Here is a 108,304-nt window from a genome sequence, read left to right as displayed (position 1 = left end):
TTTGTGTACACAAGCATTCAACAATGGTTTGGAAAGTGGCGCTGTACCTTAATAATATAAATGCTTGTATTTGCGTGCATTTCCTGTTCGGAAAGTGGCGCTGTACTGAGAGTGGAGGGTGTCCTGAGATTAGCGCCTGCAGACAGGCTCCATGGAGCTGTCAGCTCCGGACTGCGCAAAATGCGTACATGAAGCGCTACGTCATGAACGCAAGAAATCTAACCTCGTGGAGGCGCGCTCATGTGATTGGCTTAGAATTGAGGAGACATCTGATTGGCTATAGATAGAAATAATTACAAGTACGAATCGGCTGAGCGTCAGGGGAGTCTCAAAAAATATATATACAGTCTATGCAAAAAACCCACACACGAATGCACAGCGATCCGTGCACAGAAAGCGATTTGTGTTTGCAGGTTCAGAGGTTTTAAACGGAAAACAAATATGTGAGGATCAAAAATACACATGTCAAACTTTTTTCTGTATTTGGATTTTATTTCATCAACCCATAGGGGGCGCCGAAAATTGGGGAGAAAAATAAAAATAAAAGTTAGAAATTAAAAAAATATTTTTTTTTAAATTTCATAACAACACAATTTCCCGATTTTGGATCAACAAAGTACATCTTATTATCTTATACTAACAGAACTACGCCTATATTGCGTACAGCGCCCATAAACTATGGCACCCCCCCCCAAATCAAGTTGAACTGCCCCAGCCCCAGTAAAAACCAGAGGTTTATGTGAAATTGTTATTTTTTTGAAATAATGGTAGTGTGCAATTATAGGTTTAAATTGTATATTAGTGTTAATTTAAAATAAATCAAACTCCCAAAAAACGTACACAGTGTGCTTTTATTAACATTGGAATTTACTGTGTAAGCGGCCGCGGGGGGGAGAGCTTAAGAGAGCTCTCCCCTGAAAGACTGAGAGGCTCTGATAACCTCAGCTCAGTGAGGTAAAGGCACACCTTTATATGATCATTATAGTTATAAAAAAATAAGAGAATAGGTGAAAAACAGGTATAAAATACTATATGACAGTACAAAAAAGTTGTTATTAATAAACAAGAATACAGTTTGAAAGGGGAGTGATTTGTAAAGTATCCATAAAGAAAAAGAAAATCTACTTACAGTTCTGTTTCATATCGTGTTGAGAGGTGTCCATAGATCTCCTAATGTTGCTCTCAAAGTGCACCAGATTGATGCTTTTAACTTCAATATTAAAAAAAAAAAGTCTTCCCGGGGGTGCATGCCCCCGGACCCCCCTAGAGGAGGTGAGGTCCCCCCCCCCCACTTAAATCATGTTCAAATGGATAGGAAACTAAATACAGTTGCACACATCTTGTGTCCATATCTTTTTGTGTTGGTGGTAATGCCACAACCATGCATGCGCGAGTCATAGTAAGTGTAAGTTTCTGCATTTGGGGGGGGGGGCGCCAGCTAAAATCTTGCCTAGGGCAGCAAATTGGTCAGGGCCGGCCCTGCTTCTGTGCGCATGTGTGTATTATGAGACTGTTCTGAGCCCATACTCCACCACTCCCATTTTTTTTGTTGTGTTGCCATAAGTTATTCTCTCTCCGTTGGTGCGCGGGGCTAATGCTAATAATGCTAATGCCAACTAATACTATGGCGGCTTCACAAAACTTTTCCGAGTTTTAGGGGCCGTGGTTTGCAATTCACCCAGCCAATCAGAAATTGGAACTTTTTTCTCCCCAGGAAAGTACCTTCTCTCTAGCAGGGACTGAAAAGTTCTCATGAACTAAATTCTCTTTTTGGTGTGAATGCAAAATCCCAGGAACTATCGGAACTAAAAGGGAAAAGTACGGGGAAAAGTAATCCGGTGTGAAAGTGCCTAATTCAATTCAAAACCTTAATTAGGTAAAATCCCATTGAGATCAATGATCTCTTTTTCAAGGGAGACCTGCAGAACTAAGACCTAATGGTGCTCTAGGGGGAGATTCAGGTGATAAGGTGGGGGATGTTACCTTGGTAGGTTATTGGCTAAAGGTTACACAAGCCAAAACATCGGTATGACTTCATAAAGTGGCCAACATCTGATCAGCTCATTTTCAGACAGGTTTTTATATAAATGGATCAGGACCAAAAGTGAGCGAATATTTTTTCCTGAAACATTCAGAATCTCTTTACACAGAGGGGGACACATGTTGATGTATAGAAGACATGGAATAGGCAATAGGTGACCTTTAAATCTATTGTGCCTGAAGATACCAGCAAGCAAAACTCACTGAGCAAAGAGTAACTAGGGTCTGCAAGGAACTCATTTATGGTATGACAGCACATGAATGTATTCTTGAAACAATGCGCCCTTAACCCGAAATATTATAGAACTAATGTTCTTAAAGCACCACAGGCAAAATGTCATAAACGTTCCTCAGTCTTTGTCCTTCAAATTGGCCCCTTGGTAAATATATAAATACACTTTGGTGAAGGATAAGGGTTAGTTTTTATATATTTACCTTCATGACAAAATTATTGTGGTCAAGCCAGTTATCAACTGATGGTTTATCGCAAAATCACTGGTTGCCATTACAGTCAGACACAAATTGCTGGTCTGTTGGACTTGGTGGACAGTTATTCTCCTGCTGTGTTGTAGCATCTTTAAAGAGTCTTACTTTCTAAAAGTGCTGAATCTTACATGCACTAAGTACGGGGTCCAGTGAAGGTCAGCATCAAGACCACCTCTTACGGATCAGCAGTGGACTTGAGTAAATTACACATGCTGGATGATGAGGGGTCTTAATCATGCTTCATCATGGAATAACGGCCCAATCAGTGCAGAGCTCTGGAGGAGAAGTGGGTATATATACTCAGTGGAGGAGAGGCTCTGGCATCAGAAAACAGCAGACTGAACCTGGTGCACCAGTCTCAAACACAACAATGCATTCTACCATGATCCTTCTGGGTGTCTTGTTCGGCCTACTGTGCCAGGCGTACACTCTACCTGTTAAGGTTAGTAGGCTACCAAGAGAAAATATGTTATGGCTGTAGGTCCACTTTAATAGATCTTCGAAAACATAATGCAACTTTTCATTACAGAATTCTACTGGACTACATGAGGCAAAAGTGAGGTTGAGAAGGACATACTCAGGTGGGATTTCAAACGAATTTACAGACCATGATCATGATGACATGAACGCAATGGATCAAATCCTGGAAGTAAATCGCAGTAAGGCTTAATTGAGTTCTAAAATTCAACCTAACATTTGTTTGTATACCCTGGACTTATTCATTATTTTGTATTACTAGGGTTGCGATTTCTCCGAGGAATGTCCTTCAGAGATGGAGATATTGCCAGCTCGTATTTTCGGAGTGCCATAACCTGCCCTGGCAATGCCTGTCTGTGGCCTAAAGCAGTTGATGGATTTGTTTATGTTCCCTTCATGCTCTCTCCAATATATGGTATGAATCCCCCGATGTAAAAACACATTGTAAAGGCATTGACAATTCAAATCTTTGTCAAATTATTATTTGTTTTTGTTTTTTCGGCAGAGGACATGGACAGAATCACCATAGAAACTGGGATGCAAGACATTACTGCTGGAACGTGTATTAGATTTGTTCCACGTACTCAGGAAGCCAGCTTCCTTGATATTCAGCCTAGATATGGGTGAGCATGATTGCTACATGTGGTTTGAAATGTGCTGTGTATTTCATTTTAATATGGTGATTTTCCATCGAGATGGTCATTTCCCGTTTTGTACCCAAAGCTGCTGGTCGTTCCTGGGGCAGACTGGAGGAAGCCAGACCCTGTCACTGCAGACTCCTGGATGCATGTGGTCAGGAGTCGCTGCCCACGAGTTCATGCATGCTCTTGGTTTTGTACATGAGCAATCTCGCTCAGATCGAGACCACTATGTCTCAATTGTATGGAAAAACATCATGGCAGGTTGGCGCATTATGTCATTGCATCCATAGAGCACTTTCTTTACCTTTTGAGTCCTTTTCTTATGAGTTTTGTGTCCTTGTATCTTTCATGTTTTGACAGACCAAGCTCATAACTTCAGGAAACAGGCAACAAACAATCTCAACAGTCCATATGACTACAACTCTGTCATGCATTATGGAAGGTGAGTGATCTTTCAGGCAACATCATTATTGGTTTTCCATGTTTAGCTGGGGCGTCACCATACCATATGCTTCATGTATCTTTTATCTAGATATGCCTTCTCTGAAGATGGCGGACCAACAATCATCCCCAGACCTGATCCTTATGTTCCCATTGGCCAGCGAGACGGACCCAGTAATCTAGATCTTCATAAAATAAATGTCCTATATAACTGTGGTAGGTTGATTTGAACATTCGCCTGAAAATATATATCTTTCTCTCCTTTAAAGATGTTGAATTATCTTTTGATTGATTGCATTGTCTCTCTACTCCCCACTACAGGAGTCAACTAACTGGATCCAGAGTGTGTGTCAAGTTCTGTGGAAAATGGTTAATTGTAACCTCCGGTCATAAGTAGCCTACATTTGATGGGAAACAATATTATGCTAATTTAGTATTTACTTTTAGATAGCTTCCTGCTTTTAGATTGTGTCGAGTCAGTTCTGAGTACAATCTACTGGTTTGAGATATAAATAAAGTAAATATAAAGCTGCTTTTCACTAATAAAGTTGACATCTCACTGTAGTACGTTTACCCACTGCTGCCAAGTAGATCACTGCATCACATCTTCAAATCAATTGTTCCATTTCTGCTTCATTCACAAATCCTGCTCAATTTAAATAAAGAAAATGTAAAATGTATTGAGTATTAGACTGTTGTTCACTTCATTTGTCACATCTCTATCTTTAAGAAGTATTTGTCTCCCTTTTCTGTTCAGATTTTCAGTGAACATTGCTGATCACTGCACACAATTCCAATTTTTTTTAACACCTTATGCACTTAATGTTTTCATTATTCACACTTTCTTTGCAGTTGCTTGATTGTAAAACCCTCAAGGTTAAACCTTTATTTAACTTACATTTCACTCTCAACACTTTCGCCTAGCCATTGTTCAATAGCCTAGTTTAGTCATGTTATTAGAAAGACAGAGTTTGATTGAACATATCCTCCTGGGACCCAGCCCATTGAAAATGTTCACTGTAGTGGACATTTTGTTAACATGCATCTCCTTTTACTCTTTTGAGCTACTCTATCAATCCCTGATGTACTGTACAGAGGACATCCTGGTCTTTCCAGTGATATGTCATTGGTTAAAATGGCATGCTGGGAAGTTCCTCTTTCTTTTCATCCAAAATGGCTGGCATACCAAAAACAAAATGTTATAGAAGCAGGAGGAGAAGTCAAATATTGTTGAATAATGGTAATATTTACCATGAAAATCATATATGTTCTTGTTTATTAACATGTGAGGAACTATATAATTAGTTCTGAAAGCAATTAAATAATTCAAGTTTTCAAATAACAGCCCTTTTATAAATGTCCATTCTAGAGGACGTCAGGACCATCTTCATGGACTTAATGACTCAATATCGTTGCAGGAGACGGAACTGAAGCAGACATTTTCTGTACCAGATAGTTAAGGGAGATTCAGATGTTGAGCTCTCAGATGATGAGAGAGATGAGGATTTCACACCTGGAATAGAAGAGGGTCAAGAAGAAGGGGGGGGAAAGATGCAGGAGGCTCCATGAGCGCACAGATACAGACAGAGAGACAGATAAGGACGAGCTGGAAAGACATGGCCCTCTGTGGGCCAAGAGTAGCACGTATGTCTTATTGTTGTTTTTATTTTAAGTGGAGCCATGAAAAATGAGAATTGCCTCAGGAATGCAAGCTTTGTTTCTATGAGCATGGTCAAATGGAGACCACATCCATAAAACTATAGTCAAGATGACCCTACAGCCCGTGCCGACTGGAGTCAATGAGGTACTTTTCCTACTACATATTGAAAGACTTTGAAGATCTGGAAAGATTCACCAAAAAACAAACTAGTTTTTTAGTGACCAAATAAACAGCAATGTTCAGATCAATTACTTATTCATGTTTTAAATAAAGGTGAATGTATTATTGTATTAATATCAATCTATAACCATAATACGTTACATAGTCTATCTGTTAATTTTGGCTGTCTTTTCAAACTAATATGGTCCCGACGTCCTCTACAGTGCAATTGCAAGATGTTTTTTTTTAACCCTAAATAAGTAGGAAATCACAAAAAAGAAAATAAATTGGAAGACACTTTTTTCCCTCGGGTCCCAGGAGGATATATAACTTACTCGTAAAAAGTTACATTATTAATAATTAATTAATATAATATGTAAGAATGTATAGTGGTCATGTGCCCAACGCATGGAATAATGCCGCGCAGGGGGAGGGGCTTATAGTCGCTCCTGCAGCAGCACACTCCACAAACAAATTACGGTGGTTTGTAGCTAGCTGGTTAGCATAGCGGCATAAACAACTGTGATATTGCGGTACTAAAATGAGCGACAGTGGCAAAGGTTACGGCGAGCGGGTATGTATGAGTAGCGTTTGAAGAAGGCTAGCGTTAATATATAAAGAACTAGGTTGTAAAGAGGTAACGTTGACTGTTGGCAAACGTTAGCTAGCAAGCTCAACTCAAATCGAAATGTTAGGCTGGATTATGAGCTATTTTATCAAAGATAGACTTTTTAATGTTCTTGTTTTATTCGCTATAATACATTACTCAACTATAAAACAATAAGCCACGTCCAAAGTAACGTTGCATTAAATAATAGTCTGCTAATATCTGTTAACTTGGATAGCTAGCTGGCTACCGTTAGCTGAACATTGTTAGCTAGGCCACAGGCTGCAGTGTTCAGGCGAACTTTAGCCAACAGTGATATTTAAACACAAACCGATGATGAAATGAAGGCATCCGTGTTTAACATGGGTTAGACTTAATGTCTTCTCCTTCATTAGCACTCACTCACATTCACACCTAGTATATTCTGTTTCAGTTGTTGGTTTTACTCTGCTGAATGTGGCTCCTATGATTTCATGTCTGTCTTGTCAGTGCTAGTGATGTTATACAAATGAGTGGCAGAAGCATTTGGAGTTTGTGTGGTTTACCTTAAACCAAGATTAAAAAAATGTAAACCCTTAATGAATACACAGTTTAAACTTTAATAAGAATCTTTGACATTCAGTGGTTTTATAAACAGTGTGATGCGTTAGAGGCCACTTTAAATAATGTTTTTTATTCTATGGAACATATTTTGTTGTTGCAAAATAAATGTAAAGGTAAAAAATGATAAGTAATTACTGTATAACTCATTTTATTCTTCTTGCTATCGTACACATGTATAGGAGACTGGGGTTCAATGTTATTTTGTTTCTCACGTCGACACAACCCAATTGTTTGTATACTTCTAACTACAAGTGGCCAATAAGACATAACAGTGAACGGAGAACCACTGAATGTGAAATATTTGTAGGACTTTACATTCATAAATATTTGTATTGTGTGGTCTAAAACATTTGGAAGCATGTGATGATATTTTAATAACATGTTCAAAGTTTAATGATCCTGCAGTTTTAGTTGAAGTCATTCTTCATCCTTTTCTTTTTCATTAAGGTTAAGATTGGACGAAGAAAATGCGGAAGAAGTGCTCTTTATTTTCAATAATTTGCAGCTCAGATGTGTGAAGCTGAATTGTTCAATGCATGCTAAACATGTGAAGGGGAAGAAGTTTGGGCAGTGTGTGAGATGGGGGAAGTCAGAAGAAGTAAAACAATCGAAGAAAGAAGAATAATGTGAAGTAATGAAGTTACAGAAATGAAGTTAAAGAAGTAATCTGGATAAGGCCAAAGTGCTAAGTAAATCTCTGGTCTGTTTGTCAAATGCGTGCATGTTGTTGTCTTTGAACAGTTAAAATGACTACAATTATTACACAACTGAAACATTTGTTTCTCCATAACATTTACATTTTAATTGTATTTATAAAAGTAAGCCTATTGACATCACATTATTCATCGATAATATATATATATACCTGCATTCCTATTCCACAATCCTAAATTATGTTATTTTTTGTACTTTTTACATACAACTAATTAGGCAAACGTCACTTTGTCATCTCATTCATCCTAATGAAGGTATTGTGTGTGGTTTGTTCAGGATTCTCGCTTCTCATCCCGGAGTGTGAGTCCACGAGGCTCCAGGAATTCAGCAAGCCGTTCCCCAGCTCTGTCGCCTGCCCACTCAAAAGATGGCTCCCGCCACTCCCGCTCTAAATCTCTCTCTCGATCCAGGTCGAAATCTGGGTGAGTGTCTGTGTTATCATTATTTATTTATTATTTTACAAAACTCCCTCTTGTTTATCTTTTGGGAGACGATTTAGAGAAGTTGGTTGTACATAAATATTCAAGCAATAAAATGGTGTTTCTGTCTACAGGTCGCACCGCGGCTCGAGGAGACATTATAGCCGCTCTCGCTCCCGCTCGAGGTCCCATCGCCGCCGGTCTCACAGCCGCTCGTACAGCGGAGAGCGCCGGCGCAGGAGCCACAGCCGCTCCCCGATGTCTGACCGACGCCGGCACATCGGCAACCGCGTAAGTACTCAAAGGCCCTTGTGAGTAGGTTATATTACTTTTTCTCCTATTGTAAAAGAAGACCTGCTAATATAAATCATTATGTTGTCGACTACTAAATGAATCCCCTACTATTTTGATATTTTAATTGGTTTGAGTGAATTTGTAAGAAAATTAAAGTCTGTCATCTCTATCGCCAGCTTCTTAAATGTGATCTTGGGCTTTGGGAAACACTGATCCACACATCGCATTTTGGTTAATATTTCATTTACCAAACAACTAATTTAACTAACATTTAAGAAGAAAAAAGACAAAGAAAATGATTGTCGGTTGCAGCCCTATTCAGAGGTCGATCAGTTTTGCTTTTGTTCTTTCTGCATGCTGTCTGAATATACTCGGAATAAAGAAATTAAATTGTGAAAAATAAAAAACAGAAAAGCTTTGGTTTTTAGTATGAAAGACTCTTCACAACTGTAATATCTCTAAAATTGCAGGCTAATCCAGATCCAAACGGCTGCGTGGGAGTGTTTGGCCTGAGTTTGTACACCACAGAGAGGGATCTGAGGGACGTCTTCTCTAAGTACGGCCCCCTGGCGGATGTCTCTATTGTGTGCGACCAGCAGTCGAGGCGCTCCAGGGGCTTTGCTTTCGTCTACTTTGAGAACTCTGTTGACGCGAAAGAGGTAAAAGAGCAGGAGTTTGAAAAGACCCTCCTAAACCCTGAAATACTTTCTGGGTCCGAAACAGTAATGCAATGTTTGTTCACCGTCAGGCAAAGGAACGAGCCAATGGCATGGAGCTGGATGGTCGTAGGATCAGGGTGGACTTCTCCATCACAAAGAGACCGCACACCCCGACCCCTGGAATCTACATGGGCCGGCCCACATAGTAAGGAAACATACTAAGTTTGTCTCAAGTCTTCGATTTGTATGTATTCTATTGGAGTTAATTATGTATGCTTATCATTTCTTATGTAAAACATTGAGAGGCTGTTTTTTTTTCCATTAGGAGCTAATATTATTGTTTTATTTTAGTGTTATATGTTCATTTATAAACAGGGGTGCACATAACTTTTTTGCCCTGGTTCTCAAAGGAGCACCTGGAGATGTTGCTTGGTGCACATCCTTAAAATGAAAAAAACCGGGCCTTTTGAGGGGTAGGGGGGGGGGGGGTGTGTGCTAGTGAGCACGCAGCAGGGTTACTGTGTGGAGCGCATAAAGCAGACCCTTCACGCGATAGCGAGGGGTAGAGCGAGGGAGCTGGAGGGCTATGAACTCAGATACATAAATAGACAAAACAAGGGTAGAGGAGGAGTAGCCTTGTATGTGGACAATACTTTACAATTTAAGGTGATGAATTATATGTCAACAGTGATTGATAATGTATTGGAATGTATCACAATTGAAATCTGCAAAGAAAAAACGAAAAATGTAATCATCAGTTGTATATATAGAGCACCCGGCTCTAGTATTGAGATTTTCAAGGACTGGATGGAGGAAATATTCTCAAAAGTGATTAATAAAACAGTTTTCATTTGTGGTGACTTCAATATTGACCTTCTAAATCCAAATAATCACAGCATGACAGAAGAATTTATCAACACAATGTACAGTATGAGTTTATATCCAAAAATGACTAGACCCAGCAGAATCACATCGCACTGTGCTACTCTCATAGACAATATATTCACAAATGACATAGAAAACAATACAGTAAGTGGACTCTTAATAAATGATATAAGTGACCACCTACCAGTATTTGCAGTTTATGACAAAAACTACAGTAATAACATGCCGGACAATGCTACTCAATACAGACGAGTTAGATCAGAGGAAGCAATGAACGCTTTAAAAAATGCTTTACTGGCACAAAGATGGGACGATTTATACAAAGAAAACAATATTGACAGTGCATATGATCAATTCCTGAGAATGTTTTTATCATTATATAATACATACTGCCCAATTGTCAAATACAGTAGAAAAATGAAATATGTAGAATGTCCATGGATCACAAGGGGTTTACAAAATGCCTGTAAAAAGAAAAATGCATTGTATAGAGATTTCCTGAGAAATAAAACAAAGGAGACAGAGATTAGATATAAAGAATATAAAAATAAATTAACAATTATAATAAGGACCTGCAAAAGTGAATACTATTGGAAATTACTAAACAAAAATAAAAACAACATTAAAGGAATATGGAGCATACTGAATAGTATTATAAAAAATGGGTCTAGAAAAAGGAGTTATCCCACATACTTCATTGACAAGGATAAGGAAGAGGAAAATATGGATGTTGTATCCAACAGTTTCAATGATTTCTTTGTAAATGTTGGACCTGAATTAGCAGGTAAAATCCCTGATGGAGGAACATCAGAAAAAAAACTGTAAAACGTAATCCTTTCTCAATGTTCCTCACAGCAGTGGATGAAAGAGAAGTAGTTGATATTGTAACGAAAAGTAAAAACAAAAAATCTACCGATTGTGATGACATTGACATGACTGTATTAAAAAAGGTTATAGATGTTATTTCAAAACCATTCACACACACATGTAACTTATCATTCCAAACTGGTGCATTTCCTAACAAAATGAAAATAGCAAAAGTCATACCTTTGTTCAAAGCTGGGAACAAGCATCACTTCATAAACTATAGACCTGTCTCACTTCTACCACAATTCTCAAAGATTCTTGAAAAGCTTTTCAATAACCGACTGGACAATTTCATAGAAAAACACAAACTTCTCACCGAAAGTCAATACGGATTCAGAGCCAATAGATCAACATCGATGGCTTTAATAGACTCACTTGAAGAAATTACTAGCTCAATTGACCAAAAGAAACATGCCATTGGAATATTCATTGACCTAAAAAAAGCATTTGACACAATTAATCATGACATATTAATAAAGAAACTGGAACGTTATGGAATCAGGGGTGTAGTTTTGGAATGGGTAAGGAGTTATTTAACCAACAGGCAACAGTTTGTGAAGCTGGGAGAGTGTTGTTCTTCATATTTGGACATTACATGCGGTGTCCCCCAGGGGTCAGTATTGGGGCCGATACTATTTATTATGTATATTAATGAAATATGCAATGTATCGACAGTACTCAAGTTGGTTTTGTTTGCTGATGACACTAATATATTTTGTTCTGGGGACAATGTACAGCTACTATTGGAAGAGATCACAGCTGAAATATGCAAACTAAAGTTATGGCTAAACAGTAATAAGTTATCATTAAACATGAATAAAACAACATTAATCATATTTGGAAATAGCAATACACTAGCATCCATTAAGATAGATGGGATTTTCATTGAGAGAGTTAAAGAACATAAATTCCTTGGAATCACAATTGATGAGAAACTGAGCTGGAAACCACACATAAAACATATTCATTCCAAAGTCTCAAGAAGTATTGCAATATTAAACAAGGCAAAACAAGATTCTTGATCAAAATTCCCTCTACATTCTTTACTGTTCATTGGTGTTACCTTATTTAAGTTACTGTGCAGAGGTTTGGAGCAGTAATTATAAAACTACAACACAATCCCTATTTATTTTACAAAAAAGAGCAATAAGACTTATTACAAATGTCGGCTATAGGGATCATACAAACCCATTATTCTTAGAGCTGAAATTATTAAAACTGTCAGATCTTGTTAAATTCCAAATTGCACAAATCATGTTTAAGGCAAAAAACGTTCAATTACCTGGAATATTCAGATATTGTTCAATGAAAGACAAGGGAATTATAATTTACGTGATTCACTTATGTTAATCACGTGCACAACAAAGAGAAGTTTTTGTGTTTCTGTTTGTGGGGTGAAGATCTGGAACAATTTGAGTGAGGAGCTAAAGGGATGTCCAAACATCAAACTATTCAAAAAGAGGTATAAAGACACAATTCTCACAAGGTACAGGGAGGACACTGCTAAACCATAACTGTTATGTTCTTGTTTTGTATTCAATTTATGAATTTGTGTTTGTATGAATTTGTGTATGTACATATGTGTGTGTATATATATATATATATATATATATATATATATATATATATATGACCATTCTCCTGACTTGCCTGTATATATTATATGAATGATTATATAAATTATTCAAGGTTAAAGTATACATTTATATTGTATGTTAACATATATTAAGATGTAAAAAGAAAAAAAAAAGGGAGAAGGGGTCGGATTAAATAAGTGTAAACTTCTTCCGACCCCTTTTCGGACGTGTAATTAGCTAAAGTTTTGTTTTTTATTGTTATCAGACAATGATACTACAGATTATTCAATTATTAATTAAATATTTCGTTTTGTTATTGCATTCATTTGTATAGTACTGTATCATGTCTGTATCATCTTTTGTTTCATTTGTATTTTCTTTGGTTTTACACGCTCGAAAAAAATAAATAAACTAATCAAAGTATCCAATTCAGCTGGAAAGTAGTGGGTCACAAATTAAATGGTCTTTATAAATAAATCAAAGTGAAATATTAAACATAGAATAGAGCCCTTGCAACCACCACATTATGGCCCAATCCCAAACCACGCCCTACCCTACCCCTCCGTTCGCGCGGAGGGTCCGCCATATTAAGTGCTGTTCCAAACCGAGTGTGGAGGGGGAGTGGGCTATCAAGCCCTCAAACAGCGAGTCTGCAGTGGTGCTGACTTGAGACCGGTCTCTACCTGACCGTCAGGAAACAAGCTGTTAACAAGTAGTTCCAGCAAACATCCACTGATACATTTCAATGTTAACAACCTCATGATAACCTCATGTGTTTTAACTTAGGATCGTACCTGTGTTTAGTCTAGAAAAAGGTAAATGTGTGCATTTTATTATAAAGTTGTGTATATTTACAGACTGTTGCAAAAACTAAGAAGCTTATAAAAATCAGGTTTAAAACTAAAAGAGCTTTACAAAAAAGTAACACAATGAAAGATGTTTAGTTTTATTTGAGTTATTAATTTTAATTTTTTGTCTAAGAGATGCTGATTTGAAACCGTTGTTACATACAGTTACGGCATTTCCTGTTTCTGCCGAAGAGAGGGAAGGCCGTCCCAAAGCTTGCCGCTGTATTTACTCCCTCCATCTGACAGGAGGGAGCCTCGTTGAGCTGCGAGTGTAGCTACAGACGGAGTTCACTCCATCACAGAGGGGTAGGGTCGAGGGAGTGGTTTGGGATTGGGCCTATATTGTTTTTGTTTCCTGTTTAAAAGCAATGAGTGACCTCAATAAGGTAAAGTTTTGTTTCCACAAAAATGGCTGTATGGTGCTGCTGAGAGAACACAAGCGTTAACCACAGACTATACAGACTTGACACATTTGAACTAAGCTCTCACTGCTATATCATTAGGATAATCTTTCAAATTGAGAGGGAATTGCAGGAAATGTAATTGTCTCATCGTTGAACTGTCCTGTGTGCAGCGGAGGGGGGGGAAGCAGCAGTGGAAGTGGTCCAAGCGGTCCAAGCGCTCCTCGGCGCAATTCACGTGACTATGACCGCGGACATGACCGCGGATCCGACCGAGGATACGACCGTGGATCCGACCGAGGATACGATCGTGGATCCGACCGAGGTGGCTATGATCGCTATGACGACAGGGACCACCAACGCTCATACAGGTGACTATTAATCCTTTAGCATAAATCCTCCAGATTATAAAATGTTTTCCCAATTTGTTGTATTTTATCTGAAGCTGAAAAATAGGAAATACAAAAAGTCTTTATTTTGTCTAGTTCCAGAAGGCGATCTCCGTCTCCGTACTGCAGAGGGAATTACAAGACTCGGTCCCGATCGCGCTCTTATTCTCCCCGTGAGTCATTTCCACAATAATCTACTCTTTTATTGGCTAATATAAAGGGTTACATTTTGTCTAAAGACTCTGTTTTACTTCACAGGACGCTACTAAATGTTGCTGTCAAGCCCCTCCACCTCCCACACAGACAGGAAATATTTGATGATTGATTTCAGAATAGATCTTCTTAAGGTGATAATCACACTTCTGTTTCTATCGTACATGACCAGTAAATGTATTTTAGTTGTCAGCAGTTGTCATGAATCGAGCTGTACCCTCGTGTTTTTTATTTTGAAATGTTTAGGCAATGTCAGCCGTGGAAGATATATTAATGTTTTTGTTAATGTATTTTTTGTATAACAATTGAGTGAACGCTCATCTCTAAACGGATTAAAACTAAGAGGCTTTCTTTTCCAAACTGACTCATGTCCTTCCTCACAGCATCTGTACATACTTTAACCTGTTGCTGCTGCAAGGATGTTATAAAACAGTCAAGGATGTATCGTAGCCGTCATCTCATTACATTACTATGGGATCATTTCCAAACTATGTTTGTTCTCTTAACTTAAACAAATGAAATGGAAGTGCTTGTCTTCTACATTTCTTCCTGGGGAACCACCATTAAACTCATTAAGCTCAATTTAGTCTAAAATGCTTTTTTCTTTTTTTAAACCTTGAAACTTGTCATAACCTTAAAGATAAGCTACCTGTTTCATACTTGTGAAATTACACAGAAACAGATCCTTACTAGATTGATATATCGCGTCATATTAAACAATAATTGCATAGATATGGCTAAATCCAGTTCCATCTTATCTAATACGTTCTGTGGCAAATATTAAAGATGACACAAATATCTGCAGCCTGCGATTCCAGACCTTTGAGTCATTTAAGTAATGATGTGAAACTAAATGGCAATTCAGTCTGATTTATCAAGCTAATATTCCCTGACCAGGAGCTGTAAATCTGTCTTCTAAATGCTACTGCGTATCAGTAACAAGTTTAAACTAATATAGATACAGCATGTGTGTGTGAAATGGTTATTTGTTGGCACTCTTTATCATCCTTTAACAAACTGATGAGGAAAACTGAACCCTTATTAAATGAAGCTAAACAAGTTAATTAATTTAGTTTAAACTGCTACTCAACATGACAGTCGTATGACCCCTACTGGTACACTACAGTACTACACATCCTTAACTGAGTAACTTGTTAAAGCTTCAGTTTATTGTAGTCTGTCGGTGTTATTTCTGTTTGACCAAATATTATATATTTATACAGCTAACTCAACTATTTTGACTGAGCAATGCTGATCATTTTGGTTTCATGTGTCCTCATTTTTAAATATCCACCAAATGCTACTATCTTCATTAATGGATGTTATGTCAGGCACTTACAACTGCCTTTTTAAAGAAATGTAAAAGCTTCAAACACAAGTGCAGTATTTACTTACAATTTATGTGTTTAAAAGTTTCTTAAGCTTGTGTTGCTTGTTTCAAACATTTGAACAAAAACACTGCTTTGAAATAAGGGAACAGGAAGGATTGTATTCAATACATCTCATTAGCAAGGTTTACACAAGAGCAATCCAACAAAAAAGCAAACTAATCATTAAACTGCCAGTTCCTTAAAACTGCATTTGTGAGCAATAGTTGAGTCAATGGTTTATTTTTATAGTGCACAACATTGCAGAATGATTTACTTTTGAGATCTAGATATGAATGGAAAGTGTAAAATGTGAACTGAAAATGTATTTCTTGTTTTAATCCTGTTTTTCTTGTAATGCTGTTGTTTGCTTCCTGTATACAACCCCCACCCCTTCCTGTTAACATCTTTTTAAAACGTTATATATTTTTCTCTCCAGTTTAATTCATTGTTAAATTGTTCCTTTGTTGTAATCAGAATTGGTTGATCAGGATGAGAGTTAAGAAAGTATGGGTAGTTAAAATGACAAACAAAGGAAAAGAAGATGAAGAGACAATAGAGAGCAAAGCAAAAAGACACCGTCGACCACACCTTGAAAACAACATGCGCCCTTTTCTTCCCCTCTAATACCACAAGTCCACGTGTGTGTGTGTTGTTTGTTTTGATCACTCTGTGTTCCCTCACTATTTGTGAGCACACTGACCTAGAAGGGCATAACATGTTAGTAAGAAAGGATGCCAACATATCCTGAGTGTGTGATTGATTTAAACTGCTTTGTGTTTATTCACTTATAGAAAAGTAAAATGGAACTGCTGTTAAAAGTACTTATGCTATATGAACTCAGAATGATTCTGCTGGCATCAGAGAGGCCTGCAACAACTCGTGTTAGCATGTCATCGGGAAGGTAACTGAAGAGCTGTTTTGTAAATAGGCCACAGTTTGGACATTCCTCTGTTCACACACTGACGTAAACAAGCAGAGGAACAGTCACTCCTGCTGCTGGCACACTCTCCACTACAGCAGGGTGGCAGTAATGTTCCAAGGCAGAGGCTAGTCACATGTAGAAACACTCCAGTGCTGTAGGCTCAGGCTCCTCCTCCTGGTAGCTGCTGTAGGTACACATCCATGCCATGACCCATGCACGAGCACTGCAGTCTGTCGCCATACAGCTCCACAGACCTTCCCCTTGCATTTCAGCTTTTGTTTTGAAATCTTGCCAAGATACTTCAAAACACACCCTCAAACACACACCTCCAAAACACATCCCATTAATGTGCTATACCATATGAGCTAAGGCTGGCTGAGTGACCCTGCAGGGCCTCCACATAGTTAAAATAACTACTAATAAATTATCAGGAAAAAAAAATAGATTGATTTAGTTTTAGTCTTAGTCATCCACTAGCACCATCCACAAGTGGAAATGCAAAGCAAAAGTGCCATCACCTTTTGTAATGTGTAAAATGTGCAGGTCTGAGGACTTTTAATCAGTTATACCTGACGAGGATGTCAACATTAATGTCTGTTTCACAGTCATTTCTGCACAAGGGCAGAGTCTACAAGAACGGCTGTGTTAAGGTTTCACTTTCTGTATTGTTTTAAAACAAAAGCCTGTTTTCTTCTTCTTTTGCAGTTTTCTATTATTGAAACTAAGTCCTAATATTATTAGGTATTTGTATTTTACATTGCATTTTATAATCTCAAACAGGCATCCATGGCGAGATGTGGACCCCCTGCGTCCACATCTCTATAAAATCCATATTTCTGTGTCTCATAAATAAATAAGAGGCAAACTGTGGGGATCGGTGACACTGTTTGGGCCGACAAGTACAGTGACAACGACTTGATTTTCCACGCAGTGGCTTTTTTTTTTTTTTTTACTCTTCCAGGCTTGAGGGACCCAAGGCACGAGCCTTATTATGATTTGATGAAATAACCCCTCTGCTTCCTTAAAGCCCATCCCTTTGCTGAATATACCGAGTGATCATCATGACACTTTCATTCCCCAATGTACTTTCCACGCTGGAGAACCAGGAGTGATCGCACATGCACCTCCAAACATTTTTTCTTGTGATTTTTAAGGGAGATTTTATTTAGAGGCGGTGCTTGTTGGCTCCAGAGAAGCGTCGTAACGACACTTTCCCCCCCCAGTCTCTGTTAAAAGAGTTAGACCGGGGCCAGAGTTGGTGCTGGGGGGTCGCCTATAGTTTAGTAATTTCCTGGGGGGTAATTGCTAGTTTTTTTTTATCCCGTCAGATTTTCTATTTCATTTTATTTTTTATATTTTTACTACTCTGAATTATCGCCACTCTCACTGTTAAGATCTGATATCCCCACGAGATTTTTCCTTTCAGATCATGAACAAACTATATGTTGGGAATTTAAGTCCTTCGGTCACTGTCGAGGACTTGAAGGAGCTCTTTGGGGAGAAGAAGCTGCCAGTGGCCGACCAGGTCCTGCTGAAATCCGGCTATGCTTTTGTGGACTTCCCCGACCAGAACTCGGCCATAAAGGTTATAGAGACTCTTTCTGGTAAGTGTGGATTTGATAAGTGATGCTGCTGGTGACAGGGGCAATTCACAGCGAGTCAAACTGCAAGATCAGGTTAAAACATAATAGCTCGGTGTGTCCGAAATATTAATCATTACTTGTGTTATTATTATTTTTGTATTATTGCTCGGGACAGTGTTTGCGATCACATCCGTGTGTCATCAGAGTTTAGATGAACGCTCAGCCATGCACGCTCCTACAAAAAATGGATAATTTATCGATCACAGGACACACTGAGGGCTTTAGTGCCCAATTGCCTAAAGAAAACACTAGCCCTCCTTTCGGCATTACCGTGCACAATAACCTATATTTTGGAGATTCCGATAGTGTGGGGCGCTACTTTGCAATCACCCGCTGGAATGTATGGGATGGTCTGATGGTTCGGGTCGGCATAATTATTTTTCACTTATTTTTTATCTTGATTTTATTGAAGAGAGCACAGCAAAGCCAGCGCGGAAAACTTGTCAGATCCATGTTCCTCTGATGTCTGGGTATGTTTTTACGAGGTGTCTTGGAGGTGGGTCATGGGGGTCCGGAGGAAAGAGCTAATAAACAGGTAGCTGAGGGGGGACGAGGTGAGACGCTAATTCCGTGCTGCGCCAGGCCACTCATAATAACGAAAACCCGTGTTCAAGCCTCGCCGAGGAGCGCTTCAAATGCACCCCCGGCTGAGTCACGGAGAATTAAAGAAACCTACCTAGAATAGAAAGAGTACAAGTCATTCTCCTTTACCATCTCTTCTTTGATGTTGCATTCTTAACAGAGCAGAACAAATACCCCTCATTGCACTGCGAGTTGTGGGAGTGGAAAGCATGGCTGCCCATTTCCCCCCTACTATAAAGCTTATCATGCTTCATGTTGGCGCCGATTTCTACTAATTTTAACCAACAAAATGTCTCGGTGAGGTTGTTATTATCCAAACATACCCAGTAGTTTATCCGCCGCCCTGCGCACAACGCGCCCGGGTACAGTACTTTTTCTAGGGGTTGGCTGTTTGAATGGGGACGCACCTACTTGGTGAAGTGATTCAAAGTGTTGCTGTGTAGGCCTACCAGTTTGCATTGTTGCTTTCATGACATACAGATAATGTTACACTATCAATTTTCGTCTCTACAGGTAATGTTGAATTACACGGAAAGGTGATAGAGATAGACTACTCTGTTCCAAGAAAACTAAGGTAGGCCTACACTCTGACACACACACACACACACACACACACACACACACACACACACACACACACACACACACACACACACACACACACACACACATACACACACACACACACACACACATACACATACACATACACATACACACACACACTCTTGTGTCATCATCCGCCCCATGCTGACTGTGACCTGTAAGCTTCCGCTGTGAAATATAGCTCGCACATTTCCCTCTTCTCTGGGCTTCTGTGTGTGATTTTTCACGTCCCTGGCCATGTTTTATTTACTGGCGAGGGATATGTAATTGTATTGTGGTTAAACAACAGAAACAAAGCGACAAAGAATCAATTTAATCCCAACATCCACAGAACACACGGTGTCTGCTGCCCGCATGATCTGCAGCAAGGCCTATCCCACTGTAAAACATGGACACACACAAACACACCCACGCATGCATGTAATAATGGCCTCTTAATTGGATTTTATAAGCTGTAATCACACTTTCGTATTATGCTGCTTCACATACATAATTAGTTTTCCCAGTATGTAAGCGATAAAGTTAGGTTTCAATATTGACTGTAACACTGCATTGCACGATGAGTTGCATACCAATCAGCTGAGCCTCTCCTATACATGTGTGTATGTATGTGAGAAACACGGTTTGTGTGTGTGCGCGAGGAAAGCTCGAGTTGAATGTTTGTGAGCGAATCTATATTTACTCTGAAATCCAAAACACAGCACTTGTTGTACGTCATAAGGAACCTTTTGGTCAGTTTCTACGCAGTGTAAAAACATAAAAGCGTTTAATTTCATGGAAATAATAATTAAACATCCCCCCTTTACATAATGCGTAATACACTCTTTGTGGCAGATTGTGCAGCCAACACTCTCAACACGTATAGCTCCACCTTTTTTTCTCTCTCACAACAATGACTTTGGCTTTAGGGAAAGACTACATTGCGTGACAAAAAGGTAAATATTCAAGCCCCTTGTGGAGAAACACGTGACCCATACTTTATTCTTCCAGCAGTCCTCCCCCTTCAGTGCAGGCTACACTTCCCTGCATTACAGCCCTCGCTTTTTTTCTCTCTCTTGTGGCACACCGTAAAGTAAAACAACTGTATGTTTTAAAGTGTCCAATACTCGAGCTGCTGTGTTGTTTCCTCGCTTTATGGCTCGACTTAAAGGCGTTTTGTAAGCCGCAAGGCGCAAAATTGTGTAAAAATGCTGTGCCACTCCCCACAGTTAGCGTACACGTAGGCCATGGCAATGTTGGGAGAGCCTCATAATGGCTGCCATGATGGCCCTGCACACTGCACGGCTATAGGCGGAATCAGATAGAGAAAATGTCCATACATGTGCCTGCATGCGTCCAATAGGCAGTGTGGAGCTGCTGGACGTGTGCGCATGTTCTGAACAGGCATGTAAAGTGAAATCTTCACCATATCTGTGAGGTCGACATGAGAGCAGCGTATGACACGTACAGGTGTTCATTTCGAATCTGTAAACTGGGTGAAATCTCACGTGGAGGTGTAACTTAATGCTTTTCCACGGTGATCATTTACATTGATGTTAAAACCTTCCTACCGTTGTTTATTCAATACGTAGGGCTTTTGGAGATTATTACAGAATATTTTCATTACTTAAAAATGTAAATCTTAAAATGCGTTGTTTCGTCCTGCAGTGGATATTGTTCTTGTGTCTGTAGAGATTTACCTGATGCACATTTCCAATATAATTAATATGTAGACGTAATCCATTTGAATTTTCTCAGATATTTTGAGAAAAAAACATTTATATTTAAGTACACTTTAGAAACAATTTCCTATGTCTAAATCCTGTATTCAGATCATAATATAATGTACACATTTTGTTATGAATTATATTTGTAATGTATGTATGGTTACTATAGTGATAGGGCTTGAGGAATGAACCATTTGACAGTTGTTGTTGCCATATTAATGTGGGAGCTCATCTTCAGGCCTGCTGGCAGTTTTGGGCTTTGTGAGGCTGCTGTAGTTTGCTAATTGTGTTTTATTGTGTTTTTCTGTTGGTTAATGTCTTTAGTGTGCTAATAAGCATAGTGGGATATAACATTTAAATTATATCAAATTTTAAGGGTTAACTTTGTCATTGTTTTATTAAATTATCTTTGTAATACAATTATGTTTGTAAATAGGTTTAATCTGAAAAGATTGGGCCTTTTCCAATGCAATTTAAAATCAACATAGAATAGATGCATTTTTGATGGCGTATTTCTTTTTGTAATGTTATTTCACTTTTGATTTATACATTTAAGAGTAGTCCAAATAGGTCAGGTTTCATATCATTTTGATATAATTCATTTTTTCTTTATAAAAGCATTTGAAGGTTCTTGTTTTGCAAAATAAAGAATCATAAGTTGCACCTTAATTGAGTTTAGGAAATGATTTTATCAAAATGAATCGTGAAACAAGTGTAATAATAATAATGTAGGTTATTTCCTATAAATTCATCTTGTATTTCGATGCTGAGAAAACTGCTATTCAAAAGGAAATGTTCTCCTATTAATTATAATTGTAGATTTGAAGTATCAATAGTTAAATCATTTGGTTATCAAATAATAAATACAATTACATTCTCAAAACATCAGAGAAAAAAAAGTAGATTTAGGTAGAAAGATTATCAATAATTATTTAATTAATATTGTCTTTATTTGATTAGAAGAATACATCTTAGTTTGAAGAAAATATTAGGTTTGTTTACTCAAACCTGAACATCTTTCAGACATTTTGATTTCGTATTTGTTACTTTTTTGTAATGGTTGCTTATTTTGATACCAGGAATGAGAAAACCATTTTTTTTTTTACCTTTGTAAACTTTCTTGTTAAGCAAAACAGGTGGCTGTGTCACTGCAACACCAGGAAACAGAGTGTGACTTGATGTTAATTGATATTGGGCCTATATAAACAGTATGCCGTGTGGTTTGATTATCAACAGGCGGGGCTGTGAAGGTGTGGACAAAGCCACTACCGTTACTCCTCTGTGTGAGTCATATCAAGCTTGTGAAGTGTGTTGTCCTGTTGTTATGGGGTCATGTTGTTGTGCGGTAAACACGTTTCACTGAACAATATATATGATTTTTTATTTGCTGTTCAAGCCATTGATAACAAACACAAACGTTTTTGTTTTTACCTCTCTTCACCTGGAGTGAAAATGTGCTCAAAGAACATGTGATGAATTTGTGATTGAGTCCTTACTCATGTGGTACATTTTATTAGCACTGTATCACAAGAAACACATGTTAAACTATTGGTGCACTTCATAGAAACCCATTTGCATGTGAGTGTTGTTTAATAAAGTTAAATTGGTTGCAATACCTTTTTTTCACACCAAAGGATACAGACCAAGAAGTGGGTGTAAACATCTGCATTGCACCACAGTGGTGCACATGCACATGTGTGTGTTGGGTCGTCAGTGCACTGAGTCAAAACAGCAAAATACGATAGCCATCAGTTGATCCACTCCGAATCCATTAATACTCCCCAGTTGATCCTGGGTGTAGGGGAAGCTCTCCAATTTAGACTCCAGTTTTGTCCGGAGTGATAGCAGGAGGCAGTGCACTGCTCCCCTCTAAACCCACATCCGCTGCCCGCCTCTCTGACTCCTCATGTCCCCTGTCTGTGAGGAGCGAGGGCTCAAAGTGATCCGTTTAGTCCAGCGATTGAAGCAGATTCCCGAGGTGTCTCTCAACTATGTTAATTTTCCGCCTTACAGAGCCAGTCATTGTCTTTAACTTAAGTTTGTTCCATCTGATGTTTTTTCACTCATTAAGAGTGACTCCATGTTGTGGAATAATGTATCTTTGACAGAGCTCCTGTTAAAAAGGATTCAACACTAGAAGGTTCTCCATTTGCACTTAAAGAAATAATGACAACTTGTTTGGTATCGGCTGAAGCCTTTTATTTCAGTGTGTTCAAGGCACTGCATTTAAATATTAGCTGTTCTCTTAGCGCTACAATATTGTATAGCAATTATTAACTTTAGCTTGAATGTGGAATAGGATGTATTTTTTCTCCTGAAGTGATAACAGACTTGCTTGTGCAACAGAGTATACAGTATAGCTTAAGGGAGCCGCGAGATAAGATGTGAGAGCATTTTAAATTCATTGTGTGTCTAACAGAGGGGTGGAATCGCTGTTTAAACTCCCCAAGAGGTGGAATATATATATTTTTTTTTACAGACACTTGCATGTGCATCGCAGCAGCAACCGTAGAGATTGATTTCTCAGTAAGCTGCAATTCATATTCCGCTCCAACCTGTTGCATGAGTAAACGTATTACTGCAGAATGACTCATTATTTTGCCTGCGTTTTTATTTGTTGCCTGTCTATTACACATTTCCTCTCACTGTTTCTTAGTATTTCATGATGAGAGTTATTGATAGAGTCCATTTAAGTAAATAAACCCTTATTGATCAGAGATTAGCAGCATGGAGCCTCCTTTATCTGAGCCACTTCAGCCATTCTTCTTCTTGTAACTGATGAAAAATCCTCATTCTGTTACTAGAAAATAAAACACATTTTAATATCTGCATACTGTTAGCAACAGAATGATTTTGAAAAGGAAATATGGAGCAGCTGTTCATTTAAAAATGACTCCCCTCCTGAAAACAACCTGGTAACATACCGCACTACTCATAATCATTATTTATAATTCATTAAATATTGAAATGAAGCACATTGAAGACATGAGCAATAAATCAAACTCTGCCTAGCTTAACAGCATCCTAAAACATCTGCTCAAACTAATGTTCGTCTATCATATGAAGTATTTGACAGGTAGGTAAGAAGCACTATTAGCAGTTCAATTACATTTATTAGAAATGATCTCAGTCATCCAAAACTTTGTATTTCTAATCAATTACATTCAATTTCTGAAAATGATATCTTCTTTTATTCTCACTTTGTACAAAATCTAAATATGACAGCCGTCCCAATACTTCACATAGTTGAGCAACATGAGTTTGAGCAGATGTTTAATGATGCTATTCAGCAAGGCAGGGTTTGATGAATTGCTGGAATCTTAAATGTGCTGCATGTGAATATTTAATGAATTCTAAATAATGATTATGAGTAATGCAGTTAGTACCCATGTTCTTTTTTGGGGGAAGTATGTTGAGGATGTAACGGCTGCTCTGTCTCTCCTTCCTTTTCTATATCCCTCTGTTGCACTGTCTGTCTGTATGTGTGCAGCATGTGGATATGAGTGTTTGGCAATGGGGGGGTTATGTGTAGATATGTTCACACACAGCTTGGAGAAACACAAAAGCTATAAAATCCCAGCTAAAAGCTACACACTGGAGGAACACTTTATTACTCTGACTGACCCCTCCGTGTGCCAGTGCTCACAGTGTGCCCAGTAGGGTGTGGTGGCTGTAGAAGGATGGGCAGCTGAGGCGCACAGCAGGTGGCATTTCTCACACGGCCAGACCCCGTCCTTGTCCCATATCAACACCATATAACCCTTCTGGAACTTTATAGCCTTGATGGGTCTTGGACAGGTGAAATTAATATGGCAAAAACTCCCAAAAGCCAATCAGGGTGAGCCACGGGGCCGTAATGCTTACATGCAGCCAATCGTATGCAAACAGTTTGAGTGGTAGGGATCGAGACTCATGAAGAGGCTCCGTTATGCTGGCTCAGGGCTTCACGCACGCACGCACGCACGCGCACACACACACACACACACACACTGAATGTGATGTGTTGTAAAGCAAAGTTCATTCATTTTATAAATGTAACCCTTTTCTTTAAAACAGTCTGCCCCCCCCCCCTCCACAATTCAAATCCTTTTCTTAACACAACCGTAACATTCATATATGGTGCTACCCTTAAGGATTGTTTAATGTTACTCTTTTGAGTTTTTATGCTTTTGAATACCTTTGGAAAAATGATTGTATGATATGAAATAATATGCAGTTTGTAATCATCTTTTAAGATTGAATTAAAGTGTGTTGTACAATAAGTAAGTGATATATGATGGCAAGTTGCCATTAAGGGTTTTATAAATACATAGAATCCAGTGCCGGTGGCGTCTTACTGTTATCGACGCCCAGTGTCGCCCACCCAAACTTTTCATACAAGATACAAAGATGAGTTGAATAAATGGTAATAAATCTAAGGGTGGAGTGATAATATGGAACTATGGGAGGCAGAGACGTCACCATAATGCAACACAGGCAAGAACACGGCCTCAATTATACGCTTATTACTGAGCAAAGGAAAATTAGCTATGTGAAATTCAAGCGTAACTTTTTGATCTAGCCAGAAGATATTTATACTCCGAGATTCTAAATACTATGTCCATTCAGAGTAGTAAAATGCATCCTACTGTGCACAATATCCCTGGTTGTAGAGAATAGTGTAGTCCTGTTTGCATTCAGCTCTAATTCCAAATAAGTCAGCTTCCTGTGAAACAGCAGATGTGGAAGTATAGTCTTTTCACATTAGCAGCACCTTGATGCAGGAGCAAAACTGTGCCATTGTGCGACTTAATGTGTGTGTGTTTTCAGGTAGCGCTTTTCTTCATTTCCAACTGTTTCAGATTAGATTCTCCAGGTTGCCATAGGAACCGGTTTTGGAGTGTTTTTCTTCGTTATAGGAGGAGAGCTGGACCCAAAGTCCTCCAGTGCACAGAACACTACGCCACATAATCTGCAGAAAACAAAAAGTTGAGTTAACTGCAGCGACACCCTGATATTCACTCTACAAGTGATCATTAAAATATATTTTGATATCACTGTCAGAATCCCATGATTACAGCTTAAATTTGTTATGAACTGCTGTCAGTTTGGGGACCCTGTAATTTCGACCTATTTCCCAGGAGAGTGGAGACTGCACTTCTAGCTGCAAGCCCCGGCCTGCAATCCAAGCTACGGGTGTGCTGTGGTCAGAGTGCTGATTTTATATGACGGTGAAAACATGGCATGGTGAGGGGCCTCAATAAAAATGGCTGTGTAAAGCTATTGCTTCATTGAAACCTTCAAGTGCTCATTTTTCTTCCCACAAGTGCGGCAGAGAAAACTGCTGAGTGGGCTGTCCATCTATGTCAGAGCGGCAGCCCTTTTGTGACCTTTCTTATTCATAAACCCACTCAGAGCCAACATTTCCATCCTTTTCCATATGTATGCAACGGAAGCTGGGAAACTCCCCCCCCCCCCCCCCCCCAACAGAACAAGTCTTCCACAGTAAGGTCTGCAAACAGCTGAGCCTCTGACACAACCTGGAGCACAGTCTGACCATTGTGTTTCCTCTGTCTCCGACTGAAGAGAAGACTTCCGAGTCAAGGACGGGTTTATGACCCACACGCATGCTTATGCTTTCGCTTTCCTCTCAGTGTGTGTGGGCTCTCCTGCATGGGGAGAAATGAGCACTGCTGATAGAGGGCAGCATTTCTTCCCCCCTGTCATAGAGGCTGCTGGTGGCTTGTAGAGGATTTACCCCTCACACAGCAGACTGTGATGGGTCTGCTCACAAACATGAGGATTTATGGCTGTGCATTTGACTGAAATTGTCCATATCAGCCCTTAATCTTGCCTTCTCTAGATCTATAAACTAACCGAATCCAGGCTGTTAGGCTGATGATAAAAATAAAAATGTATTTAAGGAAAATCCCAACATAGAGCAGTTACATTTAACTCCACTCTGTCTTTAGACTGTGCAGTCAACTTTATTTTAGTTTAAGAGCGAGACATTTTAAATGTAGATATCAGCTGCAGTGCAAGAAATAAGAGGCCTGAAGAAAGTAGAAGACTGGGGGAAAATTCTAATGTTTGTAGAAGGTTGGATGAACTATAAATCATTAAACATGTGGGGGGGGTCTTGTGAAACCCTCATGGGTAGGAACTGACCCCTGGGCTGGTTGCGTGTCCATTAAATATGAAGCTACAACCAGCACAGTTTTGCTTAGCTCATCTTAGCATAGCATACTGACTGCTTCTGGTCTTAATGCTAAGATGAGCTAACCGGCTGCTGCCGCCGCTAGTTCCAACGGGTATTGTTTCCCCCAATTTTAAACTATTTGATAACAAATCCTACGTTTTGGTCCACTGATTGTTATTATTTCTTTATGTAAACCATATCTACATTTTAAAACATTCACTGTGTGAAACCCTATGGTTTTTACAGAACTCAGCTGTGGCAGCAATTTTAGCCTGTCCTTCAGTTTCAGCCGTCCTACTCTCCAGCACCTGCCCGGTCTCGGCAAATCATAGTCAGGATCAAGCACAGCTGTGTAAAACAACAGGTTTTATGGCATGTAATAATAATAAACACAAATCAGCAGAATTTGTGTTTATTATTATTACATGCCATAAAACCTGTTGTTTTACACAGCTGTGCTTGATCCTGACTATGATTTGCCGAGACCGGGCAGGTGCTGGAGAGTAGGACGGCTCCATCTGCCCCCCTGCCAAAGGACCGAGCCCATGCCAAAACCCAGTCAGTCACACTGTGAGACAGAGCATGTATGTGAAAGAGAGTGTTAGTGAGAAACCAATGGAGGGACAGAAAGAGAAGAGTAGAGAAGAGTTCAGGGAAACAGGAGGACCCTATGGGAGTCCTTCTGATTGTATCACACCACATAACATTTCAGTGGAGTATTTTCATGCAGCTGCACACACAGGGCCAGTGAACAGAATGTGAAAAAAACCGTTTGTAGTTAGTTGTTTTCTCGCTGACCCTCTGTAATGTTTCCCTGGAGGCCCAGAATGTTTTATCGTGAAGAGGTCAATCTGTGTGTGTTTCACTAAGCAGTCCATACTCTTGGTTTCCCATGGGTGCAGTAGCTGCTGCGGTAGCTCTCCTGTAAGGGTGAGTGCTATCTTGGTTTTGGTTTATAAGCGTTTATGTTCCCACTTTAAATGCGCTGTTTTTACGAGTTAAAGGGGAACTATCATGCAAAATGCACTTTTTGATGTCTTTTATACATACATATGTGTCCTCGGTGTGTCAGGGAACTAACAAAGTGTCAGAAAACAAAACCCTCTCCCTTTTCCTCCGTACCCAAATCTCTAAAAACGGGGGTACAACGGAGCTGATCCAGATTTGCGTCCGATATGATGTAATATCCTAAACGTGGACCTACGGCACTATCAGAAGCGTTGCTATCAGACACAATGCCCGACGTAATATGGTCTTTGTTTACATTAGCAAGCATCCCTAACACTCCATACTGTTTAAGAAATAATCCTTGATGTGGTTTGGAACATAATATGCCATTTAATCACGGCAGCATTTAGCTGTATCTCCAGTAGAATTCTGAGCAGGCATTAGCTCCCCCTCCTCTTTTTTTTTTTTCAAGCTAAGGACCCCGAACCTGCAGTTCTCTAACAGGGCTGGAATAGAGTGATATGAGGGATGTCTCAAATGCATGATCTGTTTGATATTTTGAGCAAAACACATCATAGACATGTTTTTTATAGATTTTTATATATCTGAGACCCATAATATATGCCTAAAAATTGTATAATAGGAGACCTTTAAAGATCACAAACGAAAACGAACAAATTAGATTGCAAGTTTATGGGATTCCAGCCGATTGATTGATTGGGCGTATGTGTTTAGCATAGAGTTCTTCAGCAGCATCTCTGTCTCGCACATGCAAACAACGTAATGACACTGATTGATGAATTGTCCGTCCCTGTCAGGTTAAATGAAGCATACACTGACACAAATCCAATTAAAATTGAAGAGTGTCCCTATAGCAGAGCACAATCTGGTTGAAAAAACCCAAAGGCAAAAGCACGGACATCTTCAGCTCGGCAGGATAGTAAATATTTGATGCCTAAGCAGCCATGCATGAGCTCACGTTGGAGGGTTGCAAAAGTGAATGGGGTCTTGAAAGATTGCATTTTTTCCCCCGCATTAATTTGCTGAACATTAACACGCTTATTCTGTACATGTTCAGGGGATTTTTTGTTGAATTTCACAAGGTGCAGCTCACTCGAGGGAGTCACGCTGCAGCATTCGGTGCTTGTCTTCCCTCCATCATCCTCCTCCCTGCATGTGAATGTCTTGTGTCAGCGTAACATGTCATGCGTACCACCTAGATTGCGTGCGTTGTCTCTCGCCGCCTCCCTCCAGCTCACAGTCATTGCTCCCCTGGCACAGCACATGAAGCCGGCTGTGTGTTAGCATTACAGGGTGTAAATAACGTACAACTCTATGTTATGTACTGTAAGCTGAATTTGAGCCGCCCGATCAGTTAGTGTAACAGAGACAGGCAGTTTATTCTTAGTAGAGTTGTGATTACCGCTAGTGAAATTCTTCAACAACACTAGACGTTTGCGTGTGTGTGTCCATGTCATTGCACACGTGTGTGTTCCTGCCATTCCCCCAAGCGGGAGGCAACAGTTCATTTCAGAGATTGTTGCTTAGATGGTTTTGTTTTAAGTGGTCTGAGGAGTGACTCCAGGCAGGCCGTTTTCCGGTCGCTCAACATTGCGGGAGAATAAATTACAGAGATATAGAATGACAAGCTTCAAAGGAGAGTTTGATGTCAGCAGTGTGGATGCAGAGCAGCTGAAGATGATACATCAAATATGCTGCACTTCTGAATTTAAAGGACTTGTTTCTTCTTCCTGTTGACAAGTGCTCTGTTGCATCGTTTGATGGATGAACGACCACCTCTGACGTTTAGGCCACGTTTTCACGGAGACGAAAAACGAAAATGAACCTTAGTCAACGTCAAAAAAGTCTTCCGTCCACACGGAATCGGCTCAAGAAACGTGTCCGTCCACACGAGACCGCTCGACCCGCTGGAAACGCTGTAGTACATATGCCGGGCCTGTAAGTGGCGCTGTACTTCCGCCACAAAATACACCAAAAGCAGCGAATAAGACCTCCCGAGCATGGTTGCCATGGTTGCCTGGTTGCCCTTCTGTTTATTCTCCGCGGTGGATTTAGCAACATGTAGTTCATGTAGTTCTCCATGTCCACTTGTTGCTGATGGTTGTGGTAGAGGAGCTGTAGATTTTGCACTAACATCTGTAGCATGGTCAGTAGCGTCTGGAGCACGAAAGCAACCCTGTGATCCGCCATTGTTGTTGTTGTTGGTGAAATGACGCTGGGGTGAGCAGCAGAGGTGGGGAGAGGCGGGGCTATGGCATCATCGCTATCAGGAAATGATCGTATAGGACGTACACACGTACACCGTTTAGCCCCCCAGAGCGTTTCGTCCGCAGATCTACCCACCTTGGGAGCCGTTATCGTTTGAGGGCTCCGTTTCCGTGGTTCCGTTTCCGTGGTTCCGTTAAGGCCTCGTGTGGACGAACCGTCCATACGATAGAGAACTATAGCAGATGCAAACCGTTTCGTCTCCGTGTAAACGTAGCCTTACAGTATTGCTGCTTCCTCCAATCACCAGACATCATCAAAGCTGGCGTATCCCTTCGCTAAAGGCACATTTTTCACACATACACACACTCTCACACACAAAGATTTGATCAAATAACATAAATGCCAGCTGACCAAAAGCAGCTCTGATTTGCATTTCATATCACTGGTAATTTTTTGCAGGCTTCTAGTGTCCTTGTAAAAAAGCAGCCCCCCACTGCAGATGTTTCTACAGAGAGCGAACAATCTTATAATCTGTGTCATTATTTTGGTTGTACTCTATTCTACCCAGCCTTCACACTAACTCAGCACTTTCAGAGCAGTTGTGTTATGGCTGTCTTGAAGAATGAGCACCTATGTTTTCAGTTCAGCCCTCACTCCTAATAGCCCCTTCAACTTAGACAGGGTGATTGTTAAAGAGGGGAACCAGCCTTGTATGTTTTCTGCCAGGAATGATAAAAGCTGCCGGCCTGTAAACGCTTGCAGATTTGTTTTGGTGTTCCTATGTGGAGGAGAGTTGTAAGCCTGAGCAGGGCTGGAAATAGTTGTTAAATTAGTGGACTGCAACCTTGAATATCTTGTCTAGAAAAAGAGACTGTCTCTAATTGTTATTAATATTGAGCCTCAGGTGGTACACCACATTTGTTTTGTTTGTTTTTTAAGCTTGTGCTGTTGTACTCAGATACTCTAGGTCAGTGGTTCCCAAACTTTTTGTGCCCAAGGCACACCAAAGGACAAGTAAAAATCTCAAGGCACACCTATTGTGCAAAATAGCCCTTATAACACGTGTTATCACTCATATCATGTAAAATATCTGTAAATGTGCATAATTATTTACTAATGCCAAATAAAATGTGACAAAGACAACTATATTACTCGTGAAATATTTATTAACAAAATATCTCAGAAATTAATTTGAAACTTTATCAAATTAGGCTTCATCAAAGCAGCAACACACTCATTTAAACCAGACAGGTCACAAAATTAAAAATGAGGCAAAGGAAACTGTCAATGCAAGGAAGCTGCATTGTCCATGGTCCTGAACTACAAATTATAAATGTAACATTTCAGCAATCAGCATTGAAACATGTGCTATTGTAAATATTTTTGCCGACTTACAAATTAGTGAGATACATGTGCCTGTCGGGCGCGCAGAATTTTTTAATCCTTGGTGGCACTGAGGAGAGGGCCACTCGCAAGTCCTGTTCAACAGAGAGCCGTGACCTCCTGTTATTCTTCATGTAAATCAGAGTAGAGAACGCCAACTTCAGAGATGGGGTCGTTACTAAAAAAATGTAATATATTACACTACTTCGTTACTATCTACATAAAGTAACTCGTTATTTTACTCGCTGAGCACGTACGAACTGCACATGCGTGAGTGGCAATAACTTTCCATACCAGCAGGCGGCGGTAGTGTGTATTTGTCATTCAAAACAGGCAACAACCGGAAGACAGAGAAGAAGAACAGACTGCGTGATATAAACAAACAACAAATAGCGTGTGCGTTAGCTTCACCTTAGCATGTGTTCTTTGCAGGTGCTTGTTGAGGTTTGACGTGGTGTTTCCAGCAGTGGATAACAGCTTCTGGCCTGGACACAGTTTGCACCTCACCGTCACATTCCTGTCTATTCTTCGGACGAACTCAAAATAATGGGCATACCTTCACCCCTCGAAAGTTATCGCTGACTCAGCCATGTTTATGCAGCACTGCACGTGGAGATGTGGACGCGCAAGTCGCGCAGATTGCGTACATATAAAGCTACAAAGTACTGATATAGTAAATTTAAAAAATAATTATTTTTGTGTAGTTGTATATTGCAATAATAACGTATGGTTGTCACAAAATCCCACGGCACACCCGGACTTGCCTCACGGCACACCGTTTGGGAACCACTGCTCTAGGTTATGTCAGGAAACCCAACCTGGAATAAAAACGATGAACAAATATATTTGTTGCACAGTTTGTGGAGTCTGCAGAGCTTTATGCTTTTGCGAGTTGAAGACTTGCTCAAGCTCACCAGTCATTTAGCCTCTACTTCCTTATAGATACATACATAGGAGGTACCAACAACAAATCTTTCCCTCAGGCTTTCACCAGTAATTCTTCTTCGTCTTCTCTGTTTTTCTTTAAATGCTGCCCACACACAACAGGCATTTCCACCCGCTCTCCTCTGCAGTTTAACTCAGGCTTTCCAGCTTGAGATATCGATGTCTACTCAGGATATTTACTCAAGTATTTATCGCGTATTGATCAGTGCCGACAACCCTCTGAGCTTCCCCGATAATATAATGAATCTACGTATTACATTCCCACACAGCATACAGGCATCCACCTAACAAATACACATAAACTGAGCCTTGGATCTGAATCAGCCTCAACTCCCCCTCATGCCCCCTGCCTCATATCAGAGAGTAGGTCAGGATTTGGAGCCGTTTTAGCCGCAGGATTAGAGTCTGACGGGGATAATGCCACTTCAGCCACTTGTAAATCACGTGACACAAGATGATTCAAGGTTTTGTGAGGAGCACTTTGTGTGCAATTAATGTATTGGAAGCCCTTATCCATTTAACTCCACCCATATTATAGAGCTGATTCCCATGACAGTAAGGAAAGTGTGTGTTGTTTTTCCATACACACTTTAGCAGCCCTTGAATTTAACATTCTCCTGTCAGTAAATATAATCCAGTGTTTCTAATGTCCTAACTGTTGATGTAATTGTAACCTTAAACCTGTTAGTTTTGTCCCCCCCCTCAACTAGTACATGTGTGTCCTATAGAAATAATCCCACCACTTCATTGATCTCTTCATGGTTTATCTGGGATACACACTTTATTTACTTAAATACACTTTACTCACCGATGTAAAATACATTTGAATCTCTGTTCTCATATATTATTTTGAGGAAGAGGCAAGTTTTAATTGTCTAAGTGTAACTAAAAAGATAAATACATAGATTTATTGGTCAATTTCAATTTTTATAGACACCAGGTCTCTGCATTTATTAAAAGGGATTCAACTCACAATCACCACCAGCAATTTCTTTGCTCTAAAAATAATTACCCAATTACTCTTAAATTGTTGCCTCTTCATATTCTCTCAATCACCTTATTAATTACAGTGCAAATACTGAAACATTGACTTTAATTACATGTATTATGTCAACAGATTTCATATAACTGTATTAGATTAGTTGAAGGCAATAATATTAAGTTGACCCAACTATTCTTGATTTAAACTTAATATTATTGCTTTCAACTACTCTAATACAGTTATGTGAAATCTGTCGACATAATACATTTAATTAAAGTCAATGTTTCTGTTTTTTCAGTGTAACTGAATTTTTTAAGCCCTTAAATATTTAGTAATTACTTACAATATAATCATAAATGTTGGAATCAATGTGCTTTGTTAGAAAGAGCCCTTCCACATATGTGAGTCCTCCATGTTGCACTGCCATGTTTCTACAGTGGCCCAGAATGGATAGAAAGGCCTTTTTGCGTACTAACGTTGACGTGGCATCTTGATTTTGGATGCAGCTAATGCACCAGAAGACCACAGTAGGTTCAATTACAGCTTGGAATGGGAGGTATTCAATTGTTCACAATCTACAACCTGGCCTCTAGATGCCACTAAAATACTACACGCTGGACCTTTACATTAACTCTGTTTGATTAAAATTACATTACATTTCTCTTTATCTAAACAGGTAAGTCTTTATTTGAGACCATTATAAATATTTAATAATATACAAACATCAACGAAGTGTCAACTTTTAACTGTTGCATGCTAAAAAGCATTATTGACAGTATGATCTAAAACAATGCATGTAAAAGCAAACACAAACTACAAGAGTGCTATTTTTCAGATCCTTTAAAATGTAAATTTACCAAGATTAATTTGATCAAAAGCACTCATCAAAAACCAACACACCGTTTCTCTTAAATAATACATTTTATTTTACATTAAACTCAACATGTGTGTCAGCCAGCGTCTCCCGGGTTGGCACCGTTTCTCGGCCCTGTATTTCAGAGCTGCGGAGTGTGTTTTGTTATTTCCAAAAAGCTTTGCACTGCTGCTGGAGGACTCCTCAGTGACGGCAGCTGTGACTGGCAGGTGTGTTTTTAAATATGCCGCTTACTGATCAGGCTTGTCAGTGTTTCTGTATCTCAGAGAGTAAATCTTCACTCCCCACCTGCTAGTTGCTTTTTGTGTTTTCACTCTGTGAGGAACTTCCCAGCAGACAGAGGGAGGGGAAAGAGAAGAGGTAGTGCGCTCACGTGTGTGTGAACAAGTATAGCTCGCACTCTAGAGGAAGCTGGAGGGAGTAGTGAGACAGGAGGGACAATGAGTGAGAGACTGCAGAGAAGCATGCGACAGCCAGGAAGGAAAGCAGGCAGGAAAACAGTTTGAGGCCTGTTGTGTGCGTGCAGTATTGATCCAGGTTAACCCTGCCGGGACCTACACCTATGGCAGGTGGCTCAGCTTTCCAGCTACTGTATAATACCTTGTGGTCGGCAGATTAAAGGATGAGACCTCAAGCTGCACACCTGAACATAAAGCAAGAGAAGCGGCCACGAGGAGTAGCCGACAGCGGAGCCACACTGCAGCGCCGCAGCATGAGCTGGTGTCCACCTGTCAGCAGCTCTTAGCACTGAGGTGTGTGAGAGAGACACAGAAAATGCATCAGTGTGTGTGTGTGTAGAGAAGCTTTACATTTGTGTGTGTGCTTGCGTGTGAGCTGTGTCCCTTCAGGCTTGCTGCGCGCCTGTCACTGACAGTGCTGACTCGCTGCTTTGTGACGGGACTCAGAGGAGTACTCAGTGAAGGAGTAGCGGCGTGGAAGGGCAGGCGATCGTTTGATGTGTGCAGGACAGGACAGAGCAGCGTGGCACATGACTCTGCAAGTCCTCTTGAATCATCTTGCTGTTTAGTTATTTATTTTTCTGACGTTTGGGGCTTGGGGTTGCAAGAGAAGTGTTTTTTGCAACAGTAGATGTAACTGTTATTGTTGTAATTGCAGCTCATTGATTGTTGGCTGCATTGTGCGTGGTTAGAGATGATTTCTGGACAGGAATGTACATAATGTTCCTTGTTCATCACATTGATAATTAGAGTATTTGTTAATTTGATAACACCTACATCTGAATAGTTAATTCATTTGTAGGTGTTTCTTCTTGTGGACTGTTGGAGAGTCTTAAAAGGCCCTGACACACCAGGCCGAAATCGGCCGTTTTCGTTAGTCGGACGACGAAGCGTGCCCTGTGGCCCAAACTCAATTTGGTGTGTCCCGCACCGTCGGCCGTGACACGCCTTATTTAGCCTTTCATGGCCGACGCACGGCCGATTCAACATGTTGAATCGGCCGTGCGTCGGCCACAGGCAGTCGGACAAAGAAATCACTCCGATTGGCTGTTCAGCTAGCGAATCAGTGCATGAGAAGCGAAACGGTTGCTTGAGAATGTCTTCCACAAGCAACACTCCAATGGCTAATAGCTCCAGTCCCGCACGAAACATGTTTTCGATGGACGAGAGTGAAAATGGAACGCACACGCTATTTGTTGTTTGTTTAGATCACGCAGTCTGTTCTTCTTCTCTGTCTTCCGGTTGTTGCCTCTTTTGAATGACGAATACACACTACCGCCGCCTGCTGGCAAGGAGAGTTATTGCCACTCACGCATGCGCAGTTTGTACGTGCTCGGCTGAAGTCTTTGCGGTGTGTTCCAGTGCGACACATGGCCAAGACGCAAGAGAACACTGCGACGCAACAGTCGGCGTCGGCGAGTTCTCTGGTGACTGCTTGGTGTGTCAGGGCCTTTACTCTTATATATATATGTGTGTGTGTGTGTGTGTGGTAACCATAACCAGCTTATTGTTTTTCCCTTGGATGTTTGACCTTCACTGGGCAGAATAACGTAAATACAGAATGTAACATTAGAAGGCTGTTTTCACACCTTCAATGTGAGCATGTAGGCTATGAGCAGGATTTATTTTATATCACACCAAGTTTGGGAACTTAGCACAACTTTGATATGAAAACGTTTGATCTCCAGTGCACATACACTGAATTGACTTTTCTAGAGTCTTGTTTGCAGAAGTATGACTTTGACATATATAATAGATGCTTGTTTGGTTTAACTGAGTGAAAACCAGTGGATGTAATTTGTATTATGTTTGTGGAAAAAAACTAACCACACACATGTATCTTCAGAACAATTTTTAAATCATTTAGCTGGACAAAAGACTGACTATTGGTCACAATTATGTTGTGTATTTTTAAATCAAATGTGGGATGGAAGCTCCCATTTTAGATATTTTTTAGATAAATGAAATAATTAATCTCTGTTAAATATTGTTATTTCTAGTTATTATTAATGGATTAGAACAAAATATCCAATACATTTCAGTCTTGTGATGAGTTCCCCGCCGCTAGAATAATTTAATTTACTGTTTCCTGCCTCTGTTGTCAGTGAGTTCGTGATCAGAGCCATACGGAGGGGCTTCAGTGTGAAAGGGCAAACGGTTTTCAATTAAATACAACTTCATTGTGACACAGTGATGGAACAAATGGAACATTACAAAATTCTAATTTCATTGGCTTCGTAGGCATGACAGGAGGAAATGTGTTTTGAGTCAGCTGGACACCCTGTGACATTTTAGCACTAAAACAATGATTTGTAGTGATTACACTAGAGATCAGGAAATCATTTTATAGCAAAAGCAGCATACAAATAGTTTTGGACACTCAAAGACAATGTTTGTATGTGTCTTATCCAATTGTAATAGGTAATTTTCTTAATTTCTTTATTACATTATATAAAAGTTTACACATGATGCCATGTTGTGTAGTGAAATTCAGAACGCTCTGTTGAAATGCATCTATAAATGCTTTAATGAGGACTGTGTGAATCAGAGTAAACGCTCTCTCACGCTGCGCAGATCTCAAACATGAGTGTATTGCTTTGTCTGAATCATTGAAAATCTATTGAGTCACTTGTTATTATCCCTGTCAAGTGACACTGAATCATTCAGTAACACCATATAACAATCTACTTGAAATGTAACTGCGTACCAAGAGACTTGGTCAATGAACACGTGATGGAGGAAGACACAGCGTGCATTCTCTCCTTATTTACATCCTTTTGTTAAGCAGCAGAATGAGCGGCAGACGTACGTCAACAGGAAGACAGTGGCTTCCATTAGGGCTGCATGTGTCTGCCTGCCTGCTCCTCAGCCTGTGCCTCCCTGCCTCGCTGGGTGCCACAGAGAGAACGAATGCGTGAAGAGAAACAGGCGTGCAGGTAGGCGTGTTGAATTCTGATGAGCTCTCACCCGTAGAGGGCTGGGAGGGAAAACAGAAGCAGGCACCTTAGCGCTACGCAGGAGATGAGATGGTTGGCAGCACCAGGGAGCGGCAGCGTCTGTATTCTGTGTGGAAAAATATGTGGTTAGGGAACAATGAAGAGGAGCAGATACAATGGCTGTTTTCTTACTGGAGGATGATGGGCGAAAGAGATCCTTGATTAATGCAAATGAATGCCCAGAGGCATGAAAAGATTTAATGAGGATGAATGTGAAGGAAAATGTCACCATGAACAATTATCAATACTTTGAAAATCTCAGTTCAGTACACGTATCCTTCCAGATGAACCAAGGACTGCCTTTTTTATCTACAACTAAAGGATAAAAGGGTAATAATCCCATGAACTGTGAAGGTATACCTTCACTCTCAAAAACAGTCGATACAAAACCTTTTAGTTTAAATGATTAGAGAGACTAATACCTCCATTTCTTGAGAATTATCACCAAAATATATAGTTCCTTTTAGCTATGCAGAGCATTTAGTGTTTTTCAGTTCATTGTTTTTGTTTTACAGAACATAATGTAATGTTTTGGTTCACTCTCACCGAATTTGGCAGTGTTTTGTCCATCTAAAGCATTTGTTTCCAGAAAACAACTTAATCGTCTAGCTGTTATACTAGTGGAACATTTATTCCAGTAATGTAAATGAAAGAAAATCTCAAATAAAAACCAAGTAAATGTTCATTCATTCTTCATTTGTTATAGGAAATTGTTATTGCAAGTGTTTGCTTGCCTGTAGACACTTTTCACATTCAACATGAAGCCCTGCTTTAACTGCTCTGAAAGAAAAATGGAAACTAATCAATCAGCAGCGTACAAAGTGTACACTGTCTCATTGTTCATTCCGTTAGTACAAAACAGCATAGTTATTTCCAGAAATGTTTTATAATAAACAATACTTTATATACAAAAAGCACCTTTACATACAGCATCTGGTAACATGTGAGCTGAGAGACTGCTTCAGGGTTTGTTTGTCCTATCGGAGGACAACACCTTTGTGGCAGAAGGACAACAAGAATGCATTGACACTTCTCTCATACCAATCCTGTTATCTCTGCTCCACAACAATTGCTTGGGCCTTAAGTGCTGAGGAGCACTACACAGAAATGGCCTGTGCTCCTTGTTAATCCACCAACAGGGAGTGGAACAAAATGAGAGCCCCACCATAGATTGAAAAAAAGGAGCAGAGCCATCTTCCACACAGTAGGGTCTCCTGAATATTGTTGACTTGTTGCTTCCTCTCTGAGATTTCAAGGCATTTAGGTGCTTAAGAGCTTAAGGGTCAACACCAGCAATTGGGTTAATTCAGATTAGACGAGTCTGCGCTTGACCACCAGACTATTTGACAGACCCACACAAACTGATCCATATACAGTAAGATAATGCTGCTTCACTATAGCCTTGGTATACATGAAATGATCAAATACATTCAGTAGATGTGAAGGAATGAGAACAGTGCCGACGTATTTTTCAGCTTTACAGTTTTTACAAGCGATGATGTGACGGCTCACATATGCTAAAGTAGCTGTAAATCTAGCTGATAGTCAAATGATTAAATTATACTGCACTCAGCACTTAAACATTGGACCACCACACACATAAAAGACGCAGACACATTAGTGTTGCACTGCATATCACTGGGTTTGTAATATGATAATGTAATAGGTGCGTAATCACACGCCTCCAGTGTGATTTATGACAGCAGAGGTTTTCATTTCCTATTTTATCTGCATGGTATGGTTGTGATGAAGTCCAGATTATCTTTCATTTTGAAAGTCATCAATTATCTTGTGGTCAATATGAAGTCTTTCAAAGCGGATGTGGACTTCCTGTGTCTGTTTTGTCATCAAGCGTGGATTTCATCTGGAACAGAAGGAAGGAGGAGGGAAATATGAAGATTGATCCGGTTTTGCGCACGATTTTTTCACAGAGGAATGAAATAGGAGCAAATATGTGCCTATATTGCTGCTTATCAGAGATTTTTGCACTGAGAATTATTTGAAGGGAGTGTTTGACAGCTACATGGACACAGCAGAAAGGAAAATGTGAGTTTCATGGAAAAAAACTGAATTTCCCATGTAGATTTAGGTGTGAGGTTTCTAGAGCTGACTTTGTTCCCAAGTGTTTGAGGCAGTGTGCTCTGGACAATGCCGGTGGACTGAAAGGCAATTGAGGATGTCTTTTTATCCATTTGGGGGGCAAGCCCCCCCCTGCTGGGCACAGGACAGCGCGCCTCGTAAACTGCCGATCTCTGACAGCATGGGCATCCGCACAAAGCAGGGAGGGCGAGGTAAACAGGGCCTCATCTCACAGAATTCTTCAGCGTGGAAGCAATTGCTTAATCTTTCACTTTTTGTGAGTTTCTGTTTAGAGAAGAGAAACCTGCTCAGGCCTTTTTATTACTGACATGAGGGACTTTTTAAAACCAAAGTACACTTCACATTGAATAGCTATATCCTCTTCAAACTGATTGGGTGTGTTACAGATGTTCCAATATCACGTGTTAGGATAGAGAATTTTCTTTTTTAACAACCATTGAAGCAAGTCAACTACATCATTCATATGTTAGTAAGAAGTCATGGTCTTCTTCAGTGAAAGAAGCTAGCACTGGTGTCATCACATAGTTGGGCTAAACTTTACTCGGCACATAATTTAAGTACCATATTTAATCTGCTGCTAATGATTCTGCACTTTTCATTTAGTACACTTTAAAAAGCAACGCTTTAAAACATTAAACAAGAACTCACAATTATTTTAAGTCATATTTCACTGATTATTTTGCTTGTTTATGTTCTTTATTTGTTGAAAGTGAAAAATAACCTAGAGCCCAATGCAACAATGTTTTCTTAATTCCAACCAACACTTTTGTCTAGAACTTGGACCTCAACAATGAATCTTGTTCTGTCCATCAACTAATTCATTGATTGTTTCTTCCTTATTTCCTTAACGTTTTGAATTAATCTCAGTACGCCAGCTCGGCCTCTTTTGTTAAATTTCTTGAATGTTGATGAAAAGGTACATGCAAATCACAAGGAATAAAAAAACAATTCAAAAAGGTTAGACTTTTTTTTTTATATTGTATGGTTGCCCTCAGAGCCTTAGGAAGACTCCTGGCGAGGGATGAATACCCTCTTTCTCCCCCCTCAGAGGTTAAAATTCCTCCGACGGCTCTGCATGCGTGTGTGTGTGTGTGTGTGTTAGTTTGCACGCGTGTTAGCAGACACGGTTTCTTACCTCATGCAGGTGGCGTGGCTGCAGTAAATATTAGCTTTTCAAATGAACATGGCCACCCTCAGATATTTAAAGGCCGAAATTGAGAGGGTTTCTTCTTTTTTCTCTCTCCTGGCAGGCCGCTCCAAACCGAGAGCAGACAGCTCGGTCACATTCAACAAACATTAAGTAACCGTTGACTTCAGTCTGTATCTCTGCAGCTCATTGAGAAAGGGCGCTGGGTTCACCTTGAATGCAAACAAACAGAAATTAGCAGAGACCTACTGGGTTTTTACCCGATTTTAGAGGGACTATATAACCTAGGGACATAATAATAATAATAATACATTTAATTTCCAAGCGCTTTTTCAGGTTCTCAAAGACGCTTTACAGTGGAGATAAAACGAGATATAATAGAATACAAAATGATTAAAACAGCAACACATATAATAGAATAAAAAAGACATACAGTTAATGCCTCGTGCTTGTAATAAACACTGCAGACAGACAATTGTAGATGTTGTCGGGTGACATGTAGCGAGGGCCTCTCCCAACCCTGTAGACAGACAGAGCGTCAGTAAGCAGCGATCTTATGGTTAGCCAGCGGCCACAGGCATGTTGAAAATGAGACTTTGAAGAACTGTCGGGAGACACTGTCACTTTTTCCGAGGGATGTCCATTGAGGGAGCTGCCCCTGCATATTTCAGGATGACAGACAAGCAAGTGGCCTTTAAAACATGTAGGGCCAGAGCTACAGAGAAGATGAAGAAGTCTTACCGATGTAAAGATAGTGGGACAACATTGATATAGAAACCCTAAAGTTAATATCTGTCATGCAGGAGGTCGCTCAGCTGACAGCGAGCTTGTTAACTTTAAAGAGCACAGAGGACAGCATCATCTAGCCTAACATTACATCAAGGTTACAGATGGCAAATCAATTAGCAGGAACACAATAGAGAGCCGGGCCCTGAGACTCCACGGGCTTTTGAAGCAGACTGCGCTGAATGAAAGGAGCTTTTAGTTTCCATTTTGGGCTGCTCGGGGATGCCAGCGTTTGGGGCTGTTTTGAGGTTTGGAGTTGGCCTAAAACAAGTTTCAGCTATTGGCTGCTTTTGGACAGCAGGAGGTTGTTTACTACGTTTAAAAAGGTGATGTATTTTGGTGCTACAAGCAGTTTTTTTTATCGGTTTACCCTTGTTTGGATAACGGTTGCCAAGAGAGATCTTTCATCGAGGCTCACCGTCAGCGACAGAAAGGTTGCAGGCCACCTTGTGGTAGGACTTGCTGGGAATTGAGAGTTTCTGTTTTCTGGGCTTGCTGTCTGTTTGTTTGCTTCTGTAGAAGAAGAGTTATGTTGTGTTATTTTATTTAGAAAATAATTTGCCCTGGAACATTTTAGTTGGTGTCGGATTTAAAACATTTTCAAATGTTTGTATAAGAGGTTTTTGTTTTTGGTTTGCTTGCCTAATAATCAGTACTAGTAGTCTACTCATTTATTAAAGTTGAGATGGGTGAATCGATGAGTAGAGGAGAGAAGAGGAGGGTCCTAAATCTGTGATGCTGTGTTTCTCCTCTTCTTTTTTTTTCAATCCAGCAGCACAATCAGAAAGAGTCTTTCATTCATGTCCAGCTGTGGGCTCGGTCCTCTCGTCCTCTCCTCGCTGCTGACAGGAAATTCTGACCTGCGTCTTTATTTGTGAAAAATTGCAAAAGTTGCAAAAATTAGACGAAGACATTTTGGTGGCAAGAATGAGCTGTGTGTGTGTGGCTTTTCCCCCCATCCTCCTGAACTTGGATCCACCTCTTGTTATTGCTTTTTATTAGCTTGCCTCCTCCACTTAATTTCTGTACCTCAGTCTTCCACTCTCGCTCCTGTAATGCCCCATAATTGTCCTTAAATTATTTTTTTTGGGATACGGTTGTTAAGCGGTGCGGCTTTTTGCTCACCAGTCTCTCTGCTTTTTAAATCAGCAGCTCTCATTGCGGAGCAGGACTCTCTCACGTTAATGTAGTTGTTAACAGCTTGTGGTCAGCGGGCGGTTTGTGTGGCTGTGCTGTTTGCAGTGACACGCTCGCTGCAGGCAGAGTGGAAGTCTGTGTGGAAGCTCTATATATATATATATATATATATATATATATAGAGTAATTTTTCAAGGAATACATTGAAATCTTGTTTATTTGTTGAAACAGGATTTCTTTCTTTCTTAATGACAAATGATTATTTGGAGTGACCTCATCTTAAGTCCATAGGCGGAGTTTGACATTTGCGCTTGGGGGGGCAAACCTTTTTTACTGACATCAGTACACAGTCCTAACTATTGCGTGGGGTGCTACGGATACAGTAGCAATAAAGCCAGCATTCACCGCACTGTATGACTTTTCCACATACGAACATAACTCGTCCCGTCATGCATGCCTCATGCTCATATGGAAGGGGTGGTCTCTCCCCCCAACAACAGTGCATTACATAACTGTAAAACTTATCATAACTGTGCACATCTTATTTGATACTATATCCCTTGGTTACTTGAACACGCTACAATATTATTAACCAGTGTCCTACCTTAGTGCAGAAGTAGACGCCTTTTTTTACGTTCCGCATATATGTCGACTCCACTATACCCTCAGGTGACAGCTGTGTGGTTATGTCATCCTCAATGTGAAGAACCGCAAGTGAGGAAAATCTTGTTCCTCCCATCGTTGACTGCAGCCAGTTCCGAATTCTCCTCATTGCAGAAAAACTTCTCTCAGAGGTGGTAGAGTCAGTGCCAACGAGCATCTTGTATAGATTTGGATAGCTGTCCTTTTTAACAGTCTTTCGGGTTAGGTAATCGCCGAATATCCATTACTGCTAATTCTTGTAATACAATAGCTGAATCACTTGTATGCAAAAAAAAGCGAGGGAAATGTGTCCTTAACCTCACACGTCACACACACACACACGTCACAACATGCGACTGCTCAAAAATGAAATGATTTCAAACAAAACATGATATTATTTAGATTTGTATTGTAACAATCATTTTATTACATCTATTAAAATATTGATAGACGAAATATTTGTATTGGAACAGTTTTAGACGTGGTAATGCTGTAACATATTTCAGCCACTAGGGGGGGCAATGCCCCCCCTGCCCCCCCTCAAAATCCGCCTATGCTTAAGTCATGTAGAATTTCAGCACAAGTTTTCTAGGTCAATTTATTTTTATTGATGAAATTAATTCATCTGTGACTTCTACTTTTCACCTACCTGGTGAAAAACATTTCTACTATTCCTGGGATTCATCTCAAATAAAAATCACTTTGTTGATTTTAAATATGAAATGTGCAATAACTCATAGTATTTGCTGTGTTTCTTTTTCCGATAGTCATTTTTATCAAGTTATGTTCCATCATTCTTGTTGTCTTATTACAGACACTTTCTTTTTCTCGTCCTTTATGTCACTTCCACGTCCTGTAGTGAGTAGTAAGAATAGCACCAGTAGGAGGGTGTTACTGAGAAGCGCCGGCTGCTGTCTAATAAATGTCTTCACCTACATTTGCCTCAGCAGCGCTACAACAGTGCTTTATGAAACTGTCTAAAGAGTTGTAGATGTTTAAGAGTTAAGATTACACTGAACGATTTCACACAGTACGGCTATGACTCTGCATTTCTTCCCACTAAACGTCTCTGCTTCTCAACTGTGTATATTGTATATTTCATGTGTAACGTTTAGATTTTCTGTACACACAACAGATGACTGTAAACTCTCAAGTGTGTGAGTGTGTGGTTCAGGTCTGTTAAATCCACTCCGTCTGTGTCTCTCATCTCTGCAGGAGTCGGAAGATCCAGATCCGGAACATTCCCCCTGATCTACAGTGGGAGGTCAGTCCTTTGTCTGTCTGTGTGTGTGTGTGTGTGTGTGTGTGTGTGTGTGTGTGTGTGTGTGTGCGTGTGTGTGTGTGTGTGTGTGTGCGTGTGTGTGTTTGCCCAGTTGTAGCTCCAGGTAGTACATAAACTAGTTTCCAGACTGTGACTCAACTCCCTTTTTACTGTATTTCTCTGTAGACTTCAGTATTTGTGTGCATGTGTGCTTTTATGTACTTTTTTGTTACTGTCTGAGTGACACTTTGTGCCTGAACATCTGTCAGTAATCTCGCTAGGGTCTGAGTGTCTTGTTTTTCTGTGTGAGTGTCTCTGTCGTCATGCCATCTCTCAGGGTGACTGCTTTCAATACAGGTTGTCTACTACACGCTTCCTTGAAAACTCACAAAACTTCTCAGACATTAATGGAAGGCAACTTTCTGTCTGTTTGTTTGACAAATTATTTATAACATTGCCCAATCAGAGTTGTTCCCTTATTTTTTAAGCAAACTGGTAGATTGAATATAATAATATAATCAATTACTCAAATCAATGTGTTGGTATGGATATATATATATATATATATATATATATATATATATACATATAGGGTTATATAAAGGGGTGAAACATCTGTACATCTAACTTATAAGCAGTAAACTTAGTAGTATGCTCCGATTGGCCCAGATAAGCACCGGGAGCTGTGTGTGTGTGTGTGTGTGTGTGTGTGTGTGTGTGTGTGTGTGTGTGTGTGTGTGTGTGTGTGTGTGTGTAGTGTGTGTGTGTGTGTGTGTGTGTGTGTGTGTGTGTGTGTGTGTGTGTGTGTGTGTGTGTGTGTGTGTGTGTGTGTGTGTGTGTGTGTGTGTGTGTGTGTGTGTGTGTGTGTGTGTGTGTGTGTGGTGTGTGTGTGTGTGTGTGTGTGTGTGTGTGTGTGTGTGTGTGTGTGTGTGTGTGTGTGTGTGTGTGTGTGTGTGTGTGTGTGTGTGTGTGTGTGTGTGTGTGTGTGTGTGTGAGAATCCATGTGTGTTGTTGCACTACAGTGGCTGTAGTTGTGTTGTTGACCTGCTTTCACTTCTCCCTCAGGTTTTGGATGGCCTGCTAGCTCAGTATGGTACTGTAGAAAATGTGGAACAAGGTAAGGAACTCTTCCCTTCCCTGTTTTTTTGGCACATCATCTGGATCGAAGTGTTTAATGCACATGTGTCTGTTTAGCCACACACACACACACACACACACACACACACACACACACACACACACACACACACACACACACACACACACACACACACACACACACACACACACACACACACACACACACACACACACACACACACACACACACACACACACAGACCTCCCAGTGAGTCAAGTCTCCCTTTGTGACTTCCTCGTCACCATCATCCCACACACCCATTATCTAAACATAACCCATCTTTGCATAAAAATCAGCGTTTATCTTTTTGTCTGTCTGAGCGCATGTGTGTCTTATAAGTCTGACCCAGGGAGAGTAGAATGATGTGCCGCCTGTATAATAAGTACTGTGTATTTCCACAGCTCCCCTGGGCCTCAGAGTATGGATTGAAGTGGGCAGACATGGCAGACATGGCAGACTTACAGTAGTAATGTGTGTGTGTGTGTGTGTGTGTGTGTGTGCATGCGCGTGCGTGTGTGTGTGTTAATGCCTGTACGTGCTTGTGTGTCTGTTTTGGGGAGGTGCACTGTGGTAATGAGGGAGGACACTGAAGGCGCCTGTGGTGAGGCTTTTGTCTGATGGAGTATGTGTGTGTTTATGTGTGTGCGCAGGCTACTCAGCCCGACTAATGTTTCGCCGTCTACACACACAAGTAGTAAATGTGCACACACAGGGACAAACAAACACACACAAAAATAATTACACTCTGTGCGTCAAAGCAGCCAACTACCACCCACTGTAGTCATGACAGGTGCTAAAAGAGAACTTACTCCACTCAGAGTTTCCCAGACGCTTCCCATTTCATCCCCAGCGCAGCGTTTCCTCCTCTTCTTTCTGCTTCAGTCTGGCTCTCGAACATCAGAGTTGCACAGTAGCAGTGTGTGATCCTTATTCGCTTTCTTTGTCTCTGTCCAACTTCCTGTCTGCCTGTCAGTTTCCCTCTGCTCTCTGCCGCGTGCTCTTGTCACGAGGTGAGGGTTTTGGAGGCGTCCCATGTTCTTGTGTGGCATGGTGACGGCTGCGCGTGGCGGAGCGTGGCAGCGGGCGGGGCAGCGGGCGGGGCAGAGCTGGCTGTGAGTGACGGGCACCGTGCCAGACCTTGCCCACTCCCCCTGTCTAATCCAGCTGGGCACTCTCTCTGGGTTTAACTCTTCCAAACCTGCTGTCTGCAGATTTAGACGTCTTTGTTCTCAGAGACCTGATCTGATATCTATATATGTTTCCAACACTAAAAATAAGCCCATTTTAAAACATTAGTTTTACTATTTATTTTGCATCTGCTGTGGATGTTTTTTCAGCCAGCTTTGGTTGTCAGTCAGCACAAGCAAAGACATCAATATCAGTGCATAGTTCAGTCTTTCAAAACATGTGGGGTCCCAGCGGGAATCAAACCTGTCGCTGTGGCAGAGATATCTCTGCTCTGAGCAGCTGTGCAGGACAACAAATCTGCACTGCATTATCACAGATTACTTGCTTCGTTTAGGCTGTCATGTCAACGTTAAATCTGTTATTGTGCAAGTGGCAGAGGGGCTATTGTGTTTAGCCGCTGCTGTCTGTAGAGGCAGCAGCGCAGCCTGGAGGGAGGCCAGCGTGTGGGGATGGCTGTAATGGATTCACTCAGACAAGTGGCTCTTTGGGTCACCGCAGAAACCTGGATGCATGTCTAACTCACCTACAGCAGCAACAAAACTATTTACATTTATTTACTTTATCTCATGTTTGCTTTTTGTGTCTTTCTGTCTTCTTTCACAGTGAATACTGACACAGAAACAGCAGTGGTGAATGTTACATACGCAACCAAGGAGGAAGCTAAAGAGTAAGCAGCATGAATAATGACTCTGAAGTTATTAAGTTCTGTTTTTTCTACCTACAAGTATGCACTCCAACAGCAACACAAGCAGCAGTTCACCCACTATTTATGTACTGCAAGGATTAAAAGAGTAAGGAACTGGAATACCCTCCTTGGCAAACTTCCAATTGTACACATGTGTAATTAAACATGGTCACATCCAAGAAAGTTACTATTTTTGTCAGAAAAAAGCATTAATACACATGTTTGCTAATTGTACAATAGGATAGAATATAATTGGGAGGGATGAAACCCTCTTTAATGGTCACACATGCAGAGCACACAGCACACACAGTGAAATGTGTTCTCTGCTTTTAACCCATCCTAGTACCAGGAGTCTACTACTAGGAGCAGTGGGCAGCTATTGTACAGCGCCCGGGGACCAATGGGAGTGAGGGGGGAAGGGGGGTGTCCGGTGCCTTGCTCAAGGGCACCACGGCAGGGCAGGAGGTGAACTGGGACCTCTCCAAGTAGCAGTCCACACATATTTTGGTCTGGTCGGGGACTTGAACCGGCGACCCTACGGCTCACAGTCCAAGCCCCTTCTGACTGAGCCACTGCTGTACATTTCCCTCTGCATTTCCCACACTCGGACATCTTTCTTACCAATAAACTGAGCTTTTTGAAAAGGCTAAATTGAGGTTAAACCAGCTGAGACTCAGCAGACATCTCTAAATGAAATCTCACATAAGGAATTCCACTGAACCCATTTACTGTAATATAATACTTGACTTGTTTCGCCTCCACCTCCTGTTCCTCCCCACAGAGCCATTGAGAAGTTAACAGGGCACCAGTTCGAAGACTACTCCTTCAAAGTGTCATATATCGTGGACATGGATGCTGCTCCGCCCGACCAGGCTCCCCGCACGCGGCGTGGGGGGCGGTCCTCCCGGGAGGGTGGCTCTCAGCCCGGGCCCTCAGGAGACTATGGCTCTCCCCGCACCAGACAACACGACTTCCCCCTGCGCATGCTCGCGCTTTCTCAGTTTGTCGGAGCCATCATTGGCAAGGAGGGCCTCACCATCAAGAACATCACCAAACAGACCCAGTCTAAGTGAGCAGACTCTGGTAGTCCTCTCTGGTTCCTGCTGTGTTTGTCTTTCCTGTTTTCTTAGCTACACTCTAATTTTGTTATGTAGACATGACATAATAATGTAGACAATGTGGCACTGTGCCCAGGCTTGCATTGTTAAGACCAGTTGTCTGCGATATAATGCAAGATAGCACACAGTAAATGCTTTAAGTTGTACAATTTTGAAAAGGAGAAGCTCAGGTTTTTCATGGAGGGTTTACTGTGAGATATAAATATTTTTGTATACACAACATCCCATTGTAACATTTACTTCTAAACATCTTAAAAGGCTGTCTTCTTTTAAGTACCATTATTTTATTTGTGTGCTTTCAGTCCGTAATGCACAACAAGACAAATGTTATTATGACTTTATACTTCTTTGTCCTTCTCTACTTTGTGTTTATCTCTCTGTCCGTCTCTCCCTCTCTCAGGGTGGACATTCATCGGAAGGAAAATGCAGGGGCAGCAGAAAAGCCCATTACCATCCACTCAACTCCCGAAGGCTGCTCCGCCGCCTGTCGCATGATCCTAGACATCATGCAGAAGGAGGCCAACGAGACCAAGACGTGAGTCTGCACCTTGACATGCACAAACATGCATACACGCACTTGGATGTTGTTTATGCAGGGCAGGTATACACTCCAACAGGGAGATAAGCCACAATATCTGCGGGCCTGTAATCTTATCCTTTAACCTGCCTGCACACCTTTTAATCTCACTGTGCATTCTCTCGCTTGGACCACTAACACAGTGCACACGACACACTCGCATAGGAAAACACGTGACCGCAGCTTAGCATTTAAGAAACAAGGCCAACTTGTCTAATTGAGCTTGACACTTTTAACAAGACACTGCACCTTTAAACTCTTTGAGCTCTGCTGGATCTGAGTGTCAATGCCCAGCTTGTATTTGTATTTATTTGTAAAGTGTGTTGTTTGTCGATGGGGTGCGTCCACTCAGTAAGCGTTGCTTGAATTATAAGGGCTAGATTCTTCATTGCTGGATACAGAAAAATAGTTTTGCTTCATTTAAATATAAAACATTTCCCACAGACTTGCAAGATACATCCTAGATGACATGACACTTCAATTGGTTTTGTCAAAGACTGTTTACTTTGTTGTTTTGTTCTTGTCCCTAATGTTTTCAGTCAGTGTGGTCTCCCGTAGAGCCGGAGAATGGTTCAGGATGTCGAGAGGGATGATTATGGCTCTTGAGCATAAATAGATTTTTCTAGCTGTTGCCTCATAGTTATTTCACAGAGATATCGATTTTCTAATCTTCTCTCTGCAAGGAAGCAAATAAGTATATTTCCTCAAATGTTTAACTATTCATTAAAGTATGAAAATGAAGAAATAGGTAAATGTTTTTTTTAACTGAACGACAACAGCCTGCATTAGTGAGTGGGCTGTAGCTCTAAATGCCACCAATATTTTTCTTTAAATTAAAAGAAACTCTTGGAAGGCAACAGACAACAAACTCTTGTTCCTGTGTTATGTTAGTTGCTTAGCCATATTGATGTGACGTAATGAAGTAACAATAAATCAGTCTGCCTTATCCACCTCGAGAATTTCACTCTAAGATCAATATTTATCCTATCTGTGAAATCAGTACATCTCTCAAAATAGCCTCCACCTGTCGCTGCCTGGGTGCCACTCCTTCATAAATTAACATGTCACCTCAGTCCTACCACACCCTGTAATTTTACTGAGCGTAAGGAGAGAAAAATGTCAAAAAAGTGATCAGAATGAGACATAATAAGAGACTCTAACATCAAAATAAAATAACCATTATTTTTTCCATCTGTGCACTAGAATAATTCAGGGTTTTGTGGAGCCATAAAATGGAAAATTAACTCAATGAAGTCATCCATTTTTACGGCACAAAATACATTTCAATTTACTCTCTACTTCACTGAAAAATACACAGCGGACACAAATTATGTTTTTGTCCTGAATATTTTTTTGTATCCATCTACCTCAAAAGCAAGTGGAAAAATACCAAATGTCCACTGTGACACGAAAGATGATAAGTGCATCATGTCTCAATGTCAAGCTTTCTGTATGATCATATTAGTCTTTTAATTTTGTATTTGAAAAGCAACATTATTATTTATACCTTCTGCTGTGTGCTAACTATAAGAGGTGATGCTAAACAGTTCCTTAGAAAAATGTAATAGGAAGTGTAACACACTTCTACTATACTATAACTACTGACAAACTGTATTGTTCCCCCTGAGGAACATCCTAGCTTAAAAACAAGGAAATCATTAGGAATTTATATTATGATGAACATTAAAAAAACTAATATAAAGCAAATAAAACTGGTCAACTAATGTGAAACTCCGGTAGAAAATCTGCTATTTTACGTTTTATACACTGAGGGACTCCAGCACGTTTGATCTCGTTTGTTTATACTCTGATTTACTCTTCCCCTTCTATTACCAGGAGTATTTTCTGAGCTGTTGTTGTTGCTGATGTCCTTGTTTACTATAACTATGCTAAACAGTTCTTGCAGCAGGAAACGTCTGAGTTCATGTGGACCAAATCTCTTCAAGAAAATGAGTTTAGAACTGATCTTCTTCCCTGTAAAAATCTGGCTATTTTTTTATATAGCGATGTTACACGCATCATTGAATATATTGTCTTACATGTATGTTCACACATCCTCACACCACATTTGTGACACTCAGGGAAACGTATCTTCTCTTATCTCTCTCTAACCTGAGTGTTTGCGTTTGTGTGTGTAGGACGGAGGACATCCCTCTGAAGATCCTCGCCCACAACAGCCTCGTAGGGCGGCTGATTGGGAAGGAGGGTCGAAACCTGAAGAAGATCGAGGAGGACACAGGGACCAAGATAACCATCTCCTCGTAAGCCACCTCTCCTGTTGCACCCGTTCTCCTCTGTCACTGGCGCCCACGTCAATCTAGCACCTTCAGGAAATCACACACTGGATATTTAACTACTTGTGAGCACTTTGGACTATTATTAATTGAACCAAAACGCAAAACCTGCTGGGATTTTACTTCTTAGACTAGAGCCATACCTTTCTACAACCGTTCCCATTAGTCGCTCTACATGTGGTTTTACTTATCTGAGTTGTTAGGGAGTTGCTTATAGCTCCTTTACTCCAGTACATGATATTAAAGGCGGTGATTACCCCCCATTGAGCAGGCCATGCTCGCCAACCTTTGATCATTTAGGGCTAATGAATCGCTCGGTCTCTGTGAGCTGTGTGGACGTAATGAGCCTTGAGAAAGAGACGGAGATGAGAGAGATGAAGAGAGAAGAAGAGAGACCTTGTTTTAAAGAGGCAAACGGTACATCTTGTGATAGAATATCTAAATGTCCACGATCGCTCATATGATTCATTCATCAATCGATGCAGTTGTTAGGGCTAAAGAGTTTAAATCCAAAACCTTCTGTGGTTCATTTTAGACAAATTGAGTAATATTTTGGCTGCAGTGTTTTGGCACTATTGCTGCTTGTACAACGTTTTTTTTCTGCAATAATATTAAGCAAGGACAAACTAGTTTGAAAATTAACACTGCAGCGATTGTAAACATAGAGATGAGTTCACTCATCAGGACGTCATCTGGTTTCTCTCACTTTGGAAAAGAAAATTGCAAGTTTCTGATGTGTAAATTGTGTTCAAATGATTTATTATGACAGGGAAGGTCATATCATTCTAAATGCAATGATGATGGTGGTGATGATGATGATGATGATGTGAATTGGCCACATTGAAACCCTTTTGAGTTGCATTATGGGAAGTGCAGGACCCAGTGTTTTTCGGAGCATAATCTGACATCATGCTGTGTCAACGAAGACTTGAAGAAGACGATTGAGAACACAATATCATTAAGATCATTTTTATAAAGGTCTTTATTTTTTATCATTTAGAATTTATTGTGTATTTTCAAAGACATAAATAACAAGAAAGGCAGCTATACTATACAAAGACAGTTCTCTCACACCTAAAAAACACAACAATAACATAAGGGAAAGGGGGGGTTACAATGTAAATTTTATTTTATGCATGCTGCCCATGGTCTAGTACCAGTACATGATTTACTCAGTAACACAAATATACTTTCATTATTACTATTTTCTTTTCTTTTTTCCCCCTCTTCTAAATGTTTTCTCTTTATTAGTCTCACATTTTTTGTTTTATGTGGGGTTTCTTTTTTATAAAGGAGAGCAGCCGAGATGGTTTATGTCAAGGAATTACCTTATTGTTACCCAAAACCTGTTATTTATTCTACCCTATCAAAATATAAAAGGAGGCAGCTTCTTCCAGACTTAAACGGTTGAGAAAGTCCTCCAGCCATTGAATTGTGAAATGTTGAAATGTTATAAACTAATGGACTCAAGTGTGAAGATTATTTTGTCATAGACTTGAATACAAACTTATTTTGGCAACCTGTGGATAACCCCTGATAAAATGCTAGTTAGTTTGTATTTCTTTGGGGGTTTACCGGTAGTTCAAATATTACTCCTACTACTACTTTAACTCAGTCATATCCACTTTCTGATATTTGCATATACTAATTTATGTGTGTGTGATCTCCCCTGCAGGTTACACGACTTAACCATTCACAACCTAGAGAGGATCGTCACGGTGAAGGGCACCTTGGATGATTGTTGTAAAGCCCAGGTGGAGATCCTGAAGAAACTGATAGAAGCCTCCGAGAACGACATTGCTGCTATGAACGTAAGCCGAGCCTTAAGGTTACCATCTGTAGACCTCTTCTACGATCTGTGTGTGTGTGTGTGTGTGTGTGTGTGTGTGTGTGTGTGTGTGTGTGTGTGTGTGTGTGTGTGTGTGTGTGTGTGTGTGTGTGTGTGTGTGTGTGTGTGTGTGTGTGTGTGTGTGTGTGTGTGTGTGTGTGTGTGTGTGTGTGTGTGTGTGTGTGTGTGTGTGTGTGTGTGTGTGTGTGTGTGTGTGTGTGTGTGTGTGTGTGTGTGTGTGTGTGTGTGTGTGTGTGTGTGTGTGTGTGTGGTGTGTGTGTGTGTGTGTGTGTGTGTGTGTGTGTGTGTGTGTGTGTGTGTGTGTGTGTGTGTGTGTGTGTGTGTGTGTGGTTATGATCTCAGGTTGACTCACACAGACTGACAGGTGAAGAGGGAGTGATGATATACTGTAGGATGATATCGCTTTCCATTCAGTGCATGTTACCACCAGCATTAGTAATACCCTTTGTTGTGTGCTTGGTAGATGGATAACAGTAAACAGTTGCTGAATAGCTCATCAGTGAGTGTTTGAGCACAGCATGTTAACAAACATGTGTGTGAGTGTGCCTGTTCCATAGAGCCTCTGACTCACGCTCACTTCCCCGCTGTGTGTGTCTGTGTTCCCGCTGTAACACACTGCATTTCCCAGCATCTATCTGATATCTGTAGGCTGCTCTCTCACCCAGCTCCTCTTTCACACTGCCTGGATGACATCAACGGGGCAGAGCCAGCGAGAGAGGTTGACCTCAGAGGAAGAGAGATAGTGAAGATGATATCACAGGCTGCACACTCCCTATAATACAGAGATGTGTGATGATGCTCTCTATGATGAGCAGCAGTATCTTAGCTGCTTTCACATGAGCTGCCCATGTTGTTAATTTTTATCACCTAAATATTGGTGAAGAAATAATCATCAAGAAGTACCTCATCGCATGCGATTAAATAGTACAGGCTGGTGAGAGCAGTGCTGGCAGCTGAGTGCCGACTCTACAGTTAGCGGTGAGGGCCATCTAGCGTGACACTGTGGATATTACATGAAGCTTTCTGGGAAAAAGGAAGTGAAAGAAGGCCGTGTGCCTCTGCACGGACATGAAACCCTGAGGGCTGCATTTTTTGTCGTGCCATCAAAACAGCAAACATCCCCGTTTATCGCCTTCCTGTTGGTCTCTAAAGTGTTTATTCAGCTTGAGAAGTAGGAACATTTTCTCCATCCATAAATGTATTCTTAAAATGATGCATATTGTTTACTGGGCAGAAACAAAGTACACAGATAAAAGTAACACTTGTAATGCGATGTAATGCCACTATATTCTAACATTTATTTGCTCAAAGCTGATACAATTGTAAAAATATGCCTGTACTGTTTAGAAGCGCACATGTTGACTGTTTCAGAGGGCTTGTTTTTTTCAACCAACAATTCAAACCCGAATATATTAAATTAGTATCAGTCAACAATCAAAAATAACCAACATACTTATATTTGAGTTTAAAGATTGCTGGATTATTGCTAACTGCTATGGATATATAACACATCCTAAACAACAGTCAGGTTCATTCCTGTGTCAGATTGACCTTGGGAGGACCCTTTTGGTAATCAAAAAACATTTGGGAAATTATTGATGTTTATTTATCAATTAAACTTACTTTTGACTTATTTTAAAGAAATAATTGGCATTCATCCTCCTTTTTCTCTTTATTTAATTTAATTATTATTTGTTCCGTTCATGGTATGCACAACTTAATGTATAACAATTATTTGCAAAACATGTCATGTTTATCTATTATAGAGTGGCGAAGTCACGCCCATCCACTTCCGGTCCATGGGACCGATTTTCGGAAAAATAATGTATTGAAGTCAATGGAGAGAGAAAACTTATCTTTCGATCCCGTTTGAATTGTGCCATGAATTACACATATGATGTTTGTCAATCTTAAAACATTATTTCCATGTAAAAAAAGTCACAGTTTGTCGTAAAACTGTTGAAATATAAGACTATGAAAAATACGCAACTAGAAAGACTACAAATCCCAGAGTCGCGTAAGTGATGTCACCATTGTTTTCCTCCACTACGAGATAGCTAAGATCAGCGGCATATAGATAGAATCTATATATAATATATATGTGTGTGTGTATAGATAAGATAACTTTAACAAGATGCCTGTGTGCTTAGTACCAGGTTGTTATCATACCAGCAATGGGTCTTGCTCGTTCTTTCGCTTTCCGTCTGATGAAAGGACCTGGGCCCTTTCTCATTTCTCTAACTCCCCTCCTCGACTCCCCTCCTCGACTCCTATCCTCGAGACCTATCCTCGAGACTTAGTCCCGCCCACAGGAGATGCGAATGGAGGAGTCGAGGAGGGGAGCCGAGGAGAGAGGAGAGGAAGCAGCAGGCGGTTAGAGAAATGAGAACTCCTCTCCTCTGAGCGGTCATTTTAAAGAGACGTCCATTAATGATGACAGGGGGCACAGCAGCCCTCTGTCTGATGGACAGATGTGTTCATGACGACTTATATATTTACTTTTAATTAATTCACAGTGCGGTATAATGAGACAATAACAGGCTACAGATGCGGACACACACACACACACACACACACACACACACACACACACACACACACACACACACACACACACACACACACACACACACACACACACACACACACACACACACACACACACACACACACACACACACACATATATATATATATATATAAATATATACCATTTCAGAATCAAACAGAGCACTCTCATAATAACGTAACACTATCAGAGACTGGATACCCCCCCCCCCCCTGGTCGCTACAATGAGGGAAATAAATTACGGGCCAAAAGTTTTATTTACAAGTATTAAAAGTAAACAGAGGACACCAAACCAACTGGGACCTGTCTGTCACACACCTACACACTGTACAACACACACACCTACACACTGTAGCCTACCACACGCACCTACAGCTCCTAAAGCATATAATAGGCTACAGCCGTTGTGTATTTTATTATGTGAAGCACTAAATGGTTTTAGAAAAATATCGACTCTTTGTTTGTAGTTATCTACTAAACTACAGCAAATAAAGAGAGTAGGCCTGTTATACTGAGTGATATATATTATACACACTGCTCTGCTTTCTGCACGGACCTCACAGCTGTTCTCACTGTAAACATTGGGTCGCGATGAAAGCAGTTTCTAAAATAATATCCAGGGGATGCATGCAGAGCTGTCATTGGCTGAGATAAGTCCGGCCGTGCGTCACGCCTCCACCGTTCCCGGAAATGCATCCGCGGAGGAGCCGTGGAGGACCCATCAGTGTATCCTCGGTTATAGCTCCTCCAGAGAGCCTGCTCGATGCTCGGTCCTCGAAGTGCATTTAGAGAAATGAGAAGTCCTTCAAAATTCATTTCTGGGTCACTACCGGAGGACCGAGGAGTCGAGGAGGGGACATTTGAGTATTGAGAAGCCTCTATTGAGTGTTTCACACAAACAAATGTGTTACTTCACAGTTTTACGACAAATCGTTTTTTTTTGACTTGCTAAATTATCTTTTAAATTGACAAACATCATATGTGTAATACGTGGCACAATTCCAACGGGATCGAAAGATAATCTTTCTCTCTCCATTGACTTCAATACATAATTGTTTCGAGGTCCCATGGAGGGACTTCGCCACTCTATTAGAGGTAGTTTTCTTTTTAAGGTTTTCTTACTGGAGACAGATCTTCTTGAGTTACTGTAAAATGTATCAGTATGACTCTTGTTGCAGCAGGGAACATAACCCTACTGTCTGGAGACATACAAGTCCAAGTTAAAACCTGTTTGATCTGATCTGCTCCTTTTAAAGAAAAATGTTTTAAACACATCAGTGAAAATTGGTTTAAAAATAAAATACAAGATGAAAGGATGAGACCCATTTAAAGCCTAATGTATATATTTTTTGTAGTTTTTTTCTTTAAGCAAAAATCTTCCTCTCTTGTTCTGCCCAGCAACAGGCCAACCTGATCCCAGGCTTGAACCTGAACGCTCTGGGCATCTTCTCCTCTGGCCTGCCGATGCTACCCCCTGCTGCCGGACCCCGCTGTGCAGTGCCCCACATGGCTCCAGCAGGATACAACCCATTCTTAGTGAGTATGCTCTTATTTCACAAAACCATAAAAGGCGGTGAAAAAAAGAATCTAAAATGATTGTTTTGTAATGATTTGTTGTGCTGTTGTTTTACCCGCCCAGTGAAGCAATGCTCAGCTCCTGCAGGGATTAGTTTTGACTTGATAAAGCAATTTTTTTCCAACACATGGTTAACCAGTTTTCCCCTGAAGTGCTTTTTAAGAAAACAAAACAGTGTTGACTCAGGTATTCTTGCAATATATTGTATACAGTTTGAAACAACCAGAATTCCCCCATCTTCCGCACAGATGAGTCAGGATGTCTGTAAAACAAAGTCTCCACTCATTGGCTGACGAGGTCGAGCCACAGTAGTGTGATACATTGTGCGAGAATGTATTTGCGTGCTTCATAGTCTAGAAAGTTAGTGATTCACTGGCAGTTTATGCCCCTGAAATTCCCCCTAATAGAAGCTTGAGTTGAGTGTGTGCATGTGTCTGTGAAGTTGTGTTTTTTTGCCATCTGATTGGTCTGCTTGTCTCTTTCAGAGTCACTCTTCACATCTCAGTGGCCTGTACGGGGGTCCTCCAGCAAGTGCCATCACCCACCAGCACTCAGTATGTTCTCTTATATTTTGCACTTTAGTCAATTATGCCCTGTGGATTTGAGACCTAAGAACTAATTTCTTATTATTTTATGATGCTAAAACAATATTTATAAGATTTGAGAGCAAGTTGAGAGCACAATAAATATTTGAAAAGCCTCAGGAAGTTACTTATGGTATACATGCTGCCACAGTATAAAGAAAAAGAAAAAGAAGCAACACCAAATGGACGGAAATACTTAAATAAGAAACCATGACAACCTCTCGGTCAACGTCTATGATGAACAGACAGTCTGGCATTTTTGCGTACCATCTCCCAGACACCAGTTGGAGGCCCTTCGAAAATATGTTTGGAAGGGCAGAATTGTCCTGTGGCTCATAAGAAAATAATTTCATAAACCTCGAGTATATGAGTGTTGCCATGCTTAAAGGTCCCATGTCATGGCCATTTCTACTGATCATAATTCCATTGTTGAGGTCTACTAGAATAGATGTATATTGTGCAATTTTCCAAACTCACATTGGTTTCTCATACAGCATCTCTGTATAGTATATGTATTCACTCTCTGTCCTAAATGGCTTGTTGGAGCTCCTGCCTCCCCCCCTCCCTGTGAGCCCACTGTGCTCTGATTGGTCAGCTCGCCCACTATGTTCTGATGAAATCCCCACCGTTAGAGCGGAACATCAGTGTGTATGTGTTACAATGGCGTTAGCAACCAGAAAATGACACCAGTAATGACAAACCGATGAGAATGGTGCCGTGTTGGCGCTGCTGCGAGGAGCGGACAGTGTGAGCTGGGTTAATTTCCTGCTTGCTGCGTGGGGTCTGCGAGACATCGCGAATGGACGCGGGAAGGGGGGGGGGGGAGGCTCCACTAGCACCTAGAGAGAGTGTGTGTGTGGGAGGAGCTTCACGGATTGGACCAATGGGTCCATTTGGAAGAAAAAAATGGAAAAAGAAAAATCTCCAACGAGGCGTTCTGGGGCAGCATAGACAGGTCTTTTCTGTGTTCGAGTTTTACTCGCTACAGGGTGTACTTTGAGGGTTTGTGACTCTGCAGACCGTTTACATGCATAAAAAGCTACATAACACACAAGGGGACGGGGAATAACCGGAAAAGCATGACATGGGACCTTTAAGAAAACTAAAACAAAGAGCACCCATCGGCCCTAATAGGAAATATTCCTTTCAGACCAAACTAGGGTGGGATGTTTACCCAATGAGAAAAGACTTGAAGAGAGCTCAATTTACCTTTACTTGCATGAGGTGTCTTCTTTTTTAGGCATCTCTTCGAGTATCTGACAAGTTAATTTAACAGATTTGACTGTTTGGTAGCTTTTAAATGTCTCTCCCATTCAGCAGTAAAGTTGAGTAATAGTGGAGTGAAATATATCTTTATGTGTGACTTATTTTTCCCCACAGACTCCAGAACAGGAGGTTGTCTACCTCTTTATTCCAACTCAGGCAGTCGGGGCCTTGATCGGCAAGAAGGGCCAGCACATCAAACAACTCGCCCACTTCGCTGGAGCTTCTATCAAGGTGGGTTTTTCAGCCTCAATAGAGCGCTGACTTCAATTTGAAGGGTGGTAAAAAAAGGTTGTCTAACCACCTCTGATCAGCATGCATCGCATTGTTTGAAGGCTCACATCGGGCAGTAAGGTGAAGTTAACAATTTGCTTGTCCGCACTGGCAGGTTGTTAGTTATTAATGGTCAAAAAAGGAGTTACGCTTTTAAAAAATCCTCTCCGAGCCGCCTGAAGAAGTGGAACAGATGCTCAATGAATTCTCATACCATAGTCTCATTTATTTGTTGGAATACGCAGACTTCTTGAATGATAATTCAGTGGTTACATGCACTGAATAAACACCTTTTCTATTTATCTCCATAACCTGTGTGTGTGTGTTGTGTGTTCCAGATTGCTCCAGCTGAGAATCCTGATAGTAGGATGGATGGTGAGAGGATGGTTACTATTACTGGAAATGCAGAGGCTCAGTTTAAGGTAACCACACAATGACATGCTGTATGGGTATGCAAAATTGCTACTTGATATGCTTAATTCATTTTGTTGTGTATTACAGTAAACAGCAGTGGATCACTGTGTGTCCCCATTTCCCAGTCTCTCCTTGTCTCATTCCCTCCTCTGTATTCCAGGCCCAAGGTCGGATATTTGGGAAGCTGAAAGAGGAGAACTTCTTCTCAGCAAAGGAGGAGGTCAAACTGGAGACGCACATCAAGGTTCCCTCAACCGCAGCTGGCAGGGTCATCGGTAAAGGCGGAAAGACGGTGAGTTGTTGCTTGAAGTGATCTGAATTATAGACAAGGATGGAGAAAAAACAATTGCATTAACTTCAGCTACATTAGCCATACATAGCACCTGGTTTGCTTGGTTTAACCAAACAGTATTTTTCAGTTTACTGAGTAAGTCAGTGAGGCTTTAAGTGAGAATTAAAGCAAGATACTAAATCTCTTGAGGTTTTTTTCCAGGTAAATGAGCTGCAGAACCTTACAAGTGCTGAGGTCATCGTGCCGCGGGACCAAACCCCAGACGAGAACGATGAAGTCTTTGTGAAAATCAGCGGTCATTTCTTTGCCAGCCAGGTACGCATAACAAAGTTTTAGATCCTGTAAATGAACACAGGATGTGTTTGTTATTTGGGCTGATTAGAGATCTGATGTCAAATATGGTGGCTTAACTTGGTACATCAGTTTTTTGTATTGAGTCTTCTGAAATGTTTATGCAATAATGCAGATTATCTTCTTTAACATGTACAATACACAGTTGTAAATTGTAAGCATTTTTTGAATGGTGCATTGTCAGAATCGTAGTAAATGGATGAGGATTCAAATTCAGCTAGAAGTCATTTTCTTTGCTACTTTAGTTTATTAGTTCTTATTATCTTTAAACAATTTAAGCATATATTAATACAATTTACATACTGATAACTGCAGGAAAAAACAAACCCACACAGTCAACTTACCCCCAATGATGCTGTGCAGTTCATAGGAACATGACAGTTATCTGTTCATTAAAAGCCTATCTCCAAGGTCAGTCTGGTACGTGTTGTTACATATCAGTTAACACCCCGTCCTGTATGTGATGTCTCTCCGCACAGACTGCACAGAGGAAGATCCGGGAGATCATTCAGCAGGTCAAACAGCAGGAACAGAAGCACCAGCAGGGCACCGCCGTGTCACCGCACCACGTCAAGTGACCAGCGGGGCGGCTCCGGCGGGTGCCAGCCAATGAATGTAGCCCTCCCAAACGGACAGAGACCCACCCAGACAAAGGCCACGGCCAAGGGGGACATGCAGGGCAGACCAGCAGCACCAGGATCAAAACCAAAGAACTTCACTAGGGGGGAAACAAGTAAGAGCCAAAGGCTGAGGGCATTGTGTGCACTGCCAGCCCTGTGAGAGCAGATAGAGTGGGAAAAAACCGTACTGATATAATAGAACAAAAAAAAAGACCAAAAAAATCTATAAGGAACGTGGACATGGCAGAGAATTTTGGAACTGTTGTCGTCACAGTTCCAAACAGGAAATAGTATGTCGCCCTGAATAACGTTATCTCTTTAGTTGGACTAACATAGGCCTAACAAACTGATAAAGCAAATGTATTAACACAAGCGTATACAAGGCATTGTGATAAATATTTTAGGTTAGAACGAGCGCGAGGGACAATGGACTCTCACATGAGTTAGAGATATTCAGATTGAAAGATGAAATATCCTTAGCAGTATTAACACAGAGTAGAAAAGTATATTGATACACACTGAGAGTACGCACTGTTATTTTCCTATCAAAATGACAGAACAACTTGGTTTAGTTTCTAATATTTGTGCTTGTTCCAGAGATTGATTGTGCTCTGACAGCCTCATAAGGCAATTCCCCTTGTGTGTTCACAGTATAGGCCACTGAAATCAAAAGAAAAACACTTGTAAGAAAATATGGCGAATGGGTCTTTTTAACAAGCCTGTGTGTGTGCCAACGCAAAAGATAACGTCCCTTTTTAAGTGTCTCTCACCAATCATATCTGATGCTTCGACTCTTTTTTTCTTTTATTTCTTTATTTTCTGCTTATTTCTGCTTTAATTTCTCATCACTCTCTCTCATCTGGCGTGTTTTTTTAATAGGTTAAAAACATATTTGTTGTCAAGGAACAGTTTCTTCCCCCATAGCCCTCATTGAACTGCCACTTTCACTCAACAGAGGTTAAACGCATCAGAAGAATTTTTAAACTGATGTAATTCTTCCATGCTGTACAGTAACTATAACAGCATTCATGCTTGTTGTCCTGATATTTAAAAAAGAAATCTAAACATTGTCTAATAAAGGACGATCAGAGCAAATCTTAAAAAAACGATTTGGTCAAAGTTAATTTGCTTACAGGTGACCAGTCGTTTTGAATGTGCAGCGCCACACACTCGGCCTTATTTGGGACGTCATGATGTCCGACACAAACATAAGAAAGTAGACGTTGTTTTGAGGGAGGGTGCTCACTTTTGGTGCGTGAAGTGGCAGTGAGGAAAAAGTGTTGGGTTAGAGGGTGGTCTGGGAGGCACTGTATGACCTGTGGTACACACACAACCGCAAACGTGACCGCAGCCGTGTTTGGCTTTAACCCTCTCTTGTCAGGGAGCTTTCTAAAATGGAATGACAGCTGTGAATGTACGATATGCAGCCTTTTAGAAGAATCACCCCTGCCGTGTCCAGCAGGCGGGGCCACAGACACAGACACACAGATTGTCATTCTCACCCTCGCTCTTTCTTTTAACTTTTTCTTTTTTGTTTTCTTTTGGCGAGCCAGCCGACCGCTCTGCGAGTGCGCTGGACACGCAGGTCCTCCTGGTGTCCCTTTACTGTGGAGACCATGGAAGCTTGTTGCCTTATTTTGTCAACTTTTAGACATCACCCATCAGCTTCATCTTCCAGACGCAAGGTTATTGCCAATACGCACAGCTTCCTCCGTGTGTGTGCGTTTGTGTGCGAGTGCGCATGTGTGTGTATATATATATAAAAAGAGAGAGTAATATTTATGAATCTATTTTTTTCCTATTTTGTGATGAGAGCTATTGATAAGAAACAAAAAGAAAAACAAAGTCCTTTTCTTTTCTTCCTCAGTGGGACACTGCCATATTATTTTGAAGGGAAGTGTTTATTTTCTTGAAAACTAGACTATGAATAATAATATAAACAAAAATCCTGAAAAATAGGAGAACAGTTAAGTGAACCATCGATAACTTTGGTCAGGATGTGAACAGTGCGCATGTCAGTATTGTGATCTACCTCAGGCTTCAGGGTACCTCAGTCCAATCTTTCATTTCCCCTTTTTCCACATTTTGTATGCCTTGTTAACTGATCATTTTGAGCGTTTTTAATTTTCTTTTTTAATGAAAAAAAGACAAAAGATCTACAGTAATCTCTAAACTCTTCAGGTCCAGTCAACTAGTGAAACTTTGTCAACCGTAGTCAACTTTGTTGGACTGTCTTTACCTGGACGCCATACAACCTCTTAATGATACACGTCAAAAGGATTTCAAAGTACATTTTCTGTAGAAAGGAATGAAGAGCAGGATCTAAGGGGTACATACCTGCCCGAAGTGGTTCTGAATGTGGATGTTGTGTACTGATTTCACAGAAATCAAAGAAAGGAAAGAAAAGTCAGTTGAAAACAAAGCGGAACCATCTGTACCTCCTGCTTTTCCCAACTGTACCTCCAGGTTTTTTTTAGACTTTAAAAAAAAACAACAATGAAGTTTATTCACTTGTGGATAAAAAAAAAAGATTTTTTTAAACAACCCAATTCAATCGTACCAGCTCTATTTGATAAAAACATACTCTGGGGTTGATTTGAAGAAAACACAAAGCTGCAAAAATACACTGATGGGACTCTTTGAACTTGGTGTAAAACCCCTAGTCTTCTGTGTAGAATGTAGAACAACTCTAGTCGTTGAAATGTCACTGTGTACGACAAGATACCTGTATATCTGTAAACATGTACAATAGAGTCACACATTAATGCATCGTTTTTTGTTTCTATAACACTTCAGTCTACACCTACGATGTGAGAGATGGTGGGAGAAGTTTTAGAGCGTCACAGTTTGCCTCAAAACTGACCTCTAAACGGTTTTCTCATCAATCTATAGATGATTTTTTTTTTTTTGATGTGCTGTACATTTCAGAATTACCTCTCAGAATCCAAGGCTGACTTTAGTTACTAAAACCGATGTAGGGCGAAAAATAATTAAATAAAGGAATGATATAGTGAAAGTTAGTGTTTGTCTTTGGAGTTCTTTTAACTGTTGAGAGCTGATTAATTTTTTTTCCCGAGGGCATGCTTTTGTCATCAGATGAGCTGGATCATTGTCCCAGTAAACACAGATTAGCATTGCTGAACTAAAAAATAAAAGGTCTATCGAACTCACACAATGCCTGAGGCTTTCTGTAACAACAGCAAGCCTCCCCACAGCCGGTACAGTACCTCATACTGATGATGATCACTCACCAGACCTGATTCAAATGACCCCCTGACCTTAGCCACACCAATGCAGTACGGTGCTTTAAATCGAAACACGTGACTCCTGTGGTGGTCTGCTTCACTGTAGTAGGGCATGTCATGGAGAGAACGGCTCTTCGCTGTAGCACTGGAAATTGCAGTTTGTCACTCATGGTTTAACTTGGCAGGACTAGCTTTTTAAGAGCAGTATTGAAGGCTCGTCTCGTGTTGCAGAGGACTCTTCAGATCTCTGTCTCGCTTGTGTTTTGGCTCTTTACACAGTCAGTGCAGGTTTCCATCCAGCTGGTTCGGTTTCACTGTGTCGGGTTCAGCACAGCGTCTTGGTTGTTGTAGGTCGGCCGCTGTCTGAGGAGGAATCTTGTCAAAACGTAATAGTTTCCTTTTCATTTTAATTTGTACTTCCAAGGATTGGTGTTTCTAGGTTTTGTGGGGTGTTGCTAGACATTAATATTCAGTACCAGAAAACCACAATTACACACATCACTGAGGGTGTACTGTGTTGTTAGTCATATCACATGGTGGTTGGATAGTTTAGGCTTTTATTTTTCCTGTTGATCTGGTTTTTTCTCGTCATTTACACTGATTTAATGATGTAGTCCGGAGCAGTAATTGGGATTCTTTGCTTTCCTGTTAGATCACTACCAATTATACTAGTTATTAAATTGCGGTTGAAATATCCTAACTAGAATGTTTAACAGATTTGGGAATCATGATGGAAAAATAAATGAATCTGTGACATGCATAAAAAGAGGGATGACAGAGTAACCAGGTCTGATAAAAAAGAAAAAGCTAATCAAATCTTGTTCTGCGTCTGAACAAAAAAATAGGGCATTCAACAACCATCCAAAAAAAGATAGTTAGCTGAGGAAGGATTTAGTAAAGTCTGGTTTGATGTATGCAGAACCACAGCAGTGTTTTTGTCTTGTCTTGTTGTTAAATGGGAAAACACAAAGCATTGCATGAGACTGTTGTAGGCAATCCAGTATGTACACTTTATATAGCACTAGACTTTCAGTAGTGGTTTTCCATGGATCCATTTCTTAACTGCTTTTCACCATTTGGGAGATTCCTTTTGTCCCCTCAGTAGGTCTCAACTCTCAAGTCCTACATTTCCCACGGGCCAAAAGGTCCCAGACACCTCAAGGTAATCGGTGACTGTGCGCTAGACAGACATATATGATCCATTTTTAATCCATCCCGTGGATTCATGCCTTTCTGGTAACAGCCAAGCTGTTGTTTTGAGTTGTGAGTGAACTGTATTGTTGAGCAACCTGGATCTGAGCAATAAATAATATTTGAAAAAAGAAAATGCTGTTTTTCACATTTACTGTTTTATTATTCCAAAGTGTTTTTACCTCTGAAATAATAGGTGTCATGTCGTTTGGGATCCAGCACACCATAACTGTACATTCAATTTAAAAATAATTAACATCTTTGAAGAGACAGAAAGCTGACATTACATTTTAAATCTTAACCCACACAAAGAAAGAGTTTTAAGATAACACTGTGCAGTGTGAATAGCCCTGTACAAAAGACATACGGACAGTGAAGAGGCAGCCAGAGACGCAATATAAATGATCGATTTAACACATCCTGGATTAACTGCACCTTTACTTTCAGGTAATGATTGGGTATCATGACATTTACTCAGTCATGTCATTTAATTTTTTTGTTTTTTGTTACCTCAAAGACTGAGGCCAAATTACACAATTTGAAAAACTTTGAGTTCCAACAAAGTTCAAAAATAGTAAAAATTGCTGAACACCCTGTATTACAATTTATACTTAAGATGTGATTGTCAAAAAAGAAAAATACAATTTCAAGTATATGCTGCAAACATATTTCAGTTACAAATATAGGTATTCACACAAACCCAAATAACAATCATCTGAGCCATTAAGCTACAACCAACATGAGCAGGCTGTTACATTAGTTTTCCCAAACTTGTGGAGGTAGAAATCAGAGTCCAGCACTGCACGACAGGCACTTGAAACACTAGCTGTTTACATTGAAGCCAAGTCCCCTTTAAACCCTTCCCTTTGTCCTTATGATTACTATACATTCATATATCTTTATACATTTACTGTGCCCAATGATGTTGTGGCATACTGTAGAATAACAAACATTTGGTTAAACAAATATACCTGGCTACAAATCCCAATGTGCCAGTCTTATTTTTTTACAGCTCTGCATCTCTAGGTGGCTCCAGAAAAGATAAAAGAAACCTTTACACTTGCGTCTGCAGTTTGTTTCTGAAGAGTCATCACTTTAAATACATTTAATCTTCGAGCCAGGGAAAACAACTCCCAGAACAAATCACTGGACCTTCTTCTCCGTGTTGAGCCCGTTCTGTGATGGGACGTCCAGTTTGAGGAGGTTCTGACTGAAGCGGCGGATGAGGGCGCCGGGCAGCAGCGCCATGCAGGCGATGGCCAGCAGCTGCAGCAGCCTCCCCCATGAGAACAAGTCGTCCAGAGACGCCACCTCAGACAGCATGACGCCCGTCTGCACACAGATGAAGTTGTACGGTAGGAGGCCTGCAGACACAGATGGCAGGTAAAAAACAAAACTGTAGTTAGACATCAAATGAATGTGGAGGGTTGGGAGAAATGTTCAATACTTAAAATGTGATGTAAATCGAGTCAAGACTTTGTTGTGAGCAGTTTTATGTGGGAACTATATTCCTTCTTTCAAACTACACCCACCGACCATATCACTCTGCAGAAGGAAGATTGTATCTACTCGTGGAACAAAAGCATGCAGTTCTTTAAAAATAAAGTACTTTCTGTATGAAACTGTTCACAACAACAACTGTGAATTATCTTGAGTGACTGGGTCATGATTTCCGGGAAGAGACGTTGCTGGGAGTTCTTTAGGTCTTTCGTTTTTTGGGCTTTGAGCACAAGCCGTGTATTCGAGAGAAAGAGGACATTTTTACAGCCAATAACTCACACACCTAAACAATCTGGATTAATAAATAGCACTGCAGGTATGAGGACAAATATTTGTTTTTGTTTGGGTGTAAACTTTCCCTTTAGCAAATGTCACAATCACATGTTGAAACCATTGAAACTGATGATTTGACAGAGGGACGATTAGTCGTATTAATTAGCACGCACCTAACACAAACAACAATTAAAGTAGCCAAAGTGTGAGTTTAGGTGAATGTGAAGTCCTTTTCTTTTCATGTAAGGTGATCCTTGTGTTCTTACCAATGAAGACTGAGCAGATAAAGTAGGTGATGGGGATGTTGGCAATAGGGGCCGACATGTTCAGAAACCAGTTTGGAGTCATTGGAAAGAATCTCAGGAAGAGTAGAAAGAATAACAAACAGTCCTTGTTCTCCTCAACCTGGTAGAAAAGATAAGATTTTAAAAGAGATTTTAGGATATATAGGGAGAGTAGTAGTGTGCTTGTTGCTTGTTGAGATATTTTCAGTGTCAATTTGATATCACATTTGTCACATTTTGGGGAATAAAAATACAAAACAAAACCTGTAATCACCCCCTGTATAACTTTGCACATGTATATACATGTAATGATAACATGTGTGAGCAGAGCATTCGGGGCAGGAATATATAACTTCATATTCTCAATGAAAGCCTACCATAAAAACTCATTTATCATCAGAATATACAGTAGAGTTGAATCAATATTTGTTGCCTTGAATAAGTTGTTTACATGGTGTCACAGATGTACCTTCCTCTGTAGCATGGAGACCTTATCAGGGAAGAGGTTAGCGATGTAGCGCTTTCCAAAGGTCTGGGACAGGAGGTAGCACATGGTGGAGCCCACAGTGGTGAGCACACAGGCAAGCAGCAGTCCTTGATAGGGTCCAAATATAGCTCCTGCTAAAATATTCTGCATAATGACAAGTGGAGAGGGCCAGAGTTATTACACATCATACAAGTGTTTAATGATCGTCACAGACATATACATCAAGACAATCTACTGCGTATCTCTTCCTGCCAAAGGAGAGAAGTACTCTTTAATCTAACAGTGGTTCTGTGCTGCAAGCTCCGTTTGGGGAATTAAATCAATGATACTGGGGAAGAAAAACTGCCACAAAAGCCTTATAATGTCTACACACAAAGAGAGTCTGATATCCTTTTATTGTTTGAGCTTGCTGGATATTGTTATCCTCTGCAGTGTGTGTTTGGAGAAGAGACGTAGCTTTTTCATTTTTCCTTATAGCATACTTAATTTGTGTCACACCTGCCATACATGTTCTTTTCTAATTGGCATTCAAATCAATAATTGTTTCTGTAAAACATGTCAACAAATACCGTGACTACCTCACACCCACGAAGATCAATGACTTGCTTAATTGTTGTAAACATTTTAAAGACATCCGACACGTAAAATATCAACATCCATGGTTTGCCTTGTTATCCAGCGTCAGTACAGAGAACACCTGAGTTTGAACACCTGCATTTTACTCTACCAGAAATGAAGATCCAGGAATGGCAAAGGACTGCTTGTAAAGATATGCACTACAGAAGAGCAGCAGGACATATCCAGTGTGCTCCGTCTTGTAAAACTGCAGGAGCTCAGCCAGTTCCCTCAGCTCCTCCAAGTCTGAGGGGAACTTCAACCTGCATGACATCCATACTCAAGTTAGTCCCATCATGCACTTCTTCCAGGAACAGACAGTGTTCAGAATCATGGACAGATAATAGGATATTATGGTAATCAACAACATTTCAATATTGACATATACCTGATGGTAACAAGTTTATAAATGCAGATATGTGCTTGTTTGATCAAGTTCAACCTGAATTACTGGTAACACTGTATTGGTTTTGGCTGCTAAGTCAGAGGACTGAAGTTAACACATTGGCCTAAAGTTAGGTTTACAGCCATTAGCAGTTGTATTGGGTATATAAGTGGTTATAAACTGTTTTACAACTGTGTAATGACGCTAATATTAATAATTAATGGTTTTTTAAAACTTTACTTAATGTCATATCTTACAGTAGGCTACATATCTACACACATATATTATAGAGTGAGTATTTCCATGATGAGATTGTGTGTGAGATAAGAGCATGCTTATGTAAGCAGTAGTGATATCAACGTTACAGTCAAATGCACATTTTGTAGATAAAAACTTAACCTAGTGAACTTTATAATCTCTGGATAACATAAGCGTCACCTGCTGGGCTCCCCGGAGCTGTCAGCGGGCTCCCCGGACTCCTCGTGGTGTCTGTGGGCGGCTGGAGGTCTCCGCGGCGCAGCAGGAAGGTACAGGGACAGAGAGTACAGGTACACACTGGCTGCAGCCACCACAGCGAGCAGTCCCACAAGAGAGCGCATATTCCTCCACACTGTCAGCCTGGAGACGGCTGCTTCTCCTCCGTGTTGACAGTCAGAGTGGAGAGAAGAAATGGCCAACAACTGCCGCTTCTTCTTCTTCTACTTTGAGGTAAAGGCAGCTGGCATCCTTGGTGTTACTGCCATCTTCTGGAGGCATTTACCTAACCGCTGAAAGATATATTTTTTTATTCAGCAATATCTGTAATATATGGTATTTGGATTTGACTGTGATATATATGTTTTTTTAATAAAAAAAATGATTGCTGCTTTATATTAATAATAATTCATGTTTTTATAGCGATTTTCCTGGTCCTCAAATATGCTTTATTATTAATCAAACGATACTACAACAAAATAGTTAAATTAAAAGCATATATGCCCCAAAAAAGGGAACAAAATGGACAGATTTAGTTTTCTAACTAACTCCAGGTCAGGTGGGGGCGCTAAAGCTCCGACTCGTTACCCCAAACCGCCCACTGTAAACAACACAGAAGAAAAGCGACGAAGAAGACAGTTTGGAAATCTTTATCACATGGATAGTAAAACTGTGATAAAGGTGATGCAGTCTTGGCAGCAGGACTGAAGTTACAAAGTTCAGTCCACAAACCAGAAACAAGTGCGACAGCGTCTGGTATTCTGTAAGATGGCTGAATATAATCGTGTTTCGGAAAGATATTTTTTTTATTCAGCAATATCTGTAATATATGGTATTTGGATTTGACTGTGATATATATGTTTTTTTAATTAAAAAAATGATTGCTGCTTTATATTAATAATAATTCATGTTTTTATAGCGATTTTCCTGGTCCTCAAATATGCTTTATTATTAATCAAACGATACTACAACAAAATAGTTAAATTAAAAGCAATATGCCCCAAAAAAGGGAACAAAATGGACAGATTTAGTTTTCTAACTAACTCCAGGTCCGGTGGGGGCGCTAAAGCTCCGACTCGTTACCCCAAACCGCCCACTGTAAACAACACAGAAGAAAAGCGACGAAGAAGACAGTTTGGAAATCTTTATCACATGGATAGTAAAACTGTGATAAAGGTGATGCAGTCTTGGCAGCAGGACTGAAGTTACAAAGTTCAGTCCACAAACCAGAAACAAGTGCGACAGCGTCTGGTATTCTGTAAAATGGCTGAATATAATCGTGTTTCGGAGTGTGTCGGTGTAATTACTCTGCGGAATCCGCCTGTCAACGCACTCAGGTGAGCCACAGTCAACAGCAAGCACGGCTTCTGTAATGCATGATCCATGATTTACTCTCGAGTTTTTTTTATCTTGTGAGAAGACAAATTACTGCATGTTCGTATATTGTGGGACTTTTATAGAAGCCTTCGGGATGTACAATTCCAAATTTGCATAGGAAAACGCACACAAAATAGCAAAGGCAATAACTTGTTTTGTCAGTACAATATTAAATTATATAAATATTACCAGATGGGGCGTCAGAGGAAAGACTGTTAACTCAAATCAAAAATGGAATATATTTGCTGTAGTTGTGTAGGCCTATTGTAGGAGTAGGTATTTCCATGTTCAATTATATATATACTATATATAATTGAACATGGAAAAAAATACCTACTCCTACAATAGGCCCACACAACTACAGCAAATATAATGGAAATTAGCTGTCTGATAAAATGGAAACAGTATAATGGAAATAAGCTGTCTGATAAAGTATATAATATACTTTATCAGACAGCTTTACTTTGTGGATGAAGTTAATACAAACTAAATGTAAGATGACCTTACATAAAATGAAACATTGTTGTATGTAGACAATATACAATGTATATACAATTACCTCGTATCTTGGCCTGCTATAATTTAATGTTGCTGCTTACATGATAATTAATAACTGAAAATAAATGTCATGATATTATTAAGACATTGAAAGGGGAAATTGTGCTGCATAATGAATACTTAAACATTTGATAGTTTAAATGCTTTTTGCTAATTCTTCTTCTCTGCATCTACTTAAGTGAATTATTGAACGCAGGACTTTTACTTGTAGTATTGTGGTGTTGCAAAGCCTAATCTGCTGGTCAATGATCTACTGCTGCAGACTGCTCCAGTTTTGGGTTAAAAACAGCGCTAGAAGGTACCCCAGATGTAGTACATATTAATGGGTGTTTCTCACAAATATGAATCCTGTCTGCCTAGCTCTTTAGGCCACTACTACCCTGTTTAACAGAAACACATATCAAATGTAGGTCATATTGTTAATAATTAACATTATTTTGAGGAAGAAGTCCTGTAACAGAAAGGTCTAAATTGTCCTCGACTATAACAATTTAAAGGGTTACTGAAAGGTGAACTTCAGCAATAATGTACATCCAGTATAAAGTAAACATGTTATTCTTTGATGCAGTGCAGCGGTGAGGCAGGGCATCGTTGATGCCGTGCAGAGAGCACTCAGCGACCCAAACGTGAAGTCTGTGGTCATCTGTGGCCAGAATGGAATCTTCTGTGGAGGTATGGACATTATTTAGATTTCTTGTATTTTCTGCAACTTTACAATGGTGACACAAATAGGTGCCAAAATATGTTTGAATTGTATTTTACTTGACTTCTTTCAATGTTCTATTACAAACCTTGAAATGGGTGTAAAGATCGGTGCAAAAGGCGACAAGAGTACACTATCAAACACCAGTAGGCTTGCAAAATAATTCTCAAATATAATTTTTAGTTTCAATAATAACTAATACACTTTAACAATTGAAGTATATATATATACACGCGTCCTGGTGTGTGTTAATTTCCTCAAAGACAGAAGCACAGCATTTCTGTTGAACCAGATGTACCTTATTATAAAGTCTGTTGTTTCTGGCTTTCTGTTTGAACACTCTTGATATCAAAATTCATTTCATTTTGCACAACAGGGGCGGACATCAAGGAGTTTGGATCCAACATGACTGGACATCCACTAATTCCGATGATCCACGCCATTGAGTCTGCCAACAAGCCGGTGGTGGCGGCCATAGAAGGAAGTGCTTTAGGTGGAGGGCTTGAGTTGGCGCTTGGTTGTCATTATCGAATCGCACACTCTAAAGTGAGTTCATGCTTCAGATCGCTCTCTGTCTCTTTTTAATGTCAGCGTAGTGCTGCATCAGTGTCTAACTGTCTTAACATGTTGTAATGATTAACTGTTGGTTTAGTTGTTATGTTTAAAATACAACCATCACATTTTTCTTTCAAATGGTTTAATTGTTGCAATATATAATCACTGTTATGGGGAAGAATGACATGAAAACCCCAAACTGTTAAGCCCCTTCTGTTACTCATACTTTGTGCCTCTGTGCCCTTTAAGGCCAGACTGGGGCTTCCAGAGGTGAGTTTGGGTCTGTTGCCAGCTGCAGGAGGATCCCAACGTCTGCCAAGGCTCATCGGGGTCCCAGCTGCCCTAAACCTCATCACCACAGGTAGAGAAGACAGATTTACTTCATTAAGAGATGATTATAAAAGTGTTGACATTCTTGAAAGTATCAGACTAGAAAAAGGGAAGTATATATTCATGTGAAGAAGTCACAATACTTAGTGTAATCCTGATACCAAAATTATGACTTTGACACAACTCCGGCCCTAACAATCTTGATAGTGATACTGTGATTATCGCAACATCCTTAAACATCAGGCCAAGTTGAGGATTACTATTTGTTTTATCAGCAGAGATGATATCTTTTTAGAATTAGTATGCCATGTGAAATGTTGGTCTATTTTTGCAAGAGGGCTCTGTTTGTAAACCCACATGCAGATGTCCCTGCATATTATAGATGTACAAATGATTACCAATCATTGACTTGGCAGAGTTGTTGATTGTTCACAACATGCAGCTGCTGACATGAGATCGGTAGTTTACTGTGATAACCAGCAGAGGTCAGCATGTGTTTAGTTTCACCATGCTCACTGCTTATATTCTGCCCTGTTCAGATCAATGGAAATGTTCTTAACGCCATAGTTGAGGAGACAGTTGTTCTTTATCATGTTCTGACGTTTATCAAGGATACAAATGGTCCTTGTGTCCAAATCTACTGTACCTGGCTGGGAGGCGTGTTATTCCTCATCTAAGCATTACAAATGTCACATGTCATCCAGATAGACCTTTGATGCCCTTCATATCTCCCACAGGCCGCCATGTGACTGCCGCTGAGGCCCTGCAACTTGGCATAGTGGATCAGGTTACTGACCACAACACTGTGGATGCAGCTGTGAAGTTTGCCCTGAGTGTTGCAGGTGAGGCACAGAAACCTGATTGCACAAGTTTTAAAATCCACTCACTCTCCACTGGCTTAAAAAATGAATTTAGTGGAAGGAAGTTACATTCCTCCCCAGATAAGTTATTTTGGGCAAGTCCGACATCAAGAAGATTTGACATGTAGGTTGTGGAAATCAAAGGAAGCAGAAAACACGGCAGGCAGATCCTCCGCCACAGACGCCATACATATTTCATGGCTCTGTCAGATGTGCTCTGATGTCTTCACTGCTTTTGCTCTATTATTTAAAAGGGTGAAAAGGGACAAACTTTCCTTGAATATTAATAACTGGCTCTAGCCAATCATTTAGGATGATAAGGGTTTCTCTGTGTATGTGAATCAGAATAATGAACACACTAAATTGACTGATAAAATGTGCCACATCCCCACAGTTTACCAACAAATATGTCTCTGTGTAATGGGTGTGTTAAATGACAAATCAACTTTTAAGAACATTTGGTGTCTATTTTTGTGAAATGCTTAAATTTTCCAATTCTGCTCTTGGTCAGATGATGTCTTATACTTTACAATAATTCAACAGTAAAAGGTATATACATTTCATTTTCATATGAAAGGAATACCCATTTAACAACATTTTCAGTGATACTCTACTTCAGACCAGCTATTGATTAGCTTATCATAACGACTGAAAGCAGTGAGAAACAGCTAGCCTGGTTCTTTCCACAGTTGCCTAGCAGCAAACATCTAATCAACACATTGTGAAGTGATTTATCCGTACAAAAGTGTAAAAAAACACAAATTGTGGGTTTGCAGGTTATTTGCTGGACTGTTTATTGAGTGCTCAGATCCAGGCTAGCTGTTTTCACTTTCTGCTAAGCTATGGCCAACCAACCCTTTATATTTAACATACAGATAAGAAAGTGGTATCACGCATTTCATACAACTCACAATAAGGAAGTCATTAAGCATCATTTTTTCTTAAAAAAGTCAAACTATTCCTTTAAGTATTAAGGAATGCTGTTAGCAAGGTTATATTGTGAAGTAATGCATATACCAACTACTCCGGTGTGCGTTTTTTTGTGTTTACATTTTCCGATTAAATGTGGTTGATGTGAATGATGTCTTTGCCCTGGTTGTACAACAGCCTTTGATTCGTTTGCATAAAAGGAAAATAGGGATGTTTTCATGGCTATAATGTAAGAAGCTCGCTACTTGTTTTAGAGAAGTCATCTTAAGCAGTTTGTTGCTAGCTTACCTGGCAATTACGGCTCATTTTTACGACATTTAAATTGGTATGAAAACTGCTAGTTTGTGCCTAATGTTCCACCTTTAGCAAATTATCACATTAAGTTTGTGCGAAATGTCAACAGCAATTCCCCAGGATTGCCTGTAAAACAACATTTCACAATCAAAAGATAATTGCAGTCTGATGCTTTTTACAAATGCTTTTTTTCCACACAGCACTGCCAAGATGACTTTGAGTGGGTGAGAAAGTGAGTGTTGTTTTTAAAGCTGAGGCTTAGAGTGAGTCAGACAGTGAAGCCAACAGCATACAAGATGGGAGATGACGAGGAGACTGCAAGGAAATCTGTGGAGACTTTGACCGATACTCCACTCTTGAGTTGATAAGCAGGGGTGTTGAATTTGGATGGGAAATATGTATCTAAATTTACATCGAAACATGTGAATGTTTGAGACATTAAGATGAACGGCCAGTGAGGCAACAAGCACAGAATAGATTCAAACACATTAATACATGCATACATAAACCCCAGCCAGCAGTACATCTGGCACATATACAAAAATAGTTTGACAACCTAAATTGATGCACATGTGAACGAACACACACACACACACACACACACACACACACACACACACACACACACACACACACACACACACACACACACACACACACAGACACTAGGCACACACATGCACAGATTCAAGTCTCTGCTGGTGACCAGATTAACTTTTTTACCCCAGTAGTTGCAACATCTGCCCGCTACATCTGTCAGAACAGCGGCGAGAGGCTTTCCTCTCGCCACACAACAAATCCATCGATGCAGCTCAACCATTTACAGATTAACCGCTGCAATAATGCCCCCTCTAAAGTACATTGGAATCACATCGCACTGCCACACAGCATTGTACTTGTAACTGACCTGTAATGACCTTCAACATGAATTCTTCCACAGTGATATATTGATAGGGACTTTATTAGACACAATTGAAAGTTATTGGACTAAGTGGAGATAACAGATCAGATGCGGCTGCCGTCCCTTTAAGCTTAACCATGCTGACCCAGTTTTCTGGCCCAGACCCACTGAATGTAATTCAGTGAAGCTGTGAGGGATTCCTACTACTGTCTCATGTAATCATGTCAGAGGAGACAGGAATGGGAATTAAGATGCTTTTAACAAGGTTTTTAGCAGACTGGATATCTGCTTCTTCTCTCTCATTGTTCGCAGGCTTTAATCACGACAGACAGGAAGTTTTGAGGCTCTAATTTTAAGTCTTGTCATGTAGTTTCACCTGGAAAATTGCCCTAGTATTATACTGTTGCTTGCAGGCATGACAATCACAAAAATTAAATCACTTCCCTCTTTGGAGTTGGACATTTACCAGCTGTTTTTTGCCCAGAATCAAATTGTTGAATTCATGTAGTTTCACATCGGTGTTATTCTAAGTAAACGGAAACAGTGAAGTGGCACTGGAGTCTGTACAATTATTTTGAAAATTGGTCTGTTGTATCACTCTGCTCTTTAAGCCACTGGGGTACCTAGTGATGAGTGGCCAATTACATCCAGGCTGGAGAAAAAGGAAAACGCAGTACTAATGGAAAGTAGGAAGCAAATTGCAGAAATAATATTCTGCAATAATTAAAATGTACTTTCTGAAAACTCAGAAAACTGCATGTAAAAATGTTATTCACATGCAGTCATGTTTCCTCCTTGTTTTTATTGCAGGTCGGTCACTGGATCCTCGTCGTATCAGTACTCATCCGTGTCCACAGCAGCCTGATTTGGATGCTCTCTTTGAGGAGGTGATGCAAAAGGTGCGTCAGAGCGCACGTGGAGCTATTGCACCCATCGCATGTGTCCAGGCAGTGCGGGCGGCTGCCACCCTGCCCTACGCTCAGGGCATGGAGCGAGAGAGAGAGCTGATGGCCACTCTCTTCACCTCAGGCCAGGCCCGTGCCCTGCAGTACTGTTTCTTTGCTGAGAGAGCTGTTGGCAGGTGGAGGATGCCCAGTGGAGCCCGCTGGGACACAAGCAAGTCCAGGCCTGTGCATAAAGCAGCGGTCATCGGTAAAAGCTTCTTTAATTTCTATTTGTCTGAGGTAACAATAAGCACAAGCTCATTTATAGTTACGCTGAATGTATATGGATGAGCTCTCTGTACTCGGCAGTGAGGGTTGGATGAATGACAATCTGGATATGTGAAGCTCAGCAGCTTGTGCATTAAAATAGCAAGCATTGGAAAAATTCCCAGGCATAATATTTTTTCAGACTACCATTATTTACACAAAAACATTATTTACTGTGATTCTTCTTCTATATATGGTTATTTTTCTGATCCAAAATTGTCCAAGGTATGTGTGAATTGTGATTTGAGGTTTTATTTGATTTGTGATTTTGTCTAAAAAGGCCTCGGCACCATGGGGAGAGGCATTACCGTGGCACTGGCTCAGACCGGGTTGTCTGTGATCGCCGTGGAGACCCAGGAGAAGCAGTTGATGGAGGCAAAGCAGGCGATATCTGGCATGTTGGAGCGAGGAGCCAAGAGACGTGGTGTGGCTCCTGCTCTTGATGGAGTCATTTACAGCCAGAACATCCAGGCCGTGGCGGATGTGGACCTGGTCATCGAGGCTGTCTTTGAGGACATCGCCCTGAAGACCAAAGTCTTCCAGCAGCTTTCTGCCGTTTGTAAACCCGGCACATTACTGTGCACCAACACTTCTGCTCTAGACGTGGACCAGCTCGCCTCTGAGACCCCCAACCCCGAGCTGGTGGTCGGGATGCACTTCTTCGCCCCAGCCCATGTCATGAAGCTGCTGGAGGTAGTGTACGGGCCTCGGTCCTCTCCTCAAGCCGTGGCCACTGCCATGCAACTGGGGAAGAAAATGGGCAAAGCCAGTGTGGCAGTTGGCAACTGTCGAGGCTTCGTGGGGAACCGCATGCTGAAGCCATACATTGAAGAAGCGTTCTTCCTTCTGGAGGAGGGAGCTACACCAGAGTTAGTCGATCAAGCACTGGAGGAGTTTGGTTTTCCCATGGGTGTGTTCAGAATGTCCGACCTCTCTGGGCTGGACGTGGGATGGAGAGTCAGGAAAGGAGACGGGCTGGTGGAGCCTGGCACGGCGTCAGGGCGATTTGCTAGAATCCGACAGGGTCGCAGGTACAGTCCTCTGGGAGACTTGCTCTGTGAGGAGGGACGCTTCGGCCAGAAAACAGGCCGGGGGTGGTACCAGTATGACAAACCTGGCAGTCGGGTTGCCAGGTCTGACCCTTGGCTGCACAGCTTTCTGGGGGCGTACCGAGCCCAGCACGGCCTGGTGGCGCGACGCATCGACCACCAGGAGGTGCTGGAGCGCTGCCTCTACGCCCTGATCAACGAGGGCTTCCATATCCTGGATGATGGAATAGCTGCAGGACCTGAAGACATCGATGTCATCTATGTGTCGGGCTACGGCTGGCCCAGGCACCGTGGAGGTCCGATGTTCTACGCCAACATGGTCGGGCTGGCGAAGGTTCTGGAGAGGCTGGAGCACTACCAGCAGCTTCACCCTGAGGTGCCCCACCTGCAGCCCAGCAGCCTGCTCAGGAGGCTGGTGGCCAGCGGCAGCCCACCTATCCACAAGTGGGGGGAGGCCATCAAGAAACTCCACAGTCAGCTTTAAATCTTAAGCATTTTAGCTCTACGCTCTTAATTCACTTTAATAATGACAAGCTTACTGTGATAAACAGTAAATTGCTTATTGTGTACTCTTTAAAATGTCTAATATTTTTATTTTGTATATTGTGATTATGAATGTAATTATTGAAGGCTGCTGTGCTTTCTTTGATTTAATAATCATAATAGCTTTGTCTGTGCCAATTTATTAGGTACACAATGTAATATAATTATATACAACAACAGTAAATCATATCTTTGTTAAGCTGATTGAGCTTGTGTTGAAATTTTATCAAATACATTGATTTGACTTGCAATAGATTGATGGTTTAATTGTTTCTAAAAAAGTGTCTCTTGTTTGTGTAAATAGTGGCTGTACAAAACACTAGAAACACTAGAAAGAGAACATTTTATTGATTTTCCTATATTAGGCTTGAATGGTTTTAATGAATCATGAAACTGTTTTGTGTAATGTACACTATTTGATAATAAAAATAATCTGATGTCCAAAGACCTGTTTTATACTGATTTATTGGTTCGTATTGTACTTACTGTCCTATTTGTGTGAAACTGACATTATGTAGAGTAGCTATTGTTTGGCTTGTTATTCCAGCTCCCAGTGTGTCCAGGTAACGGCTTGTGGCATTTCATTTCATTTGTTTCATCAGTCAAACGACCTTCTCTGGAGGAGAAAAATCTAACTGTTCTTCATGTGTTAGTCTCTGGTTTCTGAATTTCTGCTGACTCAGGCACAGCGGTGACACAGAGCCGAGGGGGACACGCGGCGGTAAACTGCTCTTTATATAAATCAATGGCTCACCCTGAAATCTCACGCCTCAGAAGAGCAGATGTTGGGGTTGCTATCTAGCGGTACAAGGCTTCAGACACAGCAGCTGGATTTTACATTATAATGCTTTATTTTGTACTTCATACACTTCTGGACGTGTTATCTTTTAAAACAGGTAAATAAAGGAATCATGAATTGAGAAAGAAGGATATTAAAATGTATCCAAGAATACAAAAGAGCGTATAATCACAACACTTATCCTATTAAGGTTAATTAAATCTTTCTTTCAGATCCAGACCCTGCCATGGTGTTTTGAAGTTTTATAAAGGGGCCGAGCCAATGAAAGCTGGATGTGTGTTTGAAGTGCGCAGAGCAGCTGGCTTTGTGTGAGTGGACTCCTCCCGTTGTGTGATGAAGTTCAGATGCGCGCCGCTGTTCCGTACGCGCGTCACCAGCGCACAGAGGAGCTTCCCGACGCGAGGGGGAGGCTGGAGAGATGTGTGGATCACAACCATGGAAGGCTTTGAATGTCACATTACATGCATCTAATTGACGCTATTCGACTTTTACAGGATATGTTTCCACCCTTCATATGAGCAGTAACCCAGCTGCTCGGGATTCAGAGATCCAGCGCCGTCTTTCGCGTCTGTCTCCCAGTTGAGAAGCTTCCTGGGCTGCGTGGACCTTACAACCTCGGCTCGGTCCGTCGCGATTATGTTATAGTTTACTCGGACGAGGCTTTTTGTTTTCATCCAGGAAATGTTGGCATGGCCTCTTCGCGAGGTAAGAAGTGTCCGAAGAGTAAGAAGTTGGACGAGGCGCAGGCTTTGGCCAGGAGCTGCGCGGGGAGACCAGACTTCCTGCCGTGTGATGGGCTCTCCATCTGCGCGACCCACAGCCACGGGAAGTGCTTCAAGCTGCACTGGTGTTGCCACCTGGGATGGTGTCACTGTAAGTTTGTTTAAATGCTTTAATAGTATAACCATAATTATATCTCACTGTGGTGCCAAAATCTGGCCATGTTGTGTGGGCAGAAGCATCAGTTCACTGTAGTCTTCTTTATGTGGAGAGGAGAAATGATAGTCAACATTTGCTGCCCCGAGATGTTATAACATCTTTGATAAAACTTCCTACATATTTTATAGTTTTGTTTATATTGCAATAATATCAAGGTGAAACTTGTTATCTATGGAGTCACATTCATCCTTGATCCAATATGCATAAACAGACACCCTTGTATGAATAGTTTATGTAGTCCAAACAATGGAGGTGGCAACATTCAGAAGCAGGGAACTCGGTTTGAATTCATGGTTTCAGTGTTACTTGGCCTACCATTCTTTTTTTTTCCTATATATTTTTTTATATATTCCTACAATTTCGGTGACCAGGCCAATTCGGCAGTATGCTGAAGTTTATTGTGCCATAGATTAAATATTCCATCGATGAATCCTCCAGCAGCCCATAATCTTAGCTTTCAATTGTCAATGTTACATTATTGAAAAACACAGATAATTATAAATAATAATGAACTATTTCTCTGTAAGTGCACATTTATACTCTAAATGATATGCAGTCAAGCTTAAAGAATGGATGAAACTAGAATAACTGAAATAATCTTAATGTTGATATTCTGATGTCTTCCAAATGACTTTGACAATAACTCCATATAGGCAGCTTATGCTCTATCATATTGGTGATTAATGCATCTGTGTGTGTTACATCGTTTATTTGATAGCATATTTATCAATATAGTATGTAAAGTACTCAAAAGGACTGATCGGAAACCAAAATGACAAAAAAAAGGACAAACTGGGTTTGTCCCAAGTGACGTCACACTTAAGTCATCATTTTCATTTCTGCTTTAAAGGATGAGTCTTGTGATATTTTTCTGCTGTCAACACATTCCATGAAGAGACCAAAACCAACAATGATTCTTCCAACAAGAACAGCCTGAAATAGCCTATTCCTCTGTGTCATACACATAGACCATTTTAAACACACTATTACTTCATCATGATGACCGTGGGCTCTGGAGTGTATTTTGAGTGAATCCCACGTTGAAAAACTAAGTGCAGTAAATACTCTCTAGTCTAGAGCATCAAATGTGTATCAATCCACAATTTTTAAAATAGTCCCCAATACATGCACTGTTTATTTTTGTTTGAGTAATGTTTAATAAAAATTGCCCAGCGGATTTAGTCAATCATTTAGGGCTGACATTTTTCACTTAACTAAATATAGGGCAGTAACCATATCAGATTTTAACGATACAATTATTGTGACCAAAACATTTCATGATGACTCATTATTATTGTGCTACCTGTAAAAATGTACTATCAGTCAAATGAGTTTCTTACTTTTTTGTTGTTAGTGTTGTTTTTTGTCAAAATTGCATTATATAAATACCAGGTTGCGGTGAAGAGGGAATCTGTAACCATACATTTAAAGAAATTGAAAGGATTTAGGAGGTGTTGTATTTTTTTAATTGTATTTTCATGTATATTTTTAACATAATATCAATACAACCTTTTTGAAATGTCAGAAATCTTGTTTGATACTACTATATCGCCCCACTTATATGCCAAATACTTGATAATATCGACTAAACTCAACAGTATTACCACATTATATAAAAAATACATTTTATATTCATTGTTGAATTGACAGTTTTGGTAGTAGCACAGGGCCCTTACTCAAACATGGAACATTTTCGTTTAATTTTTTGGCAAAGTGTTAGTGGCATTTACTCTACCCACAAATCCTACCCACAACACTTTCTCTCCATTTGAACCTTTCTCGACCTGTCACTTCCACACGACTTCAGAACCACAATAGCCGAGCCTTAACCTGACAGGATGCCCGTCTCTTTGTGCTGCCCTAATTTATCCTAGCTCTGGCTCCCCTATACCCTCATAAAATCCTGAGATCAGTGTAAAACACAATCACCCTCCACTCTGCACCACTTAGTCGGGGCTTATAGTGTGCAACTGGTCACATTGTAATCTTTGCTGTGTAATCATTGGATTTAGATGCCTGACTCCGTCCAGAATGAGCCAAGCAATTTGAAATATCTGATGTGTCTGATTATTTTCCATCCACATCTGGGATGTATGTTTCTCAGCAATGCCAGCGTTACATCATTTGTAAACATTAATACCTGCTCCTCCTTTCTGCTTTGGAATATTCATCACTCGTATATGTGTTGCACAATGGACATGGATGGGTATTATTCCCCTTTATTGAATTCAGGCTGTTATGGTATAGAAGAATGAGCCAGCCTCATCATAATGGAGCTTCTCACCTTCACATTTCGGACCACTCTAATTCACAGGTTCCCCTCACAGGACACTCTAGCACCACAGTTTGAATAAACAAGCTTAGATTGCTGAATCAGGCAGAAACTGGGCACCCGGTGAGAATGGAATAGCAGTGTGCTGCTGCATGCAATGCCCCCCGTCTCAAACCCTTCTTTGTAGCAACTCATAATAATGTTGGATGCATCACTCCCTTTACCTTGTCACATTTTATTTGTATTAGTGCCTATGACTGTTGCCTCGGATATAAACTTGTTCTCAGGCTGATAATTGTGTATTTGCCACAGGGAGCCTTGCCAGACTGCCTTTTTAATTACATTTTTAATGGGTTTCTAGGCAAACAAATACAAAGGGTCAATGTTTAGTAAGGCGTTGGCTCAGCAATTTAATTCTCAAACACAAATGATCATTTCATCGTACCTGTGGAACAGCGATTACCTGTGACTTAATTCTTGGCTTCTACTACTTCCTACGTGCCATTGCATCCAAAACATCTCTCTCTCTCTCTTCGGTCTTCTTTGTCTTGACTTTGCAGCCTACAGAAACTAAATGATGCTTTAATGGTTTTCTGTGGTAGTTTCCACTTTGTTGAAGCTTTGTTACATTTCTGGCTGAGAGGCCGTGTTCCCAGCTGGTGACAACATCAGTCCAAGCCTCTCATTATTTGTAATTAGCTGTGGTTAGTGTCACCGCCAATATATCATGTCTGATGAGAGCTTCTGCTAACAGCAAGCAACACTGGAACCACCTGGTCTGAATAATCTTTCTCTCTCTTTATCCTCAACTAACTGATTACAATTACCAGTCAGAGCGAACAATTGCTCATTAAGAAATTCTAACAGAGTCTAATGAGTCCTGAACAGTCTTGTCAGTCTGTTCGTTCTCTGCCAGCTCCAATTTCATACCTTACAACTTGTACTTCTGTTGTAGTTACAAGAAAGTGGGATCTTTCTGTCAGACTTCATCATCTCATCTGTCACATCACACAGCTAGCTTGCAGCTATTCTAAAGGGAAATGTGTAGGACTATCGGATAAAGCTCTTATTGATTGATTTGCTGACCAATTCAAAATGTGCTGCAGTGGCCGACCATAAAAAGCTTCAACTGTTATTAAAGGATCGATTCAGTGTTAGCACAGGCCAGAGGGGATGTTTCTAGCTGGACTGTTGGGAAGCACTTTAACTTATTGTCCCACAAAGTTGGAAACAAAGGGCAGCACTAAACCAACTTCATCATGTTTTTAAAGGATTGCAGATCATTTTCAAATCTGTCTTCATATAATACCACATGTTATGTTTGTTGCTGTCCACTCATCGCAGCATGTACTGTAGCAGAAAAACCAACACATCCTCACTCCCAGGTCGGCCTATGTTGACGTTATGTCAAGTCCTGTGTCGGCTTTTTCCAACGCAAGGGGGGGGGCCTTAGCGTCCATTTTCAACGCAAGAGGGGGGCCCTTAGCGTCCATTTTCAGCTTTCCGGGATGTCCATATGCTTCTATGGACGCTCATGGAAGCACGGCATTCGTTTGTGTCGGCTGCCCTTAAAGGCAATGTGAGCGTCCATTCTCATTGGATAACGGAGAATTGTACACCCGGAAGTAAGTATTCCCCTTACTGTCGATTGATTTTACAGTGTTATCTGCACTACTCATCGACTAAAAAACACCAGATTATCCTTGTTAATTACACAACATTGATTGGTTTAAATTGTGTGCAATGCTTTTGTATTTTTCCCCTTCGATTCGGAGAAACAAATGTTTTTTCGGAGTAAAGGATGGCAGAAGACACTACACTATCCAGAATCCCCAGCTATCGTTTGGACTACACCATGTGCTCTGTTTGACAAACCCCGTGATAGTCCTCAAGCTCTGTGATTGGAGAGTGTGCTCCGAGGGTTACGCCGAGCCTCGAACGGCAGATTGTCCAAAACTGGATTTGAACGGGACCACCGCGTCCCCCCCCCTCCCCCCCCCCCCCCCCCGTCCCCAGAACTACACATGCTGGCTATTCTGTTTCGCAACATGTTCTCTATCTATGGCACGTCTCTACTGGGAGTTTTAGTTTTAAAAGACGTTTTCGTATTTCCCATAATAAGAAGTTGCCAGTATTAAACTGTGTACATCCCTGGAGGTTTATGGGATAGGAAACACTCACATTTAAAACATATAATTAATAAATGGGTGAAAATTGCTTGTGCCCATAATGGGCAGCATTAATATATATACACACATGCCAGCTAAGGTCAGAAGAGCTTTATTTAACAGCTGGTCTTATGTTTGTGACCCCTGTTGTTAATTGATTACATTACATTAATTGATAAGCCTGAAACATGCACTTGTCAAGGTTCAGAGGCACATTTTGCAAATATGGCAGTAGCCATCGATCATCTTAAGATAAGATATACTTTATTGATCCCAAGTTGGAACATTTGCGTTACATCGGCATATGTAACAGTTAAATATGCAGTGGTGTTTATTTGTAAATCATTTAGTATAATCACACAAATTCTGTGTTTTATATTCAACAATTCTGTGTTCTTTATTTATTGATTGTTCAATACCTGACAAGGCCGGAGATGAAATATCTACATACATCTTATAAGAGTATAATACATTATGTATAATATCAGTTAAAATAAGTGCTTCAACATAGTTAACATTGCTGGAAGTATGCACAAATATTGATAGATGTCTTGTAATGCACTATTGAGGAACCTGCGACCCAAGTTTTTCATTCAATGCATAACTACACCATAGTTGTGTAGGCCTATATGATATGTCAATAAACCTTAGAAAATCTTGAAATCTTGAAAGGGATGTACAAAATAGTCATTATATACAGTCTTTAATTAACTATTAGTAGAGAATAACGAGTAATGAATATACTTTATAGGGATCCTATTAATATATAATAATAAAAATAATGAAATTCAATAACATGCTTTAACCACTAGGTGTCCCTTTATATCAGCTGTGCACCTTTATGGTGTAAATACAGCCTATCTACCAATTGGATCAAATATAAAAGTCAGCCGAATTAGTGTTGATACTGCAAGGAGACGTATTGTGTGAAAATAAATGTAAGATGTTGTTTAATGGCTGATCTATTTATGATCCACGTCACGTTTTCAGTTCCTCATGTTTGTCTAGAAGTCTTCTCATCAGGGCTCTATAAATACAGAACTACGGCAGATATGTAATATTTAATGCAGCCGAACCGTGTATTACAATGCCGGTATGTGATGACTTTCAAAGAGAAAAGCAAGCACACTCGGAATAAAGTATTATTTTATTTTTTTAAAATGTTTTCGGTCTGTTTCCGGTATTTGTTAATGACGATGTGCTCTGAGATGTGAGACTGGAATTGCACAGGGGAAAATAACGTATCTTTAGATGCGGATTTTGTTAAACTAATATGTTTGCGCTGTGGACCAACACTATACATTGACGGGGAAGGGGGTAGCAATAAAGATAAAACCATTAAACAGTTACACAACATAACACATAACTCTCTTAAAGAGCACCTTCGGGGGAGAGCATTGCAAAACTGGCCCCGGTAATGGTACAAATCTCAACCTGTCGTTCAATGGACAGCTCCCCCCCCCCCCCCCCATCTATGTATATACTCGCATTTTAGACTCTGTTACTAACTGTATATCTGTAGACTTGGTATGTCTTAAATGTCCGGTTAGGATGTATTAGAACGAAATCTAAAATGAAAATTGTAAATAAGCAATCTGTATGTAAAAAAAAAACACCTGTAGGCCTATGTAAATTGTAAATAAGCCATCTGTATGTCAAATATGTATTATATGTCTTAAATGATATGATGAATTGGAAATGGGGGACCCTGATGTAAACAAGACGAAAGTCTTTCTCTGGTCTGCATCCCCTTAACAATTGTATGTTTTGAGCTGTACTGTAGGCCTACTGTACCCAATATATAAGCTGTATAACTTTTCAATCAATCAATCAATCAACAGAAATAATATCGATAGCAGCGTCCCTAGCAACCACCTTGGTAACAATGAAAACGTTATGGACGCAATTTCCTGAAGTAATCTTCGTAATAACTAGCAAACTAAAGATCATGTACATCCACTGCACACATAATCTGAAATAACAACTCATATTTCTCGCATCAAATGACATTAAAACGCATTTTAATGGCCAAACTAACTTTAAAATAGGCATTTTCCACCGAGAATAAAACGAAGTTCGGCCATGTTTTTTTTTTCTGCAGGGAGAAATTTGAAGATCACGTGACGTCAAACAGAGCACATGGTGTAGTCCAAACGATAGCTGGGGATTCTGGGTAGTGTAGTGTCTTCTGCCATCCTTCACTCCGAAAAAATATTTGTTTCTCCGAATCGAAGGGGAAAAATACAAAAGCATTGCACACAATTTAAACCAATCAATGTTGTGTAATTAACAAGGATAATCTGGTGTTTTTTAGTCGATGAGTAGTGCAGATATCACTGTAAACTCAATCGACAGTAAGGGGAATACTTACTTCCGGGTGTACAATTCTCCGTTATCCAATGAGAATGGACGCTCACATTGCCTTTAAGGGCAGCCGACACAAACGAATGCCGTGCTTCCATGAGCGTCCATAGAAGCATATGGACATCCCGGAAAGCTGAAAATGGACGCTAAGGGCCCCCCTCTTGCGTTGAAAATGGACGCTAAGGCCCCCCCCTTGCGTTGGAAAAAGCCGACACAGGACTTGACATAACGTCAACATAGGCCGACCTGGGAGTGAGGATGTGTTGGAAAAACACAAAGCTGCCATTTGTACAAAAACAAATGAAGCTTTGTGAGATACCCACATGATTTGACGGCTGAAGACTCATATTAGCTTTGATCTAAATACACATTTGGACACAAGTTAGATGTTTAAAGACAAATGTACAGTAGCTGATTGATTGAAATACAACCTATGCCTAAGTGTTGTCTCAGTTGTTATGGGTTTACTTACTGTTGAGACGAGCTCGAAGATGACTCAAATCTTGTTGTAATGTCTTTTGAAAACAGAATTGTATTTATCCACACATTTTCGAGGAAGTATGGTGCTGAATCCAAATGTTGCTTGGTGTCATAATTATATGTTCAGCATGCATCAAGACTTTTCCCAGGAAGACATTTTGACATGTCACAGTAGGAAAGGCTCAGGTGTAAATAATTGAATGAATGACGGTTGAATTCCATTAGCTGCTTCACTTTCAGGGTCCTGATGTTTTGCATGCTGGCTCACTGTCACACTGTTATGGCTAACTGGGAAAATGTAATTAAACACAGCCATCGTTAATGTTATAAGTACATCTGTGCTTTCTGTACTTTGACAAGTCAAAATGTCTACTTTGAAGAAGGCCTATTTTTCTGAAGACACATTTTTTAAATACATTTGGGCTTGTGAGTATCGTAGTCAGTGGCCAGAGGCCCATGCACAAAAAAAAAATATATATATTTAAAAAAAAAATAAAATTTAAATACTTTTTTTTGGGGCCCCAATGGCATTGACCGGTTTACGCAGTCTTCAAAGTAACCAAGCAACCTAAATTAATTTCCCCTTTCATGTCATGTGATACCTTGCGTGACCGTTTAATCAACCTGTACTGTACTGTAGCTGCAGCAGCAAGTTCGGCAGCATTATAAAAAATATAATAGATTGCATTTATAATGTACAGCAAACCAAAGCACAAGAGCAGCGCTCAAAAGAGAAAGGACAAGAGAGAACAAGGAGATGTAACAGCTAAACTGACAAAATTAGACCGTTTTTTTTTGTCATACATCGTCCTCGAAATCGAGCGGTAACGTTAGCAATGTTGACGTGCAGCAGCAGCCTGAGCCGGAGGCTATCGATAGCTCACCTGCCTCACCACCATCATTGCCGTCTAGCTCCTCACAAGTGAAGCTGTATCCGTGGCCGTGGCTGTGCAACTTTCTTCTCCAGCCAGCCAGGAGGAGGGGCTGGATTTGGCTGTGCCCGGCAGTGGTCCAACAGTTCCCCCAAGGGCCCCAACCGATAGGGTGCTATGGTGCTATTGAGACCCCCGACACCAAGATCAAAAGCTATATTATAGCAACCGGTCTATGTAGGCCTACCGGCCCATTCCCCAGAGACAAACATCAAGGAAACAGGTTTAATCCTCTTCTTAGTTCGCTGTTCGTTGTCAGGCTGTGGTGGTCTGAGGCCAGGGCAGGCTGTTGTTGATAGCCTATACATGTGGCGCTTCTGAGTGGTTGTGTATGTCCGTGCGTGTGTGAGTGCATCAGCGTGCGCTTATGTTTGGGGCGATGGGGGGCCCAAAACAATATTTGCACCGGGGCCAATCACAACCTTGTTACGCCACTGATCGTAGTGATATAAGAAATCTGAACCTATGCGTTGAAGCCTTTACAGATGTTGCTTAATGTTCACTAAGCACAGAAAAAATCAGCCCACAGAGATGCATTTCTTTCCTATGGAGACTAAACATTGAATTTCCAACTGGCTGCAAGTCAGAACAGCCTTTTGCCTCTGGAGTCATACAACAGGAAACAGTAAAGGAGTTTCAGATGATGCAGGGTCAGACCTTCCCCTTCACTGAAACCTGAAACTTTTGTTTTTCCCACTGGCTGCTGCCTCGTTGGACGGATTTAAACACAAAGAGCAGCGGATGTGTGAGCGGATGGTATGCACTGGCCAAATGAGTGCAGCAGCTGTTGATAAATGAGAACAATCTGCTAAAATAATTGTTTTTGTTCACCTAGTTGCTATAGTGGCAGCTTTAACCGAGTGTGTTGCATTTACAGGGGAAAAACTACTCAGGCTGCACCTAAAGACTTCTGGCTCAAATGTGCAAAAAATCTAACTGAGGGGTTTGGTAATGAATCAGTGGCTTTGATATAAGCTAATATTAAAGTAACACAATCTGTGTGAGACACTCGTGCCCATTCATCTTCACTACATGTTGAGATTGTGGCAATTAAACCTCAATCTCCAAGACATTCAGTCTGCATTCTGTGTAGAGTGACAGTAGATCTAAAAACTTGGACAAAATGATGCCAAAGCTCTGTGTCTGTGAGAGAGAGAGTGAGATGAGGAGCCACATTCTGCATTATTCAGAGAGACCTCCTGCTGTATTTAACCAGACTGTGCAGCCACAGGCCCAGGAGAGAGAGGAGGAGGCATCCAAGATGGAGGCAGGTGGGAGGTGAGGATTTCCTCCTCCTGCAGCTCCTCCACTATACTCCCTCCTCAAGAGAGCAATCTGTAACTTGTGAGGAATGAGTTGCCACTTCTCCCACTGTCTCATTAACCTCTTGAACTCTTGATTTTACCCATAAATGTATTTTTAAAATACGTTTTGGCTGTATATAAAAGTCTCTCTCTCCTCGTTCCAAATGAAGCTTATTAATACTTACTCTGACTCATATGATTTCCCTAATATATACAGATTGTTTGTAGTAGTTTACTATCTTTTGACACCTTTCTTTTTGTTTGTTTCCCATCGTTAAGGGAAAGAGTCACCACTGCTGCTTTTAAGCTGCAGATTTTCTGAATTCATAATTACATTTTTGTGTTGTAATTAAGAGCTTTTACTTTCTCTCTTGATGTACCCAACTGCCTTATTTGGATCTCTTAGGCTGCGATCCCTTATATCCCCTAAAATGCCTTTTATCAGTCTCCAGTGAACTTGTTACTTTTAGTGACCCTTAATGATAACATGATGAAAGGCTTTCTAGTTAAGAAAAAAAAGATAGGAGTCATTTGCCTCTGCAGTTGATTTTCACTATATGAATGTAGGTGTAAAATGGTAGGTCTGCAGAAAAGCTTCTACTTTTGAGTACTGACTCAATCACTTTTACATTTACTGTTTTCCCCTTCATTGCAGCTAGAAACCTGACAGCATCTTGGGAAGTGTGGCCATTTTGCTTTAGGGAGGAGAAAATAAACTGGAATAAATCACATAAGACGGGTATGATATCACCAGCAATTTCACCATTTTGCTGTCTCATTAAAAGACAAAATCCAACAAGGAATTTTACATTATGTTCTGTGCACTGTGCAGCCAGAGCCTCATGTAGATTTTTACCCTAGGCCGTTGACTTCCATTTCTGCTCAGAAACTATTAAAAACACATTCTTGCACAGTGTGACATTTTCCTTCAATTTGTATTCTATCCTACAAACACCATCCTGCTGCCATAAATACTCAGCCTACCAAATATGTTTTAATCCAATGTCCCCAACAGATGTGAGGATTCCTCCTAAGCAAGTGTCTTAAAACCACAGTGATCGTCTGTTTTAGGAAATTATTGTTATTTTATTGACCTATACATTCGTCACTGATTTACATCGTCAGTAGAAATCAGTGGGTGTGTGGCTACGTGTAACACATAGAAGTCAGGCAGCTTTAGACTTTTCGTCTTATTATAGAATTGGTTGACAATATGGAAAATAACATAGGCCTTGACTTACATGTCATTACCCTAAACTAAGAAGTGGAACCATACCCTCCGTTTTGAATTTAGGGGTCACACACACACACACACACACACACACACACACACACACACACACACACACACACACACACACACACACACACACACACACACACACACACACACACACACACACAACACACACACACACACACACACACACACACACACACACACACACACACACACACACACACACACACACACACACACACACACGAGAGGGTACAGAGGCCGCTTAACAACTGACATTGTCATGCAAGGGCTCCAGCACTGGGAAACAGATAGGGTAGAATACAAGTGAATATCAATAAAGCTGCAGATAGTGTTCACTGGCTGTCAGCGTTTTCATATTTCCAGTAAAGGCACACTCTGCTCAGCTTTTCTAAGACTTAGTTTATGTCTTTTATTTAGTCAATTTGTGTTGAACTGTATTGCTTTCAGTTGATGGATATGCAGCATATTTCTGGCAACCAACTCATGACAGGATTTTAAAATTCAATTTGCCCTGTCAGTTTTCTTGAAACTATCCATTGTTGCTCACTGAAATGCAATGTGGGACCCTTACTGCCTGACAAGCGTGCTGAATGTTAGGACCACCAGGGTGGGTGGAGGGGGTCCGGAGGACGGGTTTGGACTGAACGCCCAGGAGCACAGCGGAGGACCCGGAAGGGATCTCGGGAGGACGGCCCGGGGGCAAGGCAGATCTCGCGGTGGGGGTCTCAGGCGGACGACCCAGGGGCAAGGCAGAGTTCACAAAGGGGCAAAGGCCACAGCGGGCGAACTCAGGGGCCCGGGCATGAGGGCGAAGGCAGCGGCTGGAAGAGTCAGAGGGGCGGGCCCGAGGGCGAGGACCGCGGCCGGGAAAGTTAGGGGGCCGGCCTCGAGGGCGAAGACCGTGGCCGGGAAAATCAGGGGGCCGGGCTCGAGGGCGAAGACCGCGGCACTCAGGAGGCCGCGCTCGAGGGCGAAGACCGCGGCTGGGGAACTCAGGGGGCCGGGCACAAGGACGGGCAGGAGCTGGTGGAACCCCTGTCGGGTCAGACGTAGACGAGACCCTGGACGGAACCTGGGCTGGTGTCAGTGGGACCCACGACGGAGCAAGGGCTGGTGTCGATGGGACCCGAAACGGGACAGGACACGGTGTTGGCAGGAAACCCGGCGGAGCAGGTGTCGGCGGGACCCCCAACAGGACAGGATATGGTGTTGGCAGTACCCCCGGCAGAAGAGCAGTTGGCGGGACCCCCAACGGGACAGGACACGGAGCTGGCAGGACCCCCGGCAGAAGAGCAGTCAGCGGAACCCCCAACGGGACAGGACATAGAGTTGGCAGGACCCCCGGCGGAACCTCCAACGGCACAGGACATAGGGTTGGCAGGACCCCCGGCAGAAGAGTAGTCGGCGGGACCCCCAACAGGACAGGACATAGGGTTGGCAGGACCCCCGGCAGAAGAGTAGCCGGCGGGGCCTCCAACGGCACAGGACATAGGGTTGGCAGGACCCCCGGCAGAAGAGTAGCCGGCGGGGCCTCCAACGGCACAGGACATAAGGTTGGCAGGACCCCCGGCAGAAGAGTAGTCGGCGGGACCCCCAACGGGACAGGACATAGGGTTGGCAGGACCCCCGGCAGAAGAGTAGTCGGCGGGACCTCCAACGGCACCGGACATAGGGCTGGCAGGACCCCCGGCAGAAGAGCAGTCGGCGGGACCCCCAATGAGACAGGACATGGAGTTGGCAGGACCCCCAGCGGAACCTCCAATGGCACTTGAGTAGGGACTTGAGTAGGGACTAGAGAAGGGACTTGAGTAGGGACTGGAGAGGGGACTTGAGATGGAACTCGAGAGGGAACTCGAGAGGAGACTCGAGAGGGGACTCGAGAGAGGGCTTGAGAGAGGGCTTGAGAGGGAACTCGAGAGGGGACTTGAGAGGAGACTTGAGACGGTCGGTTCGCCGATAGAACACGGGGGGCTGGAATCGGCCGGAATGCCGACAGGACACGGGGAGCTGGCGTCGGCCGGTACACCGACAGGACACGGGGAGCTGGCGTCGGCCGGTACGCCGACAGGACACGGGGAGCTGGCGTCGGCCGGAGAGCCAACAGGAGACGAGGAGCTGGAGTCGGCCGGTACGACGACAGGACACGGGGAGCTGGCGTCGGCTGGAGAGCCAGTACTGGAGCCGAAACCATGGCTGCTGGGGCCGGTTCTGGAGCCGGAACCATGGCTGTTGGGCACGGAACAGAAGCCTGGACCCTGGCTGTGTAAGCCAGGTAATGGAGCACGGAAGCTTGGCTGTGTGGGCCGGTACTGGTGCACGGATCCATGGCCTTGTGGGCCGGTTCTGGAGCTGGAACCATGGCTGCTGGGGCCGGAACCATGGCTACTGGGGCCAGGACTAAGGCTGGAACCATGGCTGCTGGGGCCGGAACCATGGCTGCTGGGGCCGAAACCATGGCTGTGTGGGCCGGTTCTGGAGCCGGAACCATGGCTGTGTGGGCCAGTACTGGAGCAGGAACCATGGCTGCTGGTCACGGAACCGGAACACGGAACCATGGCTGTGTGGGGTGGTACTGGAGCACCAAATTGTAAAGTATTTGTAATAATCCAACTCAGAGTTTTCTTAGAGCATGCTTTTAAGTATTAGATAAATATAAAAATGTGTTTTGCTAGATGTAAAGATTCTGCTCTTCTACTGTTTGCCAGACTAAGTGATATTAATCTCCCACGTAAGGCTCAATCCTCTGGGGCTGATGGAAACAGAGATTTTTCTAACTAAATCCAAAGTAATTCTGCATTTTGTACACACCCCGTTAATCTACAGACAGGATGTGTTTCTTCTGCAAAGCTGTTGTGGACCGACCAGTGTTGGTCTTGCGTTTGCTCCGTATGTTTGGTTGTCTGCCCATGCATCTGTCTGTCCCTATGGTCTGTCCCCCAGAACTGCTCATGGTATTTGAAACTCCAGATGGATAGATGCAATTAAATGTAATATGCTAAAAACGAAATGTCAACACATTGCCTTCTACAGCTTAAGCTCTCATTTGTTGCCGCTATGATGTCTGCATGAATGGGCTCGCCTCATTCTGAACATGGACCATTGAGTTTTTCTCATTAAACATAGGACAGTTACTGTTCCTCCCTTTTGTCTGTATCGACATCAGCTCCTGTGTTTTGTGTTAACTGTGTTTACTAAATATACGGACATTGAGCCGCTTTTTGTTGCTTCAAATGGGCGGATGATGCAGTTGTGTGTCCTTAATGAAAAGGTGGCCACTATAAATAACTTCACCATTCTTGTGGGCACGAACAAATATTTAATTAAACCAAATATCTTTTGTGTGGTGCGAAAATGTCTCATCAGCAGACTCTCAAAACAGAGTCACATCCTTTGAAGTAGTTAGATGATTTCAAGGTAACCAGGGAAAATATTTCGATTGAATGGATATCCGAGCCGGTGAAACAAAAGACAAGCACACAGAGTGAGAGGAAGTGATGCATAGGCCTGTCATCTTCTGTAGTTTCTCCCTCTCCGGGGAGCCAGTTAAACACACATCTTAGCCGCACTCTTCAGGCAGCGTGTTGGAGGCAGTGGGCTGCAAACAATGAGGAACGTTTGAGAGCAGTCACTTCACACAATCTCCACCAGTATATCAGCTGCCAAGATGGGAGGTATAACTCACATGGAAGGCATCTTGTATATGAATATAAACATTTTCCAGAAGAAATGTATGCTCAGTCAAAATCTATTATGTCAGTAAGCCAGATGTAAATCAGCACCACATTATTGTATGGCCTTTTGTCTATCTGTCTATCCAAAGACTGTGTTTTGCCTTCAGAGAATGGTAGTTGTTGCTATAGGGCAGGGGTGGGGAACCTTTTTCCTCTCAAGGGCCATTTCAATTTTTACAATATCCTCAGAGGGCCGTACAAATTATTGACCTCTGCTTAAAAAAACTAAAATCACAGCCCATTCATTTCATTCCGGCTCCTTATCGGTAGGCCTACTGCAATTTCTGAAGTGCTGGAGTGGCGTTCTGGTGCTCTCCGTCAGAACTGCACCCCTGTCAGTCGAGACATATACCACGTTAGGCTCGTGTTGTGTTCAAGGACCCTGACCAAGCGAGTGCCAGGAAAAACAGGCACTAGCTTGTTTAATTTGTTTGCGGTCTAGTTTTCTTACATTTTTTTCTTTTTTGCGTGTGTTTATAAATTACCTCGAGGGCCGTACCAAATTGTCTCGCGGGCCGTATATGGCCCGGAGGCCATGCTATAATAGGGCATTGGCTATGACCACTTGGCTATGAAGTCTTATTTCGTCATTTCCCAAAAAAATGAAAGTCTTGCATCAGTGATTGCTGCACTGCACTGGGTAGCCTGGACTTTAAAGTATGTTACACTCAGGTATTTTTGCCGTTGGCAGCTGGTAATGCTTTGTGATGGGGACATTTCTATACCTGCTTTCAAAGGAGGCATGATAAGTTATCATAGAGACACTATTTGCTCCTGCCTGCCAGTCCCAACTAACTTTGTAGCATCTGCTTAGACTACATGATTGGAAGGGTTCACATTTGAGAAAGATGTTGTGTATATGAAAGCCACCAAGTATCATCTAAGATATATATCTGCTTGACAGGAAGATAAAGGTCCCTGTAAATCCCTGTAATGATGCTGTATGATGTCCTTTTTGTTGTTCTGTTTATGTTTTTATGTTTCATGTGGAACCTACTTGAGCAGGTCTCCCTTGAAAAAGAGATCAATGATCTCAATGGGATACACCTGGATAAATAAAGGTTTGAAATTAAATGAAATGAAAAAGGGATTTTTGAAAACACTCAAAAATGCTTTGCAGAACAGTGGATGCAGAGAAACAAGAAAACAAGTTGTAAAATGTTTGATTTTTGACTGTGTCTTTTGAGCAAAGCTTGTTTAAATGAAATACAATGAAGTCTATTTGTATGCTGCTTTCGAGATTTCTGCCAAATGTCTCCACGTGGTGCCATAATTTGGCTTGATTTGCTATTTTTGATTGATTTAAAACTGCATTTTGTGTTTTTTTGGTTGCTTTGGGGCCACAGATACAAGCTGTTAACACAACACCAACTTCTTATCATCTTTTAAGCCAAACACATTAGTAAACAGAGAGCTACATTATGATTATGTATGAGGAATATTTCAGGCCACCCACTGTAAACTGAATGGAGTCCACCATTCATTTTCATTTCATTTCAAACCTTTATTTATCCAGGTGTATCCCATTGAGATCATTGATCTCTTTTTCAAGGGAGACCTGCTCAAGTAGGTTCCACATGAAACACAAAAACATAAACAGAACAACAAAAAGGACATCATACAGCATCATTACAGGGATTTACAATTTACATAACTATCCACATGAACAGGTACCAACAGCTTCCAATTGAGTAGCATCCAACCGAGCTTTAAAAACATTTAGTGGCACCAGATTGTTCAGTTTCCATTTCAATTGCAGACTATTCCAAGACTTAGGAGCTGCGCATCTAAATGCTATCTTCCCTAAGACAGTCCTAGCAGTTGGCACATTTAATAAAAACACAGCATGCGATCTCAGGCAGTAGCCACTTACAATTCGCCGTGAGATCAGGGAGCAGACGTAGGATGGAAGTTTCCCTAACATGGCTTTGTATATAAAAATGTACCAGTGACTGAGCCTCCGTACAGTTAGCGAAGGCAAACCAGCCCTTGCATACAGGGTACAGTGATGGGTTAATGCTTTACAGTTTGTCACAAATCTCAGTGCACTGTGATACGTTGTCTCCATCATCTCCGGAAATATGTGTCTATGTACACCAGCTAATTGCTAAGCAGCTAAGCAGGGAGATGTTTTACCACAGTCAGTTAATCAGAGCTTTTTTTCTCCTTTTAGGCAAGTATGTGTACCAGCCCATGACCAACGTGTGCAAGCTGCCCAGCACGTCGGTGCCAGCTGTTGAGACGGAGTACAGTAACACCATGGACCTGTCCGTCTCTCTGGCTGAGCGCTTCCTGAAGCTCGCGCCCAGCTTCCAGTCCCCTCCTCTCCTGGAGTCCCCAAAGTACTGCATCATCGCCGATCTGTTCGTGGACGACTACATCGTCAAACGCATCAACGGGAAGATGTGCTATGTGCAGCGCCCATCGCCCCCCTTACCAGAACCTCCTCATGCTCCCACTCCTCCCCCACCTGCTGCCGCTACACCTAAGATGCCACAAAATCCCGCGCAGCCTCGGCAACCGGTGAAGCCAACCAAACACGTGCCTGCCCCTGTGCAGCCGGTCCAGCAGGTGTACAGCGAACACAAACATCCTACCACCGTGGATAAGATTAAAGGCCCCAAAATGGACCACTGCTCCTCTCCGTCTAGCTCCGAGGACTCTGGTATCAACGCGCTGGGTCTGCACTACCTAGAGTCCTGTGAGGAGGAGAGCGAGGAGGAGGAGGAGGACGAGTTGAGTACCGACGGGAACTCCAGCCCCGGCAGCCTCTGGGATCAGGACGAATGCTCTCTGCTGTCCCCCTCCAAGTCCATGATAGAGATCATCGAGAAGATCGAAACAACTGTGTAACGGACATTGACCCACGCTGTGAGGGAGTAGAATAACTGAGAGTTACTCTTGTGGATGTATCCTACATAGACCAATAGGACACAAACTGCTCTAATGCTTCAGCAGGGCTTTGCCAGATTGTTTAGTTGGAGTTGTTTTCCTGCAGTCGGCCGAGGACTGTACGTCTGCACTCACACACAGCCTCTCGTCTGTCCACTTACCCTGCATTAAGGACATTTTCTAGAACTTATTACAATACAGGATAAAGGCACAAGCACAAGAATATCAAGCACATGCACAGTGGACCAAATAAATCTCCTTTAGCCAAACTGTACTTGGTATTTATACAGGAACATCTAAATTACATGGTAATCTATAGTAGGAGCACTAACTAGAGGAGACTTTCAGAGATTTCTCTTTAGGTATATGTTACTGGAGCTACGTCAAGTGGTGGTATAGTGGGTTTTCTGATGATAATGAGTAGTTAGATTATTCTTATTGCTTTCCAGGCGTCAGACTTTGTCTAATTCAACATTTAAGTGGCAGATAAGCCTGACACGACTTGTTCTCCGCTCAATGGCTCCACCTACACGTTTTTCATAATTCTGACACTTCAGCATAATAGCTACAAGGCCAGCTACCTCTCGTGGGCCTAAAGCACATCAGCCTTTTAACCCGTTAATCACTCAGCTCAGAGCTGCTGGGACACGCTTGCTTTTGTCACGTAAATATAAAATATTCCCGGGCCCATAGTTTGTGTGCACTTTACTAACACGAGGGGTAGGTAGTCAGTGTTCGACAATCAAGGATTACACAGAAGCACATTCCTTTACTGCACCTGCCAAGGGCCAAGGATACACTTAAACCATTTATCAGACATTACCACATTGTTCCGACCACATTTCCTGGTCAAGCTTGACTGAACTGCTGTTGAAGGTCAAACGGGGCTTTAAGTAAAACACGACTTGCATTGACCCCTATTAGCAGCCAAGAAATGAAATAGCACAAATGTGTCCCTGGCAGAGCTACAGTGAAAAAAGACACAGCAGAAACTAGCAAGACACAAAGTGAAGAGGGAATATATTTAAAATATATATATACATATAAACCTATACAACAATACAGATGCATTGTTATTTGCTCTCTGGGTTTGACAGTGAAATGTCTTGGGATGCCAGCTGAGAAGGGAGTCTCGAAAGATGTGCAGGCTAGACTAGTACATTATGTCACAGTTATTTTGTGCTTTGAGGCAGAAGATCGTCACTTAATGATCCGTTTTAAAAGAAATTACCGTATGGAATAGGATGCTGAGTGTTGTTATGTGATGGACATGATGTTAAGAACAATGCACTCAATTATAATATTTGTGAGACAGCCCCTTATTAGTCAGTTAGTGAAATGAAGATGGGCTGGGTCTTTTTTTATGTTTTTAGAGTTATCCGCATAGTTATCTGCAAAAATCACTAAAATATTCACGAATATGTGTTGCTGCAATCTAGATGTAAAAAAAACCAAGTCATTTTGCATGACTGCATTCAATTCCCTGATGTCAAGTGTTAAAAAAGTGAATATATAATCTGTCAGATTTTGTATTCAAGGACAGCCCTTGACATTACACTGAACACAGTCCCTCTTAACGCAGTTTAAAACATCTGTTATGTTATCTTATGTCATATTATTTTCATATGAATAAATCTTAATGAACATTTTTCTCCCCCATTCTCTCTTTTTGTAGCCAGTGTGGCGCATTTCTCCTAAAAAAGAGTTTCAGTCTTCTTTGAAAAGCATTCAAACTTCCTCCACCAAACATCAATAATGCTCTGCAGGGATTGAGTGAAACAGCAAAGGAAAGTAAAAGATGTGCTACAATTTAGTCGGTGCTGGTTGTTTATATTCTCTGAAATGTCTTGAGGAAATGTGCTTTCTCCTAATAACCCTTTCCCTGTGTTGACATTGGAATTCGATTAAAGCAAGAGAAAAACAAAATTAAGCGAGCGTAAGTAGTGTTAGGATGATCTTTGCCTACATTTTTGTTTTGCATGCAATTATGGTGTGAGAAATACAATACAGGTTAGAATCCAGCCTTCCACTTCTGACCCCATGGTTATTTATCCACAGCAGCGATGGCCTCTAGGTCTGTGATAGACAGTCTTTGTCTAGCAGCTGATTTTACGAGAGACCATGCAAGTGACTTTCTCACCTTGACTGCAAGCCTGGATTGATTTAGCTATGCTTCTCTTTTCCCCCTTCATTTATTGATTATTTGTGCTCCGCTAATGCAAGGAGAAAACCTAGTCAGGGGTGAAATGGTATTGTCATCCCCCCATAATTTTACATATTTCTGCTATGTGATAAAGAAGAAGAAGGCTGCTGGCGAGACCGGATTTAAACTCAGAATGGGAGAAAAGAAGAAAGAGGGATGCATTGAGGGAGAGCAGCAGCAGGCAGAGGAAGCTCAATCACTGTAAAAGGATGATGATGCAAGCACATGTAAAGTCTTTGCCTACACTGGTCTGTGTGCGTGTGCTGTAGTCAAACATTTGGAAATTATTTTTCAAGAGCTACAGAAAGATTTCATAAAGAGATAGATCGCTGTAATTGTTAATCCCTCGCAGCAAAGTCATTCAATTGGCAGGCACCTTGAGCAGTGGAGAACTCACAAAGTCTGTCACACACAGGAACGGCAAATCAAAAACCGCCCTTGTTCAAGGACTTCTTCACAGGCAGGGTTGGCACAGCGCGTGTCACACAAGCTACAGAGAGATGTTGTCAGCTCCACTTTGTTGTTCCTTTTGATGTGCATACAAACACATTACCCTACACAGGAGGTTTCCTTTTAATTTCATACAATTGCTCTTTCTCTCCAGAGGCCGTCTATTACACGAGCAAAAACCCATAAACTCAGAGGAGATTTTAAGAGACAAAAGGAAAACATAGAGCGCCAGCAGTGCCTGACATTTATGTTTATAATTTCATGCATCTCATCCCACAGATGGAAAGAAGTCCCTTGTATTCCACAGATAATTTTTACTTGTTTACAATTTTAAGAAGGGGTCTCTACTGATGTTGCAACAACTGTAATATTAAAATATATATATATTGGCATATGATTAATCGCATATGATAATATTGTGTAAATGATCCAGCGCTTCTTACATCATGATTTTAAACAATGATGTTTGTAGACTTAATTTAATGTCCTTAAACTATTAGTTAAAGTAGTTACACTTAAACCTGAACTGGACTGATGGCATAAATATTTATATATTTTGTCAATATCGTATTAATATTGCTAACATGAATTATTTCGCCATTTTTATCATGCAGTGAACATCTGATATCGTGAAAGCCCTCCTTTGTTGTTGTTAAAGTTGTCAAAAGTCTATGTTTTCACTGTGCAGAATATTGATATATGGTGCCTGTCATTCAGCAGTTACAGGATACTATGTGTCAAACAGGACAGTTTTGGTTAATATTGAAGTTGAAACGTATTGTTTCGGTGTTAAAATTGTGGCATACCATTTACATCTATACAGTAGTGCAAGTGCCAAAAGAAAACAATAAATGACAAAAAAATGTACCCCATGTTTGGGCAACGTCTCAAAGCTTAAAAGTGGAACAAGCTCACATAATTTATACATTGGATCTCTTTGTAACCATTTGAAGGAAATTAAAGGGTTAAAGCAGAAGGTTAACATAATTTATCATTTGACAGGGAACCTGATAACAATCTATATTAGATCCCAGCAGGGAACCATTATATTGCAGGCACACTGCTTCCTCATATAGCCCGTCTCTAATCTGAGACATTCAAAGCCAAATTTCAACAGAAGCACTCCATCAAAAAGGTCATTTGTATGTCCAATTTACAGCATAATGTCCCTGTGATTGTCCCGATGCACGTAACAGGGGACCACACACTGGCTTCTGATAAACAATCAGACACATGGCTTTGCCTTGGTCCTGCCTGATGGGTGATGGGTTTCTGATATACTCTATAAACGTGAGAGTGTCACCTGGAGTGCAGCTCCGCACTCCCTGCCTGTAAAATATTCATTACTTTTTCCCGTCATTGTCTGCTCTCGTCTTTTAAATGGATTTAGAGCACTTTTTCCTTTTAAACACAGAGCGTGACTTTCTCCCTGCAAACTCCAGACAACAGCTCCAAGTTTTAGTGTGGATAAACTGGGCTGTTAGAAAGTATTTATTTCTTGTTGCCTAAATCTACTTGGTGATTCATCCTTGACTTCTTCTGCTGAAGAGCCTGTGAGTGCTTTTGTGCAATGGTGGAATGACTCACAGTGGTATACCGTAATGTCATTAGTTGGCTTTGTTGCTGTGGGTTTAGTTAGTATTAGATGATGATTGTGTAGTCGGCAAAAGTGCTGCATTAATGATTACATTTGCATATACAATTTGCAACATCTTCTGCATGTTTAACATATTGTACTCTCCATTTCTCAGTCAATGGTCCTGAATTAATCTAATTTAAATTTACAAAATATTACAAAGTTATTATCTTTATACTTTACAGCAGTGTTCATGGTTTAGATAGTGGCCATTAGCAGAGCAATTGTGAGGGAAAGTCTGAATCCATCTTAATCACATCAAAGGGTCGGAGGATGTTGAGGATTTCTACACTGGCTTTCAACTTGAAAGCCAGTGAAGTCAATATGGCCGCCTTCTCCAGTGTTTTCTTTTCAGTTTGTTAAAACTCTTCTCCCGTAACTTTTATTCTTTTTGTTATTTTAAAACAAGACAAAGGGAAGACAAACTACAGTTATTAGGAATGGGCAGATGCATCTGTAGTCTAAGGAAAATGGGATTATTGTGCACTCTTGTTTTACTTCTCTTTTATCTGAAGCAATTTTTTAGAGCTTCATGTAATTTATTTTGAATCACAGGATGTGTTTGACATCAAAGGTACACTATCTTGCGTACGCCCTTTACTGAACCCTTTATTAGAACATTATACATGATGAAAAGAGAGTATTTTTTGTTCGTTTCATCTTCACTCTGCAATGAAATAAAACAGAAATGTAACTTGTGGAAAGACTCTGTCCCCATCCAGCTAAAACCAGTTAATGACTTCATCAAAAGCCGGTCGTTTGTGTTTCCAGTGGGGCTTACAATCACTTGAACTCTGAGGACACACAAACTGCAGTTATGAATCATGCTAATGCATGCAAACAGATGTGCAACTGAGACTGTTACTTTATAGAACTCCGTCGAGAGGTATTACAGTCTGGATTCATATTATTGATGTCACTCCAGTCCTCTCTCACAACACTTTGGACAGATGTGGCACTCATCTGCGAGAGTATTTCATAATGCTGCCGCTCAAAAATGGCATTGTTCTCTTCTGTTTAATACTTTCTAAAGGGTTGCCCAAAATAGAGGGACAGAACTAGGCCATCACTGGACCCAGATTGCTCCTAGGAGATATAGCTGGGAAAAAAACGAGACGTAAGCTTTCTAAATCTAAATGCCTGCTGCCTGTCAACCATAAAAAACATTGGTTTCGGGGGAATTATTGCATTATGGGATCTTATCCATTTTTGCGCCCCAGGATTAGCTTTGTGCATCCATTAAACTGGAGATCTTGAAGGAAAATGCTGCCCTGAAAAACACATCATCCTTAAGTAAGTTTGAAAAGCAATCCTAAAAGTTTTAGAAACTTTTATCTAATCCAGTGTTTCTAAAACGTGTCTAGTTTTATTTTCTCGAAAAACTCACAGTCATTTGTTGTTTCACAGAGGAATGCTGATGGTCAAGGTGAATATTTTTTAAACAATTGTGTGTAACATAAATGTCATACAAGCTGAAACTCTCTGGACACAGGAACAGTCCAATATGTCTGATAAGTGTGCCTTCAAATGTTTGACATTTGGGGAGACACGCAAATGTGGTATCAATCATCTCATATGATCAATTGTCTTAAAAACTGCAAAGAAGCGTATTTCCCAAATGTCAAACAATTTCTTTAATCTACCTTTTGTCAAGCACACTCGATAGACATTAGACTAACTGTGCATGCACAATACCTGTATCAGCATTTCTTGTATACCAAATATGTGTATTTCTTTTTCTTGTTTGTTTTTTGTGTATACATTTTCAACGTAGTGAAACATATACATTCAATAGGTGCAAGCTATAATAGCTTCCATATGACCTTGAATAAAAGAAAGAGAGAATATAACAAATGGAGAACAGAAACTGGAAATGTTTCTATGTTAAGAGTTTGTCTCCCAGTCACAGATTGTTCTAGATCATAAATGCCACAGTTTCTCTCGTGTGCTTCTCTCCACTACGGCATCTTCATGAATGTGAAGTGGTGTAAATCTCTACAACACAACAACCTCTCGTAATTATACTAAGAATCAACCTGACCGCTCAACACCCACCCCCACATAATCCCACAACAATGAGGAAAATTATATTAATTCACCGAGAAGCTGGAGGTCTGGAGCAGCCTATCAGCACCCACAGGCGAAGGGGCTCAGCTGTCATTTACATGCTAATGGTGTAAAGTGGAGGCGATGAGAATGGGGCCGGGGCAGGGGGCCACGCTGTGTTGCTAGTTGAGGAGTTTTTTTGAGAGGCTGTGGTGCGGCACAGTGCAGCAGATACAACACCACAGTGTGAAAAGCATCTGCTGGTCCTCATCTGGTCCAGCCCACAGCTCCGTTTGCGCTCTGCTTAATCAGGTTTGGCTTTTACACGCCCCTCCTCCTCCTTCTCTGGCATACTCACTGACAGGCCTCTTTATACTAGTGATGGCGAGATGAAGCCTTATGAAGCTTTGAAGCTTTCCAGCCAATTGGTTCGCAAAAGGGTTCATCTCATGAGGCTTCATCATGGGCTTCATTTGAACACAAACCCCCTGTTGGTCAAAGTGTGTAAAACAGGCAGATTGGACATCTCAACAGTGTGCTCTATCTCATACCGAGTTCCCAATGAGTAAAGCCTTAGAATACATCTAAACAACGAACATTAAATCATATTTTCATGTTAACAATATTGTTTTTATTCCAGTTGAATGATTGTGATTGAAAAGCCTAAGGAGGCTGGTAAACATTACAAATAGGGATTTGTATTCCTTAATAATATTCATAAACGTAACCATGTTGTAGCCTGAGAAAGGCTAAACCATATCAAATAATACATTTATTAACACATTATCTCATTTAGCTGTAGCTTTTATAAACAACAAAAAACACATATTGACGAGTCGTTGAACCAGAGACCCTGCGATCGTGAGTCAACTGCTTTCCAGCTGAGCCACAGCACACTCGCTGAATCTCCCTGAAAATACTGTAACATATTTATTCCTGTATTTATTCATTCATGTTTTTTTTCCTACATTTATTTATGCTTGTATCTATTTATACTTATGACATGTTCCGACCTCTATATAGGTGAGGTTTTGAGCTCTTTTAATTCCATCGTGTCACCAGCGGGCCCGGGTACAGGAGGGGTAATGGTTCTTATTATACATCTATGGGTATTATGAGCGTTGTGGTTCAACGGTTCAACCGATCTGAATCGCTTCGTGAAGCAGTCACGTGGTATCGACAGGCAGCGAGGCTTCGTTTGTCATCGATGACGTCACTGGCCCAAAACGATACAAGCCTCGATACATGCTTCACAAAAAGCTTCGGGGATTACTCGACACACGCTCCGAAGCCTCGGCGCAATACGTAACATCACTACTTTATACACAAATTAGTCTTTCTTATGTATTTCCTGCTGCTGAATTTGGTCCTCCCTAAGGTGTTGCAGTTTGGAGAAGTCTGTTTTTTTTTGTCAGCTGACCTTGAGCTATTAGTTTTTGGACATTAACGTGTGTTTAGACTATTCTGATATTCTCTGTATCCTTCAGATAGATTACAATGAACACTGGTCTTCATGAACATTGAGAGTACTGAGAGTAGGTTTCAAGACATAGCCTACCGTAAGCACCTCCTTTATTTTTCACTCACACTGAATGTGTGGTGTAGGTGTAGGTGTAGGTGTTAGGTCCCAGATGCAATACGAATGTTGGTGTGGGTGTGCTGCAACTTAAGTCATCCAGGAAAAGAAAAACCCAAGAATAGCCTCCTAGAGCCACGACTGAATTCAGGTAACTCCAACAAACAGCTCTGTTTATGCTAAAGGATGATGCTGCAGGCAGTACGACTGGCCTGGTTGAGCAAAAATGGTTGGCACATGCCTCAATGAGATATTAACCAACTAATTTTTGCCAACTTTAATTCATTTGTGAGATTTAGAGGTTATTATTATTAGTAGAAAAGATCGGCGATCGCCGATGCTAGCGTTAGCATTTATCCCCCGGGCTTAAATTGTGTATTATAGAATGATCACACCGGTGACAGTACTCTTCAAAGGGTTCACGAAATATGACTACTACTCTTACTGTTTAACATGTTGGGTTACTTAATGTTACGGCTAATAAAAATGACAAGGCTGTAATGCTAACTAACGTGCTAGCTACTAGCTAGGTAGCTAACTTGATCCAGCCACACCTGGTCCTTTCATCAGACGGGAAGCGAAAGAACGAGCAAGACCCATTGCTGGTACGATAACAACCTGGTACTAAGCACACATCTTGTTAAAGTTATCTTATCTTAGCTATCTCTTAGTGGAGGAAAACAATTGTGACATCACTTACGCGACTCTGGGATTTGTAGTCTTTCTAGTTGCGTATTTTTCATAGTCTTATATTTCGACAGTTTTACGACAAACTGTGACTTTTTTGACAAGGAAATAATTTTTTAAGATTGACAAACATCATATGTGTAATTCATGGCACAATTCAAACGGGATCGAAAGATACGTTTTCTCTCTCCATTGACTTCAATACATTATTTTTCCGAAATAAGGTCCCATGGACCGGAAGTAGATGGGCGTGACTTCGCCACTCTATATACCAGCGACGTGCAGTCAGGGGAGGCAGGGGAGGCAGAGCCTCACCTGTTTGATTGATTGATTGAAAAGTTTATTAACAGCTTGTATATTGGGTACAGTACAGTACAGCTCAAAACATACAATTGTTAAGGGGATGCAGACCAGAGAAAGACTTTCGTCTTGTTTACATCAGGGTCCCCCATTTCCAATTCATCATGTCATTTAAGACATATAAGACATATTTGACATACAGATGGCTTATTTACAATTTACATACAGGTGGGTTTTTTTTACATACAGATGTCATACTCCAATGTAACGGAAAAACAACTAAAGACAAACGAAATAGTAATAATAATAAAATGTCTCCACTGATCTGTGTTGTAACTTGTAAATGTGATTTATGTATGATTCCAATCGCTTTTTATAGTCAAAATCAGCAAATTTGCAGAGCTCCTCCGCTACAACTACGGGTAGC

At 41.0% G+C, this 108,304-nt stretch overlaps 6 protein-coding genes across 9 annotated transcripts; 5 read left to right on the top strand and 1 right to left on the bottom strand.

The window, feature by feature from the left end:
- Window positions 1-2,864: 2,864 nt before the first annotated feature.
- LOC117556827 (high choriolytic enzyme 2) lies at window positions 2,865-4,729 on the top strand. 2 transcript variants are annotated; one of them, XM_034232369.1, is made up of 8 exons: window positions 2,865-2,968; window positions 3,056-3,107; window positions 3,266-3,418; window positions 3,509-3,626; window positions 3,727-3,905; window positions 4,005-4,086; window positions 4,177-4,301; window positions 4,407-4,729. In XM_034232369.1, exons 1-8 carry the CDS (start codon window positions 2,897-2,899, stop codon window positions 4,415-4,417), a joined length of 792 nt encoding a protein of 263 aa, XP_034088260.1. In that variant the 5' UTR covers window positions 2,865-2,896; the 3' UTR covers window positions 4,418-4,729. The 2 variants fall into 2 exon arrangements, with proteins under 2 accessions (XP_034088260.1, XP_034088259.1); XM_034232368.1 differs by having other exon boundaries at window positions 3,056-3,185.
- A 1,588-nt stretch (window positions 4,730-6,317) lies between these two features.
- tra2b (transformer 2 beta homolog) lies at window positions 6,318-14,740 on the top strand. Its single transcript, XM_034232367.1, has 8 exons — window positions 6,318-6,478; window positions 8,105-8,250; window positions 8,382-8,538; window positions 9,012-9,200; window positions 9,290-9,405; window positions 13,952-14,149; window positions 14,264-14,340; window positions 14,426-14,740. Exons 1-8 carry the CDS (start codon window positions 6,446-6,448, stop codon window positions 14,434-14,436), a joined length of 927 nt encoding a protein of 308 aa, XP_034088258.1. The 5' UTR covers window positions 6,318-6,445; the 3' UTR covers window positions 14,437-14,740.
- Window positions 14,741-17,891: 3,151 nt separating this feature from the next.
- Window positions 17,892-66,641, top strand: igf2bp2a (insulin-like growth factor 2 mRNA binding protein 2a). Its single transcript, XM_034232364.1, has 16 exons — window positions 17,892-18,276; window positions 19,411-19,471; window positions 45,230-45,278; window positions 46,341-46,392; window positions 48,208-48,271; window positions 49,071-49,358; window positions 49,808-49,942; window positions 52,123-52,245; window positions 53,954-54,089; window positions 58,095-58,232; window positions 58,758-58,826; window positions 60,237-60,353; window positions 60,731-60,814; window positions 60,967-61,098; window positions 61,300-61,413; window positions 61,929-66,641. The coding sequence occupies exons 1-16, from the start codon at window positions 18,102-18,104 to the stop codon at window positions 62,025-62,027; spliced, it is 1,836 nt and encodes a 611-aa protein (XP_034088255.1). The 5' UTR covers window positions 17,892-18,101; the 3' UTR covers window positions 62,028-66,641.
- A 2-nt stretch (window positions 66,642-66,643) lies between these two features.
- Window positions 66,644-70,741, bottom strand: tmem41aa (transmembrane protein 41aa). Of its 2 annotated transcripts, none has more exons than XM_034232365.1 (5): window positions 70,488-70,741; window positions 69,777-69,927; window positions 69,032-69,193; window positions 68,545-68,683; window positions 66,644-67,869 (listed from the first exon to the last, which is right to left on the bottom strand). In XM_034232365.1, exons 1-5 carry the CDS (start codon window positions 70,646-70,648, stop codon window positions 67,649-67,651), a joined length of 834 nt encoding a protein of 277 aa, XP_034088256.1. In that variant the 5' UTR covers window positions 70,649-70,741; the 3' UTR covers window positions 66,644-67,648. The 2 variants fall into 2 exon arrangements, with proteins under 2 accessions (XP_034088256.1, XP_034088257.1); XM_034232366.1 differs by having other exon boundaries at window positions 67,593-67,869; window positions 69,777-69,932; window positions 70,514-70,741.
- An 852-nt stretch (window positions 70,742-71,593) lies between these two features.
- Window positions 71,594-80,279, top strand: ehhadh (enoyl-CoA, hydratase/3-hydroxyacyl CoA dehydrogenase). 2 transcript variants are annotated; one of them, XM_034232388.1, is made up of 7 exons: window positions 71,594-71,860; window positions 73,027-73,130; window positions 73,538-73,707; window positions 73,966-74,077; window positions 74,784-74,888; window positions 77,842-78,183; window positions 78,523-80,279. In XM_034232388.1, the coding sequence occupies exons 1-7, from the start codon at window positions 71,787-71,789 to the stop codon at window positions 79,773-79,775; spliced, it is 2,160 nt and encodes a 719-aa protein (XP_034088279.1). In that variant the 5' UTR covers window positions 71,594-71,786; the 3' UTR covers window positions 79,776-80,279. The 2 variants fall into 2 exon arrangements, with proteins under 2 accessions (XP_034088279.1, XP_034088280.1); XM_034232389.1 differs by having other exon boundaries at window positions 71,714-71,860; window positions 73,032-73,130.
- A 716-nt stretch (window positions 80,280-80,995) lies between these two features.
- zgc:162707 (UPF0524 protein C3orf70 homolog B) lies at window positions 80,996-100,634 on the top strand. The gene is made up of 2 exons (XM_034232386.1): window positions 80,996-81,506; window positions 98,261-100,634. Exons 1-2 carry the CDS (start codon window positions 81,323-81,325, stop codon window positions 98,938-98,940), a joined length of 864 nt encoding a protein of 287 aa, XP_034088277.1. The 5' UTR covers window positions 80,996-81,322; the 3' UTR covers window positions 98,941-100,634.
- The last annotated feature ends 7,670 nt before the right edge of the window (window positions 100,635-108,304 follow it).

The sequence above is a fragment of the Gymnodraco acuticeps genome, unplaced genomic scaffold (genome assembly GCF_902827175.1).
Source record: "Gymnodraco acuticeps unplaced genomic scaffold, fGymAcu1.1, whole genome shotgun sequence".
In the NCBI taxonomy this organism is placed as follows: Eukaryota; Metazoa; Chordata; class Actinopteri; order Perciformes; family Bathydraconidae; genus Gymnodraco; species Gymnodraco acuticeps.
The sequence above is the reverse complement of the archived record's forward strand: the minus strand, read 5'-3'. Positions and strand labels throughout refer to the sequence as shown.

What these genes read in the sequence shown, in the direction of transcription:
- LOC117556827 (XM_034232368.1), top strand. Translation starts at nt 2,897, where the DNA reads ATGCATTCTACCATGATCCTTCTGGGTGTCTTGTTCGGCCTACTGTGC. An exon ending in CGTACACTCTACCTGTTAAG is followed by an intron (nt 2,969 to 3,055) that starts GTTAGTAGGCTA and finishes TTTTCATTACAG; the next exon opens with AATTCTACTGGACTACATGA. An exon ending in GATATTCAGCCTAGATATGG is followed by an intron (nt 3,627 to 3,726) that starts GTGAGCATGATT and finishes TTGTACCCAAAG; the next exon opens with CTGCTGGTCGTTCCTGGGGC.
- tra2b (XM_034232367.1), top strand. Translation starts at nt 6,446, where the DNA reads ATGAGCGACAGTGGCAAAGGTTACGGCGAGCGG. An exon ending in GCAAAGGTTACGGCGAGCGG is followed by an intron (nt 6,479 to 8,104) that starts GTATGTATGAGT and finishes TGGTTTGTTCAG; the next exon opens with GATTCTCGCTTCTCATCCCG. An exon ending in ACTCTGTTGACGCGAAAGAG is followed by an intron (nt 9,201 to 9,289) that starts GTAAAAGAGCAG and finishes GTTCACCGTCAG; the next exon opens with GCAAAGGAACGAGCCAATGG.
- igf2bp2a (XM_034232364.1), top strand. Translation starts at nt 18,102, where the DNA reads ATGAACAAACTATATGTTGGGAATTTAAGTCCTTCGGTCACTGTCGAG. An exon ending in CCCCTGATCTACAGTGGGAG is followed by an intron (nt 45,279 to 46,340) that starts GTCAGTCCTTTG and finishes CTTCTCCCTCAG; the next exon opens with GTTTTGGATGGCCTGCTAGC. An exon ending in ACGACATTGCTGCTATGAAC is followed by an intron (nt 54,090 to 58,094) that starts GTAAGCCGAGCC and finishes TGTTCTGCCCAG; the next exon opens with CAACAGGCCAACCTGATCCC.
- tmem41aa (XM_034232365.1), bottom strand. Translation starts at nt 70,648, where the DNA reads ATGCGCTCTCTTGTGGGACTGCTCGCTGTGGTGGCTGCAGCCAGTGTG. An exon ending in AGCTCCGGGGAGCCCAGCAG is followed by an intron (nt 69,928 to 70,487) that starts GTGACGCTTATG and finishes GATGTCATGCAG; the next exon opens with GTTGAAGTTCCCCTCAGACT. An exon ending in TCTCCATGCTACAGAGGAAG is followed by an intron (nt 68,684 to 69,031) that starts GTACATCTGTGA and finishes CTTTTCTACCAG; the next exon opens with GTTGAGGAGAACAAGGACTG.
- ehhadh (XM_034232388.1), top strand. Translation starts at nt 71,787, where the DNA reads ATGGCTGAATATAATCGTGTTTCGGAGTGTGTCGGTGTAATTACTCTG. An exon ending in CCTAAACCTCATCACCACAG is followed by an intron (nt 74,078 to 74,783) that starts GTAGAGAAGACA and finishes TATCTCCCACAG; the next exon opens with GCCGCCATGTGACTGCCGCT. An exon ending in GTTTGCCCTGAGTGTTGCAG is followed by an intron (nt 74,889 to 77,841) that starts GTGAGGCACAGA and finishes TTTTTATTGCAG; the next exon opens with GTCGGTCACTGGATCCTCGT.
- zgc:162707 (XM_034232386.1), top strand. Translation starts at nt 81,323, where the DNA reads ATGGCCTCTTCGCGAGGTAAGAAGTGTCCGAAGAGTAAGAAGTTGGAC. An exon ending in CCACCTGGGATGGTGTCACT is followed by an intron (nt 81,507 to 98,260) that starts GTAAGTTTGTTT and finishes TTCTCCTTTTAG; the next exon opens with GCAAGTATGTGTACCAGCCC.